This window comes from Mycena indigotica (assembly GCF_014461135.1).
Source record: "Mycena indigotica strain 171206Taipei chromosome Unknown Mind.scaff0008, whole genome shotgun sequence".
Classification (NCBI taxonomy): Eukaryota; Fungi; Basidiomycota; class Agaricomycetes; order Agaricales; family Mycenaceae; genus Mycena; species Mycena indigotica.
In genome coordinates this window covers 1,971,324-2,094,180 of record NW_023503007.1, presented here as the reverse complement: position 1 = coordinate 2,094,180, position 122,857 = coordinate 1,971,324, and the positions used below count along the sequence as shown (strand labels likewise).

Genomic DNA, 122,857 nt, shown 5'->3' with positions numbered 1-122,857 from the left:
GCTCGCTCTTCGCTGATAGGATCTGGCGGGAGCACGTCCAGACTTAAGTCGAGAAGGAATGTTAAGCCTAGCTAGGCTGACTCCGTCTCGGGGATTTCAGAGTATGGGTTGTTCTTGAGCATAGCTAGTGTTTCAGTGTCATCCAAGAATCCGTAGGGACCGGTCGTGCCGGATCTTGGCTGCTTCGTCTTCCGGAATCCGGTAGACTACAAAGCAAGGGATGCCGGCGCGGGATTAGGCGATCGAGAGGCTCTCTAGGGTATCCGTTTGCCCAGAAGCCCATGAATTCCTCCCGAGGGTCAGCGATCTCTCGGTCGGGACCGCGAGCTAAGTCTTCCATGAGAGTATCCATCATATCCGCCCATGCCAGCATTTCTCGGAGGGCGAAAGATAGCTCGGAATATTTGTCGAATATATCCTCCCATGACTGTGGCGTATTGAGAGCCCGTTTCAGAGACCAGAAAGGAGTAACGTCGGGAGGAGCAATTTGCAGGTCGGGCGGGCCAATTCTTCGCGAACGGAAGTCGAGCTGAGCAGGAGTTGATACGGCCCACCACGTAGTTATAACAATCGATCAACCCGTCTATACCCTTGTCGGTTAGAGTGCCGGTTCTTGGGGACATCGGTCTCCAAACTTCCGTTAAAGGGCGAAAGGCGGGGGACCACTTGTCTTCTCGCTTCACGGACGTGGGGTTTCGGAAGAAGGCGAAAACAGGTGAGGAGCGCGTGTAAAGGTATTGGGGTCCCGAACGAGGGTCGAATCTTCCCCAAGTGGAATCATACCGCCGCGCATTGGCATCCAATGGCGGGGTAAGGTCTCCCGGGGGAGGAATGCCAGGAAGAAAAACCGATCGCCTGGAGTTGGGAGACCATAGCTCGTATAGATCATCGATGACTCGGATAATTCGGGTGCTTGTGTTGCTGAAGACTCGAAGGTATCCCAGAGCCATAGACATTTGCACGTTTAAGGCGACGCCATCCCCAAAGCCGGCGAAAGGTCGGAGACGTGGTTGCTGGAAGCGGATGGACGGGTGGTATATTACTAGAGACATATCTGTAGGAAGAAGTCAGCTGAGATCGATTAGCTCGCAGCGTGGCGGAAAGCCAGCGACGCTGCGAGCTTACCGATTTTTTAACGAAGGATGGAGTCAAGAAGAAGAAGAGAAATGATGTGACCAGTCACGCTGACCCATTTTATGATCCTGCGTCACGTGCGTTCTTGATCCGTTCAAGCTAACCGATGGATCCGGGTACTCCCGCTTAAGGGCAGGAGCGTTGCGGAGGTCATTCTCGGATACCCAACTGTCGTCGCTCGGGTCGTACCCCACCCATCGAACCAAGAACATTCGATACTCCTGTCCCTTGCGACGCCGCAGCCGGTGGCCCAGTATAGCTTCTACTTCGAATTCTTCAGTAGGCTTGAGGTAGTCGCGAGTGTCGGGTAAGGCTATTCTTTCGCCGAACCGTTCCTCAGACGGGTGGTACAGCTTGAGATGCTCTAGGTTGAACACAGGGTGCATATTGTAGGAATCGGGTAGTCTGAGGCGATATACCACTGGGTTGATCTTTTCCATGACTTCGAAGGGACCAATAGTTCTCTGGATTAATTTGCGACCCGTCCCGGCCACGTCAACCAGCTCCAGGGAGTGAGGGTTAACCAAGACTTGGTCACCTTCCTTAATATCCTCCACGGGACGACGGTGTTTGTTGAATGCTCTGGCTTGCTTCTCTTGCGCGAGTATGATGGAATCTCTGGCGAATTGGCGGTGTTCATTAAGAGCGTCAGTGAAATCCTCCTCCTTCTGGCCTCGCACGAACGGCCTAACCACGGGATCCGTGGTTGGGAGTAAGGCGCCAGCTTCTGTTCTCGGGTGATATCCCATAAGTAAGAAGTTAGGCTTGTAGCCCGTGGAGGAGTGAACACTGCCGTTATATGCGAAGTTCATTTCGCCGAGCCATCGAGCCCAAGTAGTGCGGTCCTTGGCCACATATGCACGAAGCATCTGTTCAAGGAAAGCGTTAACGATCTCCGTTTGCCCGTCGGTCTGAGGGTGATGGGAAGTGGATAAAGCCATTCGACTCCCGTATTGCGCGGTAACTGCCCTCCAGAACGCTGTGGCCCACCTTCGGTCCCTGTCCGCGATGATCCTCTCCGGCATCCCAAATCGATTGACTACGTGGTCTATGAATAACTTCGCAAAAGCCTTCCTCGGACAGAGTCGTGTAAGTCGGTATGAATATGGCGTATTTGGTAAGCTTGTCCACAAAGACGAGAATGGCTGTGAATTGTTCTTCTCCCGATGGCGGCAACCCCGTAATCATGTCCATAGAGATTGTCGAGAACGGGGCCGCGGGGACGTGAGACGGGCGGAGTCCGCCCATCTGGCGTCGGTGGTCAGTCTTGATTTTCTGACAGACATCGCAGGTTTTTGCGAACGCTTCTACGTCCTTATTCAGAGAGCTCCAGAAGAATAGTTCCTTGACGCGATGTAGCAACTTCATTGGTCCTGCGTGAGCGGTTTCGGTAGCCGAGTCGTGAAGCCAGCTGAGTATGAAAGGAACTTTCGATCTGGGCACGCACAGTCTGGTATTCCAGTCTGCGTCCACGAAGTACAGTAGGCCTTCCTTGCCCTTTTGGAATCGAGATGGGGTAAGCACTGTGTCCGGATGTGCTATTTCCTCCGCGTAACGGGATCTGAAGAAAGGATCCTCCTTGTAGCCCTTCACGAATTCCGACGCAAGTTCTTGATCGAAAGAAACCAACAAGTGAGATCGCTTGTTCCAATCCTCATCTCTGTCGCTCACTGTTTCCTTCACTCCTATCGGATATGTCCAGGCGTCTCCTTCTTCAAACGGTAAGCTCGATTCCTCCGTTCTTGTCGTCCCGGGGTCCACTGCCGTAGTCTGCTCGGTCGCGGTGGGCTGGATTCCAGCCTCCTTCGCTTGCCTTCGGGTAACCACCATGGCTTCTTTGTCGATTATCTCATCCCACCAGCTTGCTGTGAATGATGCTTTAGCTGCCGGCCTAAACGAGCCTCGCTCTTCCAAGCTCTCAGCTCTGTCCCTCTTCTCCTCATCCTGGATTATGGCCAATTCCTCGTCTCTTACAGGCGACCGTGATCTGGCGTCCTCGGTAACCTTGACAGCGGGTCTACGTTCGAATGGACTCTGCCTGGTCTGTGCACGATCTGCAGACCCGGATAAGCAGCGAACACCGCCCCCCAGGCCGCCAGCCTCCGATTCATGTTCTCGTAGACTCTTGCCCACTGTAAGGCCGCATGGTCTGTCACCAGCACTACCTTTTCTCCCTCGATAAAAGGCTGAAACCGCACCAGAGCTTCCTTAGCGCCCAAGGCTTCACGTTCGGTGGCGCTGTAGTTCCTCTCAGCAGATTTCAAAGTGCGACTCCAGTAGCATATCACTCTCTCCACGTATACTTCTGATGCTTCGAAGTTCTCTGCCCACTGCGAGTCAGGGTATAATTCCTCTTCTAACTCCTTAATGAACGAGGGGTACAGACGAGGGACTGGTTCTCCAGCATCCCAAGCCTTCCGCAGCTTGTCGAAGGCAGCCGTGCCCTTCAGGTCTCCTACTCGAATCTTCTGAACTTGTTGCAGGCTTGCCCCAATAGCAATATCCGAGGCGTCCGTGTACAGCCTATACGGCCTTCCCCTAACGGGGTGCCCTAGCACTGGCGCGACTGTAAGAGCTTCCTTGGCATCCAGGAAGGCTCTCTCATGCTCTGCTCTCCACTCCCATTTGGCACCTTTTCCTAGTAATCCGAAAAGAGGCTTTACCACGAAAGCGTAGTGCGGAATATACATTGCGAAGTAATTCGCCATGCCCAAAAAACTTTTGCAGCTGGTTCACCGAAGTCGGTCGAGCCAGCTCTTGTATTGCCGCCACTTTCTCCTTGTGAGTGGAGAGCCCCAGTCGCGAGACTTTCTGTCCCAGTAACAGGATGGAGGTGTATCCGATGAAGCATTTCTTCGGTTCGAGTGTGATCCCCGCGCCACGGATTGCCGATAGTACACTATCCAGATGAACCAGATGGTCCTCCCAGTCCCGAGAGAACACCACTATATCGTCCACGTAGACTAATGCGAACAACCACAGAAACGGGGCCAAGACGCCTTGCATAATACGCTGGAAGATCGAAGGCCCATTGCGAAGTCCAAACGGCATCCGCCTGAACTGCCATAATCCTCGATGTGTACGGAAAGCGGTCTTCGGTTTCGCGTCCTCATCCATGGAGACTTGATTGAAACCCGCCAGCGCGTCGAAGCAAGACAGTACCTGCGAGCCGGATAAGGCTTGTACGATTTCTGACTGCCGAGGAATAGGGAACTCATCCGCTATTGTTGACGCGTTAAGCTTACGGTAGTCCACCGCCAGTCTAGGCTTCCCGTTCCTGAAAACTACCACGCAAGGAGCGCCCCAAGGGCTGATCGAGGGTTCAATGACCTCCCTCTCTATCCAGAGATCCATCTGTTTATCGATGACCAGTCTCTTCTCAGGGGACGCCGCGTACATAGGCAGGGAAACAGGCTGCGTCCCTTCCTTGGTGGGTACCGACGCTTGCTCGAGCACGTGGCCCAAGCGTCCGCCCGTTCCGAAGGCCGCGGCATTCCGAGACAGCACTTCCTGGAGGCGGGGGAGTACTGCAGCGGGTATGTCTGGTCCGAGGCAGACAGCTTCTGAGATATCTGCGGAGTAATCCTTGGGATCCGGGTCAGGTACAGCCGTAGTCTTAGGCCCCCATAATTCTTCGTCCACGTCTTCCTCGGCAGGTTCCTTCGTTCGCATGTTCCCCTCGTTCCTCGCCGCTCTTGGGTCGTCGACCGCGGCACTAGCGCGAAATAACCCGAGACAAAGCTTCAACGCTGGCCGCCATTCGTGCTAAGTGATCTTCATCCTCTGGCCAGTCTTCATACGTCTCCGTGTTCCTTAGAATACCCACTACATCGCCCGCTCTTACGAACCATGGTTTCGTGCTGGTATTCGCGATAGGCACGTAAGGAGTCTCCTTGGAAATCATCGTGCTGGGCGCCGCCATGATGCTACCGTCATCCATGGTGAGAAGAATCTTGTCCACTAGCCAGTTTGCCCTCCCTTCCATCGGAGCGGTTACTCTTACGTTGTGCACTGACCCAGCCGAGATCAACACATCCTTCTCCGCACGCACTAAGATTTCGTCATCCTTTATTGGCTGTTCCCGTTTCCTGGTCTTCTGGGATCCAGAAGACCCTGGAGCATGTTCCTTGATGGTTCTTGTAAAGTTGACGTTACGAAGCTGGAATCCTAAGTCGATTTCAGATGTAGACGAGGCGGGAACTCGGTGCCGAGTGGCTCCGATGAGCACTTCGCTTTCACCCGACGCTTGCCTGGTCACTCCTAATTCGTACGCGGACTGGAAGTCTTCCCCTAGAAGCAAAGGAACTTGCATGCCCCTCACTACGTAGGCCTCGACTTCCATCTTGATCAGTTCGTCCTCAGAAGTCGTGATGTACAAGGGCAGTCGCACGTAGCCCAAGACTTTAGCTTTCCCCGTTAAATGGTACAGCTGCATTCGCAGTCCTTCCTTGGGAGGAGGAAGATCGGGATGGTGGTGTTGGACCTCGGAAATCAGTGTCAAGTCCGCTCCGGAATCCAGACGAACTATGACATGTGGTTGAGTCGGAGAGCCCACTCGCGCAAGGATGTGCAAAGCTTTGGACCCGACGGAGGCCATGCCCGCAGGTAATTGACGTAGTCTTCGAATGACTTGGACGATTTCTCCACTTGGCGTAATTTCGGAATCGACCACCAATGGCGAAGTGATATGCTTCGCTAGGCGATCCAGAGCTTGAACCGGTACCGGATCCCTTCCTTCGCTAGTCGCAGCTCTCCACTTTTCCTTCCTAGAAGCCGGTATACGCTTTTGTCTGCCTTCGCGTCTGCGAACATTGCGGTTACCACCATACGATACAGTCAGGACCACCTTATGCAAATCGGAATCCGATTGCAGGGCGTCAGAGAAGTTGCTCAGCTCGACTGGTTCGGACGACGGATAAGCAGCAACAACATTGTCATTTTCTGAATCAGTGCCTAGAATTCTATCTCTTTCGTCTCTGTCCTGGTCTACTAGGGCCAACAGCGCTTCAGCTAAATGGGCGGATCGAGTGTTATTCCATAAGTCGTACTTGGGGCATTGCGCGGCGTGATGTAGCGGGCTGGAACAGATGAAGCAATCTCCCTTTGGCGGCGGGTTGGTCTTCACGGAATCGTCCCTAGTGAACTTGACGCCTTTCATTTCGCCCCCTTTTGGCCAGATACTCTTTGAACGGTTGGCTCGAGAACCCCAACGAGGGTTAGTGACCGCCATCGCTTCCTTTTCATCAGCTTCGTTCGTCACTTCCTCCGCGTCCTCCCAATCCTCGTCTATTGCAGCGAGATTAGCGGTTCTAGCGCGGGAAGAATCGACGTTTCGAGCCGTTCTCCTGTTGATCACGAAGAGCACGAATAATCTTAGCGGACTCCCAAGTATAGATTAGAGTTTCGCCGTAGTGTTCCGCCAGCATTATCAGATGCGATATGGTAGGGCAGCGAACTTCGTCAATAGATTCCTTCCAGGCATCCGGTTGGTTGCGAATGATGCGGTGCGCCGCTGAAGCTTCATCGTCCGTGGCGTACAAGAACTTGGCGAGAAGTATGCGTCGTTGGAAGAATTCAGTCGGAAGTTCCTCCTCGTGTCCCTTTTGCCTGAAGAACATCGATTCGAACCTGCTGATTTCTTCACGTTCCCAGCGCGAGGACATGAATTGAGATGTGAGGGCTCGAAGCATGTGGAACCATGAAGCTTGGTGTATATCCTTAACCGCGTCCGGAAGAACGTCCCACCACCCCCTTCGCAGCTCCCTCCCAACGTTGAGGAGCCACTTGAGCCATTTGATACTGAATTAGCGGGCCTTTCCTGGCTAGATCCTTCATGCTAACCAAGTACTTGATCAGTGAGTCTCCCTTCCCGTCCCAGTTAGGAATTTCGGACTGTTTCATTCGTGTATCGATTTGGAACGGTTGGTAGCCCCCCCCATCCGGCATCCGGTGGGTTGAAAGGTTGCGCAGGTCCAGGCGGAGGGGGAGGAGGACCACCAGGGGGCCCCCCTGGATTAGGAGCTCCTCCGAGCGGAAATCCGCCGAAGTAGCCCCCGGCGGGAGGTCCACCGGGTCCGCCCGGCCCACCGGGTCCGCCCGGTCCGCCCGGTCCACCTGGTCCGTACGGACCGCCCGGCCCTGACGGGCCATTTCCTCCGGGCGGCCCGCTATGGCCACGGTCACCGTTCGAATTCCTTTTTCTGGACTCGCTTGAAGAGGATTCCGAGGGCTGAGGAGCACCTCGTGAAGGGGTATAAGCCTGGAAGGTGTGACTGGACTGATTTGGATGAATGGTCGCGGCGTAAGGCGCCTGTTGCTGGCCTGAAGCGAAAGTAGGGAACGGGTTATACGCCCCTCTCTCCGTGTACGCCCGCGAGCTCTGCTCTTGCCCTGTCAGCGGCACATATGGCCCCCCCAGCTTCGTTAACGCCTATGGAGGCGATGTTGCCAAACACGTTCTGGATTCCAGCACGTGTCGACGCCGAGGGACCCGGGAAAGGGCGATGAGAGATCGGAGAGGGCGCACTACCAAGGTTGGCGAAGCGAACACCTGTTTGCGTGAACGTTGGTGTAGTCGAAGGAAATATCGGTTTCATGGGCAGAGGCGGGGCTTGCGGGTGTGTTGGCCAGGAATCCGAGCGGTAAGGTTGAGCGTATACGTCTTGGGCCGCTTGATAGTGAGCTCTAACTCGTTGCCACACGATAGGATTGGCTTGCTCCAGATATTCTTGGTAGTCGGGCCTGGATGCGTAGAGTCTTAGCGCGGGTTCCGGGTCTAGAGCTGCAGTACGCTTCCTCAACTCTGACCGAGTCGATGCCAGCGAAGAACTCGAAGTTTCGGACTCTTGTTTGGCAGCCTTACTCCAATGAACTAAAGCGCGCTGCACTCGGATTTTAGCACCAGCGAGACGTAACTGCGTCGTTCCGAAAGCCAGAAGGACTTTGTCTGATTCGCTCGCTCGGTTGAGAACGGACAGAAGATTGAAGCCGTAATCGACTTGAAAATTGGCCCTACTCGGTCGTCCCTCGAGCTGTTCCAATCCCTCTAAGATCTGGTGGAAAGCGAAGATCACATGAGCTACTCTCGCAAAAGTTTTGACTTCGAGACGGAAGTATCTTGGCTCAGTCTGAGGGAATACGGGAGCAACTAACGTGTCCGCGGCTGGCAATGAGGAGATGGCATCCACCTCCTCTTCCAACGAATCCCACGTCATGTCGCGGCGCGGGCAGTAGTATCGCTTGAGTATAAGTCGTAGTAGGTCCATTTTCTGAATATCCAAGACCTGCTCGATGCCTTCCATTCCGTATGTCACCAGCGGGTCGTAGCTATCCGATTCTGAGAGCTCTCGGTGATGTCGGAGGACGCTGTCTTCCAAGGACTCATAGTACAGTCCTAGCGATTTACCAAGATAGACGAATATCTCCGGGACGTCGAACCGCGGGGATCCAGCGGCCGTTCGAAGAGCGGTCGTGATGGACTCATCTCTGAAATGAGGAGGCGGAGGACGGAAGCTGACAGCCGCAGGGCTGGAAGGCGAACGTGGAGTAGGGGAAACTTCTTGCCAATTAGAGAACCGACCCGTTGAGCGGTCTGAGGCACGCGCGGACTCTTCCTCCGACGAGGATTGCCGTTCTGCTTCCTTCTCCTCGTCCGAAGCACGAACCGTCTTTATAGACGCTCCGCTCGCCGCTCTACCTCTTCCTTCTTCCGTTCTGGAGGGGATAGTAGTCGAGGGGCGAAAAACTGGTGCTTTCGCACTCAGCATGGGAGATGGTGACGGAGGAGGAGCCGGTTGCGCTGTAACCTTGGGACCTGGCCCAGCGGGTGTCTGCAGCGGCGTCCAAGGAGAAGCTGAGTCGAACGCACTAGCCGCTGAACCTATGGGTCCCACTTCTTCGTCAAGGTCCAGGATCGGCAGCTGGGATCCAGCCACCTCTGACGAACCCTGGGCAGTAGCGGGGCGAGCCGTTTTAGAAGGAGGCTTCGGGGCTGACGTAGAACTCGAGACCTTGCGGAGAGAGATCTTCTGGGGCCCAGACGACGACATGGAAGGAGTAGCGAGAATTCGAGTCGCAGGCTTCGTGGAGGTAAAAGGTGAAGTTTTTCTTTCGCGGTTGTCACAGAGTTACGACCCCGAATTTAAGCGATATCGGCAAGGGAGTTCAGGGGTATAATCAGTCGGGTAGTCAGTCCTGTCAAGTTGAAACGAGTGAAAGGGCCTACTTTTCACGGCAGGATTCCGGCCGTGAGAAGTGCCACGTAGCAGCGTCAAATCTTCCTCGTTTTTTCTAGTAGACGCTCTTCGCCCCCCCAGCCCAAGCGGTAAGCCCTCGCGGTGGGCTCCATTTGTGACGCTGTGGTTCGAGGGGCTTACGCTGGGCGGAAGGGAAGAGAAGAGATGATGATGATAGTCAGACAACCATTGGAATCCAATGTTTGTCCGCGAGCTGACCCGTAACCTACGGCGGGAGGGAGCAGTGGTGCGTACTCAGGCAGTCGGGACGGGGCTGCGAGAAGGGAAAGAGGCGAGACGAAGACGAGACACAAGAAGAATGAGGACTTTGGTTAAGATTGCTGCTGCGTGACTGTGGTCACGTTTACTGTTACAAACTGATGGCTGATGTAATTACTGAAGATCAGGTGATTCTCGATATCTGATAGAGCGATTCTGAGTCGTTAGCCGTAGGTACCGCAGGTATACCCGTCACACCGAGTGACCCCCTGTCGCTACCCTCCAGTGGTCATGGCTGGCCGCCATTCCCATTGGTCCTCTTCGACACTCCCCGGCCCTTGGGCTAGACCAGACTCCTTCCCTTTCCGCTCCACGCCTTCCCTCTCCGTTTCCAGCCATCACATCACGGTCACACACACCCGGAGTCGATTCCGATTCCGATTGTCACGTCACGGTCACAAGTGGAGACGCCCAGAGGCAGCCTGGACCTCCCAAAGCCCTTCTTGGGCCTTCTAGGGATGCCTGGGCCCCTCCCTTGGCATCACGGTCCCAAACCTGCCTCTCTGGAGCTTCGAGGGCTACTCAACACTCACCTAGGGTCCATTAGCGACACCTGACTTCTCCAACCCGTCATCTGTCGCTACGCAGTCACTCTATCATTACTCCGGTCACTAGTATATAGTAGTGCACCTGGGCAGAGGGCTCCTTGGCTTGTTCTCTAAGGATTCCCCCTCTGCTCAGGTGAGTCTGTAGCATCCCTTCCTGTTGTACTAGTTCACTAAGGATTCCCCCTCTGCTCAGGACTCTGATTTCGAGCCTCGCGAGGTTGCCCTTACAGTTGCATCCTAAAATCCTTGTTTTCAGCTGAAACTAAAATTTGTGTTGAAATCATTCATTTTGGCATGAAAATCAGTGTTCTCAATAGGACAAATTTCAGATAAGATATAAACTGAGCTGAAAGAAAGCCTTTAGAGTAGGTTTCTTGTAGAATACACAGGTTTATCAAGGTTTTGAAGTTTGAACAGGTAATGCCATTAATGATTATATAATGAATATGACCATGGCATAATATAATTATATTCATATTTATTCATATTCAAAATTTTTCTAGTGAATATGCAGGAGGCATATTATAATCATATTTCTTCAAATATATTCAAAATATATTCTGGCATAATATAATTGTGGACAGCACTAGCTGAAAGGAGTGCTTTTAGCATCACTTCAAGCATATACTGAAGACTGTTTTCAGCAGCTGCTAAAACTGTTGCTGAAACCATTATTTTTGGTACAGATGTCAGATAAACTAATAGTATTGTTTTCAGTGCCAATTTCAGTGCTGCCTGAAAGTACAACAAAAAGTATCATTTTCAGTTATACTGAAAGATACAGTTTTACAGTGTGTAAGTGAGAATGTTGGGAGGTACCTCAGCTGAGCGCCGCATGATCACCAGGATGGTACGCATGAGCAATAGGGTACGTCACGGTTGTTAGTACATTACTATGGTTTACATGAAGTTGCTAATGAACACGGAGTCCAAGCCGCAGTTCTCTTTAACGAAGGCAACAAACTCGTCGTCGGACACGCGTCCGACCTCGGCCTGTGTGCCCGCCCTGACCCAGCAGTCAACAACATCTCAGCCACAGCGTCAGCAATATCGTCCAGAAGCATGAACGTGCTCACCGGAAAGAGCTGCCAACGCGCGTAGCCCTTTAGACTCGCGAAAACAGGCCGCCACGCGCTGCGCGCGCGGGTCTTCCGTGTCGGTGTCGTCGTCCGAGTCGAAGGTGAACACGAGCGTTTGGAGCGCGGGGAGGTGTAGTCGGCCCAGAGCCTGTGAGGCGTCCTGTGCAGCGCTGAGTACAAGCAAACAGTGACTGAGCATCCTTACATCGATTATCGTTGCATTTCCGGCCGTGCAAAGCCCTAAAAACCGGGTCTGCGGAAGCGAGGACGCGACAGCGCTGAGTATACGGCCGGTCTCCGATGCCTCGCCCAAGCCAGGGCTTGTCCCGCTGTATTTATTGATTATCTTCAGATGCGTGGGCCCGCGTAGGCTGTCCGCGACTTTCCTCAGAACAGCTTGGTGCCAGTCTTCGTCCCCAAGAGTGCCATCTCCGGCTGGCTGTTGTGCGCGTGCTGTGGGCAGCCAGTCGATGTGCAGCTCGTCCAGCGCAGGCAGGGATAGTCGTCCCGCCAGATCGAAAAAGAAAGCCGGCGCCTCGAGCCTTCTGAGGACGGTGAACACGGGAATCGCAGTCGGGACATGAGCGTCAACGGCTTTCCAATCAGCCAGGCTATCTCGCGGAAGAGGGAGCGCTGAAAGGTCGACGTCGCGCAAACTCCCCGCGTGTCGGGCCAGAAATTGCATCAAGAGCTGCGAAGAAGTGGAGTCGTCGACCGGCGCCGGGGCCGTCGAATACAACTCTCTGTGGAAACAAAACCGCCGCAGATGAGGAAAGTGGGCATCCCAGAGAAACGCCATGCCGTCCGTGACATAGCTCGCGAAGAATAGGGTTCGGAGCTGCGGAAACGCTTCGCCCCAGTCAGCGAGAGTTTGAGCGCGGCTGGGGATAGTCCAGTCAGTAGGATATGCCTGCGCGAATATATCCACTCACAGCAATAACGCCACCCCTTTCCGGGGGGAGGTTGTAATAGCGCTGGCAAGACTGAGCCAGCGCACGAACCGACCCAACTCAGGCTTCGCCACAATCGTCGCCAGAAAGCAGCGCACCGCGTGTACGGAGCGGACGGCAGACGCCCGGCGGAGGTCGACCTCCCGGTAGAGCACGGGTGTTGCTATCGTGTGGAGGCGACGACACACGAGCGCAAGGCGGCGCAGCGTGAGGTTTGCAGGCCATGGGGCGGGCACGAAGAACGTTTCCTCCAGGATTTTGAGATGCAGCTCGGTTGGGAGGGCAAGGAGGCGGGAAACGGGGCCAGGACGGCGCGACATAGGCGGAGGGTGGTGGCTTCCGGCAAGAGGTGGTTGATCGGGAGAAGAGGCACACAGAGTGGATCACACGCCTTCATGCAATTGAATGAGAGGAGCTGGATAAGATATCGAGCATCCGTGGGGCAGGTGGATCTGCCAGAGTACGAGTAAGAGAAAGCCCAGCTGGAGGCGAAAAAAGCAGCTTCACGCACCGTCTACAAGTTCCTTCTCTCGGTCCTTCTGACCCCTTCAAGTTGTTCATTCCACCGTCCTGAAGCTGGTCCACCCGCGCCTATCGACCATCCGTCCGACAAGGACCACATTCGGTCGTTGAAAGGTAGACTGGTCCCGGGGCCAGACGGTGCGGCCCAAGTGAAAGGTTCTTGGAAAACACACCTGAGGACTAGCTTCACTTCTTCAGCGCCGCGCCGCCCGCCAGCGAGCACGGTCGCGCGATAGGGAAGAAGACGGTGGGCATCGTCGTGGTCGAAAAGAAAGAAGTAATTGGCCTCGGGCCGGTGACACGTGAGCCGGCACGGCCGCCGGGGTACTATCCCGGCGCAAGCATCGCTATCGTCTCTGCACTCTCAATCCATACACAGATACCGAGTACAAGTAAAGCAGTTCAAGTTGATTTTAAGGACATGAAATAGAAGGGGGGATAATTGGGTGCGGATGTCTGACTGGCAAAATGCCAGTGATGCACCCAGATGATTAAAACTTAAAAATAACTACGTACTACGGCGCCCACCCTGCGAACGGCCGTGCCCGAAGGTCAGCGCTGCCCCAGGCCGGTACGCTAGGGGCAGCGGCTCGCAAAGAACTACATGCAGAGCAGTCAAGGTGGGCATAGCAAGGCTGAGATGCCGATGGATAGGGTTATGTGAGTTATGCACTGTGCCGGAAAACCCGGCTTCCCGATCACTGTAGGAAGCAAACCCAGCGAGTGAGTCAGGGCAGGGCGGTGTGCACGGCAAGTACGGGAGGCTCTGCGCTGAGTCGCCCCGGCAGATGATTAAAACTTAAAAATAACTACGTACTACTACGCCCACCATGAGAACGGCCGTACCCGAAGGTCAGCGCTGCCCCAGGCTCGTAGGCTAGGGGCGAGCGGCTCGCAACGAACTACATGCCGAGCATTCAAGGTGGGCATAGCAGTCGGAGATGCCGATGGATAGGGTTATGTGCGTTATGCACTGTGCCGGAAAACCCTGCTTCCCGATCATTGTAGGACAGGAGGAAGCAAACTTGCGATTGAGTCGGTGTGCACGGCAAATACGGGAGGCTCTGCGCTGAATCGTGTTGTGTGCACCATGCCCCGGCCGAGTCCCCGACGTAGAATAAATATAAAATAAATTATCATTATAGTCAGCGCTAATGTCCCGTGCCCGAGGCCGCTGTTTTCTCCAGTGCGGCAACGCGCCGTTGCAGCTCCTCGAGCTCCGCACGGCGATGCGCCTCCGCGAGCAGCCGCTCGCTGCGCGCCGTCCGGCCCGTGCCAGCCGTGCGCCCGGTCGATGCGGTCCGCCCGCCGGAGCTGAGGCGCGTCGTTGTGCGGGACGGCGCGGTGCGCGTCGTCGGCACGGTCGTAATCGAGATGTCCGATAGCCGCACGCTGCGCGGGACACTCACGAGCGTCGGCGGCCTCGGCCCGGCCGCAAGGTCGAATGGGGAGACCTGCCGTGTGAGCGCGGCGGGGGACCGGGACGGGCTGCGGAACCAGTGGCGGAGGGACGGGAGGGAGAGTGTGAGGAGTGAGCGCCAGCGTGCCGGCCGGGCCGCGGTAGAGGAGGGTTGGGAGGAGGTGAAGGAGGAAGGGAGGGACAACGGGTTGACGGGGGCACTGACGAGGCTGTGTGCGAGGCTGGCGTGTGCACGCTCGAGCTTGCGCTTGCGGTAATACAGCACGCCAAGGGTGCCGAACACAGCGAGAGCGATGCCGATGCCAACGGAGAGTCCGATGGCGACGACAACGCGCTGCTGGTGCTCAGAGCTGAATGTGATCAGCTAGGGGCAGAGGCACAACGGAAGAAGACACACTTGGCGTCGCTCGCGAACCGCTGCTGCCCGGTGGGCTCGCCGAATGCGGAGTTCTGTGCGCCACGTGGGAGCACAAGCGCATGTGCGTAGGTGGCTATAGCTAAGACACTAGGGGAGGTCAGCTTCGTCGACTGCGTGGTTGCTGTCCACGCACCAGAGAATCACCCGAATGCCGCTCCAAGTCATATCTGGCCCATCCAACCGGAAAGAAACAACAACAAGAAAGCTTGGAACCGCGACGCAGCCCGAGAAGAAGAGGAGAAGAAAGGCGACGCAGAAAGAGCGACGGATGAGAAGAGGAAGACGCCAGCAAGCCGCTCACTGCCCGCTTATACATGGGAATGCGGTGCGGAACGCGCTGCCAGGGTCCGTGATCGTCTCGTCTCAGCTGTGAATGATCCAATAACAACGTCACAGATTCGCGGTTGCTATGTGATTGGTGGGATTCACCTTGGCCGTTACGTAGATCCACGCGCAGTGAGCCCGCAAGCGAGGTAAGACAACTTGAAGCGGCTACAGAATCGAGCAGAAGACTATCAAGATTCGACGTGGACCTCCGTGCCATCTTGATTCTTCAAGTTGCGCAGATCTATCCCTGGCTCTAGCCAACTTGAAAACATCCATGGACCATTCCGCGCCTTAAGCTTCTTCATCACCAGAGGCCGGGGAAGTGATGCATCACCACTGACAATCTCCCAAGATGTCATGAAGCTTCGCGGCTGGTGATCGCTGATGCCCAGGGCGAAGCTTCATTGATCAGAGAACTGTCAAGAACTGTCAGTCAACTTAAACTCAAAATATACTGTTTTTTTACTTGGTTAGGGTTTGCCAGTTAGGGTCAGGTTAGGTTGGTTAGTGTTTGGGTAGGGTTGGTTAGTGTTTGGTTAGGGTTTGGTTAGGGTTTGGGTAAGGGAAAAGGTACGTTTGATATGCTGTTGGGGGACCTCTGGTAAGCTGCCAATAACGAAGCTTCATGACAGCTCTGACAACTGTCAGAGATATGAAGCTTCATTTCCCCGGGTAGGCCTGTCTTCATATGCTACCTTTGTGCTACCTGCATGTTCTTGCTCGATGGAATCGATATCATACTAATCATCGCTTTTGCATCACCTAATCCCCGCATCGAGTCGCGAGTGCGCAATCTTCTCCCGCGGGGCTATGTCGCTAGACCGAAGCCTGAGCAGGACGACCACGATGATGTTAGCCTATCTGCGGCAGCCCGGTCTCGCTCTCGCGCTTAATATAATCAAGGTCCTTGTTGTCTACGGGCAGCCTGAGCCGTAACTCATGTGAAGGTGAAAGATCATTATAATAAATAGCTCTATAAGTATGTCCCAGTCAGCCGCGGCGAGCGCAAGTTTTGCACCCAGTGCACATGTTGTCAAAACAAGATAAACTTCCATTAGCTTCCAAGTTCTGAAGAGCCCTCAATATTCAAGTTTGCCAGTGGAGTATCCTGGCATTGGACTCCGACCCGGTGACTGGAGCGCCCGGGCCGGAGCTGCAGTACGGAGGAAAAAGATCTAGAGACCCACGGGGGACTGGCGTAGAGTCGCGCTAGTGAATATCGGCGCCGCTGCGTCCCCAGTAGGACGCAGCGGCGCCAATATAGTAACTACATACCCGAGCGCACATTCCCCCATGAGCAATCTTCTACTGACCAGGCCAGACGACAGGATGTAGCTGATGCACTGGGCTGGGGAAGCCGGATGCCAGTTCATGTTCTTGAATCTTGGTATATTTGGCGCTGATGGGTTCGGGCAACAGTTCCGAGGAATGTGGACACGCTTCCCGGGCCGATTCTGACGCTGACCTCCTGCCCATGTACATGCCCTGATCTCCGGCAGCACATCCGAATCGCCGATCAGCAGATCAAAGTCTCATACTTTGCTCTTAAAATCCCTCAGGACATGGCTGTCAAGTCAGTGGTCATTGTGACAGGTATTGGTGATAAGATATTCTCCGATGTTTCTACTGTCTATCAAACCTCTTCCTAGCTGTGATCTCAACACTGCTCAACCTCCTGCCCACTGTCCCAATCTGATGGCACATCCAAATATCAATGTTTTCATTTTATCTAGACAATCTCAAATGTATTATTGAAGATTGAATACATACAATATCAAGGAAGATATAATAATTTTGACCTTATGATCTGGGATCAAAAATAAAAAATTATGAAGAGAGGCATTCTCGGTGGTACTGTAAAGCAATGAAGTTAATATATGTAAGTATAGGCTAATGATGTGTCATATTCACATTGGGGGTTTCTACCAAAAATCAGGCCCTGAAGTAGGATTTATTTATAATAAATAGTGGATAAAAAGGATACATCACCAAAGTGTTAGCCTGAGGGATCACAACCGTACCATATACGGTCCGGCTGTACATTTACAGTGGTTTACAGCGGTCTTCCGGACCATAACCGTACCGTATATGGCATATACGTGTCACGGATAAGACCCGGCCCGTCCGCTCCGGCGCTGGTGTTGGGCTATCGCGGGCCTGCAACACACAGCACGTGACGACAGGGAACATGCGCCCCGGTAGGAGGAACGCACATGTGGGAAGCACGTGACTGAGAACGATGCGCAGAGCTGTTGCCGAGCCCAACTCGACACCAGGGGACTGGGGAGGAGTGCTAGGAGGTTAGAAGTAGCGCCTGGCCCACAAGGGATGTACGATCGTCCCCTCTGCAGCCAGGAACGGGGGTGAGGAGGAGCAGGAGAGGCCAGGGTGTCCGATCACCCCTTTACAGGCCCGTGTATATAATGTGCAATAGCATAGCATGTACTCTATCACTTAGATTGTCTGAAGAACTCCTTCGCTCCATGCAAGGAGGAATCACCAACTCATCAGGCCCGACACAACCCGATTTGAACCTTTGACGACCGATAGCAACAAGGACCAAGTTGACGGGCCCTTTCGGTTTTGACCCACCCTGCTTGCCGTACTTGCGGGCCCGACGATCTGTCTGTTCTGTTCCGGGTACACATTCTTAGGAGAAGACCTTGCACAGCCTGACCCGCAGTCTGACAATATGGCCGGATCTGGCCATACTCGGAGCTTTACGCTGATCACTGAGAGATGACCACTCCGCGGGACTTGTCGACACCTTTTACAGTGTCTGACAACACTTTTAACAACTGTAAGCTGCTTTCTCCTTCAAAAAGAACCATCCAACATACCTTGTAGCAGATTTGATGGTTTCTCAGATGCTTGGCATGCACCATAGCCGCCCTGATAGCCCGGAAACCGGGCCAACTGTAAGGGCAACCCCGGAGGCCTGAGATCAAGGTCCTAGCAGGGGAGGATCCAAAGGCGTGAACATTGGTAAGCGAATACAAATGAAGCTGACCTAGCAGGGGAGGATCCAAAGAGAAGAAACTCTAAGGGTCCGCCTGCTAGGTAGCTGACTATATACTGCTTGTCCGTAGCTGCCGCTGTCGGGCACAGAAGGCTTGGGCGGCGCGCGCAGGCGAGGTCCCAGGGCGACCGTCGGGAGGGCGTTGACGGATCGGTGATTGTGCGGGCGAGATGGAGGGCCGGACCGGAGACGGAACCGGAGTCGGACCGGAATCGGAGGCGTCTCCGAGGGGCCGAAAGGGAGGTTCCCCTGACATCACCCCCCCCTTTGAATGCGGCGTCCCCGACGCATAGACCGGAACGGAATCGAGTCGAAGGTCGCGGAGGCGATGTGTCGTGGCTTGCCAGGGTACTTACGATAGAACTCCGCAATTTTCTCCGGGCGAAGACGCGGTCGAAGCGGACCCATTGGTCGTGCGATGCATCGTAGCCTTTCCATCTGACGAAGTAGTTCAGCCGTTTATACCTCACCCTTGCATCCAGGATTTCCTCTACTTCCCACTCCGGGACTCCGTCCTCGAGGTCCGGAGGGGGCTGGTCGTAGCCGGGGCGTCCGTCGAAGGGGTCGTCCTGAGCGAGCTCGAGCTTGACGACGGGGAAGACCGGGTGGAGCTTCGAGTAGCGGGGAGGGAGGTCGAGCTTGTAGGCACCTTTGCTGATCTCCGCGACTATCTTGAACGGTCCGAGGCGGCGATGGGAGAACTTTTCCGAGGGGCGAGTCGTCCTGATGTCAGAGGCATCCAGCCAAACACGGTCGCCAACCTTAAACTCCGGAGACGGAGTGCGTCTCCGGTCGTAGTAGCGCTTGTACTCCTCTTTGGCCTTAGTGAGCGCGGCCTTGGCTTCAGCAACACCAGTGGCGATCCGGTCGCGGAACTCGTTCACTGACTCCATGGCGGAACGGACTCCGGGTTCGAAGCCCATGCGCGGGAGCCGTCCCGTGTCCGTCATGAAGGGGACCTGCTGCGTGGAGGAGTGAACGTGGTTGTTGTAGGCGAACTCCGCGGCCGGAATCAGCTCATCCCAGTCGTCCTGCTGGTAGTTGGTGAAGATCCGCAAGTACTGCTCCAGCTCCTGGTTGACGCGCTCTGTCTGACCGTCTGTCTGCGGGTGGTACGCGGTGGACGTGGCGGGCTTGATGCCGATTAGACGCCAAAGTTCTCGGGTGAAGTCCGCGATGAACTGTGAGCCGCGGTCGGAGACGTACTTCTCCGGAGTCCCGTGGTGCCGCCAGACATTCCGGTAGTAGAGGCGGGCTGCCCCTACTGCATCGACCGTCGTATGACACTCTGAGAAGTGGGCGCGCTTTCCGAGGGTGTCAACGACGACCATGATCGCGTCGTACCCATGGGCTTCGGGAAGCTCTACGATGAAGTTGCGCTGGACGTCATTTAAGCTTTTGGAATAGAATGCTACAGGGTGCCACTTCCCGTCCGGGGCGGATTGTGAAAGAACCGCCCCCGTCGCATAATCAGAGCTGTCCGCCTCGAGTCGGAAAGGCCGTGTGTCGTCCGGAATCGCCAGGACCGGTTCCGAGGTGACCGCGTCCTTGATCGCTTGGAACGCGGAGGCCTCTGTGTCGCCCCAAGTCCATTGCTGGTCCTTCTTGGTGAGCACGAAAAGAGGGCGCGCAAGGGTCGAGAAGTCCTGAATGAACCTGCGGTAGAAGTTAGCGAACCCAAGGAACTGCTGAATGTCCTTCTTGTTTTCCGGAGTCGGCCAAGCGGAGACGCCTGCGACCTTGACGGGGTCCATTTCGACGTGGTTGTGGGAGATGATGACTCCGAGGTACTCGATTGACGATTTTTCAAAGTCGCACTTCTCCGCTCGAAGGTACAACTTGTGCTCCCGGAGTCGCCGTAAGACCTCCTGGACAATCTGCCGGTGTTTCCGGAGGTCGGAATGGGCGATCAAGATGTCGTCAAGGTAGATCATGACGTCTCCTGAGAGGATGAGGTCCTGAAAAATGTCATTCATCATCGTTTGGAACGTCGCGGGAGAGTTTGTCAGGCCGAAATACATCACCAAGGGCTCGAACAGGCCTCGGTTAGTCCGGAAAGCAGCTTTCCACTCGTCACCTTCCTTGATCCGGACGTTGTTGAAGCCCCAACGGACGTCGAGTTTGGTAAAGTAACGAGCGCCTTTGAGCCGGTTGATGAGGTCGTTGATCAGCGGAAGGGGGTACCGGTTTTTGACAGTCATCGCGTTGAGAGCACGGTAGTCCTGGACGAAGCGGAGTCCGCCGTCCTTCTTCTTGACGAAGAAGACCGGAGACGCCATCGGAGACTTGGAGGGGCGAATCCGGCCCGTCGAAAGCCCTTCCTCGATGAACGCGCGTCGAGCTCGCGTTGCTCGAGGGGCGAGATGGGGTACACCTTGCAGTTGGTGGGCTTAGCGTCGGGGACGAGTTCAATGGCGTGGTCCCAGGCTCTCCGCTCCGGTAGCGTGTCGAAGGACTCCTTGTTGAAGACGTCCTGGAACTCCTTAGCCCAGTCCGGGATCTCGGAGGGCGGAGGGGCGGAGTTCCTGGCAAAGGCTTCGGCCAGGCGTTGCGAGACAGTACTGCCAGCGCGTATCTCCTCCGAGGGGCGGAACGCTGTGTAGAAGATGCGGTCACCATCTTCAAGCTGACCATCGTCATCGTCGTCGTCGGAGTCCGGCGTCAGATCAGGCAGGCCGGAGTCGTCACCGGAGACGGAATCGTCTCCGTCATCAGACCCAGAAAGGTCCATGGCGCAGACCGAGGGGAACGGGCCGGAGCGGAGACGCTTCTGAAGCGACCGGAGTCGCCGCAACTCGGTCCGTTCGACCCGCTCTTCCTCACGGCAGGTCGAGCAATTGCAGGGGCACCGTGTCATCTTGACCTCCTTGGTTTCCCAATTGATCTCTGGGTTGTGTTTCCGCAACCAGGAGTACCCCAGGATGAGGTCTTGCTTGCCAAGATGGGTGACGGCCAGTTGAACTCGTTCGGCATGGCCTCTGTAGCGCAGGACCAAGTCCGCGATCTGTTTGATGGAGCCAGCGTCATTGGGGGTGCCATCGACATTGAAAACCGGAATCGGCTGATCGAGGGTGCGGACCGGAATGCCATTCCGAGCAACATAGTTTGTGTCGATGAAGTCGGAGGTGGCACCACAGTCGACAAGCCCAGAGAGTGAGAGCTTCAGCGCGGCTGGTGGTGGACTCGAGCTCTAACGGGAGGTGGAGGGAGTTCGCCCCAGGGGCAGCGGCAACGGTGTACTGCTTGGGCAGTTTCTTTTCCCAGGCAGTGAGGCGGTGGAGGACAATGACCGGAGTCGCGGGCGGAGTCGGAGACGGAGTCGAGGCGGGGGCAGGAGAGGGTGTGTCTTTCGTTTCGGGCTCATTGTAGGGCAAGGAACTGCATTCATCATACAAAGAGGCAAAACGATTTATAGACGTGAACGAGGGCACACCAGTCACTCGTCGCGGGGGACAAAATCCTCTCCGGCCATCAACTCCGCTGCCGTCTCCGGCAGGGCAGCTGTGTCCGTGTAGCGGGCGATCAACTCCGCTAACATCTCGTCACCGAGTTGTTGGATCACCTCGTCGAGGATGTCCATCGAGCGGACATCGGCGGGGAGGGGGCAATCCCGGGCGAGATGGTTTGGGTCGCCGCACCTGAAGCAGGCGCGACGAGGGGCACCCCGAGCCCTGGTGCGATCCAACTCCATAGGGACGGGAGCTGGAGGCGCCGGAGCGGGGCGCGGGCCGCGGGTGGCACGACTGGAGCCACCGGGCAGAAAGGGGCCGGAGCCGGGATGCGGTTGACCGGAAACGGAGTCTGAATCAAACCGCCAGGCGTCTTGGGGGCGGCTGACTTGATCAGCTTGGCCCGGACCAGGGCCTCGTATTGACGGAAGGCCCGGGTGCGCTAGCTAAGGTAGTCCCGGAGGTCCGGGGGGTCGTTCGAGGACGTGATTCCGTTGTTGATCAGGGGGTCAAGTCCGTGGCGGAACTTGGTCACCTTGACCAACGCGTCTTCGAATCCGGCGAGGTCCATCAGGTCCTCGAAGTCGTCAGTGTACTGGTAGACATCCTTTGTGCCCATGTGATAGGCGGAAGTCTCCAGCTTGGAGAGAGCGTGATCTTGCTCGTTCTCCTCGACGAACCGGAGTCGAAACTCGGAAACGAACGAGCCCCAGGACGGAAACGGAAACGGGGCTTTGCTTCCGTGGCGCTCCGCCCATTGCTGAGCGGGTCCTTCTGCCATGAACGACATGGCATAGCGGACGGCCTTTTCCTCGCTCGCCTCTCCGTTGACCACGAAGGCCTCAGGATCGATTTTCGCCTCGAGTGAGTCCAGCCGGGCGTCTGCGGTAGGAGTGACTCTGGACGGCATGACGGGTGCGGGGACCACAGGAGTAGAGGAGGAGGGGACAAGTGGCAGGGGCGGTGACAAGGGCGGAACGGACTCGTACTCCGAGCCTGAGTCAGCGCCGAACCTGGCAATCTTGTCCGGTTGATCCCGTAGAGAGTTTCTTCTGCTGTAAGGGCAACCCCGGAGGCCTGAAATCAAGGTCCTAGCAGGGGAGGATCCAAAGGCGTGAACATTGGTAAGCGAATACAAATGAAGCTGACCTAGCAGGGGAGGATCCAAAGAGAAGAAACTCTAAGGGTCCGCCTGCTAGGTAGCTGACTATATACTGCTTGTCTGTAGCTGCCGCTGTCGGGCACAGAAGGCTTGGGCGGCGTCGCAGGCGAGGTCCCAGGGCGACCGTCGGGAGGGCGTTGACGGATCGGTGATTGTGCGGGCGAGATGGAGGGCCGGACCGGAGTCGGAACCGGAGTCGGACCGGAATCGGGCGCGTCTCCGGGCCGAAAGGGAGGTTCCCCTGACACCAACCAATGGGAGGCCCTACGTTGACCTCTGCGGTGCACCTTAAGCGATGCCGGTGCCGATCTGCCCCCCTATTTTGACAGCTTGGGCCGTCATAACCAAGCCATCACCATACCACCGGATACGGCCGGATATGACCGTAAAGTACGGCCAAGTACGGTGGAGTTACAGAGCTCTGGCCGTACCGCGCATTGTGGCTTGGAGCTTGGTACGGGTACAGTATGGCCATAGGACATTCCAGCTGGTTTCCACATAAGTCAACATCTGGGTCCAGGTAGTTTGAATTTCCAGCTGAATTCCAGCAGTTCTGCTCAGCTGTAAATTCCAGCTGGAATCCAGATCACATATTTGTCTGTATCCCAGCACTTTGATAATCTGTAAAACATTGACAAATTTCAATTCCAAGGACAAATATAGTGTAAACAAATACTCAGACCCACCAGAACTTCACAAGACTTTTGCATAGCAAATATTTTTTTTTCCACCATCTCCATAGACCCTACTAGACAGGCTGGGGCTGTGCCCCAGCTTTGAATGTTACTTGAATACAGTGAATTTCCAAAATATATATAAATAAAAAAATACAGAATAGCACACAGGTGCACAGTAACCTGCTTAAATATCTGGTCTATTATTATCTATATTGCTTGTAACCCAAGTCTGTAAACTCTATATACTTACATGTTGATTTGTGGGAAAAATTGAGAGTACTTAGTACACTTAGGTGTCACCATGGTAAATAGCGCTAAGTATAATGTTTTTATTGGTTGTACAGCTTTGTATCCCAATTAGGATTGATCCCACCACTTTTGTTATCAATTTGGGGCTTTAACAGCAGTGACCCCAAAAATGGAAATTTGGAGCAAATGAATTGCTGAGGCCAGTGCTAAACATGTGCATACATTCACATGACCTCTCCTTAATATAAGAGCAATAGCCATGATAAGCATCATGAATCATGATACCCCCCTTGGAGGTTTCTATCATTTTCTACATAGAGGAAAAAAAATTATAATGACCATTTTTTACACAGTATCATAACTACTTAACACATTTGTGAAACCCTTTCTATAAATTCTATTTAATTTTTCTCCAGTGATAAGAAAACTAAAAAGGGTACAGTTCACCCCCATTGGCCAGTTGAGCTGCCCGGCACTCAGTTTTAATGCCACATTATTACTATTATTATTGCTCCGGACACCAGCAAACTAAAAGCCTATGAGCGGATCATTTGAGAAACGTGTGTGACGTGGCTGTGCCCTTTAAAATCTTCAGACTTGCTCCGGACTTCCACCAGCAGTCGTCCAATGAGGTGGCCGCCACGTCTTATCTACTTGGAGTACTCTTCCGATGGACAGCGCTCATGAGGCTATATGCTGTTGGGCACATTCGGCTACCATCGGCTTTCTTCGTGGCACTTTTTAGCCCGTCACTCCCATCCATCCTTTGGCGTTTTGGCTCCATCTTGGGAAGTGTAACAGCTTCAAAGCTCGCCGCCGCGCATTGACACTTCGTTGCTCGGAGACGGGACTGGGGAAAAAGGATGCAATTTGTGGCGCCAAACTCGCCACTAACATTCCGTCAGCATTACCGGTGCCAACGTCGTGCATTAGCGCTGGTGCAATAGAGGCGCTATCGATATGCATATACTTATACCAACGGTGCCGCTCGATACCGCTCGACATCCACCACCCCTCCAGCGCCAGTCTCGCCATGAATGCCTCCAACCCCATCGAGTTCTTCGCTCGTGGCACCGGGTCCGACTCAGACGCTTGTAATAATCGGCGAAATCTCTTCAACATCGTGTGGGGCTGCTTTACGACACTGTTCGCATGTGTCTGGGTCGCTGCACACCCCAATGTACCGCCACCGACCCCTCCTGCGCCAACTGGCAAGGGTGTCAATTTCTGGCGACGGCTTAGATGGCGTGTGGTCGACCGCACAGAGGGATTGAGGCGGCGTGTAAAGCTGATGCTCGCAACGCTTATTGCGCCGGAGCTGATTGTGGGGTTTGCTGGGAGACAGCTGGAAATGGCATGGCATTGGTCTACAGGTGTGTTTTCAACAAGTCATCCTGATAGTAGAGGTCCTGATAATTGGTTCAAGTATATGACATCTCCCTCACTCACGGCTTCTTCATCTGCATGGGTGGCTTCGTCGATGACGCCGGTCACCCAATCGTCCGGACCCGCGATCTCGACCAGCACATGGACGCCATTCGCCAAGTGTCTGAAGTGGATATCCTCAACAGAAGTCAGGGCGACGCATTCTCCAAGACGGTCGCGCTGCTGCAGACGCTTTGGTTTGTGGTCCAGTGTCTTGCGCGGCTTAACCAGCGGCTGCCGCTGACCGAACTGGAGGTCGCAACACTGGCTTTCGCTGCTGTCAACGCGTTCACGTGGATCCTGTGGTGGAACAAGCCGCTCGATGTCCGCGCGCCGATAAAAGTCGGCCCAAGCACTGCGTCCGACCCTCTTTCAGGGCCGGCGCCCCGCCAAATACGCACCCTGGTCGATAAATTTCTGTACATGATCGGGTTCTCCAACTTCACGCAGGCGCTGCACCAATTCGATCCCTTCCGAGAACCGGCAGTGCCCACGTTCTACTTTGCCTCGCATCCTGACGACAAGGAGAAGTACACCCCGTTCATCTCGATCATTGTCACCAGCCTGTTCGGCGCGATTCACTGCGCCGCCTGGCGCGCCCACTTCCTGTCGGCCCCGGAGAAATGGCTCTGGCGGGCATCATCCGTCGTTGTGAGCGCCGTCCCGGTTACACTGCTTACGGTCTATGGGTACGATCTGGCAGCAGAGGTGCTGGCAGCAGAGGTCATTGTCCCTCTGTGGCTGCTGGGCAGTTTGTTCTATGTGCCTGCGCGGATTGTGCTGTTTGGCCTGCCGCTTGCGGCGTTGCGCGAAGTGTCCCTAGCGGCATATATGGAAGTCAATTGGAATAAGTACCTTCCACATGTGTAGTCAGTGGCCTGTATATATGTAGGATATTTCTGTAAAAGTAGTGTGTTCCTGTTAGTAGTTGGGTGTGATACTTATGCCAGTGGATTGGGACAGTAAATTTTCAATGTTATATAGCAGATCTGAGATCATGATGTATGGTAGGACATGTGCAATTCCTAGGTAAGCTCCCTTTTCCTCTCTTTTCCTCTGTCCTTTTTGGGAAATTTTTTTTTTCTTCTTCTTTTGGCTACTAACAGTCTAACACAGTATCTAGTTGAGCATGTTAGGGCTTGGTTTATATAGGGATGTTTGTAAACTGGTTTATAAACACCCCTGTTTTATTTGTTTATAAACAGACATTCTGGGAAGGGGGTGTTTGTAAACAATGTGACACTAGTGTGACAGTCAGCCCAAGTGTGACATCTCTGCTATCAAAAGTATCCTACACTATAAAATTTAGCTGAGATAGTAAATATTGAAAGGAAACTTCTGGGCCTCACCTGGGACCACTATTAGTAGTATTTCACCTTGACAAATATATGAAAGTTATATGGCGCAAGGTACAGTTGGGCTGCTTAGCCTGAAGTGTTTATAAAACCTAAAAACCAGTTTATAAACAGGGTTTTGAGAAGATTTTTTTTACAAACCGTTTGTTAAGGCCAAAATTTTTATAAAACCAAGCCCTAGAGCATGTGGCATACATCCACGGTCCTCGTCGCTATATAGGCCGGAAATGGAAAGCCCAGCCAGATATGCGGTGCTAGCCAGAGCGCTTGGGCACGGAGAGTGCGCCAAACTAGGGACGCGGACTTGTACCCTTTAGGTCCCTTTGCGCGTGACGGCGTGCGCGGACCGGGATTGGCGCTGATGCGTGATGGCCGATTACCCATAACGTTGCCATGCCGGCGGTTTGTCGCAGTCAGGTACATACGTCTTGGTGGGTGGCCGCGGCGTACTGCGCCTGCGCTTGAGACGCACGACACATGGACCACCAGCCCGAAAGGCGCGAGACAAAGTACGTTTGGGTCGGAGTACAGGTGGGACTTGCTTACGGTGGGTAGGGACGCGTGGAAGTCCCGCATATCGTCGAGGACTCGGACAGTGGCCCCACCCCGGGGCCGGGCCACCCGGCGCCACCACCCTTGAAGGTCGCTGGATTTGCATTCGTAGTATCGATTGCTCAGCGGTGGGGCCCGTGGTTAACAGTCAGCGCATGAGTGACTGGCGGATGCCGCCAAAATTGCCTTGCCTTGCATTATATTGCTGTGTGCCAACAACGGGTAAATTCCGTGCTGAGCTGAGCCTTGGCCGCGCGCATCAATGGGTATCACGACATCCGAATCGGGAGCTGAGCTGGCTCGGCGTGAGTCATCCGCTTCGGGACTGGCCTGCTGCCACGGCTTTTTTCCGCTCCCACCATGCAGGGGCTATATAAGGTGGCACGGTGCTGCGGGCTGGGCTCCCTTCGACTCGCCGCAAGCGCAGATGCACGCCTGGCCGATACACGCTGCGTCCCTCGTGGACCCCGCCACACACTCGTCTGCGCTGATGGAGCTCGTTGACCTCCGCTTGACAAAGCCTGTTGTTGGTGCGTCGCCTCTTGTCTTGCTTTTGTCTCTCTGACTCACTTTCTCTTTCAGAATACCTTATCGAGAGTGTCGTCGAGACCGTCGACTTCGCCATCGGCCGTCCCTCCACTCCGAGGGGCCGCACCCCGTCCCGCTACCTCTCCTCCTTCACCACCTTTGTGCACCATGTCCTCACCCGGGCCGAAGTCACGCCCGCCACCGTCCTCGCTGCCCTCGTCTACATCTCCCGCGCTCGTCCCCATCTATCCATTGGGATTGAGGAATGGGCGCTAGAGCGTGTCTTCCTCGGCGCGCTGATCGTCGCCTCCAAGTATACCAACGATTCTACTCTCAGGAATAGCCATTGGGCGTTATGCACGGGCGTTTTCGGGAAGGGCGATGTGGGCCGTATCGAGCGCGAATTCCTCGAGGTGCTTGACTGGGAGCTGGCCATCAAAGAGGCCGACCTGCTCGCACACCACTCGACCCTCATGACCATTGCCTTCCCCTTGCAGCATCACGTGCCCGTGGACGTCGTTTCGCAGCCCCCGCCGAAAGGGCGGTTCAACAGCATCATCCGCGCGTTCCCCATTCCGATACCCGTCCGGCATCATGCGCACCACCCGCGTGTCTGCGTGGCGTAACTGCCGTGGGCCATGTCGGGTTCCGTTTTGTCTGCGATCCGCGAGAATATAAGTAGCGCCTTTCGCCTGCCCTTGTTTGGCTTATTCGTAATAAGCTGCGCGCCGCCGCAGCACACCGCTTGACCGATTTGCTTGGTCAATGGTGCGGCAGTGGCCATTCCGCGCGTTCTTGGTTTATATATATATATTACAATACTCCACCCTCAAATGGCAATATGATACAACGACTAAATACTCGTAACTACGGTGAAACAGTAGCAGAAAAATCTAAGCCCTGTGAAAGATCGCCATCTGCTGCAACCGAGGCCCGTACCCTAACTTCAGTTTTCAGAGAACGATTGGATCGGCTCTTATGACCCCGTATGGGCGAAGAGGACCACTATATGTATTTATTATGTATGGGGGTATTTCTGAACACTACATAAGTTCCACAGAAGACAAGGGTATACGTTGAGATTCTGATCGATAAGCTGTCGAGTATTGATAAGGACTCGGCAGGACTCGGAGTCGCAATCAGCCCACGGGCTTGGCACTTCCAGTAGTATCTTCAATAAAAAGCCTAGGCGAAAAGACCAAAAGAGACTCAGCGCAGAGAAGAGCCGCGCCAGATTGCGCCGGCCCGTGTCGCAGAGCGGTGCGACACGAGCCGGCGCCCAGCTACATACTCTGCATCCACGGCATGAGCAATCCAACAGGTTGACAGATGGACGACGGGACAGCCGCGATGTACTGCGCTGGAAGTAGCGACTTTTGGTCGATCAAATAAATAGTCTGAGTAAATAACCACTGAACCCGCCGCCACCTACATACATAAGAGTACACGTAAACGACAAAGTCCCAGCCTGTCCCGGCCTCGGATGCCGGTGGGCGTTCGCCCATTCGGCGTTTCGTGCGTTGTTTCCTCACCAGGCGCTGGCCTTGGCCATCTCCACGTCGCGGTCAGGGTCTCCCATGTCGATGTGCGAGTGCATCTCGACCGAGATGCCAGTTATTGGCGGAGCGGCGGCGAATGGGCCCCTGCGGCGCTGCTGGGCGGTCTTCAGACTTAGTAAGAAGCATGCTTGGAGCGGCACGCACCATCTCATTTCCGCTGCTGGAGCGACCGCCTGAGTGCGACTCGAAGTTGTTGCGCATCTCTCGGAGAGCAGTGCGCGAGTTCAAGCTGTAAGCATTCTTCAAGTTGACGTCGGATCGTTTCAAGGGGAAGGGTTACCTAGCGAAGAGAGAATTGGCGAACACTGCGATGGGGCGATGTGAAGATTAGTCGGATAGTAACACCGTTGGGAAGTCCACATACATCGGGCCTCCATAACCCACAGACCGAGCCATATGACTGGGTTGCCGCATTATTTTGGTGAATTGTCTGAATAAACAGACTGTACGCACGATTATGGGGCATCTGGTGGAACTAGCAGAGGCCATGAGACAACACAACGGGAAGTGCCGCATCACGTACGCAGATAAGGATGACAGTCGTGAACAAGCTCGTCGTGACGCCGGTTTCTGAACTGGTGTTAGGCCGTCAAAAGTCTAGAAACTGACTTTAACATACCGACCGTCCACTTGATAATCTGGTCGACAAACGCAGACGATCTGCAGGCAAACGTAAGGACAACACAGCTATCCCTGAGCAAGAAATACGCACTGTTGCACCTTGCTGCGCTGGCGCCACAGGAGATAAACCAGCGAGAACGTGACCGAGAGGTCACCGGCAGCAGTCAAAGCCCACATCGTGAGGATGAGCCACTCAAACTCCACCTCAAACTGCTTTATCGTCACCGCGCGGCGGTCTAGCACGCCGATCGCGCAGCCAAAGCCGAAGCGCACGGCGGTGAGCGCGTAGATGAGGTAAGCAGCGAAGGGCTGGCGCGAGAGCACCTGGATGCGCCACGAGAAGAAGCCCTGGACTGTTACGGTGTAACATTAGTGGCCGTTGCGAAGGCGAGAAGATGGGCGGACACACCGAGGCAGGAGACTGTGGTCGTAATGATGATCGCGGCGCCGAGCGAAAACGGAGCCTTCGCGAGGAGAAGCTCGGGGTGGCCCCAGTCAGTTACGATCCATGTGTAGAGGGTGTGGCTGACGAAGGTCAGGTGTAGGACCTCGCAGAGCCTGTGGAAGTTTGAGCAGCCATCCCAAGAAGGCAAAAAGGTCTTACCAAACGATCGACACCAAAGCCTTTATGACACGATTGTCGTCCAGGAAACGAGAGTGGTAGATGTAGATTTGCACGGTGGACACGCCGAATCTATGCTTGAATGAGTATGCTTCGCTCGGAAAAGCGTGCCGCTACCCACAATATAGCGGAAAGAATGGCACCGACAAGCAGCGCGCCTATTAGAACTGAGCTCTGTGCCGTTTGGATATGTAGGTAGCCACGCACCATAAGTCGAGTCCGGATCGAACGCAAGGGCAGCCGCCGACATGGTCAAGTGGGGGGAAAGAGACGCAGCAATGCAAAGAATCCTTCGCCATATATCGCATTTCTGCTGATGGGGCAAGTAAGCGCCGAAGACGAGCTTCACACGATCGCATCCTCCTGATATGACTGCAGTGAGAACCCTAGTTGGATCTGCCAGTGCCCATGGTACAAATGGAAGTCACTCAATAGAATGGCAGTCGCTCCAATAGAAATCGTTCGGGCAAGTATTGAATCGTCGGAGTAGCGCGCGTTGATCCAGCATGGTTTTTCAGGATCGCTACAATGGCGGATCCTGGAGATTTTGACGCGTGGGAGTGCTTGCAATGGATTGTCAAGGTAGAGATATTAGTGTGTGTTTCCGACGAGTTTCCGGGCGTGAAGCTGCCCTGCCAGTAAGACAGTCTGACGCAGGAACAACTGGCCTTCAAGAGGTCGTCTGCCATTGGTCATGGGCTGACTCGTCCAGCCTGAGACAGGGACCAAAAACAACAAGGCCCGCGTTCTGCTGCCGAGGCCCGTTGCGCGCCGTTTGCGCCGCGTGCCCCAACGATGTTCCTGACACCGTGATCCGTCTACGAATCAGTGACTACAGAAGATGACGCACGAACAGAAACTCGCCTGTGCGAAACTCAGTTTTTCAGCCACGAATAGCCCGCCGCCCAAATGCATAGAACTGGTGTGTAGCCAAGCCAGGAACGAGCTGGCAGCGCAGCCTGGAAGATTGCCGGTGGGTCTGATAGCTAATAGTTCAGTCGCCCGTCATGGTCGTCAGCAAGAGGAAGGAGAAGGACGTGTCACAGCTCCGTGATGGTTGCCAATCGACTGATGCGGGGACGGATCCGGATACCATTCGCGGATATTCGGCTGATGGATTGATGCGGGTCGGCGGGCTGTGGGCACGTATGGTAGTACTGTATCTTATCGCGTATTCGACGGCGATCGACGGGACTTTGCGAAGCAGATGTGGTTCTTGAATGATATGAGTGCGAGGCGGGAAATATATATAATGGAAGTGGCTGTATTCGCTGCTGGCCATGTGGCTGGGATTCAACTGCAAGGGCCGGCGCCAGAAGAGAACCTGTTGACGATGTGATAGGGGTGCAGTCATCCTAAGGTATCCGTCATAATCAGTCAAACACGGACAACCCTTCCAAATTAGGAAGTAGGTATCTAAAAAATCATTTTAATATTCTGTACTGTATATTTGGTAAATCTGCTTTCTCGGAATCATAGAATGCATCTTGAGATGATCACTAGGGTAAAAATTTCAGGCCAGAACTCACCTGAGTGGTAGATATTCATGGTACCTGGGAGTCCCAGGTACCATGAATATCCCAGACTGGGACTAGTGTGTAAAAGTAGTATTATAGCAATTTAAAACCACATTGCAATTATTCTGAATCATAACCTAATCTGCTTACAATGGTAGCATGGCTGAGTGAATCTTCGTCTTCGTCTTTGCCACCCTCATCTTCTTCATGCTCGTTATCCGTATCAAAATCAGCACCCTCTGCAACCCAGTCATCTGGCTCTCCTTCTTCTTCTTCATCATCTTCTTCCGCTACAACAGCCGCCACATTGACCTCCTCTGCCATATCAGCCACCACATCATCAACAACTTCTTCAGTTATCTGCTCCTGTTCTGTTGTGGGATTCCTTGTTGGAGCTCGAGTTTTGCGGTGACCAATGACGCGGTCGTGATACCACATCATCATATCTCGATTGACGACCCTAGAATGAACTTGGTCAAACACAAGTGTACTACTTGACAAAACTTACTTACATATTGACGTAAAAATATTTCCAGTCTTTGTCTTGTTCAGATGCCTGTCGAGCCATAGATTTAGGAAGATATTGTGTAGTGTGGCCGTGAGCGAATGCTGGGATAAGATGGCAGCCGTGAATAATATCGCTGGGGTCCAAGAAGCCAAATGTATCCGGGACATCATGAGGCATATAGTGTACGCGAGGCAGGCGCTTAGCCTTCAGACCACATCGGTAGGTCACATCGCGCTGCAGCCACCGCATCCAAAGGAACTCCATACGCCGAGCTTTGTTCGGCTGGTCGGCCAGAAGCACACGGGTATGGAAAATCCCAAGGACTTCGCCGTACCAGAGTTCATGGCGGTCCTGTGGGTCTTGACCCGCAACGATACAGAATTTCCGGGACTGGGGGTTGATGACGTCTTGGTCTCTTCGGAGATCGTAAGTGGTGAAGTTTACTCGCAGAGTGGCGTGACTATAAAGGGCGTCCTTCTCGAGTACCACATTTATGAGCTCTTCATCAGTGAAACATGTGTCGTCACCATCGTACTCCGAACCTAGGAGCCTTTGTCGTAGGTGAGACTTTAACTTGCGTGTAAAATTCTAGCACAAATGAGTGAAGGAAGAAAACCGAGATAACTAAGACCTTACATGTAGTGCAGGGTCAGGGATTACAGGATCGGGTGGGTCAATAGCCTGTACACAGCATCAGTTAATGAACGGTAGGATCGAGAAATGGATCACCATTGGACCATCTCCACCATCCGTGTTAGTGTCTGAGTGCAAGTCCGTGTCGACAAGGTCTGAGAGACGAATCGATGTTCGGATGGAATCCGAGATGTAATGATGTTGTTCGGGAGGCACGTATGTATAATGACTATAGGTAGCTTTGGGACAGAGCACAGTGCACAAGCGTTCACGTCGGTTTTTGATTGGCTTGTGCGAAATCGTGGAGTTGGCGTAAGTGGAAATATTCGAGGCCGAGGATGGATTGACATGTCCTTTCTCTGCTTCCTTGTACCGCCTCCTTCGTTCCCACATGGCCCTCATTAATCGTTGACGTTGTTCATGCTTCGCAATCTGCCTTACATGTTCTCGTTTGTTGGTTCGTTGGTAGAGATACTTTATGAGACGGTGTGCAACTTCTCCCTAAAAATTTCAGATAAGCTCACGCCAAGTCCCAGTAAATGCTTCTTATATTTTGGGTGGAAGTAGAATCAGTCGTTCCAAACCGCACAATAGCATCGGGGTAATTGGGGATTGAGTGAAGCTTGTATGTGAAAGTTGAATGGCTTTTCCAGCTTCTGAGCGGGCGTCTTCTTCTTCTTTGAGGTCGGAGGTGTTGCCACAGCCTGGGTAGCAGACTGCGATGAGGCAGAAGGTATCGGTAGATTGTCCGACGCCGGGCGGGGCTGGAACGGATAAGTTTGGTGGAGGGGCCTTGGATGGTCGGTTCATTCGTCGCCTTGTTTCTCTGGGAAGCTCGTAGGTTTTGACATTCACAGTTTCTCGAGCAAAACGACGGATGGTAGTGCAAAGATCTTTGGTCGCCAGGTGAAAGAGTTGGATAGTAGACGTAGTATGCATCCGGAGCTTGGCATATCTGTGCCAGATTGCTAATTCGAAAGCAAGTTTGTCGATCAGTACTTGATGTTTAGGAAATAATCCTTCGAGAACCGGGAGAATACACTGTAGAATGCTCATGAGTCAGTACCAGTCAGTTGTCAAGCAGGAAGCATGGCCGACCTGTATGATGTCTTCGTAGTTTCTGGTGGCAGCGTACTTCAACTCGGACATGTTCTTGCAGAAAGAATGGATGGTACTACGCCCGAAGGTGGGAACCTCCCGGAATCTAGCATCTCCGTCAGCACCACTAGTTCTTCCACGCCCTGATTGGATTAAATTTTTTTACCGTTGGTCAAATTCATCGATGTTCTTGAAGGCGTGTAACATTCGAATAATATGGATGACAATGGCTTTGGCAACCCCCAATTCGACTTCATGCAAGAGGTCGGGTACGAACATTGTGAACAGATTGAACGGCGTCTTGATTGTATCCAGTTTTGAGAAAGCATTCTAGGCAAATGAGCAAAGCGAATGATATGCGTGTGGTAAATACTCGCTCGGGTAGGCGCCCAAGATTGTGCCTTGAGCATTTTGTCGATGGCGGAACCAGCAACTGCATTTCCGTTGCCAAAGATGGCCGCCTGGGCGAACTCGATGGTTGACCATCGTGGATGATCATCCACTCGAATGTTACTCCGACGCTCCATGTCATTGACAGTGCCCGTCTCCATGATCTGCCCCTTCTGTATAAAACACCGGGGACAAGGGCAACCGCCGAAGCTTCGAATCATTGCAAGGAGAACTCTGTGACAGATCAGTAAAAACTACTTAGAGTGCGTTCAGTAAAAACTCAAACACGGTGTTTTGGGTTTGATGCTGGGGTTTAATCCCAACTGTCAAAGACGTGTCGTGTTTTTTTTCTTCCATATATCACGCGTTTGGACGTGTTTACTATGCTCAAAAAGTTGGGAAGGCAATCCACCAGTTGTTATTGTCTGGTGGAGTCCTAACTACCAAGTTTTGAGCCGTACATTAGTGCAGAAATGAGGAAAGGAGTTTCATCTAACATTATCTACCCGAAGGCTCCGAGGTATTCCGCCATCAAACTCCTGGTTTCCAGCATCAAACACCGCGTTTGAGTTTTTACTGAACGCACTCTTAGATAGACCGAACCCACTTTTCTGGATAGTCTGCGCCATATATGAGGAAACGCGGGAATACCAAGCGAACAAGCCCATCCCAACACTTGATTTTAATGCCGTTATCGTAAGCGTCCATAAATTCGTTGGACAGTAATAACTCCCAAATCGCGTGGATAAGTTCACGCTTCAGGTGAGTATATACCTCGTCGGGCATATCACAACCATATTGCTGGGACCCAGCCCAACGGGCGATGGCCTGCCTGTGGTCACAGTTGACCGTTCGAAAGGAAGAAGGAGTGATTAGTCAGCAGACGGGATTTGGTGTAAGTAACGCAGATTCAAAATGCCAGGGAAGCACAGCAAAACAGAAGATGATAGGTGAGATAGGACATCGTTTAAGTTATGCCTGAAGCTCTTATAGAAGAGAAAAAAATGTCGAGGGGGCAGTGCAAAAATAAAAGTATCATGATGATAATTACGCTAGAGAGTATACAGTCCTTCAGTAAAACCCGGTCATTTGAAGCATTAGCCCATTCGTCTGGGAAGAGTAACAAGCCCACCAATTAGCCGCTTTGTGGTCATAATCCTCTTGCTCCTTCTGCACTTCCTTCTTCGACCGTTCACTTCTTTTTCAGGCCGCGTGAAGCATTGCAATGTCGACATTGGTTGCTCGGCAATCTTGGTCGATCCAAAGACCGCTGCTGTGGTCATTGCATTCTTGAAGAGTCTGCCGTTCTTGGACAGAGCGATAAACTGGTCCCATCGCGAGTCTTTCTGCTGAGAAAGTGAGAAAAGAGAAGAGGAATCAGGTACCCTTCGTACCTTGGATAGATACACGGCAAGTCGACGGGGCTCGAGCAGTGGCGCTTGGTCAAGGCAATCGTACTGAAGTTGTTGATAAACGTCAGACAAAAAGATTAACCCGTTTGAACAACAAACCATGTAAAACGGGTCTTCTCCGATGACCTCCCGGACATTGTCAATCAGTTGCTGACCGGATTTCTTGGCCAATGCGTACGTCTCAGTTGGGTCCATTTGGCCGATCTTGTACTGCATATAGGCCAAAACTTCAGCATCGGCACGGTTCATCAACGCGATGCAACGAGCAGTAATATCACAGTCGACAGTCGTCAAACGACCGAAGATAATGTCATAGAACATGAGAAGGGCATCTTGACGAGCCCAATTCAAGTCGAATCGGCGAGCCTTGATGGGGTCAAACATGAGTTGAATACCCTCGATATAGACGTCTCCGTGCTCCTTGGCGACATTGTCGAGCTTGGTCTGTAGCGCAAGACTGTTGGCCTTCTCGTTGACGAGAGCAGTTTCGCCGGCCCAGGAGTTCCGGTTGAGGTAGCGCATATACAGCTCGATGTGCTGAGCTGCGAACACAATTTGAGTGAATTGGGTGGCGAAAAGCAGACTTTGAACGTACCACTGTGGCCATAAGAAAGCGCGCTTGCCAAATCTTCAAGCAGAGGGTCCTCTCCCTTCTCGGGAGTGGAGGTAAACTTGAGTTGGAGATCACTGAAAATCTCATTCTGAAGAGTGGACTTGGAACCGATGAGGTCCTTGATGGACTTGGAGAGAGAGATCTCGTTGATTTTCTTCTTCAACTTTTGCGCGACGATTGCAGTAAAAACATGAATGACTTTGACAGGGATGCAAGTATGTCGTTGAGTTTTGAGTGAAATCAAAGTTGTACCTGAATTTTCAGTGTTTTTGAAAGAAGTTGTACCAAAACTTTTGATACAGTATATGGGCAATATACTGTAACATTATGGGGGACATACTATAACAAAAGTATTTCATACATGTTTTGAAATGAATATAACTTTTTGAAGATACAACTTGCCTTTTTTACAATTTCACATACAACTTTGAAAATTAGATACAACTTTTCACCCTGTGGACATGTACAAGTCAAACCCAAAGAGAACTTATCTGGCAACATGTTTTACTCTGGCTGGTAACATGTTTATACTTGATGACAACCCCCCTGAAGACATGTTCAACTTCACCAAGTCCAACTTTTCTGACTATTGACAACTTATAATGAGCAGACACTGGCAACTTTTTCAGCAGCATCTTCAACTTTCTTAGATACAACTTGGTTTTTCATTTTAGGTACAACTTTTTTCAAGTACAACTTTCTTTCTGAGGTACAACTTTCTTGAGAGCTACTTCAACTTAGAATGCAACAACTTTGTAAATCACAACTTTCCAAGATACATGTTGTCAAGGCCTCTGGTACAACTTTTGTGGGCCTAGACACAACTTTTTTCAGGCAAGGTACAACTTCCATTCTTCCATTACTTGCCATCAGCGGCCATCAACAGCAATCAATTTTAAAAAAAATACATGATCTATTCAAAAATCATTGGGCATGATTGTATACTACATCACAATGTAAAATTGCTAGCCAACATAGGTAGAGGGAGCATATTTAATCTGTTTCTCTGATCCACTGATGATATCTGATGATATCAGTGATGGCTGGCTAAAAAGGTCCAAGTTGCATCCAAATAAGCTGTATACAGAATTAAAGGTGTACTAAAAAAAGTTGTCCAATTGGCTAGTTGTACCCCAAAAAAGTTGTACTCAGAACAAGTTGTGCTTTGGAAAGTTGTATGCAATGACAGGTTGTCTTTGCCCAAGTTGTACTTGTCACAGCCAGACTCAAGTTGCCTCACCCAGGAAAAGGTTGTACCTGAATTAGGGCCAAAGATGTCTTATTAGAAGTTGTAGTTGTCTTTGGCTAAATGAAAAGTTGTTTCTGGAAAAGTTGTGATTCTGAAAGTTGTACATGCTTCTAAGAAAGTTGCATCCCCTAAAGTTGTACATGCTCTCAAAAGAGTCGTCTCATGATGGAAAGTTGTACTCAGACAAGTTATATGTTATTGCTAAAGTTATATTCGACAAACATGTAGTTGTAGTCAATATGAAGTTGTACCATATTTTTTGTTGTATTTTACCTAAGTTGTCTCTAATCTTTTTTTACAGTATGTCTCCTATATAACATTAATAAACAATATATGGGCGGTATACTGTATCATAAGTTTTTTGCAAGTTTCAACTTTTTTTTCCCCCTTTTTTTTTTTGTACAACTTTGAATTGTCTGTTTTAACATGCTAAAAGTGAGAACAACTTCCAAAAGAATGGATTCAACTTTCTATCTTCACTAACAACTCACAACTTATTTGCTGTAACTTTCTATCCTCCCATTACAACATTTGACTTTTTGGTTACAACTTTTCCCCCCAGCAACTCCAACTTTTTAGTTGTTGGTTGCAGCTTTTTCTGTACCCTCTAACACCTTGAAGTTGTTGGTTGCAACATCCAAGTTGTTGGCTGCAACTCTTTGGAACAACACGCGAAAGCCCATCAGAAAGACCCGTGACCGTGACGGAGTGGCTGTGCGATTCTCTTGACTCTTGACGGCGACAACGCGACAAGGATGATGACGGTGGCGTCAAACCGGCTGCGACGACGAAGAGGGCTAGACAGCAGCTCGGCTCTAGCCTCTAGGCAAGCAAGTGCTCTCCACTGCTCCCGGCCTCCCCGGGGTCGTCCTCACAGCTGAGTCCGTTCTCAGCGTTGTTTATGCCATCAACATGTGTCCGCCGGCGCACCCTCACCCAGGATGCGCTCCTTTGCGCATGCTGAGTTGAAAGTTACACATGCATGTTGTAAGTTGCCTGTCAAAAGTTGCAATAGGGGACTTCAAAGTTGCAACTTGTTCAAGTCAGGTTGCTGAAGAGACCAATAGTTGCCAGTCATCAAGTTGTGTACTGAAAGTTGCAAGTTGTGCCTGGAAAAACAAGTTGTATCAATAAAATCTGGGTAAAACAAAAGTTGTACCTAAAATTTGACCGATTTTGGCTGAAGTTGTACCAAAACTTATGATACAATATACTGCCCATAACATGTCACCAGCCAGAGTAAAACATATCAGCAGGAAAGTTGTTTTTGAGGTTAATGTAAGGGCAACCCTGGAGACTCGGACGAAAGCCTAGCAGGGGAGGATCCAAAGAGAAGAAACTCTAAGGGTCTGCCTGCTAGGGCGCCAACTATATACTGGTCATCTGTAACTGCCGACGTAGAGCGCAGAAGGCCTGAGCAGCGTCGCAGGCTCTGTCCCAAGGTGATCGTTGGGAGGGTCTTGACGAATTGGTGATTGTGCGGACGAAGGAGGCCGTGGACGATGGTCGGGGTGGGTCGGAGTGTCCGAGGGGGCGCCAGTCGGATGCACCTCGGATGTGTTCGGAGGGTCCGAAGGAGGCCGAAGCAGGGGTTCCCCTGACAGTTAATTTGTATACACAGTGAAAAGTAGTATCTAATTTGCGAAGTTGTATCTAAAAACTCTAAAAAAGGCAAGTTGTACCTTCAAAAAGTAGTATCCATTTCAAACCATGTATCAAATACTTTTTGACAGTATGTCCCCCATACTGTATCAGCACAGACTAAAGTCTGTTTGTAAATCACCCTTGCCATCAGCGGAATTGAAAAATTTATGGGCAATATACTGTAACATTAATAAACAACATCTTCTGAAAAATGACACGAGTAATTTTGAGACAACTTTAATCATTAACAACTTTTTTTGATACAAGTGACACTTATATCAAGCCAACTTTACACCAGATCAGGACAACTTTCATATATGACAACTTAGGTTGAGGACAACTTGGCAAAAGTATCAGACAACTTTAGAAAGTGACAACTTTAGTTTCAGGTAAAGCTCCTCACGAGTGGCTGGACCTGAGGATGGTTCAACAGGTACCTGAGACCTCCATCCGCAGGTGTAGCCATCCGCGGATGGAGGTACCCTTTTTCCCACGGATGGCAGGGAGTGGAGGTCTTGGATTTAGTTCTTGAAGGTACCTGTAAATTCACTAAAATATCCTCAGAACTGGCCTATAATAGATCATACAGCCTCAGATAGTGCAAGTTATACTTGTATTTTGCATATCAACTTTAAACATAATTTTACTGCTCTGTATCTCCTTTGTTTATACCTAATCCACCTTTATACCATCCGTAGGTACCCTTAAAGGTACCTGTATCTATGGATGGAGGTACCTGACAAGCATAAATACTCAAGGATGGAGGTATGGCTGAATTGCCTGAAAAAACCTGCAGGTGAGTGGAGGTACCTTACCTGTGCCAGTCGTGAGGTGCTTTAGTTTCAGGCATGTTGATTTAGATAAGGGCAACTTTTCTGGAAGGTGGGTACAGCTTTCCCTTGGCCCAAGAAAACTATTTCAAGTTTTAGGACAACAGCTCATTTCTCCCAGCCAAGTTGTACCCAAAGACAAATTAGTAATTGCTTACTGAATAATTGTAAGGCAAAACTGATTTTAGATAAATTAATATATACTGGGAGAGAGAGAGGGATTGCTCCAGGTTCTGGTAGAATGAAGTGGAACAGCCTATATCTTACCAAATGCATCAAATGAAGCACCTTGCAAGGCTCTGCAAGTGTTGTGTCCCCACTGTGCACCGGCAAGTGCCATGACCTTACTGTGCAAGTGCTGTGGTCCAGGTCCCTTACTGGCAAATTACTAGCACAGGTCTGGAAGTGATTATACTGTTGAAAAATGGAAGTTTGACTTTATGAGAAAACATGGCCAAATGACATATTTTTTTTCTGTTTTTCAGACTAAAATAAATTTAAAGTTGTGGTAGGATGGACACCATATGGTATCACAAGTGGCATCATTAGTCAGCATTTATTCTGCCTGTCAAATGGGCATAGTTCTACAAGGACTAAGTTATACCCTGTCCCAATAAAGTTGTATCTTCTATTTCCAAAGTTGTACTTTGATCATTGGAAGTTGTCTCATTCCAGAATCAGAGTTGTACCTTATCTCTGCCAAGTTGTCCTTAGCCTAAGTTGTTCCAGATGGAAGGTGCCTTGTCAGAATACTAAGCTGCCCACAAGTGCCAATTACTTGTTCAACAGAAGTTTGAAGTTGTCTTAAAATTATCCATGTTTTTATTTCAAACTTGTTGTTTATTAATGTTACAGTATATTGCCCATAAAAATTATACCTGTTTCAGCATCACTTGGACCTGTTTCGAAACCGTTTTGAAGCGGGATTTGAAACAACTTCAACGCACAGCACCAACACAGCACCCTAAACGTGGTACTTGAAATCATTCTTTCTTTTCAACAACAACAACAAGGACCTCGAAAACCCCCATCATTCTATGCTTGTATGACCGTGATGTATAAGAATCCGCATCATGATTGATCCCAGCGCGTCGCCGCGGCCGGCGGACCATAAATATCTCCGGGTACACGATATTCCGGCCGGCTCATTTTTTTCGCTTCCGCCCACCATGGCACTTCGCGTGTCGTCATGCGGCAACGCTTTATGCCGTCCCCCTCCACCTCCTCGTCCTCCCTGCCGCCTTCTCAGCCCCGCCCTGCGTCGGAATGCCCGAGCACCGTTCAAGTCGTTACGCAAGACTTGTACGTCCTCCCGATCCCGGAGCGCCTGCGCTACCGCGAGGGCCGGACGTTCGAGCTCGGCGTCGTGCTCTATCTTACGCTCGGCTTCTCGAGCACATTCAGTGCGTCTGTCCGAGTCTCGCATCGGTGACGCGCCTACTCGTCGTTGACTCATCGGATGCGGTAGCTGTGACGAATCTCTATTGGTGCCAGCCGCTGCTCAGTGCGCTTTTCATTCTCTTTGTAGTTTCCCGCTGACAGCATTCACAGTCGAGCTGGCGCAGGATTTCAGGGTGTCGTACTCGAAGATCTCAGAGTGCGCGTTTCTTTTCTGCCCGTTCTTCTCCTTTGTTGACGGCGGCAGGGTCCCGACGCTGCTGCAAGCAGGATATGCCTGCGGAGTAGTCTTCATTTCGCCGCTGGGGGATCTCGTCCGCCGACGCCAGCTCATCCTCTTGTGCCTGCTTGTTTCCACGCTGTTGACCGTGGTGCGTATCCAGCACGTCCCTCGTTCACTCCTCACTGCTCCAGGGCCTGAGCGTCACCACAAACTTCCTCCTCTTCGAGGCCCTGTCCTTCCTGACAGCCGCGGCCTCGATTATCACCACGCTGCTGCAGCCGCTCGTCGCGGACATCGCCCCGGCCCACCGGCGCGCAACGGCGCTCTCGGTCGTGATATCCGGGCTGCTCCTCGGCGTGCTCGTCGCGCGCGTTCTCGCCGGCGTTCTCGGGCAACTCTCGGCTGCCGGTTGGCGCGGCGCTTACTATGTCGGAATCGCCACCCAAGCCGCGGCCCTCCTCGCGAACTACCTCTTGCTCCCGGACTACCCCGCAAAGGCCGTGGATGGGCTGACGTATTGGCGCATTCTGCGGACGATGGCGCGATACGCGTTTACGGAGCCCGCACTGCTGCAGGCCTGCGCGGTTAATTTCTGCACAAGCGCGGCCTTTACGAGCTTCTGGGTCACGCTCACGTTCCTCCTCGGCGGGCCGATATACGGATACACCACGTTTGCCTCGTCGTTTTCTTTCGGATTTTCGCTGACCCGGAGACAGATTAGACATCGGGCTCTTCGGCCTCGTCGGCATGGCCGGCGTGCTGCTCGGGCCGGCGCTCGGACGTGGGATTGATGCGCTTGTGGCGTGGTACGCAGTGCTCATCGCGATTGTCGGGTTTGCGCTGTTCAACGTGATACAAATGGCCGCGGGCGGGCTCAGCATCGCCGCGGTCGTCGTCGTCGCGTTTGGCCTGAACCTTTTTCGGCAGATGGTGCAGGCGAGCCTCGCCACGACTGTGTTAAGGTCTGAATTTGGACTACGTTGAGACTTACCTGTTGACACGCGTTTTTAGTATCTCCGTGGATGCACGCGGGCGGCTGAACGCGATCAACGTGCTGTCTGTGAGTTTTCTGTTCGAAATTTTGGATTTAAGTATCCATGGATCGATTACTTCGCAGATATTCCTGGGCCAGGTTACCGGCACTGCTGCGGGCACAAATATCTACCTCGCGCACGGCTGGCGTCTCTGCGCGGCGTTCTCTGTCGGGCTGTGTGCTGCGCAGTTGCTCGTCCTAGGCGCCCGCGGGCCACATTGTTCGCGGCACACGTGGTTTGGGTGGGAGCGCGGGTGGGCACCGGTGCGGAGCCGGCACGCAGAGCTGGACGAGGCGGTCGATGAGGAGACCATTAACAGGGCCCCGGAGAAAACCACGGAGCCTGAGTCCGAACGGCAGGCCCCAGGGCCGGCCGGACGACGGCTCGGGGCTCGGAGCCGAACGCTTTGATAGCGGCGTGAACACTGGACCAGGCGCATGCCACCCGGCCGGCCGATAGCAACACGCGTACGGACGTCATTGTGGTCTATAAACGGTGACGCTGGCCATTGTTGTCACGAACCTTCTCTCTTCCGGCCTCCCATCACATCCCAGACCTCAGTTCTCCCAGCTTCCCCCAATCCCAACTTGCCCAAATCACCATGGCCCTCCGGCGCTGCGATGCTATTCCGCGCCATGAGCCCGTTGCAGCTGGCTTCCACTCCAGCGAATCCTTCTCTGGCAGCACATATCTCTACCCGCCCGCCGAGTTCGACCATTCCGGCGCCCACAGTCGTGCCACCCAGCCATTTGCCCCCAGTCCCAGTCCCGCCACCCATAGCTACGCCGGGGGCGACAGCGGACGCAGCTACACCACCGCTTCCAACGCTTCCTCAAGTTCAACATACTCCCTCCGTCCGATCTCCCCGTCTGCGTCGTTCGGCCTCGCCGGCGCCACCACCGACGGCGATCGCACCCACGCCAACGGCGCAGCTGCCGGGCCGATGCCCGGTGGGATAACCAGGATGCACGCCGACCCACTTCCGTGGGAAGTCGAGGACGCCGCCGGGTCCTCTATCGCGCGGACTGACAGTACCGGCTACGGCACCGACGCCGAGGTCGCGGTCAGCCACCGCCCGCGCTGGTTCTTCAAGCACCTGCGGCCCGCCGCAAGCTCCAAGGTCGAGTACAGCGTGACCCGCACACCCCACGCCCACCGCGACTATCGCGGACCCGGCGAGGACGAGGACATCGAAGAGCTTGAGGAAGATGTGGAAGAGTCAGCGTGTCGCTCTGCCTTGTAGAATTTGCGGGCCATATTGTGTTGGAAGTTACTTGACCGTTGTCTCATTTGCTGGAAATCCAGATGCTTTTGGTTCATTTTGGGCTTAGGACAGAATTCAAAAGCATATTGTTAGCAAGGGGGTGTCACGTGTCAAAAAGTGACAACCGGGATGGTCGGTCGGTCCCCCCTCCGGAGCCTTAAAAAAATTTTTTGGTAGAAACTTTTTGGCTGAAATGGTAAGTCAAAATTGTCTTAGGATGGGTTACAAGTACTGTTTGGTGCACTATACATCTATAATTAAGTATCAACAATCTCAGAAGTGGTTATTTTTCAGTATCTCATCATCAGATGGAACATTGTGACAAATCAGACCATATGGGGATGGATATCTGTACTCTGGAGTGAGATTTGTAAGACAATGACTATATCAGGACTTTGTCTACAAGATATATATATAGCTAGAAGTCTATGTTTCTATTAATGTTCTTGGAAATTGTAAGGGCAACCCTGGAGACTCCGACGAAAAGCCTAGCAGGGGAGGATCCAAAGAGTGAATAAGACTACAGGAAATACACGGAGGGACCGACCTAGCAGGGGAGGATCCAAAGAGAAGAAACTCTAAGGGTCCGCCTGCTAGGGCGCCAACTATATACTGGTCGTCCGTAACTGCCGACGTAGAGTGCAGAAGGCCTGAGCGGCGTCGCAGGCTCTGTCCCAAGGTGATCGTTGGGAGGGTCTTGACGGATTGGTGATTGTGCGGGCGAAGGAGGCCGTGGACGATGGTCGGGGTGGGTCGGAGCGTCCGAGGGGGCGCCGGTCGGATGCGCCTCGGATGCGTTCGGAGGGTCCGAAGGAGGCCGAAGCGGGGGTTCCCCTGACACCCTATATCTATTTTTCAAATCTTGACAGCCCCTTGGGGTGGGGAAGAGACAGCCAAATGCAAACTCTGATTCATATCAAGATGCGTGCAAGTATGGGGCTCCAGCCAAAGTATATGACTATTGAGGGACCTTCCATGCAGCAGCAAGAGTTGTGTGAACGTAGAGTGAAGATCCAATACAATGTCAGTCCAGCTCCAGTGTCAATCAATGTCTTGGTGCTTCCTTACACAACTCCGTTCTGTAGTGTACCATAGTAGTTGTAGTTGTAGTCATAGTCCCATAAATCCAAGTGCCCCCACCCTTTGGTAAGCAGGCCATGTCCGTTTCCTTCCGTTAAGCGCTTATCCTTTGATAATCAGGCTGTGACTGCATCCAAGTCCTTCTAGGTACATTCTAAGCTAAATATATAGGTTTTTCACACCCTTTACAACTGTCTCAGCCCAGGCCACCGTGGCGTGTCCATAGCCCCCCATCTCCCGCATTGCCTTGCTCATTGCCATCACAGCCTATCCGTTGCGACCACAGCTGCCACTGTCTCCACCACAGCTGCTCACTGCCTTGTTGTTGCCATGGCAGATGACCAAGTCCCTTGGTCAGTGTGCAATGCCCCTCGCGACCACGCTTGTGCGCGTTTCACTACATATTTCACCCACGTAGCATGTCGCCCGTCCTTCATCTCCCTGTTTAAAAAATCCTGAGGGTCCCCACTCAGCTTCTTTTCCAACACCTCTGATCAATCACATCTTCTAGAAAGAAAAACTGTAAATAGGAAGTAGTGGTTTCACATAAAAATTTAAAATCAGCACCTAAAGACTGTGGCCTGTGCTGCATAGAGTAGATGTAAGTATGCACAGCATATATACCCAACTGTACCATTGGTGCGGAGGCATGTACCAGTGCCGCGGACACCCGCTATTGAGCCAGCCACCCACAACACCTCCCATGCCAATCTTCTCTTCCCAACCACCACCACTGACAAAAACCAACTGGTAACAGGCTGGTAAACAGAGGCACAGGGGCAGGCTACTCCCCTTTGGTCTTTGCACGGCACTTAACACTATCTCTCTCTATTCTTTCAGCACCTCCTGGAGCCCCCTTCCCTTCCCACATCCCAAATATCAAAGCCAACAAGCACACCATGCCCACTTGTCAGGCAAAACATTGCCTCACACGGCAAATTCAAAAATTTCTTTTCCAACAGAAAAGTGAATTGAAATTACCTATTTAAATCCATATTTTCTCATAAAAGAAATAATATATTTCATTTGAATGGAAACAGAAACCAAAATAGTTACTTTTTGCATCCCTTCTTAAAAGCCCATCTCGGAGTACATCTCGAAAATTGGGCGGCTGGTGTCGGCTCTGCGTGCGATCGGTGTCAAGATTGATATGCGTGATGAGGTGGACGTGATAATTTACAATCTCTCCCCAGAGTGGGGGAGTATAGCCTCCATGCTGACAGCAACTTCTGTCGATCTAACCGTCGCAGATGTGACCGGCGCGCTGTTGGATGAAGAGCAGATGTGTGGTGGTGCGCCAGCGGGAGTGGCCATGGCTGCAACGTGGCAGATGACCTGCTTCAAGTGTCACAAGAAGGGACACATTGCCAAGAACTGTCCATCTGGACAGGGTGCATCAGCGCATGTGGCAACGGAGAGAAGCGGGTATGCATTTTAGATCACGCCGGGATGATGGAAAAGAACGGCTCCGGATAGAGCAGCCAACGAGGTGGCAACGCTATGTGCTCGTTCACAGCGGATCTGCCGAGAAGAAATTTTGGACATTTTTGATTTCTTTCCTTTACTTACAGTGTTTTATATGTTTATAAACAGCCTGGCTGGAAACCCCCTGTTGTATGGTTTTTATATTAGTAAGCACCCAAACAGGAAAGAAGCCAGCAAGCCAGACTTACTTTATACTAATATTGCTTCTATATACTGCTAGTAGGTTTGATCATATCTTATAGGTCTAGTATAATATATTGTTTCTTATCAAGTAGGATCTCAACCCACTTTTGGCTAATATTGCCATATTGATCATGATTAATCCTAGTAAGTATTGGGAGCTTGGGTGTGTGACTATACTATCATGATTTTTAAGTGTTCTAAAGGATTCATGACAGGGGTTCTAAAATCTGCTGATAAGTAAATTATACATGTTATGCAAACTCACAAGTGATAGTTGATATAACCTTGCTGTTTCAACCCCTAATGTCTATGAATCTCAAAGTTATGAAGTCAAAACACCAAAATTTGCTGCAAAAAATTCCCTAAAAAGGTAGTTTTGATCTCTCCGGTCATATCAGCTCACGTGGTTTATAAAACCTAAAAACCGGTTTATAAACAGGGTTTCAGAGGCTATTTTTATCAAACCGTTTGATAACCTCCAAAATCTTTACAAACCAAGCCCTAACTTACACTTGCAGGCTCATGGGGGTGTTGATTATATGAGCCCAAAGTGTAATTAGTCAGATATTACACATACATTGTAGATACTTGTAGAATATTCTAGTTACTTCTATTGTAGTATTTAAGGGGGTTCAAAGGACCAGAACCCCCAGTGTTTATCCAAACCAGCCTCACAGCTAGAGTACACAAGGAAAACAACTAGTCAATTCTCAACAGTCACTCAGACTGGGTGACTTCCTGTAACATAAAAGTAATCATTTTTGCATAAATAAACTACTTTGCTATTGAAGATGCTGGCGGTCCCATCAGGACCGGACTGAAATCCCTATTTGAGGCTGCAATACTGACCCATTTCGATCAATTCAGCGGGCCTGTGACCCGTGACCGTTTGGCCGAAATGTCCAATTGCCGAATTTCGCGTGACCTATTATCCGATTAGGAAGTTCAGCGCGCCGCAGGCGCCGAAAATTTGAAAATCTTCCCGATTGGGACAGTTTGGAACCAAAAGATTTGGCTGTGACCTGTGACCCGCCGAAATGTTTCGGCCAAAATATCCGATGTGACCGTGACCCGCCTAATTGAATGAAATAGGTCAGTAAACCTCAAAAGTGCTGAGATTTATTTGACAGAGGGTCAGGACCCCCCAAATAAACCATTTTCTTGCCTCCATCATGAAAACTTACTGTTTTGGGATAACTACGATCACTGTCACACACCGTCATGTCTCGCTCAACGATGGCTGCACCAGCAACATGGGTACTTAGAGCACCCAGGACTCTCCAGGACCTCCATTTCATCTTCATCTTCATCATCTGCCAGCTGTCGGAGCATCTGGAGCGCAACCGATAATGTCGACATGATGGTCAAGTATTCACTGTAATATTCACACCTTGTTTGGATTCTCGATCATTGCATCAAATGATTCAAATCCCATCCAAAAGTGTTTCTTCTTACGGGAAGCCATAGTGTTCAAACAGGAATTTCTAGCTAAAAAGTGACAGATTGGCACCGCTCAGAAATTTCTTCTAATTTCTTCTCCCTTACAGGAAGTCACCACTGCAAAGCAATATACTAACTAGAAGTATCTACAATCTTAAGGAATTACTTCAGCAAGTCATTATTTAATATTCTTCACAAATAAACAATTATAAAATCCCAAGTTTTTGTAGGCTATTGGTCACTCAATTTTTCTGCATTGAGAGAAATCTTCAGTTCCAAACCTTCCTTGTGCACTTGATTTAATGGCTCCAACAATGCCCTGAGGTCCGAGTCCGCATCCTCTTGCGGAATCCCCAATTGAAAGGATTGCAGCTGTGCAGCAGCAGCTGGCTGTGGTGTTTTCGAGCTCTCGTCGGAATCGCTCTCATTCACTCCGGAGTTTAGCGGGATTTTTACTCCCAAAAGTTGATTTAAAAAGTACTACTTTTTGTACAAAAATCTATATTACAGGAAACAAATAGTTTCTGCAAAGGGAACCAGTTTGTATAAAGTTTTCCCTTTGTGGAAACTATTTGTTTTCTGTAAAAATATTTTTTGTATGAAAACTAGTCCTTTTTGAATCAACTTTTGGGAGTCAAAAACACGGTAAACTCCGGAGTGATTGCCATCCGGAGGAGACTCAGGAGAGGACCATGACTCCGAGTCGGGAACCGCACTTCCCCACCGGGTTATCGCTGTCTCAACCAATAATCGGACGGTTTCCAGAGAGGGATTCTCTAAATACCATCTGTCGACAACTAAGGCTGCCAATCCCGGGAACCACGCCCCTCGGCGTACCTCGCGGCAGAATTCGCGGGTGTCCATGTAGTCCCAGGGAAGATCGGCAAGTGTTAGCTTCGCCACCGTAGGCGGCATAGACGCGACAATGGACCGGATGAACATGAATCGTATGTGGGAAAGTGTAAGGCAGCGGAGAGACATGATTTTCGAGCGTAGCATGCAGTCTTCGATTGCCCTTGAGCCGCGATCGACGATGTAACTAAATGTGGCATCCTGGAGTGCGGGCAATGTTAAGTACTTGAGGACATGGGTGCTGACATCACTGGTGCACCGCAACTCGCGCAGACAGGAAAGCGGACATGGAATGTCACTCGCCCGCGCAATATCGCTGAAGATCTTCAGGTGTAAGATTTCAAGTCGAGGGGTATGCCGTAGCAGGGCGACGACCTGCTGCACAGAGGGATCGGAGCTGGAGATGACTAGTTTTGCGAGGTTGTCGAGGGAGAGCCCAAGGGTGAACGGGGCCTTGGCAGATATTGTGTTCAGGGAGCGGAGTCTGGGCGTGGACCTGCTTTTGACTTGTCCCAGATGGGCTCGCGGAAGGAAAGTCCCGAGATCGAGTGTTTCGAGCATGGGCAACGATTGCGGGAGGCAATCTAGCGATGAAAACAACTGGTCATTGGATAGCCGAATCTTTCGCAAGCGGTCCGCGCCGGAGGACAATGTGGCAAACGCCTCAGCGAGGGACGAAGTGTCTTCTTCAATAAAGTGAAAGTGGACATCAAGAGGTTTGGTGCTACCACAGCGGCCGAGGAACGTCCAAAGAAGCGTATTGCATTGCGCGGAAGAAAGAGACGCCCATGACACAGTCATGTCCGTCCAGAGCATCGTCGTTGACAGTGCGAGCTGTCGCCAAGTACGAGCGGGGGTTCCCCTGACAGAAATTCCGAGGACTGACTGAGTTTGATGCTGTCAGATCACATGACTGTGTGAATTACCTTCCTAAGATGGTAATGTCACGTCACAGTCGCGGTCGGTGGGTCCCCTGGAAGGGCTTAAACAAAAAGTCCAACGTATGTTCCATTATTTTGCTCCTGATACCCCCTTGATTGTTAGATGAACTTTTTTGCTAAAATCCAAGTGCTTTAGACCTTTGGTTCATTTCAAGCTTAGGACTGAATTCAAACTTTTCCGAGATAATAGCCCGTTTTGACTCACCTGTGCAGCCCAGTACCCACCGTCAATTGTCGGGTCCACCCCGGCGGGTTGGAGCAGACAATTCACGGGCGTTTTTTTCTCCGCCATAGTAATGAATAATTATTGAAAAGCGAAATGAATAATTTCAACTTTCAAGGTTTTTTCACTCTAAGTCCATAGAGGTATGAAGAATTATGAATAATTTTGACATGGTAAGACTCGGATAATAAGCTGTGACACTGGTATGTGATGTCACGAAGAGGCTATCATCCAAGTATACAATGTTATGAATAATAATGAATAATTCAAGCCTCTAGAGACTTGGGTTGGACTCAGCGCCCGAGTCACGCTGTTACAGGTGTCACATAGGGTGACAGATGTCCCAAAAAGGAAATTTTCGCCGTTTGACTGTACAATCATCAGGGAATGTCACAGATCGTCACAAAACAAAGTTGTGTATTTTGACTATACAAACAACTTTCATTAAGTGACCTATAGTTGCAGCTGAATAATTGTGCTGGTATTAACCAATGATTGGCTGATCTACACTTATTACAGTGATATATCACTGAGTAAACAACCTATAAAGGTGATTGAAGCACTACCAAGGGTGCCTAAGTAATAAGATCAATATCCTGGACAATCAAATGCCATTAGTGTAGCTATATCATCTGATGATGTTTCATCACCTACATTGATGCTGCAGTATCTCTACCAATCCTGCATCAAGTCAGATGATTCTTGTACTGGTAGGTAGATCATAACCTAGTGTTCATATGATCTGATGTGATCATGGTCTTATATCTTGAGACTCTGATATTACACCGTTTTTCTCTAGTTTTCATGTGTCAAATTTGATCAAACTCAATGATCACTTGATATCTCACTGGGAAATCCATGGATAAGCATAATCTAAGTTGTGCTATGTTATAATGGATGTCCATCATAGATATAGCAGCTCTCCATAATTTTAGGTGTCGTATCTACCTCTATATATGACATATATCTTATCACACTAATATCCCAATAACTCACTTAGAAGTGAGGGATCCCCAATGGTATAAGGGTAGGAAACAAACCAATGGGTCCCCCTATGAGATTCAATTTCCCACACCATATTATATGAATGGAGAATCTTGTTATTCACCATTATAATAATGAATAGTACTGCACATCATATCGGTAATACAGATGTAATCTGCTAGTTGATTATAGATCAAATATGTAAAACTTGGCAAATGAAGTGTATACATCTACCCACATACTCTGATGGATCTCTATATACTCTTATAGGTTGAATTGGGGTGAATATTCCGAGATAAGTTGAGTGCAGAACTGGTTTACATGAATGGTGGGGTCTATAGACTGAGCACTGGACATTTGGATGCATGTATGGGGGTATTTGGATGTCTACTCAGACTCTGTACTGTAATTAGTTGTGGTTCTGGCAAGTGTCACAGAAGGTAGCTGAAGAGAGGGTAGGTACCCATAGAGCAAAAGAGAGTGTCTTCACTATTACAACTGGTCAGAAATTAATTTCAAGTATGATCTAAGATATGAATGTAGGATTGTATGGACCCCCAAATGAACCTGTCCAGCACTTGAATCAACCTTATAGCTAATGTGGATCTCTCACAGTCCCATTATCAGTGTTATCTAACCCAAAAATGATGAGTTCACCATAGTATGGCCTTTGCAAATCTCATTGATTTGAGTACATCTACAGGTAGGGGTCCCATGCACCTCCCAGAAAATGGTGTCCTCACCCTTGTAGCTGATCTCCATCATAGAATATATAGCACCCAAGGTCTCAGGGAATTGACTGATCCTCACAGTTGCTGTGTGGTTACAAATGGATAGAGATGTGGTAGACCATACTATGGTTCCATATCAACTTGGATCATGAGATTCCATGCATGTAGTCCCAAGATATCAGCAAAATACTGCTCCACTTAGTATTTAGGTATTCTTGGGAGTGAATAAACGAAGATAATGATAAAGAAAAACATAGCTGAGGAAGCTCAAAAGATAGTAGGATAGTATATCTTCCCAATGAACTCTCTCCCAGCTTTATCCACCAAGGCTAGCTGGTGATATATGCTTATCTTCCAGAGGTGATGGAGATCAAAGGCCACTGATAAATGAATGCATTACATTCTTGGTGCCATATTCACTAGGACTTGAGCATACATACCAGAGCTTTATGTTAGAGTAGCCAAACTTGCAAGTTGGTCACCTTACATTTTTAAAGTACTAAATATTCAATTTTTCATAACTGAATAGTCAATATTGCCATCATATCAAATGATAGTAATCCAAATACCTTATGAATCAATAGTGCTTTTGAGACCCTTTCTGCTAGTACTTGATTCATGCTTTTAGCTCAAGCAGGTATGGATATAGAGGCCTGTCAGTTATACATGAGCTAGTGATGGGTCAGTGCTAACATACTTATTGAGCTGCTCCCATAGGTTACTTAATGAAAGTTGTTTATATAGTCAAAACACACAACTTTGATTTTGTGACGATGTGTGACACTTTCTGATGATCATACAGTCAAACGGCGGAAATTTCCTTTTTGGGAGATGTGTCACGCCTGTGACCTCATATAACAGTGTGTAACAGCATGTCCGGAAGCTGAAACTAGTGTTTGATTATCAATATATATAGTATAATATAGATGAGTATAACAAGCCTGTAGATGTCACATACCAGTGTCACATCTTGTTGTCCGAGTCCTATAGTGCCAGAATTATTCATAATTATCTATACCCGATGGACTTAGAGAGAAAAAGCCTTGGAACTCATAATTATTCATTCTGCTTTTCATTAATTATTCATTACTATGGTGGAGAGAAAAACGGCCGTGAATTGTCTGCTCCAACCCGCCGGGGTGGACCCGACAATTCACGGTGGGTACTGGGCTGCACAGGTGTTTTGACTTGTCATATATATCAAACATATCCAAGATACACTGAGTCTTTTTCCCAAGGAAAACTTGACTTTATCATAATTTTAATTATAATGTAGGTTAGAAAGCTATTTGAGCATCAATTGCTGGAACAGACAGTACTTGACCATGGGGAACATGCATCCCAGTAGGTTTGAAACAATCATGTGAGAAGCATGTGCCTGGCATGACCCACTAAGCCTAAGCTTAACTTTGTAAGGGTAGTGCCAGTGATGAGCAGGTCCAGTCTGGGAAGTCAATCTGAACCCAAACCACACTGGACTGAGCCTAGGGTTGGACATCCAAGGATGTTTCCAGGTCTTAATGACCTTCGACTCCCTGACCAGTAGTAAGTACCCTACAACACTGACAGCACTGCCCCCTTCACCCTTCTCAATGACATCTGTATACTGTAGTAATTTATTCAATTCGGCGCCCCAAAATGGTGTGATATCGGCGCCGAAATTAAATTTTCGGCGCTGCCTGTCGATGTGTGTGACAGCCGAAATTTTTCGGCCTATTTAGCGGCCCGGAGAATTTTTTTTTTTGATGCTTTGATGGGCATTTGACATTCAGCATCTGGCTGTGGGCCCGTGACACGCCGAAATATTTCGGCGCTGAAGGGCCGGTGTGCCGCGTGACCGCCGAATTGAATAAAATACTACAGTATGTGGGTATGGACCATACCTATTACCGTATTCATACTAGCCCTGCAGACACAGCTCTATGGTATGGCTATGGTCTGGATAGGATTGTATACTAAGGTAGAGAGCGTGGGAACCCTGCACCTTCAGTCAGCTGATGGGATCAGCGCTGATGCGCCCCTTATAACACAGAGAGTTGACACCCAAAAATATTGAAAACATGTGGAAATGAGAGCTACAGATATGCTTGATTAAAGTTAGGTTCTAAACTTCCAAAATATATACATTTTGGATTTCTTGACCTCAGGGATTTTGTCGCTGTGACATGTGTGACCTCAGCCAAAGCATGACATCAATGTGACTTGATTGTGATGACATAGCCACATAAACAGGTAATTTATAGGAAATCAGATCATTTACAGCAAACAAGCCTATTTTGAGCATATATCTGACTACACTGGCATATATTAAAGGTAAAAGAAAGTGTAATTGGAGTTACTACCAGATTTAGAAGAATGTCACACTCTGTTACACGTGCCCAGAATGGTATCTACAGTCAACTGGTGGGGTTTGAAGCATGATTGTAATATGTAGCTAGTGTAAATACATTCAAAGTCATGGATATCATCCTCAGAAACCTTCAACTTCACTGAAAAAATATTTTTTTGGTTCATGAACCCCAAATTTTGTCGCTGATGCCATCAATTGATGGATTTGTAAAGGTGCGGGGTTTCCCACACTCTCTACCTTATAGTATTTTACTTGTTTCAAATGTCACATATCACACTTGGTATATGATATGAAATTTTTCGCATGTCACCGGGTTTACTATTTTTGCATCCCAAAAGGGTAATTTTGCACTTTTTCTGGCATCTTTGGTGCCAAGAATATCCTAATAAGGAAATTTTACAGATTGATATTTTCATATGCGATGTCAGGGTGTTTTTGCCTTTTGAATCAAGTAAAACAGTACAGTATTGGTAGTAAAAGTACAGCCATCCCCATATATGGTATGGTGCCAATCTGTTAAGTGCCGTGTCGACCAAAGGGACGGAGACGGAGACGGAGACGGAGTCGAAGTCGGAGACGGAATCGAAGTCGTAGAGCACTTGGGGCGGAACACCACAGAAGGATGTTTGGGTGACCGGGGCTTCCAGTTGACCAAGACAAGACAAGAAGAGAAGAGCGGAGTCGAGACGACGCTGGGAGATAGAGACCAGCAACATTAATTTACAAACTGAAGTACGTGATAATACATCAAAGTATTTATAGTACGAGAAGTAACGGAAACGGAATAAGGTATAACAAAGTAAGTAACAAGATTAGAACAAAGTCAAGTAAAGTAGAAGAGGAGTTGCATACGAGGAACAAGGCATAGATGATTGCATAGATCATAAGTCAGGGTAATTGGAAACGCTCAGTAAATCTTCATTGCGTAAAAACCAAATACCGGAGACGGATATCGGAGACGGATGCCGGAGTCGGCACGGATATAACACAATCCCTAAGATTTATCAGGGAAACCTTCCACATTAATTGCAGATAAACTGTTCAAATTTACCAGTAATTTATCAAGATATTATATTACCTTCACCTTCATTATCTCAGCCTACTACTGTCTTATGTTGATCAAGTGTCCAGCACTTTTTCCAAAATTTTGGACCAAAATTTTTTCTTTTTGATTTAAGGCGATTTTTTGATGAGCAGTTTTTTCATCAATGTAACATGTAACATTGTCAGTTGATTGAAATAGGACAGTATCCCCCTATGTGTAATTCTGGGTAAATTACTCTGGTTTACCGTAGATCATTTTACTTTATCTGTCATTAATGAATGGGCAGTATCTTTAGGCAATGGCACGGGTAGGCCATACCCGCGCGCGCGGGTACGCGGGTTTACCCGCGCGGGTACGGGTACGGGTCAGCGGCAGGCTTACCCGTGGCTTGATGACTCAGCTGGCTTTGCTCCCCTGTGGTGTCCAAGATGCCCTGCCTTCGACTCTGCTCTTGCGCAGGATTTTTATCCCACCCTTCCGGACAATAACCAAGCTGTCTTTTCCTCCCTGCCTGCCCAAACCATGGGTAAACCCATACCCGTACCCGCGGGTATGAGTACTGTGGCTGTGCGGGTACGGGTGCGGGTAGGCCCTCGGATACCCGTGGGTATACCCGTGCCATTCCCTAAGTATCTTCGGCCTACTCTGATACAATTAATCATTGAACTGTTGCAGAAAGGGATAAGTTTGTTGTAGCACAGCAGGTCAGTAAATCAGAGGTATTACGTTGCTTTACAAGGTCCTGTATGTGGAAAATTGGGGTGCCAAACACAGGTAAACATGAAAAGTAAACAGAGCCAAACAGATCATTAAGCAGGAGGTGGGCCAAATCTACTACAGCTGGCCTGACACAAAGATATATGGTCAAATTCTCTAACTAATAGTGGAACTCCTGTGTCGTTATCAACAATGGTTACGCGCAAGATTGTTCCTGTATCGGTTTTTTGCACCCATCCATGTTGTCCAATGAATTCATCGTCGCCGTGCTTGTCTAGTCCGATGATTAAGATGCGGCTCCAATCAGAGTCGTCTGAGAAGCAAGTAGTGCCGTGTGGGTTGTGGATTGGTTCTATCCACTCTGCCGTGACATGTATCCGGAAGCCTGTTTCGTCTAGAGCAATAGGTAATGCTTGGCCCAACTTATGAGGTGTGAGTGGTTCAGTCATTTTGATGAAGCCTTCCTTCCCCACCGTTGAAGCCAGCATTTCGTTTATGCGACCAGTTTCGATTGGTCCAATGTAGACGTCGAATGCTTTGCGTCATCTTCGGAGTCGTCATACACACTTTTGGCAACCGAAGCGATGTTGGTCGCGATCTTCGAAGCCATCACGTACTTCTCCGGCAACTGATATGGAGTCGTCAGCCATCAACGAACCTTCGCGCCCTACGTCCTCTGTTTCGACCGCTATCTTGCGGGCCTCTGTTTTTATGCTCTCCTGCGAGGGTGTCGACATAGTGGCGAAGAACAACTACGATTGTTACGCCGTCACACTTATGAGTTTAAATGTTCAACTTCATGCATCTGCAGTCTGACAGATCTGATCCCTGATCACCTGGATGACTCGACTCCTGCCATTTACGGCCTCAGCCTACTTCATTGATATTGACGATGATCTCTTACTGGGGACTGAAAAGACAGATATAGATTATAAAGCAAGGTCTCAGTCTGCGTCGCTAGCGCGCAGACCCCTAGTATTACAAACAATACCACTTTTGAGCACCCTCAAATCCACAATTGACTGTTACATTTTTGCCACTGAAATGTTTGGAAGGATATTAGTTTGATAGGAAAGTGCAGACTGGCCAACCACTTATAACTTCCTGCCATGTGAGTTGCATAATATGACATCCCTTGGAACCTCCTTCATTCCAACAGAGAAAGGTGACCTTTTTAGTAGACAGAAAGACATACAGAAAGGCCATATTTTAGATGACCTTTTATGAGCAGAGAAAGATGAGTTTTTTTTTGCAGCTGAAACAGATACAAAAAAGTAACAATTTTGGTTTCTGTCTCATTCAAATGGAATATATTATTTCTTTTACTGGGAAATATGCATTTGGATAGGTAATTTCAACTCACCTTCCTGTTGAGAAAGAATTTTTTAAATTTGCAGTGTGAGATACCCAATGGCTTGCACAAATATTAATAATTACAGGCTTAGCATACAGCTTACTTAATCTATGTTTATGTAGGTTCATGGAATCTTGACAATCTTCCTCTCAGACGAGTCCATATTGAGATCTGGAATAGCATTGTGTCTGTGTCTACAATAATATTTGAAATGTGATACGAAAGTTCATCATGAACCCTCAGCATTGTTGTGTTCACCACGCTGCAGGTTTGGCCATCTCCACATCATGGTCACTCATATCAATGTGTGAGTGCATCTCAACTGAAATCCCTGATATTGCAGGGGCAGCGGCAAATACCCTTTGGCGTTGCTACATAGTTTTCAGCTCACAGCAGGAATGATCTCCATGTCGTGTACCCACCGTGCTGTTGCCACTGCCGGAGCGTAGACCTGAGTTGGACTCGTAGTTGCCGCGCATTTCACGCAACGTTGTCCGGGAGTTCAAGCTGTCAGTGAGTTAATACAGGCTCAGGATGAATTTATGCAGGGTTCAGCTGGCCTCACCTTGCAAAGAGGGAATTGGCAAATACTGCCGGCATGCGAAACAAAATGTAAGTATTTGTCAGACTGGGAACAGAGCACTGGACGCACCCCGAGCCTCCATAACCCAAAGCCCCATCCAAACGACTGACAGATATGATTATATGATTCGATTATAGTATCGGATAGAGTTAAACGCACGATTATCGGGCATCTGGTGGAACTATAATAAGATATAAGCCACAAACAGCACCAAAAGCATAGTGTGTGTGACGCACACAAATGAGAATCACAGTGGTGAATAGACTTGTTGTGACTCCGGTTTCTGTATTGGCATCATAGCTGGACAGAGCATAATTAGGAACAACTTACCGACGGTCCATTTGATAATCTGATCCACAAATGCCGAGGATCTGTGGAGATAGGTCAGCTTACTACGATTATACAATGAAAATTTACACACTGCTGTACTTTGTTTCGCTGCCGCCACAACAGGTACACGAGCGAGAACGTGATCGTGATGTCGCCGGGCGGCGGTCAGGCCCCACATCGTGAGCAGCAGCCATTCAAAACGCGCGTTGAACTCGGCGATGGTGCGCGACATCAGGAAAAACCTCCCAAGGTAGCTTAGACCAAATTATGTATAATTATTTTGGGGGCTGTATAATGTGCTATTAGGCAATGGCACGGGTAGGCCATACCCGCGCGGGTACGCGGGTTTTACCCGCACGGGTACGGGTACGGGTCAGCGGCTGCCCTACCCGTGGCTTGATGACTCAGCTGGCCTTGCTCCCTTGTGGTGTCCAAGATGCTCTGCGTTCGACTCTGCTCTTGCGCAGCATTTTTATCCCACCTTCCGGACAATAACCAAGCTGTCTCTTCCTCCCTGCCTGCCCAAACCATGGGTAAACCCATACCCGTACCCGCGGGTATGAGTACTGTGGCTGTGTGGGTACGGGTGCGGGTAGGCCCTCGGATACCCGTGGGTATACCTGTGCCATTCCCTATGTGCTATAACATAATATAATTGGTAATAATTGAGGCCAATCTGGCATGGGAGTTATAAATCTACTGCTGACAAGCTACTAGAACCATGCTATATGCATAAGATGTTGCATTCATGCTCCAATGTTTCAAGATATAATGTTCCTCCGATGACTTTAGGGCCAGCTAGACAAAAACTTAGGGAGTTTGAGTGAGTCTCTCACGTCGGGGATCAGTGGTGACAGTCTGTCCCGGTGAAACTTGCAACGGACAGCGGGAGAAGCAGTATTGCAACAGAAGGTGGTCATGTCAGATTTTGACATGCGGCAACGGCTGCCGACTGCCAAGCAAGGACCCCAGCCTACCGTGGTACCCTCGGCTATCTTGCCGGCCCATCACGTGACCGTCCACGTCACTCCGCTTCTTCTCTTTCTCCACTGTGACTCTGCCTTGTCGACCTCACGCTGGGCCGACATTCGGCGGAAGCTCGCGATAAGCGCGATCAATGGGCTCACCTTCAACTTGAGATAGAACAAGGCTCTGAGCCCGAGGGCTGCGTCATCGTGACATGGCGGCCAGAGTTTTCGCGTTTTGGCTCCGGGCAATGTCTTCACTTACCGGCAAGCCACAATGACCACCCAACAAGCACTGCGCATCTCTGTATTCTGCGGCAGGAGTCTTCATAACCATAGAGCTCGCCTTCTGCGAGCGCCACGACCCGTCCTCTATCAGTCTTGGACTCCGTTTTTTACACCACGAGGAGTGGCGAACCGGCATACTCGTGTTCCGCCGACTGGCCATCGGCACAATTGTCCTCCCCAGGCTTTCGCTGACCATCATCATATCGGTTCTCGCTGGGTGGCGAAATTACTACTAGTATGCACGCGCAACACCTCAGACACCGCAGCGAGCCAGCGCCCGGCTACGGCGAACACGTTCTTCCTAAGCTTTGCGGCGCTGGTGCTGGTTGTGCTGCCCGCCTGCATCATCTTTGGGCCCCAGTTCGTGCGCTGGCTGGTGCGTGTCCTGATGTTTGGTAACTTGAAAATTCCACGCAGCAAGAGAAGTTCTCTCCATCTAATATGCTCCGCAGAAAACGCCGACCCAATGTCTACCCATGGTGACTACATTCTGCCCACCCTCCTCTTGCTTACGAAAGAAGGGCCCCCGCGACTATCCTGCGATACCTCCGAGTCCGCCGGCCGGGCAACTTCCACCAAGAGCACACGATATGGATACAGGGAGATGCCGCAACCCTGGACCAACGTGAGGACACACACAAAAGGCAGCGCTGACTTTACTCTCGCCGCCCCGGGCGCATCAACAACATCCCGTTGCTGGCATGGTGTTCATCCTGGCGGCTCCTCAGGTCTGGATGGCAAGTTTGTTCAGCAGACAGCCCGGGCCGTTTGGCGTTGAGCTGGCGAATCGCGATGTCCTGCTCGTCCGTTTGGAGCCACGGCTGAAGACCCCAAAGGCGCAGGCTGAAGCCACCACTGTCTAGCGGCGCTACCTGCCAGACGTCTACACCTCGGAGTTGCAAGTTATGATTATGTACCCAACCTGGGGTTTCGATGCATCAATGGCTGTCACCAGAGACATGGAATGATGAATGAAGGCCTCTAGCTCTGACCTGGCTTTTATGCATCAATGTGTCTCTGCCTCTGTCGGTGAGTCCAATCACATCAGCATGTCATGATAGCGTGACGTGCTGGTTGCCGCTTCACTGACGACGTCCATCACAGCAATCAATGCTTCTTGTCGTCATCCTCGACAGCGAGCAGAGGCATTCTCAAATAATTCCCAAAAAATCTGAAAATATTAGGGTACGTCGGGCCAATGGCGCTGATGAACTAATGCCACTTATTTTTTCAAAACATGCGCTCAAAACCGTGTCTTCTGGCATTTTTTTTGACTTGTAGCATAGCTAAAGCAACCCACAGGCAACCATCCAGCAGGCGAATTGATGCTGAATTGGACATACGAGACGTCCTCAATTATTCAGGCTGCTCGGAGAGAAGCTGCAGCTCCGTTTCCCTTCCTGGGGCCTTCCATAACCCGCCGTTATATATATCCAACCCCCCCGGCTCGGGCGCCCGCTGCTCAGCGTCCGTGGCCCAGCGGATCAACTGCCGGTCTATCCTCCTCACCCGCATACCCCACAGCCAATTGCGTGCCACCCCAGCGTTTCTGCGCACCTTCGGGGACCATCCGGCGTGCTCCGGCGGGCTGCCGGCGTGCTCCCGGGGCCCTCCGCCTTGCGTCTTGCCTCAATGTAGACCTGTACCGTCCTGTGGCTCGCCCCCCCGCTCGTCCCAGCCTCTCAATCTTGTCCACCACTCATATACCTGCTACACACTTGCCGCCGGGCCGGAACGCCGGTCGCCTGGCAAATCAGCGAGAGGGTCGCGCAGAGCCAGCCGCTGGCCCATTCCGCCTGGGAATTTCAAGGAGGGGAGCGGCACACGTCCCGTCGTATCCCTGGAAATCCCAGGCGAAACGGGCAAGGATTCAGCCTCGTGGCCCCGGGCCTCGCCGACACCTGCCCTGGCAGTTTACGTTGCGCGCAGGGGCAACCCCTGGCTCGTTTCCCTCGAGAGCTGCGGGAGCTCGAGCGCTATGTCAACACTACCTGCGCTCGAAGTTTCAGCCAGAAAGATCGAGAAATGGGCCCGGCGCTCACCGATTTCGTGGAGAACGCCGTCAACGGTGAGGACGGCCGTTGTGGCCCGCTGCAGAGCGCCGGGAGGCGCCGAGTAGGTTGGGTTACGTCCCCAGAGGTTGTGCAGACGTGGCCGGAGCACGATTAGTGGTAATTGGCAATAATACCATAAAGTTCTAGGATAGTAGTTGAAATTTGGTATAGGTACACACCTATACTTCCGCAATATACAAGTTTTAACAAAACTGTAAGATTTTTCTTCAGAAACTTGTACATAGGCGGGGGCTGACTACGAGACACTGATAGTATAAATATCCTCACACATTTGCGTCACTAGAAGTCATTATTGGCGGTTTGTCGTGCCCCGATATTCTGGTCCCACAATCGATCGACGTCATATACACGCCGATCAACCCCAAGCAGAATAGCCGATGGCACATTGACAAGCGGCTATGCCCCCGCATCCCGCCCCGCACGTCCGCCCGCATCCCACCCTGCGTCCCACCCCGACCCATGCAATATTGTGCCTAATCAGCTACTGATAAACTGTTAGCCACGAAGAATCATGGTTGGGAGCACACAGCCGAAACAGGCGGCATGAGCGACACGCGGGGCAAATCGTATGAGCGCCGAGCGGGAGGCGGGAAGCAAAGGGCAAGGCGGCGGCGGGCAAGGCGGCGGGCCGCGGGAAGCCTGAGTGCTGAGCCGGGCAAAGTGCCAAGCGATCGGGCTGGCGGTCCGATGTGTCACACATAGATGGTCACCAGGGCCACGAGCAATGACGTACGCCTAGCGTAGGGGCGGGAAGCGGGGGCGGGCAGGCGGTAAGGCGGCGGCGTGCGGCTGCAAGAAGACAGCGTGGGGGGCTGCCCCGCTTGCCTGAGAGACTTGTCATGATGCATCTCAGCCGGTCTCTGGTAGAGAGCTTGATTCATCATGGCATGTCTCTCTTGACAACCATTTGATGCATGGGATCCCCAGGTACGCCTGTGATTATAATTGTTGACGACGTCCCTCGCCTCCTGCAACATCTCGGAATCGCACCGGGGGACAGAAGACACCCGGCCTTGTCGGGGACGCGGACGTGGGTAGTCGCAGTCAAGTCGCGGCTTACGCGTGCAGGAAGGCGAGCATGGCGATGAGGCATGGCATACGGGGGAATCGTCCAAGTGTCGATGCTGATTTTGGAGGGCGAAAGAGGGCCAGACTTGGGGGGTAGTGTGGGAGCCTGAGGCTTGTGCCCCGGTGCCCGAGTGGACTACGGGGAGATGTTGCGCCTCTCCCCGGGCACATGGCCACGGCTGGCACAAACAATGGTCAGTGGCGATGGCAGCATTCGCAAGGTGGTACTGTGACCCACCTTGTAGCCCCATCGTTTTCCTTCCCAACGCGACTCCGTGCGGCCGCTTTCTACGAGTACTCCAATTCCCGCCAACTGTCTCCTTATTCGCAACTGCACGGTGCTCACCATCTCGGTCCAACTGCAGCGACGCCGGCGGCTCGGTCCCGGCCCAAACGGTCCCGATTCTGCTCAGCCGTACCCCGTCTTCCACCACAAGATGGTCTACCTGGACGGCCCGCGAGCGTGTTTGAAGAACTTCACGCTCACTGAGATGAAGGCGGGTGTTCACCCACACAAATGGGTTGCGGTGTTGCTAACGGACATCCGCTAAGGTCGTCTTCACTGTTGGCGCTCCTTGTGAGTTGTGGGCAAATTCATCTTAGCGCTGGGTGATGAATCATGGGAACAACATGGGAATCATGGGATGCAGACCTCCGACGTTCCTCGGGCCTCATCCGAAGGTTGTAGGTAAGTCAGGCCGCAGTTTGCCCTCGCGCGTGACTCGGACACGAGTAGAAAAGAGTAGATAATGCATGTGCTGCGAAGTAAGTAACCCCGGCTCTCCGCCGAGTCTGCCGCCGTCCGGTGAAGCCAAATTCCGCCTGCCACTGCAGCCACAGTTAACTTGGACCGCATTGATATAGTTGCGGCGGGACATATTACCCCGACTGCACCATGGCATCGGCATGTACTAGTATCTGAGGCTGAGGAGCTCGCTGGAGCCAATATCGCCGGCCGCGCCGACGCGGCGACACCTGATTCTTATCACTGGGGTCCTGATTGCTTGGCCTGTGGAGTCACCGCATCGCCTAACACCCGGCAACGCTGGCGGCATGTCAAAATCTGACATGACCACCTTCTGTTGCAATAAAGCAGATCAAATGATCTATCATCTCCCATGTCAGTCAACGAAAATTTTCTGGTCACACCACTTTCCTCTCTTTCCTCTCGCCCTCACTGGCTTGCGCCACCACCACGACTCCAACCCCGACGAACTCCACTCATGTATGTTCCCCCTGGCCCACTACCTTCACTTACTCAGATCCAGGCGGACCAGGCCTGCGCCTGGCAGGGTGCTCACTACTGCCAGGCGCGACTCTCACACCCCGGGGCCAATCCTGGCCGAGATTGGCCCCGGGGTGTGTCTTGCACGGACGGGAGACTCCAAAGGCGACACATAGCTGTTTTGGCGCATCTACAAGAGGTGCGGAGGGTGATAGAGGTCGTCGTTGCTGTTGACCGCGGTCTGTGCGAGACCGGTGAGCCCCGGGCTCCTTTCTTGTTCGTTCAGGCTGATATTCTGACTGTAGGTTGCGCCGGTCTAGCCCTCTTATTCTTGAAGTTTTCGAGGGAACGGGGGCAGCGGCTGGGTCTGCGCGCCGCCTACTCTGGTGCGCACAACTCCAGACTGGTGGGCCGAGTCCTCACGCGCTCGGCCTGGAACTTACTCGGCGCTTCGGTCGGCGTCGTTCGGCCGGCGTAAGCGGTGTTCCGGCCCGCGTGCTAGGGCAGCGAGGACATTCCCGCCTATCTGTCGTGTGAATCGCCAGATGAGCGACCCCATTGTCCCGCAGCGTCCAGGCTCGGTGAGTTCATTCAGCCTTCGTATTGAATTCAAGTGCTGATCTCATGTTTCTAAAGCAACGACGCAACTTCTGCGCCATTGCACCACGCTGCGACGCGTTCCTTGGCCCTCGATCACATACCCGCGTCTATATGGGGCTGCAAATCCCGCCGTTGTCCCGAGGCCAGCAGGCCACCCGCCGCCCGTTGTCTGAGAAGTGGTATGTACCCTTCTGATCATCTCGGAACTTACTTATCCTGTTGTGCAGCGGTACCCGACCATCCGTGTCCCGCTGTCCCTACTCCGGGGCCGAGGAGTTATTATCAGCGCGGCCCTCGTTTATCACGGTGGGGGAACTTGGAGCATTGCTGACCAGATATATATGATGTGTTGTAAATACTCTTTGAATACATATTTTTCTTGTGCCTTCCCCTGCATGAATGAAGAAGAAGAGTGAGCATATATTCACTGAATAGTAGCGCTAAATTATATCACATTTGCCCTAAATTATCGAGTAAGAACAAAAATTATCGTGCTTGTGGGATAATTATGTATAATGAGATAATGGTGGATAATTATCAATAATTATATCGAATTGTGTATAGGTTACCTGGGGGGGTATTTCCTGATGGAGCGCTCGCTGAATGCCGCGATGGCGCAGCCGAACCCGAAGCGCACGATGGTCAGGGCGTATGTCAGGTCGGCGACGAAAGGGGAGCGGGATAAAACTTGAATGCGCCAGGAGAAGAAGCCTTGGACTAGGGGGATATTAGTATCAATGGAGGATACGGCGGAAGTTCTCGGGGACACACCGAAGCAGCCTGAGGAGACTGAAGTGGTGATGACGATTGCGGCACCAAGGGAAAACGGGGCCTTTCGCAAGGAGACGCTCTGGGTGGTGGCCCCAGTCCGTGACAAGCCAAGTATATAGATTGTGGCTGACGAAGGCCAGGTGCAGGACCTCACAGAGCCTGATCATCATATTGAGTGGTCAGACTTTAAGCAGGAAAAAGCCTACCAGACCGTCAGAACTAGCGCCTTGATGCTGCGATGATCATCCGGGAAGCGGGTGTAGTAGAGGTATATTTGCACGGTGGACACTCCGAATCTGTTGCGCGATGAGGACGGACGAAATGCCAGTAAAGTGGTGTGATGAACAATACGGCGGAAAGAAGTGCACCGATGAGGAGAGCACCTAAATGATAACTAAGCATGCTAAACTTGCTCGGACTCTTGACTGACGCACCATATGTAGAGTCTGGGTCAAATTCCGGCATTGCTGAACTAGGGCCTCCAGACTTGGAAACGTGTGTATGGGTCAGATACTTATATCGTATGGGGACCGGCCAATGAACCCACGCAAGTCATTCATCTCTCGGGCAAAAGGCGGGCTAGCACACAAGAATAGCATATCGCATGAATAGATATTGGTATCGCATCCACGGAATTGCCATCCATCAAGGCAACACTGCACCAATAGCGGATCGGAGAGGGGTATTCGGCGACAATGTATTGCGCGCGGCGTTGTTGGATTTGCGCCTGGACTAGCAATTGAATGGTGAAGCAGCGAAACAAAGCTTAGACCAATCACCCACCGGCGACTTGAAGGGAGTTGAAACGGATACCAGTCACTAGAAGGAGACCGACTGGAAGACTCAGACCAGAAAAAGGTGCTGTTCCTCTCCTTGCTCGCGACGAACGCCAGTACCGGGCGGTCAAGTAACGGATCGTAGCACAAAGTCGCTATCATCGAAGGTCGCGATCCGAGCGAGAACTAACCACGGCACATCCATGGGTCCGACGCCTGACTATGCCGACTTTAGTGGGGTCGCTGAGAACCGAGCTGAGAACTTGCCGACAATTATATTTACTAGTATGATCCGAGTACTGGTCTTGTTGCGAGTCTCTTCTTCGCTCTAGTTGCATGTCGTCAAAATCATGATTATCGGGAGAAGAGGAAGGGTGTGTCACAGCGCTCAGCACTGATCGTAATACGCGTCCAGAGAGATAAGTAATGGATGCGGGAGTTGGAGCAATACCCAGAAAGCTTGCCCAAAGCCCGCCAGGAGAGAGTATGTGTTAGCGAAAGTTGATGCTTGGAGAACTTGAATGTCGTGGCGGGAAGATAGTGATGCTAGTAGTGCGGCCACAGCACACTTGCAGTCTCGAAGTCGCAACAGCTACGCGCCGCAGTCGAGTGACTCGAGTCGCAACGACGGCAGTCACCGTGTCAGTGCCGGTTCTTCAGGGACCTCATGCCCGCAGCCTGCTCCGAAGTCCCCCTAATACGGCCTGTCGTTGGACGGTGTAGTTCTCTCACTGAAGAGTGCACTTTGCCGGAAGATTATATGCAGAATCTTGGTATTTTAATGCTTGTTCACGATATAATTCCGTTGTGGGATAATTTTGTCGTATGATATATGAAGGAGCGCCGTGCTTCTTGTGCACCTCTCTAGTGTCTAGAATATAGGGAGAAAGAGGTGACGGTTTTCGTATGAGGTTGTGGTCTTCGCTGAGTGACCGTGATGCTGTGCCCAGCTTTCTTTCCTCGCGTCATCCACAAAAACCTTCTGCTCGCTGTCCGGCCGGTCAGCTCCACACCCCTGCCGAGCTCTTCACCATGAGCATCCGCCTCGCCAAGGTCTGCAGTCTTGCTCCCAAGCGCCTCGTTTGACGAGCGAAACCACGAGCGCTAACGATGGCCCGACAGTAGCCCGACGACCTGCTCGCCATCCAGGCAGCCAACTTGCAGAACCTCCCCGAGAACTACTCCATGAAGTTCTGTGCGTTGTTCTCTTTTTCCTGCCTTCTGCCCTCTCCGCTTGCGACGATGCTGACGGGTTTGCAGGGATATACCACGCAATGACGTGGCCGCAGATATCTTTCGTCGCGGAGGACCAGAAGGGGCGTATTGTGGGATATGTCCTGGCCAAGATGTGCGTGTGCGGTTCTTTTAACATCGCTCCTCTTTTCTGCCTCCCTGTGCTACGCTGCCTCTTTTGCCCTCCTCCCCTTCCCGGTCTCCCTGTAGCCCACGATGCTCACTCAAAGCAGAGAAGAGGCAGAGGAAGACGAGTCGGGCAACAAGCCCCAGAACGACAACGGGAAGCCCGCAGAGATCCACGGCCACGTCAACTCCATCTCCGTCTTGCGGGCGTATAGGCGTCTGGGCCTGGCTAAGAAGCTCATGCTGCTTTCTCGTGCGTTTTTCTGCTTCCGGGGGCACCAATACTGAAGCTGTGCGTAGAGGAAGCGATGGCGACGGTCTACAAAGCCAATTACGTCTCCCTGCATGTCCGGAGGTCAAACAAGGCGGCGATTGCGCTGTATCAAGGCGCGCTGGGGTTCAAGGTCGCCAAAGTCGAGGCAAAATATTGTGCGTGTCAAATCAAAGCCTACCGAGACTGGCTAATAACAAATGTAGACGGAGATGGGGAGGACGCTCTATCGATGCGTTTGGATCTTGATACGGGAAAGCCATGATATACCCCCCCCCAAAAAAAAAGGACAATGAAATCGATTTTAACGCCTTCACTTGAACTCGACCTTTTACTCATTTGCCAGCGCATCCCGTGCGATCTTGACCGCGTCGTGATTGAATATGAACTCCTGCATGTCCTTCGCTGTATTTCGCATTAGCATCAAGTACAAACTCCTGCAAATGCATCAGCACACTCACATCGATAGAACTCTCTAATCTTCTCCTTCACTTTCCCCTGCTGGACACTTTCTCTTCCGACCCACTCTCCCCTCTCTTTCCGGAGCTTCTCCCATATATTCAACCTCTCCCCGACTTGTGCACTCTTCGTGCCCGCCGGTAGAACCCCTCCTAAGGCACCTGCATCTTCAATTGCAATTGCGGCTCCTTGGCCCATGAGCGGCAGCGTTGCATGTGCCGCATCACCAAGGATCGCCGCCCGTCCTCGAATCCACGTTGGCAATGGCGGGAGGTAGCGCATCTGCCACTTTGGGATGGGCTTCTCGGACGGGAGGAGCGTGAGGAGTTCGCGGAACTGGGGCTGGAAGGAGCCGTATATCGGCGCGAGAGTCGTCAAGGCGGACGCAGGCTGCCATTCTATGCGAAGATGGGAATTCAAATGACAGAATTAGGAAGGTGGCGCACCTGGGTCCTCGTGTCCGTCGTCAGAGTACACCCCCGCCCAGTTGAGCAGTGTTCCATCGCGACACGGGTACAAGAACAGGACGTTGACATCACCGGGTTTGGGCCCACGTTTCATGACGATGCGGGCGCCGGGGATGCCCTCTGTTATCCAGCTCAGGGCAGGGTTGGCGTGGATGGCGGCCATGGGGATCAAGGCGCGGGAGCATGTCCAGTCGGACGAGAGCGAGTTAACGGGGGCTCCCAAGATTGCCGTCCGTATTGAGGACTACGGAGCACAGGCGCATTCAGAAACACTATATGATGGAGATTTACACACACCCCAATGCCATCTGCACCGATAACCACGTCGCTGACGATCTCTTCACCACCCTCGAGCGTGATGGATCCCGCATCGGGATCGCAGGCAATCATTTTACTCGAGAAGCGCAGCGTCGCTGGTGGCCCTTCGCCTGCAGCGCCCGTCGCAAGTCGGAGGAGCTCGTTGAGGAGGTCGCTCCGGTGACACATCAGGTTCTGCCTGCATTCAAGAGAAGGAAAGAGGGCAGCAAAAAAACGGCACAGGTTTTTCAAGGGGAATCATCCATTGCGACGAATTGCGATCGCCCGTCAAAGCATCGAATGCTTCCGTCTAGTATCTGTCTCGATTATCTCAAGACCGTACAACGTTAGTAACTCACACCGAGGTACTGCACTGGCTTGATGTTCTCCACGGCGTAGCCCAGTTTCTCGAGCACTCGCTGTGCGTTCAGTGGGACGATGATCGCGGCACCGATTTCGGTGAACTCTCGCTCGGCTTCAAATATCTGCGTGGCATTGAGTGACAAACATTCCACGAAACCTATGGCACCCACCTGGACAATATGTCCGCTCCTGCGTAGCGCCGTCGCAGCGGCAAGCCCGCCGACGCCGGCGCCGACGACGGAGATGCGCAGAGGTGTAGTGGTGGATGGGCTCACCATCGTCGTCAAAAGCACGTAGTCAGGCAACACTGATTCCGATAGGGTGATACGCATGTATAAAGCGATAAAGATGAAAAAAAAGTTTCGCCGTTTCTCCGCTTGTGACGCCAGTGGGATGACGCGAATCGAAGGCCCCTGTCAAGGCGGGGGAGACGCGTGGATTGAAGGGCAATCATGGGGGGGATCCGGATCTGCCAACACTGCTAGCGAGAACCAGCCTAGCAACTTCCGTAGGGCTCAATTTGCCCGAGCGAGCTACATAAATAATAAACCTAGGTAAGTAGTATGAATATGTGGCTGGATATGCTGTTGTTGTCCGAGAAGGCGCACGTGCCAGTGCGAATCACGTTCCCTTTTGTAGACGTGTCTTTACGTGTTTCCCGCAGATCAATGATGCATCGTCTCCTCATTCCCGACCACGACCATGTCGACAGCTGCGGCCCTGCTCAGGGCCCAAATCACAGATATTCACGCCCAAATCACCACTCTCCGACAACAGATCGTGTTTCTCGAGGGCCAGCAGGCCGGTTTGCATGCACGGCTCATGGAGACCAAGTACCCGATCCTGACGCTGCCTGAAGATGTGACGATCTATATCTGGGCATTTGTATTGGGTTCTCAAGAATCCAATCTCGATTCACGCACGCTGCCGTCCCTCACGCTTTCGAGCGTGTGTCGTACTTGGCGACAGCTCGCACTGTCAACGACGATGCTCTGGACGGACATGACTGTGTCATGGGCGTCTCTTTCTTCCGCGCAATGCAATACGCTTCTTTGGACGTTCCTCGGCCGCTGTGGTAGCGCCAAACCTCTCGATGTCCACTTTCACTTTATTGAAGAAGACACTTCGTCCCTCGCTGAGGCGTTTGCCACGTTGTCCTCCGGCGCGGACCGCTTGCGAAAGATTCGGCTATCCAATGACCAGTTGTTTTCATCGCTGGATTGCCTACCTGAATTGTTGCCCATGCTCGAAACACTCGATCTCGGGACTTTCCTTCCGCGAGCCCATCTGGGACAAGTCAAAAGCAGGTTCACGCCTAGGCTCCGCTCCCTGAACACAATATCTGCCAAGGCCCCGTTCACCCTTGGGCTCTCCCTCGACAACCTCGCAAAACTAGTCATCTCTAGCTCCGATCCCTCCGTGCAGCAGGTCGTCGCCCTCCTACGGCATACCCCTCGACTTGAAATTTTACACCTGAAGATCTTCAACGATATTGCGCGGGCGAGTGATATCCCATGTCCGCTATCATGTCTTCGCGAGCTGCGGTGTACCAGCGATGTCAGCACCCATGTCCTCAAGTACTTAACATTGCCCGCACTCCAGGATGTCACGTTCAGTTACATCGTCGATCGCGGCTCAAGGGCAATCGAAGACTGCATGCTACGCTCGAAAATCATGTCTCTCCGCTGCCTTACACTTTCCCACATACGATTCATGTTCATCCGGTCCATTGTCGCGTCTATGCCGCCGATGTTGGCGAAGCTAACACTCGCCGATCTTCCCTGGGACTACCTCGAAACCCGCGAATTCTGCCAGGAGGTACGCCGAGGGGCGTGGTTCCCGGGATTGGCGGCCTTGGTTGTCGACCGATGGTATTTAGAGAATCCCTCTCTGGAAACCGTCCGATTATGGGTTGAGACAGTGATAACCCGATGGGGAAGTGCGGTTCCCGACTCGGAGTCATGGTCCTCTCCTGAGTCTCCTCCGGATGGCAATGAGAGCGATTCCGACGAGAGCTCGAAAACACCACAGCCAGCTGCTGCTGCACAGCTGCAATCCTTCCAATTGGGGATTCTGCAAGAGGACGCGGACTCGGACCTCAGGGCATTGTTGAAGCCATTAAATCAAGTGCACAAGCAAGGCTTAGACCTGAAGATTTCTCTGAATGCAGAAAAATTGAGTGACCAATAAATAGACTACAAAAACTTGGGATTTTATAATTTTTTATTTGTGAAGAATATTAAATAAAAACTTGTTGAAGTAATTCCTCAAGATAGTACTTCTAGTTAGTATACTTATTGCTTTGCAGTATGAGTGTTATGGTCCAAGCTATTTCTGTGCTTGCCAGTGGTGTACAAGACTGTCAAGTCAAGGGTTTCAATCCACTGTGGCTTGCTTTATATATAATAGAATAGTGCTTCTATATACTGTTAGTACTAGTATGCTTGACCATATCTTATAGGTCTACTATAATCTATGGTCTCTTGTCAAATAGAATCTAGACCTGACATTGATTATGAGTGGTACTATTATCAGGGGCTTGGTTGTCAGTTTTGATGTGATTCACTTTATTATTATTATTATGGGATACTAATTATGTTGATTAATTACAAGGGCCTCTGGCACCTGCGCTGCCAGGGGAACCTCCCTTTCGGCCCGGAGACGCGCCCGATTCCGGTCCGATTCCGGTTCCGACTCCGGTCCGGCCCTCCATCTCGCCCGCACAATCACCGATCCGTCAACGCCCTCCCGACGGTCGCCCTGGGACCTCGCCTGCGATGCCACCCAAGCCTTCTGTGCCCGACAGCGGCAGCTACGGACAAGCAGTATATAGTCAGCTACCTAGCAGGCGGACCCTCAGAGTTTCTTCTCTTTGGATCCTCCCCTGCTAGGTCAGCTTCATCTGTATTCGCTTACCAATGTTCACACTTTGGATCCTCCCCTGCTAGGACCTTGATCTCAGGCCTCCGGGGTTGCCCTTACAGCAGAAGAAACTCTCTACGGGATCAACCGGACAAGATTGCCAGGTTCGGCGCTGACTCAGGCTCGGAGTACGAGTCCGTTCCGCCCTCGTCACCGCCCCTGCCACTTGTCCCCTCCTCCTCTACTCCTGTGGTCCCCGCACCCGTCATGCCGTCCGGAGTCACTCCTACCGCAGATGCCCGGCTGGACTCACTCGAGGCGAAAATCGATAGCCTAACCGAGGCCCTTGCTTTACTCACCAACCAGGCTTCCGCTGCCGCCTGCCGCCGCTAATAATGCTGGCGGACCCCAAACACCTTCGCCGGAGACGTCGATTCCGACTCTGACTCCGGTCCAGGGCGACTCCGAAGCCCTTTTTGGCGACATCAACCTCGCCTCAAAATTGGTCTTGCGACCAAACCCCCCTTCACCTTCAACGGCGACCGGGAACGCAGCCGCCGCGTTCTCTCTCGCGGTCCGCACCTACGCCCGCCTTGCCCCTGAGGCCTTCGTGGTCAACGGAGAGGCGAGCGAGGAAAAAGGCCGTCCCGCTATGCCATGTCGTTCATGGCAGAAGGACCCGCTCAGCAATGGGCGGAGCGCCACGGAAGCAAAGCCCCGTTTCCGTTTCCGTCCTGGGGCTCGTTCGTTTCCGAGTTTCGACTCCGGTTCGTCGAGGAGAACGAGCAAGATCACGCTCTCTCCAAGCTGGAGACTTCCGCCTATCACATGGGCACAAAGGATGTCTACCAGTACACTGACGACTTCGAGGACCTGATGGACCTCGCCGGATTCGAAGACGCGTTGGTCAAGGTGACCAAGTTCCGCCACGGACTTGACCCCCTGATCAACAACGGAATCACGTCCTCGAACGACCCCCGGACCTCCGGGACTACCTTAGCTAGCGCACCCGGGCCTTCCGTCAATACGAGGCCCTGGTCCGGGCCAAGCTGATCAAGTCAGCCGCCCCCCCAAGACGCCTGGCGGTTTGATTCAGACTCCGTTTCCGGTCAACCGCATCCCGGCTCCGGCCCCTTTCTGCCCGGTGGCTCCAGTCGTGCCACCCGCGGCCCGCGCCCCGCTCCGGCGCCTCCAGCTCCCGTCCCCTATGGAGTTGGATCGCACCAGGGCTCGGGGTGCCCCTCGTCGCGCCTGCATCAGGTGCGGCGACCCAAACCATCTCGCCCGGGATTGCCCCCCTCCCGCCGATGTCCGCTCGATGGACATCCTCGACGAGGTGATCCAACAACTCGGTGACGAGATGTTAGCGGAGTTGATCGCCCGCTACACGGACACAGCTGCCCTGCCGGAGACGGCAGCGGAGTTGATGGCCGGAGAGGATTTTGTCCCCCGCGACGAGTGACTGGTGTGCCCTCGTTCGCGTCTATAAATCGTTTTGCCTCTTTGTATGATGAATGCAGTTCCTTGCCCTACAATGAGCCCGAAACGAAAGGACACACCCTCTCCTGCCCCCGCCTCGACTCTGTCTCCGACTCCGCCCGACTCCGGTCATCGTCCTTCGCCTCACTGCCTGGGAAAAGAAACTACCCAAGCAGTACACTGTTGCTGCTGCCCCTGGGGCGAACTCCCTCCACCTCCCATTGGAGCTAGAGTCCACCACCAGCGCGCTGAAGCTCTCACTATCTGGGCTTGTCGACTGTGGTGCCACCTCTGACTTCATTGACACGAACTATGTTGCTCGGAATGGCATTCCGGTCCGCACCCTCGATCAGCCGATTCCGGTCTTCAATGTCGATGGCACCCCCAATGACGCTGGCTCCATCAAACAGATCGCGGACTTGGTCCTGCGCTACAGAGGCCATGCCGAACGAGTTCAACTGGCCGTCACCCATCTTGGCAAGCAAGACCTCATCCTGGGGTATTCCTGGTTGCGGAAACATAACCCAGAGATCAATTGGGAAACCAAGGAGGTCAAGATGACACGGTGCCCCCGCAATTGCTCAACCTGCCGCGAGGAGGAACACGTCGAACAGACCGAGTTGCGGCGACTCCGGTCGCTCCAGAAACGTCTCCGCTCCGGCCCGTTCCCCTCGGTTTGCACTATGGACCTCTCTGGCCCTGAGGACGGAGACGATTCCGATTCCGGTCTCGATTCCAACCTGCCCGATCTGACAACGGACTCGGACTCGGATGACGAAGATGACTAGCTCGAAGATGGTGACCGCATCTTCTACACCTCGTTTCGTCCCTTGGAGGAGATACGCGCAGGTAGCACCGTCTCGCATCGCCTGGCCGAAGCCTTCGCCAGGAACTCCGCCCCTGCGCCCTCCGAGATCCCGGACTGGGCTAAGGAGTTCCAGGACGTCTTCAACAAGGAGTCCTTCGATACGCTACCGGAACGGAGAGCCTGGGACCACGCCATTGAACTCGTCCCCGACGCTAAGCCAACCAACTGCAAGGTGTACCCCATCTCGCCCCTCGAGCAACGCGAGCTCGACGCGTTCATCGAGGAAGGGCTTTCGACGGGCCGGATTCGCCCCTCTAAGTCTCCGATGGCGTCTCCGGTCTTCTTCGTCAAGAAGAAGGATGGCGGACTCCGCTGCGTCCAGGACTACCGTGCTCTCAACGCGATGACTGTCAAAAACCGGTACCCCCTTCCGCTGATCAACGACCTCATCAACCGGCTCAAAGGCGCTCGTTACTTCACCAAGCTCGACGTCCGTTGGGGCTTCAACAACGTCCGGATCAAGGAAGGTGACGAGTGGAAAGCGGCTTTCCGGACTAACCGAGGCCTGTTCGAGCCCTTGGTGATGTATTTTGGCCTGACAAACTCTCCCGCGACGTTCCAAACGATGATGAATGACATTTTCCAGGACCTCATCCTCTCCGGAGACGTCATGATCTACCTTGACGACATCCTGATCGCCCATTCCGACCTCCGGAAACACCGGCAGATCGTTCAGGAGGTCTTGCGGCGACTCTGAGAGCACAAGTTGTACCTCCGAGCGGAGAAGTGCGACTGTGAAAAATCGTCAATCGAGTACCTCGGAGTCATCATCTCCCATAACCACGTCGAAATGGACCCCGTCAAGGTCGCAGGCGTCTCCGCTTGGCCGACTCCGGAAAACAAGAAGGACATTCAGCAGTTCCTTGGGTTCGCTAATTTCTACCGCAGGTTCATTCGGGACTTCTCGACCCTTGCAAGGAGATGCTCGCGATCATCCGCGCACTCGAGGAGTATAGACACTTCCTCGAGGGCGCCGCGCACCCTGTCGAGATTTGGACTGACCATAAGAATTTGGAGTACTTCAGGAAGACGCAGCACCTCAACTGGAGACAGGCCCGGTGGTCCCTGTACCTCTCCCGGTTCGATTTCACGCTGCACCACAAGCCTGGCCGCGACATGGGTCAACCTGACGCCCTCTCCCGGAGACCCGACCACGGAGTCGATTCCGACAACTCCGATGTCGTCCTTTTGCGGCCTGAACTCTTCCACGTCCGCGCACTCGAGGGTGTTTCCGTTTCCAGTCCTGGCTCTGAACTCCTCCGCGACATCTGTGATGCCCTCTCCGGTGAGCCTGACCTGGAGGAGCCCGTCGCACTAGCGGCCCGGCAACTTCTTAAGGTTCAAGGTCAAGCTCGAGGCCCCCGCTCCTCACGGTCTGACGAGTGGGCCGTCTCTGGCAGTCTTCTCCATTTCCGAGGGAAGATTGTTGTACCAAAGGATAAGGACCTCCGGAGACGCATCATCGAGCTCCGCCATGACACCCGAGTCGCCGGACACGCAGGTCGTTTCAAGACCCTGGAGTTGGTCTCCCGGAACTACTGGTGGCCTCAGATGTCTCGCCATATCGGCCGGTATGTTGCGACCTGTGACTTGTGCTGTCACACCAAGGCACTCCGGAGACTGCCCCACGGAGAGCTGCACCCCACGGAAACGCCCCCGGAACGCTGGCATACCGTCTCCGTCGACTTCATCGTAGAGCTTCCCGAAGCCCATGGGTACGACGTGATCATGGTCGTCGTTGACACCCTCGGAAAGCGCGCCCACTTCTCAGAGTGTCATACGACGGTCGATGCAGTAGGGGCAGCCCGCCTCTACTACCGGAACGTCTGGCGGCACCATGGGACTCGGGAGAAGTACATCTCCAACCGCGGCTCGCAGTTCATCGGATCCGTCAACGCCCTCCCGACGGTCGCCCTGGGACCTCGCCTGCGATGCCACCCAAGCCTTCTGTGCCCAACAGCGGCAGCTACGGACAAGCAGTATATAGTCAGCTACCTAGCAGGCGGACCCTCAGAGTTTCTTCTCTTTGGATCCTCCCCTGCTGATCATGTGGGCGAGATGGAGGGCCGGACCGGAGTCGGAACCGGAATCGGACCGGAGTCGGACGCGTCTCTGACACCTGTACACGGGGTTTTTTTTTAAAAAAAGCCTTCTCATTACCAGTGTGAATGTTTTTAAAAAATGCCTCTAATTTATGCCCCTGCCAAAAGGCGGGTTTTATATAGGGAAATGAGAGATCAAAAAAAGGTTTAAAAAGTTGAAAGGCCATGTCAGGGTGGGCAGTGTGGTAGCTATAAGGCCCCAGACCTGATGTGTGGAAAATTCCTTAAGTATAGGGAAAATACTGAGTAGGAGAAAGGCCAAAAAAGATGAAAAAAAATGTTGATGGCAAGGTGCCAAGAAAGATATGGAGTTTGACAGCGTGGATTTTATTAAAATGAGGGGACAACTTGTAAATCACTGATGTTTTTTAAAAATGTTAATATTCTAATTACAAGGGATCTTTTTTTAAAAAAACTCGTATACGCCCGTCTCCGAGGGGCCGTAAGGGGGGGGTTCCCTGACAGTGATCTGCCTTGTCAGTGTGTCAGGGGAACCCCCGCTTTGGCCTCCTTCGGACCCTCCGAACGCATCCGAAGCGCATCCGACCGGCGCCCCCTTGGACGCTCCGACCCACCCCGACCATCGTCCACGGCCTCCTTCGCCCGCACAATCACCGATCCGTCAAGACCCTCCCAACGATCACCTTGAGACAGAGCCTGCGACGCCGCTCAGGCCTTCTGCACTCTACGTCGGCAGTTACGGACGACCAGTATATAGTTGGCGCCCTAGCAGGCGGACCCTTAGAGTTTCTTCTCTTTGGATCCTCCCCTGCTAGGTCGGTCCCTCTGTGTATTTCCTGTAGTCTTATTCACTCTTTGGATCCTCCCCTGCTAGACTTTCGTCGGAGTCTCCAGGGTTGCCCTTACAGCAGAAGAAACTCTCTACGGGATTAACTGGTCAAGATTGCCAGGTCTGGCGCTGATTCAGGCTCGGAGTACGAGTCCGTACCCCCCCTCGTCACCGCCCCTGCCACTTGACCCCTCCTCCTCTGCTCTTGTCGTCTTTACGCCTGCTATGTCCACCGGAGCTGCTCCGGACGCTGACGCGCGCATGGACGCACTTGAGGCGAAACTAGACAACCTCACCAATATCCTCACCCACCTTGCTTCCCAGGCTTCCGCTGCCGCACCACCTTCGGCAGCTCCCGAACCGCCTTCGGCATCTCCGAATGCCCCCGACGCGGATGCGTTATTTGGTGATATTACTGTCGCCTCAAAACTGGTCTTACGGCCAAACCCCCCGTTTGCGTTTAACGGAGATCGCAAACGCGGCCGCGCCTTCCTATACGCGGTCAAGACTTACGCTCGGCTTGCCCCGGAGGCCTTCGTGGTCAACGGAGAGCCGAGCGAAGAAAAGGCCGTCCACTACGCCATGTTCTATATGGCGGAGGGGCCTGCTCAGCAGTGGGCAGAGCGTCATGGGAGCAAAACCCCCTTCCCCTTCCCTCGGTGGAACCTATTCCTCTCCGAGTTTCGCCTTCGGTTCGTTGAGGAGAACGAGCAGGACCTTGCGCTTGCCAAGTTGGAGAGCGCGGGTTATCACATGAGAACGCGGGATGTCTACGGATACACCGACGACTTCGAGGACCTAATGGACCTCGCCGGATTTGAAGACGCGTTGGTTAAGGTGACCAAGTACCGCCACGGACTTGACCCCCTGATCAACAACGGCATCACGTCTTCGAACGACCCCCCAGACCTTTGTGACTATCTGGGCTGGCGCACTCGGGCTTTCCGCCAATACGAAGCCTTGGTGCGGGCAAAGCTCATCAAAGGGACCACCCCGCGGACGCCTTCGGGGGCTCCGCGTGGCGCATTCCCTATCGCCCGTTCGGCAACGCCGTTCCCCATCCGCCCGGTGGCCGCACCTGTGCCACCCGTGGCCCGCGCCCCCGTCTCGGTACCTCCGGCTCCCGTCCCCATGGAGTTGGATCGTACTAGGGCTCGGGGCGCCCCTCGTCGAGCCTGCTTCAGATGCGGCGACCCCAATCACTTGGCTCGGGATTGTCCACTCCCCGCCGATGTTCGCCATGCGGACATCCTTGACGAGGTAATCCAGCAACTTGGCGACGAGATGCTGGGAGAGCTGCTTGCGCGGTTATCCGATACCGCGGCCTTAGCGGAGGCGCATTCGGAGGCTCCGGCAGAGGATTTTGCCCCCCGCGACGAGTGACTGGTGTGCCCGCGTTCGCGTCCATAAATCGTTTCACTTGTTTGTATGATGAATCAACTCCCTTGCCCTACAACGAGCCTGAAACGAAAGACGCACCCCCTGCCCCCTCCGAAGCCCCCGTTCGGATTCGCCGACTTGCCTGGGAGAAAAAGCTACCTGGCAGCTATACCATCTCTGCCGCTCCTGGGGTTAACTCGCTCCACCTTCCTCTTGAGCTTGAGTCCACTGCGAACGCGCTCAAGCTCTCCCTCTCAGGTCTGGTCGACCACCTGTTAATCCCATATATACCTTGTAGTTAGAATGAGCGCTACAGTGTGGTGTGCATTCTAACTAGAAGAAATGCCCTGAGCTCTCCTATGCTGCAATAAATAGGATTTAAAGTTGCTATAAAGTCAATAATTCTGGCACATAAAATGTGAATTCCAAGACAGACACCTACGCTGTAATAACTGCTATAAATATTATAGTTAGAGAGGCCATTATTGGCACCTTCCATAAAAGGAAGTCTATAGGATGACAAATTTGAGGTCCAAGGCAAATACATCTATCTGCCCTGTAATATTTGCTATAAATATTCAAGGTCACTCATTATTTCCAAAAAAGGAAATTTATTTAAATACTAAACACTGTAGCGCTCATTCTAACTACAAGGTATATATGGGATTAACAGGCAGCTTCAACAGGTAGCATGTCTTGATGCCATCAATCAATCAATCAAAATCATCAAAATCATCAAAATTATCAAAATGAAACGAAAAAAAAAAACTAGCGAAGACATAACTCTCTACGTGAGTCCAGATAATTAAAAGATGAGTGTACTGTAAGGTAAGGAACAATGCTGAGAGAGGCCAAGGACAGTAAGAAGTCGAGGTAAATATTGACTGATCTATTCACGTATTCCTGGTGGACCCTGGCCCTTCTTCCCCTTGACAAAAGCATGAGAGTGCTTAGCTGTATCGGCCTTCTTAGTCTTAAACGTCGGTCGGGGTCGGGGTCGGGGTCTTGGCTCGGTTGATGAGCTTGTCTGCTTGTCTCCCTCGGCCATGCGACGCTGCAGACGGCGTAATGCTTGCCCACCGTCATCAGTCTGATTCTCCTTGTCCCCTTGCGTCCGTTTCTTCTTCTTTTTTGGCAACCTCTCATCAGCATCCTCGTCACCTCGCTTCCGCTTTTTGCCTACTCTCTCGGTCTCTACCTTGTCCTGCCCAGGGGTTTGACGTTGCTTCTTGCGCGCTGATCCACCAGCACCCTTAGAAGAAGCGCCACCAGAAGAACCAACGCGTTTCTGCTTGGCCAAACGACGCGCAGCTGTCGCAGTCGCAAGCGCAGTCAGCATCTTGCGTTTCCTTTCAATAGCAGAGACTGCCGCGTCGTCCTCCTCCTCGCTTCCATCGGTTTGGTCATCTTGAGTGTCCTCGTCCGACACCATATCGTCCGCCGAGCTCTTGCGCTTCTTTGATGTATGAGTCCCTCCCTTGTCTGAACGTATCTTGCGACTCTTTGGAGCAGCGACTTCTCCACGTTGTTGCATCTCCTTCCATCGTTGCAGTTCGGCTTCCACCCTTTCATCGGCAAGTTTCTCCCATTTACACGTCTTGTCTTTCAATGCGCGATAGATAGTACGCGTGTCGGTGTTGGTTTGCAAAGACAGGCGCTTGAAAGGAACCGAAGCCGGCCAGAGAAGGGTGATATTGTGAGGAACGATGATCTTCTCGGGGAAGTTGTCGAAATTCATGCGGATGTGTTTGCCGACAATGGTGTCTATAAAATGTTTTAGTTCAGGTGGAGACAATGCTAATGGGGGTACATACCAAGACCAGTCTGAATGAGAGCTGCCGCCTCAGTGCACATTTGAGGGACACTCGGAACCTTGATCGATCCTGTTTGCCAGTGTCAAAAACGGACAGGACGTGAAACAAGCTCTACCTTTTGCCCTCGCAACGGCCCAGAGCTCAAGCAGTGCGATTAGCTGCGGGCCATCCTTCTGGAATGTGTCGAGAAAGAATTGCATCCCACCACCGGCATCAATCGTCATTGGGACCATCGTGTCGTTCAGGTGTCCACGCGTAAAGAACGCCGCGCCAATAGTCCCCGTGCGCTGGTTTAACGAGAGCATCTGTGTCTTGTTAATTAAGTCTTCAAAAAGGGTAAGCCGTTCCTGACCTCGTCCGAAATCCACTTCAAACTCTGCACCCCATCCATTTGCGCAGACTTGTTATCCCCTCGGACGCCATTCGCCTTTTCGTCGCGCTTGGCTTCGATGGCCTCAATGCCTTCTGCAATCTGCTCCTCTGTAATGTCGTCGAGAAGAGCCGGGTCGGTAGCAACCATTCCGTAGACTTGTTTCAAGGTGTATTTATCACCCACAGATCGATCTGCAGTCAATGAGCTTGCGCGTTCTCTACAAGTAATCGAGAAATATCGCACCAGCGTTCAGTTCCGCCATGAGCCATTTAATTTTCGCGTTATGCCGGTTTACAGAGCGCCTCTTTTTGAAGACTCTTTGCGACGCATTGGTGATTCGGCGATATATCTCCACTTCCGGAATACCATAGTCTTCAGCCAGTTGAGGGACAGCTGCACGTATGGGCTTGAGAAGATTTTGGATGGCAGCATTAAGGGTTTGAAGCTTCTTCGCCTTTGTCTCCCGGCGTGCGCGTTGGGAAGCGCGGTAGTTCGCGCCTTTCTTGACACGGGAGCGAGGGCGGGCTGTGATCACTGGGCGGCTAGGGTTGCGACTAGCGTGTGTACTTGTAGCAACAGCGACAGCCGATTCGTCGAGCCAGTTAACATCGCCATCGTCCTCGACAACTGGCTCCAGCTCGGGCAATGAAGACATCTGGAGGGAATGAGTCGATGGCGAAAGCAAGGAAGGCGGGACACCCACAAGAGGGATATCGTCAACGGAATGCGTGTGTGTTCTTTTAGTACTAGATTTCGCGGTTACTGTGGATGGCTGCTGAGGAGAACTAGTTGTAGACAGGCACAATGCGCCAGATGGGATTGCTGGAATGGGCTGGTGGAAGCCAGTTACAGTGTCGTCATGGTCGAGCGCGCAATGGAGATTCCATTGCGCGATGGCACCGGCCCACGTTAGATGTCCTGTTATTTTCTCCTTCCTTGCACCTGGAGAAGCAATAGCGGCGCTGCTAAGAGAAAGTAATCAGTCCATATTTTGGGGTGGCTTGAAAATCGCGCACAGGATAGAAAAGACCCCAACGTGGGGTACCAGCCAGTAGAAGAGCTTTTCAGATGCTTCATGGGATGTGTAAGAGAGGTAGTTGGAACTCGGAAAGAAGGGTGGGCTGCAAAAGCCCCCATCCGACGGCATTGAATGAATCGTCACCGGAGTGGCCAAGTCGTGGGCGCTTATATAATCTTGGTGATGGTGCAAATGTCGTCGTCGATTAAGGCTTAAAAGCGTAGATAGTAGATACGGTAGATTCTACGAGCAACTGCTATCAAGTGTCGCTCGTAAATGTAATGCTCCCGTGAGCCGATTTCATACTGTGTGTAGTACTGCATGATCTTTCCCCAGTCCTCGACCAGCAGCTGTTTGATCATCCCTCGCAGCTTATCCATCGTCTTTGGGCGCCGTGAGCTCCCTACCTCCTCCCGCAACTTGGTTTCAAACTCGTGCTCACGTCGCTGGAGCAGGCCATCAACCGCACAACACAGATAGTGGATGTCGCAGTGTGCTTGAGGGCCGTCAAGTTGGTCGATCAGCGAGAGGTTGAAAGGAGGTGGTTGGAGCCAATGAGCGAATGGTGCAGCGTCGAAACAAGCTTCTTTGCGCATGTCGAAATACAGAGCGCTCCATATGAAGGTTGGCGCAAGCCCAGTCTTCGACGAGATCTGGTAGAGTGAGACGAGACACGCGTCTTTTGGCGGTTTTACGGGTGCGACGGAGACGTCTCGCTTCAGCGCGAACGACACGCCCACTAGAAATTTTAAACAGTGAGAGAAGGATAACATTAGGGACGCGTGTTCTTACGCTTCACTGTGTTCATACTTTTCGTTAGCGAGACGGCGGGCAGTGGCTTTCTGCTCTAGTGTGTGGTGTTTAGGGACACGACCCATTGAGGAGAGTGCGGCTGAAAGGAAAATGTGTTGTGATGTGACTGCTTAGTGTACTAAGACTACTATCGAAGTCAGTCTGACTTGCTATTGCGAGGGTATCTAGAAACTTGATATTTTTCCCTCAGTAGTGGCTCCCGAGGGCCGGGCAGTACCCTAAGTACTATTTACAAGATTTCGACGTACTACGATATTTGTAGCCTCCAATCGAAGCCATTCAAGAGGGTCCGATCTTTATTGATGCTCTTATTTTGGCGAAGTCAGCGATATAGGGTTAGGGTTAGCCATGGAGACAAGCAAAAGTTTCACCTGTGGCCAGGCCACAGGTGGGTACAGGGGAAGAGAATGTGTAAGGTAGGTAGGTAAGTGACCGTTCGATAATTAAGATAAGTAAGCGACCATTCTGTAAGCAAAGCGAGTATGGTATGGAAATAAAGGCGATCGACAGTAGTGCGGTAGATAATGGGCTCTGGGATTTTGGAATAAGCAGAAGTAGAGGGGTGGTGTGGGGATGTCGTGGCGAGCAAGCTGAGGGAAGAAGGGTAGGTAGGCGGTAATATTGGGTATGAGATCTGAGCCGCGCAATGTGAAGTACTTCCAGAGCTGTGAAATTGAAACCATTAGCTGGTGGAGGGAGGAGTGGGAAACGCAACGTACTATTAAGTCGTCCTTGGTTATTGGTCACTGGCCAGGGAGGCGTGCGAGACGACCAAGGGAGCAAGTACAAGGAAGAGAAGGCTGTAGAGGTGACACGTCACGGTGACACAGCCTCATCACCTTTTCTCGGCGGTCAACGCTGGCCAGACACCATGCAGAGGTCTAGCGCTCGGTCAAAGCGCCTGACCGTGGTCGGCAGCACAAGTAACTTGGGCTTGTTCTCTGCGGCGTCTTCTCAAAGAGTGACCATGAAGACGAGGGCCATCCAGAAGTACTGTAGTATTTTACTCAATTCGAATGCCAAAAATGGCGTGACATTTGATACGAAAATTTGAATTCGAATTATTGCCTAATTGGGAAGTTCTTGGCGCCGGAGGCGCCCGGAAACGTCATAAATTGCCTTTTTGGGACACAAATTTGAGCAAAACGGTGTGACATGCGAAAAAAATTCGAATTTTATAGCAAGTGTGACGCGTGACATGCGAACTGAGTAAAATACTACAGTACCGCGTCCAGCTGGCGGAAAGTGTAGATGCGGACAGAGAAGGTTCTCTCTTCAGCTATTCGTGTCCCAGTGCCATAGTAACTCACTCACTATGCAGTTATGAGCCAAGACTCTTTGGACACATTGAATGCCCTCCAAACACTCGCCAACAACCCTGACTTCGACACTTCCGACTTTGTTGGTATCGACAACATGGAAACAATCAGCCGTGTCCTCGATGGCACATATCGAGCAAACATCAGCCATGCCGGTGGAGAATTCGAAGGTGTGGAGACTTTCTTGAATGGTGAACCATCCTCATGGTCTGTTTTCTTTCTTTCTGTCCCCTCTCATTCACCTTTTCTAGGTTTGTGCGTCGCGACTGGCGGACTCGCCGTGAACGTACTCAAACACGGGTTGACGCCTTTGCTGCTCAATTACCCCAAATGCTCCAAGCCTACTATCGACACTGCGCAGGCGACAGTTCGACCTGCCCTCCCCCTGACCAAGAAGACTCTGACCTCTATCCGGTCACAATCATTGGGATGTTTTTTATTAACTGAAAGTAGAAACCAAGAATGATCACGACGTTTGGCTGGACCCGACTGCGGGAGGGATTGCTCCGGCATTGATTGCGCAGGGTCTAATTCCGTGTGCTCCCTGGAACCCATCTGTTGTCATAACACTTCAAGCCCTCAATTTCTACCGCGTTGCTCATTCACGCTGCCCACAATTCACCATACACGCGTTCGTGCGAACTTTGAGTGATATCCACGGGGTGAGTTTGGTTATGATCTTTTGCATCGATTTTCATCGACAATACCAGCATCCTCATCGGCCATACCTCCTTCAACAGTTTTCAATTGCATACGACCTTCTCCTTGATTTGCGGCGCCATGCTGAGTCACAAGTCCTCTCCCTCCTCGGCCGCAACAACGGAGCCTGGCGCGTCAAAAACGTTTGCCCGCCCTGCACTTATAGGCTCAGCGACGAGCCCAAGCTCAAATTCGGGGTACTTTTCGCGATGGATGGCAACGATTCTTTGAAGAGAGTTCAGCGAAAAGAGCTTGGCGATGATGGGGACTCGTTTCAGAGTAAGGAACGGAAGGATAGTCGAAACGCGAGCAACGGATATTACATTCCCCGAGAACGTGTCAACGAGTTTGCGAAGAACAATGGCGGTACTGCATTGGTAACGGAGAGCGAGGTACGATTCTTTTCGGTATTGTTCATCCACCTTGACTTATCGCGAAGCAGGCAAGCGAAAATCCTTGCGCTAGTCGATGGAAGAACATCAAGAACGATGTCACTGCTAAAATGTGGGGCATGTTCAATGAAACGGGGCTTTTCCTGTCCCTCTGTCGACATGGACACGTTATGGTAGCGGCAGATATGGTCCAGAGTGGCGAGCTGTTAGTCTTCATTTGATCCTTGTCCATGTACTGATGAGTCTTCAAGGTCGAAATATGCCCTTGCTGTCGTTGACACTATCCTTCGTCTTCTTGACGACGACGATGCTGGTGGCGGGTACGACGTTGGATGTAACTTGGAGATCACAATTGGAAACACCCCTCTCGGCGCGCGCTTGCTTCCGAGAAGGGGTTCCGATGTCTCGTTGGTTCTTTCCATGGACATGCACACAATCGCATCTGTCAGCTCCGATTTCTTACGACCTACATTGAGGGACTGGGTCTTGAAGACCTCGAAACACTCGAACGTTTCTTCTCGCGTTCAAATGCTCTCGCTCGCTCGTGTCGCAACGCGAGTGCTTTCCATCGACAACAGGAAATCACGACCTACTTCAAGCATGTCGATACATTTGAAACATCTCCGAATTTAAGTAGGCCTCTGTTTCTCTTCTGCTTGGTGCTGCGTTGCTGATTATTTCATTTAGGCAAGTTCATTTGCGATAACTATCGACAAGCGCTCAAGATTCTCGAGGACGAGCCGATCTTACGGGAGTTGATGGTAGATGAGGGTATTGACGATGTCGAGGACTTTCATCGAGCGCTGGAAGAAGAGAAGGAGTTTCTTCTGGGTTTGAAGGCGGCAGCAGCACCCACGGAGACTACCTCCATAAGTTATGTCCGTGCCCTCAAGAAACTCGCTACATCTCAGTCAGTTGTGGTTCCTGCTGTTGCTCCTGTACTGACCTGTCCTAGTCAGCTTCACCTTGAAGCTCGAAGTGCTGCACGCCGAGCCCGCTCCGATGACGCTGCATATGTACCAGGTCGGACAACAGCGGAGATCAAATCACGTCATGCACTGGCGCAATTCGACCGAGATTCAAAGGTGGTGGAGGCTCTTGAGGTTGAGTTGGGTATCACGGAACGATGGAAGGCGGGCGACGCGCAGTATCGTGAAGCAGAACGTGAGGCATTGACATTGCAATACACTCAATTGCTCGACCGACTTGAGCTTCTCCTCGTTCAACGACTCCTTGAACTGTCAAAAATGAACCAATCTGGCCTTGGTTTGTCGTTTCAGTCTATCCATCACTTTCTCGATAACAGTATTGACAGGCTACAAAATGCGCGTTCATCTGGCTCGATCCATACAAGTGCGGTCGAAAACTATTCGGAAGGCGCTCGAGCAATACAACGAGGTGGCCCTCTTGCAAGACCCACCCAAAACTCAAGTGACCTGGGATGATGTAGTAACACGGGTATTCCTGGCGGACTTCGATCTCCTTCGTGACAGCACGAGCAATGTCCAAAACCAGAGATGGGCTCGACCTGTTTATCGAGAGCTCATGCACCGGTACTTCAAAACAGTTCGGGCCCGCGAGGAGATTCTACGCTTGAATGTCGAAATTCGCCGCCTCATCACCTGGATCAACGACGACTTCGCATTCTTGACCAAAATGGAAAAGCGGTTGCGCGATCCAGCCGGAAAGACATCGCTCCAGGCCAGCAATGATCTCCTGCTAGCAGTCCAGCTTGCTGAGTATATATCTCAAAAGCATCGATTTGACGATACCCATCTTCGTCGTTTCCGACTACTGGCTGGTCGGGATGGTTTCACAGGCTCGTTGGAACCGGGTACTGCTCTCCGGCCTTCACGGGTACCAGGTGCGGAAGATATGGAGGTTGATGTGGGTGAGCTTTTGCCGAATGGGTTCACTAGCGTAAGTGAGGGTGTTGCTTTGCTGGAGCATGATGAGGAGGGGGAGGAGGATTCAGAGGATGAAGGGGCGGATGCAGAAGATGCCTACATATCAGAGATTCTCTACAACTTGGCTGGGTTGGGGATTGATGACGAGGAAAGAGGGGAATGGGATCCTTAACTCATCTGAGTGTGTCGGACTTTTTTTTTCATTTGATGATTTTGATGATTTTGATGATTGTGATCAATTGATGACATCAGATAAGCTGGCTGTCTAGACCTGTCTTGCGCACTACTGATATGTAAGTATATGTATAGTAGTCAATGTAAATTTCCTTTTTTGGAAATAATGAGTGACCTTGAATATTTATAGCAAATATTACAGGGCAGATAGATGTATTTGCCTTGGACCTCAAATTTGTCATCCTATAGACTTCCTTTTATGGAAGGTGCCAATAATGGCCTCTCTAACTATAATATTTATAGCAGTTATTACAGCGTAGGTGTCTGTCTTGGAATTCACATTTTATGTGCCAGAATTATTGACTTTATAGCAACTTTAAATCCTATTTATTGCAGCATAGGAGAGCTCAGGGCATTTCTTCTAGTTAGAATGCACACCACACTGTAGCGCTCATTCTAACTACAAGATATATATGGGATTAACAGGTGTGGTCGACTGCGGAGCCACTTCGGACTTTATCAACACAGAATACGTCAACCGAAACAACGTGCCAGTCCGAAATCTCTCAGTACCCATACCGGTCTACAATGTCGACGGCACCCCCAATGATGCTGGGTCTATTCGCCAAATCGCGGACCTGGTCCTACGGTACAACGGACACTCCGAACGCGTTCAGCTGGCTGTAACCCACCTTGGGAAACAGGACTTGATACTCGGGTACTCCTGGCTCAAAAAGCATAACCCCGAGATCAACTGGGAAACAAAGGAGGTGAAAATGAGCCGCTGCCCCCGAAGCTGCTCCACCTGCCGCGACAAGGAACGGACCGAGCGCGCTGAGGTTCGGCGCCTCCGACTCCTTAAATCGCGCTTGCTTGCGGGCGCCTTCCCCACCATTTGCACTATCAATATCGCTGGCCCAGACGATGCTGACGACGAACTCGGAGCTCCTTCGGACCCTCCGGAGCGCTCACCAGATCTCGACGACGACGAGCATCTTGAAGACGGCGACCGCATCTTCTACACCTCCTTTCGCCCAATCGAGGAGATTCGCGCTGGGAGCACCGTGTCCCAACGCCTTTCAGAGGCCTTCGCCCGTAACTCGGCCCCCCCGCCTTTGGAGATTCCGGACTGGGCCAAGGAGTTCCAAGACGTCTTTGACAAGGAGTCCTTCGACACGTTACCAGAGCGGAGGGCTTGGGACCACGCTATCGAACTCGTTCCCGACGCGAAGCCCGCTAATTGCAAGGTGTATCCGATCTCCCCCCTTGAACAGCGCGAACTTGACGAGTTCATCGAGGAGGGACTTGCCACAGGCCGTATCCGCCCTTCGAAATCTCCGATGGCTTCCCCCGTCTTCTTCGTTAAGAAAAAGGACGGAGGACTTCGGTTTGTCCAGGACTACCGCGCCCTCAACGCAATGACGATTAAGAACCGGTACCCCCTCCCGTTGATTAATGACCTTATCAACAGGCTCAAGGGTGCCCGTTATTTCACTAAACTCGATGTTCGTTGGGGCTTCAATAACGTCCGGATTAAAGAAGGAGACGAGTGGAAGGCAGCCTTTCGGACTAACCGAGGGTTGTTTGAACCTTTGGTGATGTATTTTGGCCTGACGAACTCCCCCGCGACTTTCCAGACGATGATGAATGACATTTTCCAGGATCTCATTCTTTCAGGAGACGTGATGATCTACCTCGACGATATCCTTATCGCACATTCGGACCTCCGTAAGCACCGCGAGATCGTCCGCGAAGTCCTTCAGCGACTCCGAATGCACAAGCTGTACCTCCGCAGGGAGAAGTGCGACTTCGAGAAATCGTCGATCGAGTACCTGGGGGTTATCATCTCTCACAACCACATCGAAATGGATCCCGTTAAGGTTGCCGGAGTCTCCGCATGGCCTCCGCCCGAAAACAAGAAGGACGTCCAGCAGTTTCTGGGGTTTGCTAATTTCTACCGCAGGTTCATTCGGGATTTCTCGGCCCTCGCGCAACCTCTCTTCGCGCTCACCAAGAAAGACCAGAAATGGACCTGGGGAGACGCCGAAGCCGCCGCCTTTCAAGCTATCAAAGACGCGGTTGTCTCAGAGCCCGTCTTAGCGATCCCGGACGACTCCCGGCCTTTCCGACTTGAAGCAGACAGCTCAGATTATGCGACGGGGGCGGTTCTTTCACAACAATCCGCCCCAGACGGGAAGTGGCACCCTGTAGCGTTCTATTCCAAAAGCTTAAATGATGTCCAGCGCAACTACGAGATTCACGACAAGGAGATGCTCGCGATCATCCGCGCACTCGAGGAGTATCGGCATTTCCTCGAGGGCGCCGCGCATCCGGTCGAGATCTGGACTGACCATAAGAATTTGGAGTATTTCCGAAAGGCACAGCACCTTAATCGTCGGCAAGCCCGATGGTGGTTGTACCTTTCTAGGTTTGACTTCACGCTGCACCACGTCCCAGGTCGCCAGATGGGCCGCCCCGACGCTCTCTCTCGTCGGCCTGACAACGGCATCTCCGAGGACAACTCGGATGTTACCCTCTTACGCCCCGAACTGTTCCATGTTCGCGCGCTTGGGGCCGTCACCGTCTCTGGGCCTGGCTCCGAACTTGTCCGCGACATCAAGGAAGCACTATCCGGCGAGCCTGACCTAGAGGAGCCCGTCGCGCTTGCGGCCCGGCAACTCTTGAAGGTCCGAGGTCAAGTTCGGGGCCCCCCGCTCATCACGTTCGGACGAGTGGGCCGTCTCCGGTGACCTCCTGTACTTCCGCGGCAAGGTTGTAGTCCCCAAAGACAAGGACCTAAGGAGGCGCATCATCGAGCTCTGCCACGATACGCGAGTCGCCGGACACGCCGGGCGGTTCAAGACCTTAGAGTTGGTTTCGCGCAACTACTGGTGGCCGCAGATGTCTCGCCATATCGGACGCTACGTCGCGACCTGCGACTTATGCTGCCGCACGAAGGCCCTCCGAAGGCTTCCGCATGGAGAGCTGCATCCGACCGAAGTCCCGCCCGAACGTTGGCACACTGTCACTGTAGACTTCATTGTCGAGCTGCCCGAGGCCCATGGGTATGACGCGGTTATGGTAGTGGTTGACGCCCTCGGCAAGCGTGCCCACTTCACTGAGTGCCATACGACAATAGACGCGGTCGGAGCTGCCCGCTTGTACTATCGGAACGTCTGGAGGCACCATGGAACCCCCGAGAAGTACATTTCGGACCGTGGCTCGCAGTTCATCGCTGACTTCACGTGCAAACTCTGGCGCTTAATTGGCATCAAACCGGCTACCTCCACGGCTTACCACCCCCAAACCGACGGACAAACCGAGCGTGTTAACCAAGAGCTCGAGTAGTACATCTGGATCTTCACCAACTACCAACAAGACGACTGGGACAAGCTTATCCCTGCCGCTGAGTTCGCCTATAACAACCACGTTCACTCCTCCACTCAACAGGTACCCTTTATGACTGACACTGGTCGGCTCCCCCGAATGGGTTTCGAGCCAGGCGACCGCTCAGAGTTGGAGTCGGTGAACGAGTTTCGCGATCGGATAGCAAACGGCGTCTCCGAGGCAAAGGCCGCACTCGTTAAAGCCAAAGACGAGTATAAACGGTACTACGATCGGAAACGTTTGGACGCTCCGAATATTCAAGTTGGTGATAAGGTTTGGTTGGACGCCTCTGACATTAGAACGACTCGGCCCTCCGAGAAGTTCTCCCACAAGCGCCTTGGACCGTTCAAGGTGCTCGCAGAGGTTAGCAAGGGTGCCTACAAGCTCGACCTCCCCCCGCGTTACTCCAAGCTCCACCCCGTCTTCCCCGTTGTTAAGCTCGAGCCCGCTCAGGACGACCCCTTCGATGGACGACCCGGCTACGACGAACCGCCCCCCGAACTAGAGGACGGAGTTCCCGGATGGGAAGTCGAGGAAATCTTGGATGCCAGGATAAGGTATAAGCGTCTTAACTATTTCGTCAGGTGGAAAGGCTACGATGCTTCACACGACTCGTGGGTCCGGTTCGACCGTGTCTTTGCGCCAGACAAGATTGCGGACTTCTATCGGAGATACCCGGGTAAACCACGGCACATCGCCTCAGCGATCTTCGACTCCTTGCCCTTTCGAACTAGGCGTCGGGACGCCGCATTCAAAGGGGGGGGTGATGTCAGGGGAACCCCCGCTTCGGCCTCCTTCGGACCGTCCGAACGCATCCGAGGCGCATCCGACCGGCGCCCCCTCGGACGCTCCGACCCACCCCGACCATCGTCCACGGCCTCCTTCACCCGCACAATCACCAATCCGTCAAGACCCTCCCAACGATCACCTTGGGACAGAGCCTGCGACGCCGCTCAGGCCTTCTGCGCTCTACGTCGGCAGTTACGAACGACCAGTATATAGTTGGCGCCCTAGCAGGCGGACCCTTAGAGTTTCTTCTCTTTGGATCCTCCCCTGCTAGGTCGGTCCCTCCGTGTATTTCCTGTAGTCTTATTCACTCTTTGGATCCTCCCCTGCTAGACTTTCGTCGGAGTCTCCAGGGTTGCCCTTACACAGTGTTCCAACCAGGCAATGATGGGTAATATTGTAAAATTGTAACAAATATATTCTGAAAATAAATTCCCTTTTTGGAAAATATTTGGGTGAGGCTCAAAACCTGGAAGGCAGTTCCAGGATATCAGCAAAACACTACTTAAACCTGATATTCAAGTATGCTTGGTTATAAATACATATAGGAAAGATGAATCATGAGAGAGAATATAATTTATTCAATATTGTGGCCCACTTTTCCTCACCACTCTGGCTTATATCCGCTCTGTTGGTCGGCTGCTTGCTTCACTTGCCACCGACCTCCTGCACTCACCTAAAAAGTCAAAGGAGATTTATGCCTACCTAATATGAGTATTGATGCAACTTTCATTTTGTGACAATGTGTGACATGATCTAATGATTGAACATGTAGCTTAGCTACATACTTAAAAGCACCAGTGGGCATTGGAACTTGCCCTCACACTCATGTAATCTCAACAATAAATATGATCTATAAATGCAGCTTGACAGCCACATATAGGAGGAGAAGGAATCTTGTGCGACCATTCCGCAGTTGTTGACAAATTACTTTGTCAGCAAGAGTCCACCCCTTCAATGCCCCATCACAAATTGAGGGCAGGGTGACTGACATGGGAATAGGAAGCTTGTGGGGAAGATTTGGGGAAGATTATTCAGCAATTTTGTTTATATACGTTTGTTTTTGTCGTTTACACTTGTTTGTTCTGAATTTATGATATACGGGACCTAGCTGAAGCAAGGTAATTATTGTTGTTATACCATTGCTGTCACTATGATTTCAAAGTTATGTAACAGATTCCTGGCAGTGGTTCATTTTAAAACTTGAAGGAAATTATATGTAGTATATATAACTTAAGTATAAGTTGAGATTCCTTGTCTGTTTTGGCCTCTACCATGAATCTGTCAGGATGTTTTTATTAGTATTCCTGAGTGAATGAGCTGGCTGGCACGCTGGACTACCCCTTGCACGACTGTTGGTGGGCCAACTGTGGCCTCGGCGCCATCTGTTCTGACCAATGACGCCATCGCTGACGCACCTCTCAGTACTCAGCCGCTGGCGACGGCAGGATTGTGACGTGTCAGGTTTATGGGCTGGGAGGACGGTGGCCAGGACTTGATTTGCTATGCGCGCCAGCCCCGCTGAAGGCGGTGCCGGTGTTCAGGGTGCCGTCAGTTGCTGGTCATGTAGCCACCAGTGTTGAGGCCGCCAAGGCCAGAAACGGAGGTTCATCATATTCCCCCTTGCCCTTGGTCTCTCTTGCTGATGACGAACTCAAGGTGGCCAGAAGGGCAGGGGAAAAGGAGGTACAGCCAAGAGCAACGGTGGCCTGACCGTTTTCGGACAGCAAGCTCGAACGGTTTTATGAGCAGAGAGAGAAAAAGAATTATAAGTATTTTGGTTTCTGTTTCCATTTATTTGAAATATATTATTTCTTTTGCAAGAAGATATGAATTTTGGATAGATAATTTCAATTCACCTTTCTGTTAGGAAAGAAAGTTTTAAATCTGCAGTGTGAGGGTTCCAGAGGCTGTTCTTATCAAACTATTTAATAACTGCTGAAATCTTTAAAAATGAAGCTCCACAATCAGCTATGCTTTAGGCTCCAGCATCATAGTTTATGTAAGGGCAACCTCGGAGGCCTGAGGTTCCCCTGACACTCACAGTATAATTTTCTGCAATCCCACAGCAAGAACATCTCCACTCAAACGGGTGTAAAAACACTGAAAATATAGTGTATATACTTTAATTTCTCTGGTTCACAACCCTCATACTTATTTCAATATACTTTGAGGCCCACACACTGTAAATATAGAAATTTAGGGTCTGCTTAAAATGTTACCTAATTGACTCGTTGAAGTGCTTCTTACAATGTTAGCTTACACGACTGTTTTAAGTTTTTCCTAAAGTTATTCCTTAAACCACTAGTTTAAACATCTGTTTAAGCATGGACTTTATTGAGTTTTTTAAGCAACATCCTAAATAAATGCTGAAGGGACTCAATTAAGCATCTTGTTGAGGATTCACCAAAAATTGAATGTTAAGTCACTCCATTGAAGTTTAAGTCACATCTTTAATTTTTGGTAGATCTTCAACAGGATGCTTAAATGAGTTCTTTTAGTATTTGTGGAGGATGTTGCTTAAAAAAAGTCAATAAATTCCATGCTTAAACAGATGTTTAAACCAGTGCTTTAGGGAATGACTTTAGGAAAAACTTACAACACTCTTGTAAGCTAACATTGTAAGAAGCACTTCAACGAGTCAATTAGGTAACATTTTAAGCAAACGCTAAATTTCCATATTTACAGTGTGCCATAAGCTTGGATAGCATACCCTGTCAGTAAAGCTGCACACGAGTGCCGCGGGTGGATACCTGTATTCAACCCGCAGGTATTTTTGTTTCCAAAATCAGCACCTGTATTCAGACAATCCGCCATCCGCAAGGATATCATCCATGGATGCCTACCTGCGGGTTGCTCACAGGTTCCAGATGGCATGGGTATGGCAGTCAATTTCACAGAGTTCATAATAGTACATGCCACACTAATCCTCACCCGAGCTGTCAGATTCATCGTCGGAGGTCACTCTCACGTAAAATGCGGACAACAGCGACGATGTCCTTCATAAACAGGGGAGACGCGCCAATACAGTTGTATTCGGTCTCTGGAGTTTCCCAGGACCTGTCCCGAGGCGACTCTTGCGCGAAGCAGCCAGGATTAGGCCACAGTCGCGCCTTACGCTGGCCCAATACAGCTGACAGGTCGCCGTCAAAGTCCACCGCAATGAAGGCAAGAGTGACGCGCCAGTAGACCGACCGCCCTGATGGCGCGCTTTCGTGCAATTTGGCCCCCGAACTCCCGAGTTGTAGGTGGAACTTCTTTGAGCACGCCGCGGTCGTCCGGGGCCGCGATGAGGGGAGGAGAGACGGAAGGGAAGGGGAGTGGCCCCAGTTTGCGCCAAGGATGGCCTTCGAGCAAAGGTCACTGATAGTTGTTTGAATTCAGCCTTTGAATTCAGCAGAAGACTGAGTTTACTCACCGGGACAGGACAGCGCGATGCAGAACGACGACTTGGTCGGGATTCACTGGAGATTGGCGCATGTAACGTTGCTGCCCACAGCCTCCTTCGCAGGCCAAACGCGCCCGAGGCGAGCCGGGACGCGGCTGCCTTCGGAGAACGCCGGCCGGCCCGCGCAGAGCCAGGCGCTGGTCCGTTCCGCCTGGAACTTGGAGAAGATAGAGGGAGATGTCGGCGCTCCCCGCCCGCGGGCTATCAGGCTGAACGACCAGGAACTGGGCCCACCATCCCCGGCTTTCGCACAGACCCAGCCAGCCACTGCCCTGTTCACCTTGAAAATTTCAGGGGCGAGAGGGCAGGGTGTCGCTATCTGTGTTGAAAATTTCAGCGAGAACGAGCGACCAATGGTCTCCCCTGACGTGTAGAACGCGGCCCAGAGCGAGTTCTGGGCGAAGCGGTCAAGCTGAGGCCAAAGTAGTGCCTTCGCTGGCCCGATACAGCTGGCAGATCGCCGCCGAAGTCCACCACAATGAAGAGGGAGTGGCGCGGCTGGCGCCCAGCGAGTTTCGCGCCAGTCATTCGTCGCGATGGCGCGTTTTCATTAGATTTGACCCCAGAACTCCCGAGTTGTAAGTGCAGCTTCGTCACCCACAGTCTTCTTTGCTGTGCATTGAGGAGTTTTGAGCCGCGGTCGTCCGGGGCCGCGAAGAGGGCAGGAGTGACCAAATGGAGGCGCCATGAGGGCCCCAGTTGTCGCCAAGGATGGCTTCAAGTTTGAAGCCGTCTTGCCGTTGAGTGAGAGTGGCGACAGCAGCAGTGCATCGTCTTGAGGATTTTGACGGCGGGTTGGGCAGGAAATGGCTAGCGCAGCTGCGCTATGCTTCCAGTCCAAGACCACAAAAGCAGTTGACGACGCTCCCGAGCAGCAAGGCAACGCAGAAACGGGGTTCCGGCGGTGCGCATGTGGTGGTTGACAAAAAAGGAAGCACACTGACAAGAATCCGGCATGCGGCGCCGAGGGCCGAGGCGGGTTCCCACACAGCCTCAGGAAGTTTTCAATTTTGCACTTCTCCACAACGCGCGCATGTACCGACGAGGGGAGGGGAGACGAGGCTGGGGTCAAGCGCGTTGATGCTGGCCGAGTGGAGGCCCCTTCGGTATGGCGCTATCTTCTTCTTGATTGTCGACTGATTCGTGGTGACGAGTACTTGAAGCTTGACGCGGACAACGGGCCGGCGGAGTTGTCGAAAGGGGTGCGCGCACCGTGAGCGGCATTGCTCGCGAGCCGCAGCTTGTTTGCAGCCGGTTGTGCCCGCGATGAGCGCCAAAGTCCTTTCGGGGGGCACAGCAAAGCTTTGTAGCTGGATTTCGCCGGCTTGCCGTCGAGTGCGCGGCCGCGGGTGCTGGGCGGTGCGTCAGCGGCATCGTCCGTGTCACCTCCCCACGCGGGACGGGGGACGGGGCCGTGTCGTGAGGGAATGTGCGCGGGCGGGACGTGGTTGATCAGCGGCACGTGCTTCGGGCTGTGCTCTCCCACGATGTCTCCTCGACTTTTACCGCCGTCGCCCGTCGCCTGCCCTGAGCCTCCCTCGACAGCGCGCTGCCCTGCCCGCCGGCATGGCGGTGGCCTATGCGTAGGGCCGCGGATGGGGCGGTTACGGAGTGCGTGACATCCCAAGCTTATTGCCAAATTCACGGGCAAAAAGATTTCGCCGCTTTTGGGGTGGGCGGCTCGGAAGCGGCTGGTGGGCGGCTCTGTGAAAATTGAGTAGACGATATCTATATCAATACTTCACTTAATCACGACATTCTTGAGGCGTTCGATAGCCCCCGACGAGACCTTTCGAACGTGCTGCTGAGCGGCTCGAACGGTGGCCTCGTTGTTGAGCAACGGCCTTGGACTTTTTGGGGTGGGCGGCTCGACGCGGCGGTGGGCGGCTTTTTGCCTTAATTTCGCCGCCCTCTTTTTGTGGTGGGCGGCTCGTGGCAGTGCTGCCGCGGCTGTGGGCGGCTCTCGCACAACTGAGCGCGGCTCTCGTGTGACAGAGGGCGGCTCTCAGCCAAGGGAGGAGGGCGGCGATTAACATGGCCGCCCAACCCAGTAAGCGGCAGCTCTCTTCCATCGACCTCACTCCTCGTCACCACAAGTCCGTCGCCTTCGGCGCTGGCCACTTCTCCGGGTCTTGAACGCATGTTGCGTTGCCCGCGCCGTCGTCGTCGTCTCCATCAACGTTCGCCGGCGGCGTCGACACTGACAGATGATCAGTGATTGAGATCTCTGCATCTTGCCTTCGCTCCACCACCATCCCCAGTCATCGCCCGCCGTAACTTCAAGAATGTCGGTTATGCTGACAACGCTGCCATGGCCGCCCGTCGCCGCACATTGGTACGCGGGCTGGATGGGCGGCCCCAAATCTTGTCTTCGCCCGCGGCCGTTCCCCAAGGTAACGTCCCTACATCCCTCGTCACCCTGTCACCGGTGTACAGCACGCACATAAGCCACTAGCCATGGATATACCACCGTCTTCTGATAGTGAGCGGCGTCAGCTTGTACTGTTCCGACACAACTCTGGCAACTTGAGCTGTTTGCCTTGGACTTCAAGCTGTGTTTTAACTCGACCCCGCCACCGCGCACCCACCGCCGCGGCAGCTTGGTTGTCACCGGCTCGATTTCGCGACTCTCGCGCGACATCCTGGGCCGCGAGCATTATGATCCGCCGCGCCGCTCGCGCACGTCCCACCGTCTTTCCTTCTCTTATCGAAGACAGACTATGGCGGCACCTTGCCAGCAGCACTATACCACCGCACCACGCCTTTTTCACCACAACACCGCGCTCATCTAGCAACCTGATAGAACACTAAAACACTATGCTCAGCGTGCTGACCATGTGGCTCTCGCCAGGATCGGCTGCGGCGGATGGTGCGCGGCCCAGTGAGCGGCTCGGCGAGCATGCTTTTCAGGTGAGCGGCGGTGCGGCGGGCAAACGAGTGCCCCACTACTTTAATGACAGCGACATCGCCCTCCCGCTCGTCCCGCTTCGCTGCTTGTTGGTGTGCTGACGGCCTGCCAGTAGGGATCGACGTCTTCATCCCGCCACGAACTCGGCCGCGCTCATGGAGCTCATGCCTGACAAGTTCTAGTGCTGGCTAAATACAATGCCGGTCGTCGGTGCGTCGCGTCGCATCTTGCCTTTTGTCCTTTCGACTCACTTTGTCTTGAGTACCTTATTGACTCGGTTGTCGAGACGATTGACTTCGCCATGGGCCGTACTGCAACACCGAGGGGCCGCAGACTGCGGTCCGTCGTGCTACATCGCCTTGTTTGCCAACAACGTGCTCACCCGGGCGGTCCTCGTCGCTTCGTCTACATCGCCCGCGCCGGGCCCATCTGTCCATTGCCCTAGAAGAGTGGGCGCTAAAGGGCGTCTTCCTCGGGGCGCTCATCGTCGCATCGAAGTACAGCAATGACTCGACACTCAAGGACGTCCACTGGGCGCTGTGCACCAGCGTCTTCGGCAAGCGGGACGTGGGGCGCATCGAGCGCGAGTTCCTCGCCATCCTCGATTAATATTGGGAGCTGTATCTAACTGTGATCGTTGGGCATCCCATGCCCTCGAAAGGTCGATATAGTTGCTGAACAGCTTAATCCTATAATATATGTGGTTATACACACCATGTAACATGTCAATTCAACAATCCCTAAAAATTTATCATTACTTAGAATTGAAACAGCAGCACAATGACTACAAATTGTGCATTGGGGTCTTCACTATGGGCGGCTGGTGGGCGGCGGTGGGCGGCGAAATATATCTGCCCCAAATTCACGGCTCTTCAGCCAGGCTCTGGAAGCAGCGCGGGTTTTTTCTGGCAAGTGGCCGGGAGGTCGTATGGCTGCGCATGCGCGATGTTATGAACGGAAGCTGCGAGCGCCGAACGCCGAACATTACGGACACGGTTCTCGCAACGCAAAGATGTGAGAAGGAAAAAGAAATATTAATTCGTATGTCTTCATTTGTACATGTTCCCATCCACACTTATCCTCCCATAGCCCTCCGCCCCTCGGCCGCCTCTCTCACACCTTCAAGTTTCGCGGCTTCGAGTTCTTCTCCAGCACCGTGGCCTCGGAGTCGATCCTGCTGTCAAGGGCCACGCCACCCCGGTCGCCGTCGAAGTACGCGCCGAACACGCGGCTCTCCGAGTCGAGGTCTTGCCCCCTGCCCCCACCGGCCCGGGCGGCGGCGCGGCGGAAGTAGACGCGCTTCGCCCACTTCCACGCCTCGCACCCCGCGAAGAAGAGGCCCGCGCCGACGAAGACGACGCCCCACTCCCACGTGATGCCCGTGTGCCGGAAGACGCGGGTGGAGAGCCCCGGGACGTACAGCAGCGGGAAGATCGTCGCGAAGCCGAGCAGGACGGCCCAGAGGAGGAGTTTGTTGCGGCGGACATCCGCGAGCCACTGCGTCAGGGCCGAGCCCGGGCCGGCGCGGGGCTGCATGCGGAAGAAGGAGCGGCGCATGTGGAGCATCTCCCACGCGAGGAAGAGCGTGAACCACGTGAGGGACGCGAAGCACGTCGCGCGCGCGCGGAAGACGGTGTCGCACGCGGGCGAGTACGCGCCGTTGCAGTTCTGCCCGAGGTCGCCGTCGCCCCAGCGGAACAGCACGAGCAGGAACGCCGCGAGGCAGAGCGCCGCGGTCCAGAGGCCGTACACGAGCATGTCGAGCAGCAGCTCCCACGTGAAGATGCCCGCTTTCATCTGGGAAGCGTTAGGGAAAGAAAATTAAAAAGGGAAACAGCTCACATCCTGAGGCGGGCGGTCCATGATATCCGCCGCGGCGGCCTCGAAGCCGAGGGCCATGTCGGGGAGGCCGGAGGTGACCATGACGATCCACATGACCTCGACGGGCGCGAGCGGGAACACGCTCCGGCCGCTGCCGTCCTTGAACACGAGGCCCACCAGCAGCGTGCACGCCTGCGCGACGTTGCACGCGAGCACGTGCAACACGAACTTCTGGATGTTGTCGAACATGCGGCGGCCCTCCTCGACGGCGTTCAGGATCGACGCAAAGTTGTCGTCCGTGAGCACGAGGTCCGCCGCCTCCTTCGCGACGTCCGCGCCCGCCTGGCCCATCGCGATGCCCACGTCCGCCTGCTTTAGGGCCGGCGAGTCGTTCACGCCGTCGCCCGTCATCGCGACGAACCGCCCCCGCCGGTGCAGCGCGGCGATCATGCGGACTTTGGTGTGCGGGGCACAGCGCGCCACGACGAGCGGGAGGTCTTGTAGCGTGTCGAGCTCGCCGTCGGACAGCCGGTCAAACTCCGCCGCGGTCATCACCATCGTCCGCGCCACGTCCGCCGCGATCTCGCCCATCCGGCTGGGGAGGATGCCGACCTGTTTTGCGCGTCAGAAGAGGAAAAAGGAGGGACTGATACTCACCTCGATGGCGATCGCCCGGGCGGTCTCGGGGTGGTCCCCCGTGAGCATGTGCACGCTGACGCCCGCGCGGTGGAACTTGCGCACGCTCGGCGCCGACTCGGGCCGCGGCGGGTCGTACAGCCCGACGAGCCCGTGGAAGACGAGGCCGCGCTCCAGGTCCGTCCGGTCGGGCGCGGCGTGGCCGTCGACGGGCCCGATGTCGGCCCGGCCGGCGAGCGCGAGCACGCGCAGGCCCAGGCGGGCGAGCGCCTCGACGTTCGCGAGGATGTCGGCGCGTTGCGCGTCCGTGAGGGGCACGTGCCCAGCCTCGTCGCGGATGGCGGTGCAGCTGGGCAGGACGCGCTCCGTCGCGCCCTTGGTGAAGAGATGCGTCTTTCCGTGCTGCGTGTCCTCGAAGACGACGGACATCTTCTTGACGTCCGAGTCGAACGGGAACTCGGCGAGCTGCCGCCAGCGGTCCTGCAGCGCGAGGCGGTTCCGGCCGAAGCGGGTCGCGAAGACCTGGAGCGCGACCTCCGTCGGGTCGCCGCGCGCGTGCCACTCGAGCGGGGAGCCCGTCTGGTGCACGGTGGCCAGGTTCGCGAGGGCGGCGATGTTCAGAAAGTCGCCGAGGAGCGGGCTGTCCCGGGCGTGGTTTTCGAGGGCGGACAGGACCTCCCCCTCGGAGTCCTCCGCGCGGAAGTCGATCTCGCGCGGCTGCTCGGGCCGCCTCCCGACGTCGCCGACGGTCGGATCAAAGGGCGCGGCCGTGCCCGCGACGCTGAGGGTGCCGAACCCGGGCAGCCACGCCTTGCGCACGACCATGTTGCCCTGCGTGAGCGTGCCGGTCTTGTCGGAGCAGATGTTGGTCACGCCGCCGAGCGCCTCGAGCGACTTGAGCTGGCGCACGATGACGTGGCGCTGCACCATGCGCTTCGCGCCCGCGGCCATCGTGATGGTCAGCACGACGACGAGCGACGCGGGGAGCATCGCGAGCCCCGTCGCCACGGCGTAGATCACGACCTCCTGCGACGCGTCAAAGTCGTTCGCGCCGAGCACGATCAGCGCGCACACGACCGCCGCGGCGAACAGCACGAGCGCGAGTTGGGCCAGCTTGCGCTGCAGCGGGGTGCCGCCGCTGACGCCCAGGAACCGGAGCACCGCGTCGTGGGCCGTGAGCAGCCACGCCTGCACGTGCCGGCCCGGGTGCGCCGTGCCGTCAAAGTCGTTCGCGCCGAGCACGATCAGCGCGCTGCAGCGGGCATTTGTGTGACTTCATATTAGTTAATAAAATGTGCTGAGTTAATAAAATGTGACATCAGACAACGTGACTGCGGAGTTTCCGCGCAGTCCGAGCGCGCGAAATTGTGGACAGGGTGTTTCACGCCTGTGCGGGATTTGGACTTGGGGTGGGCTGAGGGGTGGTCCTGCCTTATATATGGAAGAGTAGCTTGGCTTCAATGACCCTGCTCTTCCTGTTGTGGGTTCTGGGGGGAGACAGTGAAAGTGGATCAGTCTGGTCTGTGCTTCATTAAATTGGCGGAGATAGGATGTGCCATGGCAAGCCAAGGGGTAGCGAGGTTGGTTCAACACCTTCCGAGCTGAGCTCAATCTCTTGGTCATGGTGTGTTCGTCAGTGGTTTGCTAGTAGCTGTCTTTTTGGGTTGTGGCATTTTCTCTGTGGTCTGGCAGTCTTCCTTAAGACTGCCACTAAGCTGATGGGAGAGTAGTGACCTCCCATTCAGCCACTACACCTGATTGGCAACTCAGTAAAACTGCTAAAAAAGTCAGAATAATAAAAGTCTTCTTACAAAGTGGATCATCTGGTTGATGTGTACTCTTCCTGCATTCACAACTCATGTTGGCTTCTCTTTCTGTACTATGGGTATTTTTTTCTTTTTTTCCCGCGCTTTAGGGCCGGCCCCATAAATGACTTATATATATAAAAAATAAAGACTGGCCCTAAAGTAACAGTCCATTAGGGCTGACCTGATAAATGACTTAGTATAGAAAATATATAAGACTGGCCCTAAAGACTAAGTAAGACTTGGAAGTAATTAACTGCCAGGACTTTAGGGCCAACAGAATCACTGCCCACTTTGTGAGGTGATAGATATTACTATTTGAACATCAGGTTCAGTTTTGACCTAAGCCTAATTGTTAGTAGTTGGCTCACAAATTGCAAAAGAGTGAAAAATCACGAGTGTCTTTTGGGGTGGAAGTCCGCGGACTCCACTTTAGGGCCGGCTTAAATAATGAAAGTTGTAGATGTTCAAAATTCATGACTAGGTTCAGTTTTAAGCTAAGCCTCATTGTTAACGGTTAGACCACAAAACGCAGAAAAGTGAAAAATCACGAGTGTCTTTTAAGGTGGAAGTCCGCGGACTCCACTTGAAGGCCGGTTCAAGTCAAGCTTGGGCCATTACTTAACTGCCAGGTGGAAATCCACGGAAATCCACTTTAGGGCCCGCCTCAATTAATGAAAGTTGTAGATATCACAAATTGAACACTAGGTTCAGTTTTGAGCTAAGCCGCATTGTTAACGGTCAGACCATAAAACACAGAAAAGTGAAAAATCACAAGTGTCTTTTAAGGTGGAAGTCCGCGGATTCCACTCTAGGGCCGGTTCAACCCCCAAGTTGAACAATAACTTAACTGCCAGGTGGAAGTCCGCGACTTTAGGGCCCAGGTCAATTAATGAAAGTTGTAGATGTTACAAATTCATGCCTTGGTTCAGTTTTGACTTAAGCATAATTGTTGATGGTTAAGCCAGAAAACACAGAAAAGTGAAAAATCACGAGTGTCTTTTGAGTGGAACTCCGCGGAAATCCGACTTTAGGGCCAGTTCAACCCCAAAGTTGAACTTCACTTAACTTATTTAGGTGGAAACCCCAAGGCCTTCTTAGTGTTAGGGTTATAACTTGGCCAATTCTTATCCGTTTGAAATGATTTGCATACCATTAGAAAGCTATTTAAATTCTCCATCACTGAGAACTGAAGTATGAGGACCAATCAGGAAACTGCCAGTCCAAACTTGAACTTTTTTCCTGCTACTAACATAACTCAGTCAATTCTTATCCATTTAGGATGATTTATATATCATTAAAAAGCTACTAAAAATCTCTTCAGGGAAAAAAACAAACAATGCCCATTTGAAATCTATCAGTACCTGACAATTCATGAAACTAAGATGCCCTTCAAAACAGTGCAACTTGGCTATCTCAGTTAACTTGACTTAAGTATCAGGTCTGTTAGATGGAAGTCCATAGAATTGTATGATGGAAGTTGTAGATTTATGACTTGGTTTAGTTGGAACTTAATTGTTGACTGTTAACTTACAAAATGTAGAAGATCAAAAGACCAAGTGTCTCTTGGGACTAGGTTTAAAATAGTAAGAGGCTTAACTCAGAGAGGTATGAGGAAGCTCTACAAACCTGACCTCACATTGAAACAAGTTGACTATAAATCTATCAACTTTTACTACAGAATACTATGGCAGTTAAGTTTATTTCTAGTCTGTTTGTACCAAGTCATATACGGCCAGAAAGATCTTTACAAGACCTTAAAACTTCACTCTGACATGGGTGACTACCAATCTATACTGTTTTACTACAAGTCAATCAAATGACTTCAAAACAATAATTAACTTAAAGAGTTTTGATTTATTGAGAATGATTTTCATATGGTTAGAAAGGTATTGAAAGGCTTCACCAGAGGCAAACGCCCAGGCAGTAGGGCGCCTAGTACCTGTTAGCACTAGGCATACTGTAGGCATGGTTTTGGGGTCCCTGTCTGTTGCCGCTGTTTTCTTTGGGCTGAAACCCCTGGGAAAAACAAGGGCAACATGAGGAAGACCTCTAATGCCTTGGGTCTTGCCTCCAGTGCTTCTTCACCTTATGATTTTATAACAGTCGATAACTGGGTTCGAAACAGTATTAGGCTTGTACCTTAATGAGTTCTTGACCATTTGGAATCTGTCATATATATGCACAAATGGATCTAATAGGCCTACAAACTGTCACGGATAAGACCCGGCCCGTCCGCTCCGGCGCTGGTGTCGGGCCATCGCGGGCCCGTAGCACGCAGCACGTGACGACGGGGAACATGCGCCCTAGTAGGAGGAACGCACACGTGGGAAGCACGTGACCGAGAACGACGCGTCGAGCCGTCGCCGAGCCCAACTCGACACAAGGGGATTGGGGAGGAGTGCTAGGAGATTAGGAGTAGCGCCTGGCCCGCAAGGGATGTACGATCGTCCCCTCTGCGGCCAGGAACGGGAGCGAGGAGGAGGAGTAGAGGTCAGGGTGTCCGATCACCCCCTTTGCGGGCTCGCGTATATAAGGCGCGATAGTGTACCCTGTACTCTATCGCTTAGATCGTCTAAAGAACTACCTTACTCCGTGCAAGGAGGCGTTGTCGACTCATCGGGCCCGACATGACCCGATTCGAACCTTCGACCACCGACCACGGCAAGGGACCGAGTTCACGGGCCCTTTCGGTTTCGATCTACCCCGCCCGCCCCACTTGCGGGCCCGACTATCTATCTGTTCTGTTCCGGGCGCGCGTTCTTAGGAGAGGTTCTTGCACGGCCCGACCCGCAGTCTGACACAAACTGGTCTTCAATTGTATAACAAACTTTGACTACAAAATACTCCTTCACTACTGAGTGAGTATTCAATTCCTAATGATAATCAACTCTGTCAAGGTTTCAACTTTGCATTGAATTCACGTTTACTGACTACAAATCTATTGACTTTTGTTAGTGCAACTTATAGACTACTCTATAACTTCAAAACAGTATTAGGGCTGTATCTTAGTTATTTATAGAGCTTACAGAGTAGTTCTGGTATAATTCTAATGGCCTCTGAATCTATTACAATCTAGCATTCAGCTCACTTTTACCTGGCCAAAAATTTATATACTCACTTGGGCTTATCAGAAGAGTTTATTTTTTGAGCTTCCAGAATGGTTCTGGTATGGCTAGAAGGCTCTCTGAATGTACTATAATCTAGTATTCAACTCACTTTTACTCAACTCAAAATTTAGTCCAGTTGTATATATTGACTGAAATGAACTTGGGTTGAATTTCCAGTTGAGACACTTTTAAGACTGTACTGCCTAGCTTCCACTCATGCTTGAAACCATGATTCTTATAGATGGCTGCAACAAGAATTGAAGGACATACAGCAGAGATATATTGGATACAAATTTGACCACTTTTTTTTTATAATACAAGAGCTAATTGCTGGCGCACTTGGATATCATTGTCACACATGTTGGTGAATGTTAATCAATCCATTCCCTCTACTATTAGAGTATTTTGCTCACTTCAGCAGGATCACCACTTGAAAGTCACCCAATAGCAATGGTTCAGTTCAAGTTCAAGCCCTTTGTCCACAAACACCAAACCTGAACTTTGGTTCAGGTTCAGCCCCAGCTTGAGCTTTGAACCAAACTTAGTGTTCAGGTTCAATGTGATTTGGTTTGCATTCAGAACAGTGTTTAAATACAGAACACAAAAGCAGTGCCATAATTGGGAAACAGTATTCAAAGGAGTGCCACAGTGTAGTGCTACCAGGCCAGCCCTGCAAGCTTGAACTCAGCCCACCACAGGGCTGTGTAATGGGTGTGTGTTGGAGATTATGCCTGGAACAAGTCCGAAGCCTTCCAAATCAGAACAATCACTGTGTCTAATCTAATTGCTTATGACAGCCTGGCCATCTGGCATTCAGCGTTTAAACATGTTCGGACCCAGTTCAGCAAAAGCTGCTGAAATTCCAATAGAGAACTGAACTTCTGGTCCAAGTTCAGCTCCAGAGTGAACTTGGTCCGGTTCAGTTTGAACTGGAAAGCCAAACTGGACGCCACCATCACTATCACCTGAAAATCTGAAAAATTAACTGTTTTCAAAAGTTTGGTATAACTGTAGGGATGCCACCTGTGACCGTAGCCACAGGTCAACGGTAATGGCTTGAGGATTTTCCATGTTCCATCCACGGAATGGTTATGGTTTGGCTTATAGCCATAGTAACCGTTGATTTACGGCTGTGGCAGCCGTCGCTACGGGTCTGTGGTTTGATGCAATCAAACTGTGAGATTTGGACTTGACAACAGCAGAACAATGGCTGTACAGATGTCTTTGTGGTTGTGCTGTTGAGACAGTACGCTGGGTGCGCCATATCCTGTCATAAACTGGAACCTCTTGGCAAAATTATCAATGGCCTGAGGCCGATAAGGTCTGATTGACTCTCAAGCTGCTGCCAAGGGCCAGAAATTGGCTTGGAACCAGGTCGGTAACGATAACAATGACTGCCGAGTATTGATTTGATGACTTCTCTGTGTTTGGGTAGGCTCTGAAGGGAACCTGCTGTCGACCCGTCCTGGAAGCATGAACGGCCGGCCCATTACCGTTGCCGTGCCCTTGGCCTCGCAATGGCAGTGTCTGACGGCCGTGGCTATAGGAACCCGCCGAAATTGACGGCTGTTGCCGTTACAGTAATGGGTGGCATCCCTATAAATTGATCAAAATTAACATCCACTAATTGCTTTTCATGTGATATAATACATCAACCACATATCCAAGCTAGGTTCTGTAAACAAAGAAATTCCTCAGTTACATTGCTTATGTAATCATATATCAGATCATTTCATAGTCACTTAAACTTATTTTTCTCTACAGCATTTCCACATAGCTTGAACAATATTAGGAGTGGTCAATCATGGTGATTCTAAAATAATTCAAAGGCCAATTCTAGGATGGTTTTTGGACCTGAATTGACAGTGAATCCAGCCTAAATCATAGCCAACTTTGACTAATTGTGCCAAGCCCAATTTTGAAGTGATGATTCACTTGCAGGATGTCAGAATCAGAATCACGATTCAGACAAAATCGCCTGTCGAAGCAGTTCCGGAGCTGCTATAATGATTCACGATGATTCAATGATTTAAGGGTGAATGATCCAACAACATATCTAAGCTAAATTCAACGAACAGAAAGATTTCTTAATCATGATTGCTTATGTAATCACAAATATGCTTATTTTTCAATAACTTGAGCTTATGTGTTTCCTACAGTATTCAAACATGAGTATGAAAACTTCAATACAGCTAATAACCGACCAACAGAGCTGCACTGTAGGCTGATGATTTTGGAATGACGGTGCATCAGCCTCAGCCGAAACATCAAAGATGCCCCTTGGGACAACCTAACCGCCCTTATTAAACTACATAACCCTTGACTCAAAAGTGTTGTCTGAATTGCAACTGTTAGATACTTTAGTAAGAGCCTCCGAAATTGTACGTGTAAAAACCAAACTATTCCAAATCAGACTCTGATGTGATCCGATTAATCTGAAGCGCAGCATAGGGAGTCTTAAGTCCAGATTAGGTGTTGTGTTGTCTTGTGTTTATTTGTTTGTTTGTTTATTGTGTTTGTGTTTTGTGGTTTTGTCTTTTTCTCTTAGTGTCTCTTTGCTCACAATACCACTAATTCTGCATATAAATCAAGATTTAAGTCTATTTCAATCTGGTTTCAAAGGGCTATGAATGGGTGTTCAACCCAAAATAGGTTTGATGTGTGTTTACCAATACAACATAACAGCTGAACTTTACTGTTACAATTGATGTTGTATTAACTCAGGCAATGCATTGCACTGACATTTAAACTTACCACATGAGTTATTTATCTGATTTCAATTATCTTAATTGCCTATATCTTTAGTCAATATGTGCTTTTAAGTCAGTGTATCTTTATTTATTGCACCTAAACCCATCCTTGGCTGTAGCTATCAAGGCAAATTTTCAGTCCAGCTCAAGATTGAATATGAAGACAAAATGATGTCCTGCGCGCCAACCGCTACGCCTAGCTACACAAAATTCTGAGATTATATACCTCGACACCTTCAAGTTGGGTATTGCTTCAGTAGCGCATCGAGGGATACCGGCGGTGGATCAGCGCGAGATGCTTGCTGGGAGAAGCAGTATGTCTCCCCCAGCCCCTCGTGCCGTTTGGGCCGACGAGGTGCAGCGGAAGGCCGGCTGCGGGACGCGGGGCACCGCATGCACATAACGCAGCCGCGCGCCAGCGTGATCGAGCGCCCAGGATGAACAAGATCGAGATTCGAGAGAAGGTGCCTCATACTTGTCTGAAATTCAGCCCTTGAATTCAACAGAAGACTGAGTTTACTCAGCGACAGAGGAATTCGCGATGCAGGACATGAACTGGGTCGACGCAAACGAGGCAGGCCGGGACGCGGCTTCCTTCGGAAAACGCCGTCCGGGCCACGCAGCAGCCAGTCGCTGGCCTGTTCCGCTTGGTATTCTGAGAAAGCGGAGGGAGATATTCGTGCTCTCTTTCCTGAGAATCCCAGGCGGAATGAACAAGGACTCGGCCCGCCGTCCTCGGGTTTCGCGCAACAGCGTCCGGTGTGCGCAGACCCACCCGCTTCCCTGTTCGCCTTGAAGGTCTCAGGAGCAAAGGGGCCAGACTGTCGCTACCTGCGTTGGAAATTTCAACCAGAACAAGGAACAAATGCGGTTGCTAATCACCGATCTCGCGCACCACAGCGAGGATGTCATCCATAGACTGTTGCAGACCGCGGAGACGTGTTAAGACAGCTGCGTTGAGTCTCTGGAGACACCCCGGACTTGAAGAACGTGGCCCGAGGCGACTTCTGGGCGAAGCGACCAAGCTTGGGCCAAAGTCGTGCCTTGCGCTGGACTGGATACAGCAAGCAGATCGCCGCAAAGTCCATCGGGATGTAGAGACAGTGGCGCGCGTTACGCCCAGCGAGTTGAGCGCCAGTCGACCGCCCCGATGGTGACCTTTCGCGAGATTTGACCCCAGAACTCCCAAGAAGTTGTTTCGCCCAGAGTGTTGTGGAGTTTTGAGCAGGCCGCGGTCGTCCGGGGCCGCGATGAGGGCAGGAGAGACGAAAGGGAAGGGGAGTGGGCAGGATGGGCCCCAGTTCGCGCCAAGGATGCCAAAGGCACTTATAGTTGTTTGAATTCAGCCTTTGAATACAGCAGAAGACTGTTCACTCACCGACACGGGACGGCGTGATGCAGCACGACGACTGGATCGTGTCGCTTAGGACTCGCTGGAGATGGACGCATATAGCGTCGCTGGCCGCGGCCTCCTTTCCAGACCAAACGCGCGTGAGGCGGGCCGAGACGCCGCTGCTTTCGGGAAACGCCGGCCGGACCGCGCAGAGCCAGGCGCTGGCCCGTTCCGCCTGGAATTTCGAGAGGACGGAGGGATATATTGGTGCTCCGCGCCCTGTGGGTATCAGGCGGAACGAACAACAACTGGGCCCGCCGTCCTCAGCTTTTACGCAATAGAGTTCGCGCCGCGCAGACCGAGCCGCTACCCCGTTCCACTTCAAAACGTCAGAAACGAGAGCGCCGCACTGGCGCTACCTGCGCTGAAGATTTCAGCCAGAAAGGACAACAAATGCGGTCGGCGCTCACCGACCTTGCGCACAACGCGGACAACAGCGACGACGGCCTCCATGGACCGTGGCAGATTGCGGAGACGCGCCGAGACAGATATATCCAGCCTCTAGAGTCTCCCCGGACGTGTAGAACGCGGCCCAGAGCGAGTTCTGGGCGAAGCGGTCAAGCTGAGGCCAAAGTAGTGCCTTCGCTGGCCCGATACAGCTGGCAGATCGCCGCCGAAGTCCACCACAATGAAGAGGGAGTGGCGCGGCTGGCGCCCAGCGAGTTTCGCGCCAGTCATTCGTCGCGATGGCGCGTTTTCGTTAGATTTGACCCCAGAACTCCCGAGTTGTAAGTGCAGCTTCGTCATTGAGAAGTTTTGAGCCGCGGTCGTCCTGGGCCGCGAAGAGGGCAGGCGTGACCAAATGGAGGCGCCATGAGGGCCCCAGTTGTCGCCAAGGATGGCTTCAAGCTTGAAGCCGTCTTGCCGTTTAGGGAGAGTGCAGTGCATCGCAGTGTTGAGGATTTTGACGGCGGGTTGGGCAGGAAATGGCCAGCGCAGCTGCGCTATGCTTCCAGTCCAAGACCACAAAAGCAGTTGACGACGCTCCCGAGCAGCAAGGCAACGCAGAGACGGGGTTCCAGCGGTGCGCATGTGGTGGTTGACAAAAAAGAAGCACACTGACAAGAATCCGGCATGCGGCGCCGAGGGCCGAGGCGGGTTCCCACACAGCCTCAGGAAGTTTTCAATTTTGCACTTCTCCACAACGCGCGCATGTACCGACGAGGGGAGGGGAGACGAGGTTGGGGCCAAGCGCGTTGATGCTGGCCGAGTGGAGGCCCCTTCGGTTGGGCGCTATCTTCTTCTTGATTGTCGACTGATTCGTGGTGACGAGTACTTGAAGCTTGACGCGGACATCGAGTAACGACGGGCCGGCGGAGTTGTCGAAAGGGGTGCGCGCACCGTGAGCGGCATTGCTGGCGAGCCGCAGCTTGTTTGCAGCCGGTTGTGCCCGCGATGAGCGCCAAAGTCCTTTCGGGGGGGCACAGCAAAGCTTTGTAGCTGGATTTCGCCGGCTTGCCGTCGAGTGCGCGGCCGCAGGTGCTGGGCGGTGCGTCAGCGGCATCGTCCGTGTCACCTCCCCACGCGGGACGGGGGACGGGGCCGTGTCGTGAGGGAATGTGCGCGGGCGGGACGTGGTTGATCAGCGGCACGTGCTTCGGGCTGTGCTCTCCCACGATGTCTCCTCGACTTTTACCGCCGTCGCCCGTCGCCTGCCCTGAGCCTCCCTCGACAGCGCGCTGCCCTGCCCGCCGGCATGGCGGTGGCCTATGCGTAGGGCCGCGGATGGGGCGGTTACGGAGTGCGTGACATCCCTAGCTTATTGCATCGGCGCCCAAATTCACGGCTCTTCAGCCTGGAAGCAGCGCGGGTTTTTTCTGGCAAGTGGCCGGGAGGTCGTATGGCTGCGCATGCGCGATGTTAGCTGCGAGCGCTGAGCGCCGAACGCCGAACATTACGGACGCGGCCGCGGCCAGATTCTCACAACGCAAAGATGTGAGAATGAAAAAGAAATATTAATTCTACTACATTCGTAGGTCTTCATTTGTACATGTTGCCATCCACACTTATCCTCCCATAGCCCTCCGCCCCGCGGCCGCCTCTCTCACACCTTCAAGTTTCGCGGCTTCGAGTTCTTCTCCAGCACCGTGGCCTCGGAGTCGATCCTGCTGTCAAGGGCCACGCCACCCCGGTCGCCGTCGAAGTACGCGCCGAACACGCGGCTCTCGAGGTCTTGCCCCCTGCCCCCACCGGCCCGGGCGGCGGCGCGGCGGAAGTAGACGCGCTTCGCCCACTTCCACGCCTCGCACCCCGCGAAGAAGAGGCCCGCGCCGACGAACACGACGCCCCACTCCCACGTGATGCCCGTGTGCCGGAAGACGCGGGTGGAGAGCCCCGGGACGTACAGCAGCGGGAAGATCGTCGCGAAGCCGAGCAGGACGGCCCAGAGGAGGAGTTTGTTGCGGCGGACATCCGCGAGCCACTGCGTCAGGGCCGAGCCCGGGCCGGCGCGGGGCTGCATGCGGAAGAAGGAGCGGCGCATGTGGAGCATCTCCCACGCGAGGAAGAGCGTGAACCACGTGAGGGACGCGAAGCACGTCGCGCGCGCGCGGAAGACGGTGTCGCACGCGGGCGAGTACGCGCCGTTGCAGTTGTGCCCGAGGTCGCCGTCGCCCCAGCGGAACAGCACGAGCAGGAACGCCGCGAGGCAGAGCGCGGCGGTCCAGAGGCCGTACACGAGCATGTCGAGCAGCAGCTCCCACGTGAAGATGCCCGCTTTCATCTGGGAAGCGTTAGGGAAAGAAAATTAAAAAGAGAAACAGCTCACATCTTGTGGCGGGCGGTCCATGATATCTGCTGCGGCGGCCTCGAAGCCGAGGGCCATGTCGGGGAGGCCGGACGTGACCATGACGATCCACATGACCTCGACGGGCGCGAGCGGGAACACGCTCCGGCCGCTGCCGTCCTTGAACACGAGGCCGACGAGCAGCGTGCACGCCTGCGCGACGTTGCACGCGAGCACGTGCAACACGAACTTCTGGATGTTGTCGAGCATGCGGCGGCCCTCCTCGACGGCGTTCAGGATCGACGCAAAGTTGTCGTCCGTGAGCACGAGGTCCGCGGCCTCCTTCGCGACGTCCGCGCCCGCCTGGCCCATCGCGATCCCCACGTCGGCCTGCTTTAGGGCCGGCGAGTCGTTCACGCCGTCGCCCGTCATCGCCACGAACCGCCCCCGCCGGTGCAGCGCGGCGATCATGCGGACTTTGGTGTGCGGGGCGCACCGCGCGACGACGAGCGGGAGGTCTTGTAGCGTGTCGAGCTCGCCGTCGGACAGCCGGTCAAACTCCGCCGCGGTCATCACCATCGTCCGCGCCACGTCCGCCGCGATCTCGCCCATCCGGCTGGGGAGGATGCCGACCTGGGAGCCTGTCAGGGAAGGATGCAAAAAGGGACTGATAATACTCACCTCGATGGCGATCGCCCGGGCGGTCTCGGGGTGGTCCCCCGTGAGCATGTGCACGCTGACGCCCGCGCGGTGGAACTTGCGCACGCTCGGCGCCGACTCGGGCCGCGGCGGGTCGTACAGCCCGACGAGCCCGTGGAAGACGAGGCCGCGCTCCAGGTCCGTCCGGTCGGGCGCGGCGTGGCCGTCGACGGGCCCGATGTCGGCCCGGCCGGCGAGCGCGAGCACGCGCAGGCCCAGGCGGGCGAGCGCCTCGACGTTCGCGAGGATGTCGGCGCGGTGCGCGTCCGTGAGGGGCACGTGCCCGGCCTCGTCGCGGATGGCGGTGCAGCTGGGCAGGACGCGCTCCGTGGCGCCCTTGGTGAAGAGATGCGTCGTGTGGCTGTGCGTGTCCTCGAAGACGACGGACATCTTCTTGACGTCCGAGTCGAACGGGAACTCGGCGACCTGCCGCCAGCGGTCCTGCAGCGCGAGGCGGTTCCGGCCGAAGCGGGTCGCGAAGACCTGGAGCGCGACCTCCGTCGGGTCGCCGCGCGCGTGCCACTCGAGCGGGGAGCCCGTCTGGTGCACGGTGGCCAGGTTCGCGAGGGCGGCGATGTTCAGAAAGTCGCCGAGGAGCGGGCTGTCCCGGGCGTGGTTTTCGAGGGCGGACAGGACCTCCCCCTCCGCGTCCCCCGCGCGGAAGTCGATCTCGCGCGGCTGCTCGGGCCGCCTGCCGACGTCGCCGACGGTCGGATCAAAGGGCGCGGCCGTGCCCGCGACACTCAGGGTGCCGAACCCGGGCAGCCACGCCTTGCGCACGACCATGTTGCCCTGCGTGAGCGTGCCGGTCTTGTCGGAGCAGATATTCGTCACGCCGCCGAGGGCCTCGAGCGACTTGAGCTGGCGCACGATGACGTGGCGCTGCACCATGCGCTTCGCGCCCGCGGCCATCGTGATCGTGAGCACGACGACGAGCGACGCGGGGAGCATCGCGAGCCCCGTCGCCACGGCGTAGATCACGACCTCCTGCGACGTGTCGAAGTCGTTCGCGCCGAGCACGATCAGCGCGCACACGACCGCCGCGGCGAACAGCACGAGCGCGAGTTGGGCCAGCTTGCGCTGCAGCGGGGTGCCGCCGCTGACGCCCAGGAAGCGCAGCACCGCGTCGTGCGCGGTGAGCACCCACGCCTGCACGTGCCGGCCCGGGTGCGCCGTGCCGTCCTCGCGCCGCTTCACGGGCCGCCGCGTCGGGTTATTATTGCCCCGCAGCGCCGCGGCGATCTGCCCGACCTCGGTATACAACCCAGTGGCAAACACAATGCCCCGGGCGCGCCCCTTCGTGACCGTCGACGAGCTGTAGGCGACGTTCAGCCGGTCGCCCGGGCCGGTGTCGTCGGGGAAGGTGCGTGTTGCTTCTTTTCGGATGGGGAGGGACTCGCCCGTGAGGAGCGCCTCGTTGGTCTCGAAGTTGACCGCCTCGACGATGCGCACGTCCGCGGGGACGGTGTCGCCCGTCCGGAGCTCGACCATGTCCCCGGGGACGATCTCGGCGGTGGGCACGGTCACGTTGCGGCCCGCGCGGACCGCCTGCGCCGTCGGCGCGCTGAGCCCCCTTAGCGCACTCATCGTCCGCGCGGCCTTGAGCTCCTGCTGGAACCCGACGCCGACGTTCAGCGCGATGACGGCCGCGACGACGCCGCCCTCCGTCCACGACTTGATCCCCAGCGACGCGCCCAGCGCGAGCAGCAGCACGAGCGTCATCGCGTTGGCTACTTGCGCGAGCAGCAGCTTGCCCGGCGCCACCCCGCCCGCGTCGTCGCCCAGGTCGTTCCGCCCGTACTCATCTAGGCGCCGGGCCGCCTCCGCGCCGGAGAGCCCGTCGTCCGCGTCCGCCCCCAGCTCCCGGATCGCCTCCTCCATCTCGAGTGCGTGCGCGGGGCGCGACAGCGGCTTGTTGCACTGCCCCGACACGTGCGCGGCGGCGTCGGCGTGGTGTTTCATTTGGTGGTGGTGAATGTTGGTGTTGTTGTCGAGGGGTGGTAACAGACGTTGTATGCGTGTGTGAAAAGAACAGAAAACCCCGGGGGCGGAAGGAAGGGGTGCGTTCTTGGCGGCCTAGGAGAAGTGGCGCTGTTAAATACTATTCGTCGGAAAAAACCTGATTTGCTTGTCGCGGATCGGGGGCTTGGGACAGGGGCCAAGCCGCGCGGCCAGAGGCTTAGCCAGCCAGAGACAGAGGCTGCTCCAAGCCATCCGATACCCGCGAGTGGCTTATCGGGCCTTGGCGCGGGACCGCCGTCATGACTCACGCCTTGGCGTGCACACTAAGATGATGTCACCGATTTCCGACTCCCATGTGCCAGCCGCCACGCAATGGCACCCCGCCCCGCCCCTTCGTCGGCCGTCGCAGCGTTGTGGGCGAGAGAGCAGTCCCTGCGCGGACGTCGACACGAATCGGCGGTGGCGGCGGGCCCAACTTGAAGTTCTTGCGGTGGAGTGGAGTGGTGGGTGGCATAAGTATATCAAGGTACCGGTCACGCCTCGTGCCGAGTAAATGCAGACCCGTTGAAGTTCTGGCCGCCCAGTCCAGCGTCCCCCCAGTCCAGCGTCCCCTTCTGCGGCCGGAATCTTGGTGCGTGATCACTCACTCTCTCACGAACATTCGTTCTCAACGTGCTCGACACCAGGTCTTCGGGCGCTCCATGGCCGGCCACGTCGCCCACCCTGCCCCCGAGCCCTCCTACCCGCACCGTACGTGCAGCCAGGTGCGTCTCCGGCCTCACTGAGACGATGTTCTGCTGATTTTGCTTCGATCCAGCAGAGCTGGACTGCCGCCGCGCCCTCGCATTCCCAGCCCAAGGACCCGTGGCGCAAACGCACGACCATGTCGTCCCCGCTTTTGTCGGCCTTTTCTCTCCGCAGGCCCGGGCGCTCGCTGAATCCGCATGGCCATGTCATCACGACAACGGGCCCGGGAGCAGCCTGAGGGCAGCTCGCAGGCCCCACGACCCCCAACTTCCAAGCGCGAGGCCTAGGAGAGGCAGGCATGGCAGATGGAGCTCTGTGATTTGTGCGTCTTTGCCAGTGGGCCCTCATTGCGACCAGTCGTAGACTTACTTTGGCTCCAGGCCGGCTGGAAAGCGCCAGCGCCATCGGCTATTCTCGCGCATCTTCACAAAATGACCATGCACGACCCCGCCAAATGCCATATCCCCCCCCCCCAAACATCCTCTCATCTCTCCAAGTGCAAGCACCCGCTCCCGCTGCTCCGGCTTGTTTGCGGACTCAGACCCAGGTGCTCCGACGCTGTTGCGTCGTCGCCTCCTTCAAGTTCGGGTCACAATCGTCACCGGCGGCCAGCGGCCGCCCACATCCGCCTTGCAGCGCGGTACCGTACCGAATCGTACGCTTTTACCGACCGTGTCTCATGGACCTGGCGTACCACATGCCAGTAGAGACTTCCAATCCTTTTCGGGCGCTGCGAGGGAGTTGAAACGGCCCTCATTGACGCCGTTTTCGACGACAACGACAGGTAAGTACACCGCAATCTGCATTGCATCCATCCTGCGAGTCCTCCGCATTCCTGCCAGTGTGGATGTGCCCTTGTGCCTTTGGGCGTTGGCGCACACGCGTAGGGCCCCGCGGAGGACGGACGCGGTTGCTTTAAGCATACTTCCGCTACAAGTACGGGAGGCCATCTCGAAGGCGGGGAAATTCAGGGCTCGTGCATCTGGGGCGGACGCCGGACAATTTCCGACGGCGGACTCGGAGAAGCATATGCACCACTGTCTGCGGACATTTTTCGTGTCCTCGATTCCGAGTCTTCCATACCTGCGCTCACACTTCATACTTATTTATATTTTGTACCTTCGCCTCTCCACCTATATCTACCCTTGCTATCTCTGATTCTCCATGAGGCCCTTTCCCTTGATCTAAATGGTATCATTGCAATAATACACGCATTTTGGCATATCTTATCTTATCTGTATCATATCCACAGGCATCTTGGCATATCATGTCTGTATTTTGGGGCATAAAACAAATGATAAAGGGTTCCAATCACTATGGGAGGAAGTAACATCACTTAAAACTCACTCAGGATCATGTTTGGGATCCAGAAAGCTTGAGAAAAGGCCCCAAACCCTCACTTTTCACCCATCAAAACAATATGATATGATACGGCTCTCGGATTTAAGTATCATATCTGTATTTTTGACCATATATTCAAAATATATTGGGTCGTATCATATCATTGGACAGCACTACGCGGATGGGTATGTATGCATCAGGAAAATGACAGGGTTAGCTTTTCTAGCTTTTCCAGCTTTTTAAAGCAGTTAAAGTAATAAAAGCAATAAAAGCTCTGAAGCTCTTTTGCAGCTTTTTAAGGTTATGTCCCTTCCTTTTTAAAGCTGAAAAAAGCTGAAAAGCAGTCTCAAGTGCTCTCTCAAGCTTCACTCAAAAGAAGCTAAATCCATCTTGGGTTATGGCTATAAATCATAATTGGCATATCTAAACTTAATGGTACTTGTAATGTAAGCTACTAACAGCAATCAGAAATTACATCATTGTCTACCAGCTTGAAGTCGCTCTCCTCATCAGATGACAACTGGATGGGGCGGTACTAATGGCCAGGTTGGAGCTTCTTGATCAGCTGCTCAACCTTGGCATAGGGATGAACTGGGTTGTTGACACCATTGACAAGCTGAGGGCTATACCTGTAGTTTGTCTTCGAAAAGTTCCCACCAGTGCCAGCGACAGGGACATAAGCCCCTGAGCTGTAGAGGTTGAAGGCTCATTTGAGCTACAAAAGATAAGTACAGGATCATGAGTGTAAAATAATGTACCGCCTGGATGCACATTGTCAATGCACCAATAGTATATATGTTGATCAATCAGCCACATTGAAGCCGACAGGGCCCGATGTATTGTTGATGGTTGTCGCAGAGATGTGTGCCGCAAATGTGTAGGCGATGACAAAGCTCTGGAAAATGCCCGATAGATCATAGGGAGACCCAATAACGGAAAGGTTCTACTTGCGGAACACCATCGGGCGCTGGACCAAAGTCGCGGTAGTAGAATACGCGCTCCTTGTCGGAGCCACCATTGTTGCATTTGATCGACTCGAGCTTCTCCTCCAGGGTCCTGTAGTTGTCGAGCATCAGTCCCAACTGCCTTGATAGCAGTCGTACCGATGCGATGGCGCCAGGCTTCGACCTTGTCCTCAGTCTTCATGGTCAGCCAAGATAGCGACCAAGGTTTGACACTCACCAGCTTGACAATCACAACGGCGAGGTCAGTGTCCAATCCGACTTGCAGGTCCTGGAACATGCTGTTCCAGGATGCAATGACCTCCCCATCCTCAGGATGGGGAGGTCATTGCTGGCTTCGAGGCTCGAAGCCAGCCCAAGCTTCACCTTCTCCAAGCCGAGTTAGCATGTGCGGCGTAAATGTCTTGGTGAAGAGCTGTCGAAACTCCGGAGGGAGGTGGTTATGCGTGATGAAGCCCTTCTTGAGCTTCGTCATGCTCATCGAGTCATCCTTCGGGGCAATATACGTAGGCTCCAGTGTCGGAACGATGCCGCAAGCGCAGCAATCTAAACAGTATTCAGCGCATAAGCTAATAGACAACAAACTCTATACTAGTGCTGGCCAAATATGATTATATTATTTTATGGGCATAATATATTTATAATCATATCATATTCAGAGCTCCAATGCAATAATATATTTGTAGTATAATATAATCATATTCAGCTGGAAAATATGAATATGTTATGAATATATTCAACTATAATCTAGTATACATATCTCTTGATATGTTTGATATATTTGCTGCTAGAAAAAGGAATCAAAAACATAAAATACATGTCAGGGCAACTTCCTTTTGGGCCTCCCTGGGTTACATAGGACTCTCAAAATACAATCAGGGGCATTGTCACTAGTCTTAGGTTAGCCAGTAGACACTTGATCAGAGGTCCTACACTATGTTTAATAGGTCAACCCAAAGTGATCACTCCTGACATTTGTTCCTACTAGGAGTAATGTATGAATCACCATATATAATAGATAATATGTGACATTTATCAGAAGTAGGGCTAACTTAGACTAAGATTAGTACTATGACTGACTACATGCACTGAGAAAATAGCTGTGATCATCTATCTTACTATAGTTGAATATTCTGTGACTATAATATAGTATAGTCATAATATAATATAATATATTCAAACATAATCATATTCAAGTGATCCACCAAGGGCATAATATATTCATAATATTCTGAATATATTCAATATTTAATCAAGCATAATATAATTCTGGCCAGCACTACTCTATACCTTGGCAATAGCAGCTTTCGCTTCGCCTGGACAGCGAACCGCGGCAGCCCATTCTTCACCATCGTCTTCATCATCAGAGACAAACCCACCGCCCATGTCATCTGTCTCGTTGCCCTCAACTGAGACCACCTTGACGTTTGGATTGTCGGTATGGTGGGGCCGGTAGTCTTTTCGAAGACCATGGGGTTGCGTGGTGTGGGCTTTTTTGGTAGTGTGAGCGAGCCTGTAATTGAAGATCGTTAGAATTTTGACAGAGAATGCTGAGAAAGAACATACTCAGCTTGGGAGGAATTACGCTTCAAGACTGGCTGGGCAGCAAGCAGTTCATCGCGGGCCTTGTCAACTGCCTCACGAACATGTGTCTTGGTCTTCTTTACTAGCGGCGCTCTCGGGACTTCTTCCTTGTCGGACTGGTCGTCCATGGCCTTGTCTGATTCTTCGTTGTTGCTCTACTTGTATTCATCGCTGCTGCCAGGCCCATCGGAGAAGTCAACGAAATCTGTGACAAATAGTATCAGTTAGCGTTAGAGCAAAGACTATCAAAGCACCTTGTTTCGTTGGGACCACAGAGACTGCGGGCTCTGGGCGTGGTCGAAGCATCTTCTGAGTTTGCACAACAAGTGGGTGAGCTGCCGTCGCAATCGCCTTCTGCTGTTCATGTATCGTCTTGGCCTTGATTTCGGCAATGGCCTTGATGCCTGAGATGTATTTGGCGGTAGCAGCAAGCTTGAGGTTATTCGCCGCTTGTTCACCTGTGGATTCCGCATATCCTCTCTAATTAGAATGGCCATTACCCCCCACTGGTCATTCTAATTAGAGAGGATGGCTCTGAAACCCTACGCTGTGATAAATACTCCAATAAAGCTGCTATAAAGTGCATAAATCCCAAGCTCTAAGGTAACTTAGGCTTATTAGTTAGCATAAGACTCGGACTTGAACTGGTATGAACTGGTATGTGACGTCACAAAGTGGTTTGTTAGTCATTATACTACAAGTATATCATGCTATGAATGATGTTGAATAATTGAACCTCTGGTGACTTGTGTTCATTTCAGCACATGAGTCACGCTGTTATATAGTGTCACATAGCGTGACGCATTGCCAAAAAAGGAAATTTTCGCCATTTAACAGGAGAATCATCAGAGAATGTCACAGATCGTCACAAAACCAAAGTTGTATGTTTTGTTTATACGAACAACTTTCATTAAGTAACCTATAGTCACAGCTGAATGGTTATACCAGCATAAGCCAATCACTAGCTGATATATATAATTGAAGGACTACTAAGGATACCTGAATGGTAAGGTCTATATTCTTATCAATTCAATCTTATTTGTGTATTAACACTACCTAACAGTGAATCCATCACACATTTTGATCTAGCTATATCTCCATCAGTTCTTTAGAGATTCAGATGATTGTTTTACCAGTAGGCAGTTAGTCATATTGTCTTGATATGATCTGATGTGAATATGGTCTCATACCTTTAGAATATACTGTTATACCACTTTTCTATAGCTTTTCTGCTTCAAATTTAATCAAGCACACTGATGACTTGATATCTGGGTGAGGAATGCATGGATAATCATGATGTATATAAAACTTGGCAAATGAGGTGTATACACCGACCAGCATACTTAGATTGATCTCTGCATATTCTTGGAGGATAAATTGGGGTGAACATTCCAAGACATGCGCATGCAGTACTGGTTTACATGAATAGTGAGGTCTATAGACTGAGTGTTGGACCTTGAGGTGGGTGTATGAGGATATTTGGATGTCTACTAGGACCCTGAATCATAATCAGTTGTGGTTCTGCCATGTGTCACTAAAGGTAGCTGAATAGAGGGTAGGTACACATAAAGCAAAAGAGAGTGTCTTCGCTATTACAACTGGTCAGAAAATAATTTCAAGTATGATCCAAGACTTGAATGTAGAATGGTATAGACCTTCAAATGAGCCTGTCTAGCATTTAAATTGACCCCATAGCTAATCTGGATCTCTCACAGTACCATTATCAGTGTTATCTATCCCAAAAATGATGAGCTCACCATGGCATGACCCTTGTGAGTCTGAGAAATCTGAGTATATCTACTAGTAGGGGTATGCATATGGTCTACCTCCCAGAAAGTGGTGCCCCTACCCCTCTAGTATATCTCCATCCTGGGTTATATAGTACCTGATGTCTCCATGAATTAACTAACCCTAGCATTGGCTTTCTAGTCACAAAGAAGTGAGACTATAGTAGACTGTTGTACGTCACTATATTAACTTGAATCATGAGATTTTATGTATGTAATCCTAAGATATCAGCAAGATGCTCCTCAACTCAGTATTCAGTCATACTTGGCAGTTAATAGATTGATGTGGTGGGACCAGATGAGGGGGTAGATGGGAGAAGATAATGGCAGAAAGGTATACCTTTCAAATGAGCTCCCTCCCAGCTTTATCCACCCAGGCTAGCTAGAGATCCATGGTTATCTTTCAGGGTTGATGGAGATTAAATACCGCTGATAAGTGGATACATTGCATTCTTAGTATCTCATTCACTTAGGATTTGAAACTGAAATGCTAGAGGTCTGGTTTGAAGTATCTGAACATATACATTACCTACTGCATTGGTTGGAGTGTCAGATATTCCCTTTGTTATGAGTGAAGAGTGAATCTAGTGATGATATAGTATGATAGTGATCAAATATTCTGGTCAATGTATGGTACTGCTGAAATCCTTCCTAGTGGTATTTGAATCATGCATTTACCCCAAGTAGTTATAGAGATAGAGGCTCATCAGTTGTAGATTAGTAAGTGATTGGCTTATGCTGGTATAACCATTCAGCTGTGACTATAGGTTACTTAATGAAAGTTGTTCGTATAAACAAAACATACAACTTTGGTTTTGTGACGATCTGTGACATTCTCTGATGATTCTCCTGTTAAATGGCGAAAATTTCCTTTTTGGCAATGCGTCACGCTATGTGACACTATATAACAGCGTGACTCATGTGCTGAAATGAACACAAGTCACCAGAGGTTCAATTATTCAACATCATTCATAGCATGATATACTTGTAGTATAATGTCTAACAAACCACTTTGTGATGTCACATACCAGTTCAAGTCCGAGTCTTATGCTAACTAATAAGCCTAAGTTACCTTAGAGCTTGGGATTTATGCACTTTATAGCAGCTTTATTGAAGTATTTATCACAGCGTAGGGTTTCAGAGCCATCCTCTCTAATTAGAATGACCAGTGGGGGGTAATGGTCATTCTAATTAGAGAGGATATGCGGAATCCACAGGTGCGCTTGTTTGGCGGTGGCAACTTCGGTGGTTGTGCGCTTCTTGCGCGGCATGTCGGGTAGCCCTGGCTGTGTTGCACGACCAGGTCGCATTGTCATTTGAAAGCAAGAGTTAGCGAAATTGCATAGCAAATGTAAGCCAAACCGTAAGGCGCTCCGGAGTGAGCAGGTGCGGGATAGAGTAATGGGAGAGAGATGCCCCTCAACGGCCGTCTGCAAGACAGCGCCAGATTTACAAGAACGGCCTGCCATTTTTAGTGGGGGAACCTTTTGCGGGCACCTGTGTAGCCCAATACCCACTGTATACTATCTAGTCCACCCCAGCGGGGTGTCGCAGATAAGCCATGCTGCTCTCAGCATTGCCATAGAACTGAATAAACCCTGGAAAGGGAACTGAATAATTCTGAGCAGTTCTTATATTTTCAACAGTTTTCGCACCAAGTCCACACAACTGGCTGTTATCACCTCACTCATAGTATGAATAATGTTCAATAGACCTGGTAATCCAGGCTACTAAGAGTAGTAGTATTATATATATAGTTTATGTAGCTTATTAGTATATCTACAGCTATTGT

The 122,857-nt window shown here is 52.3% G+C and overlaps 13 protein-coding genes across 13 annotated transcripts; 5 read left to right on the top strand and 8 right to left on the bottom strand.

The window, feature by feature from the left end:
• Positions 1-11,095: 11,095 nt before the first annotated feature.
• MIND_00931000 (uncharacterized protein) lies at positions 11,096-12,544 on the bottom strand (the record flags this gene model as incomplete). Its single annotated transcript, XM_037365934.1, has 4 exons — positions 11,096-11,223; positions 11,272-11,434; positions 11,480-12,155; positions 12,207-12,544. 4 exons carry the CDS (start codon positions 12,542-12,544, stop codon positions 11,096-11,098), a joined length of 1,305 nt encoding a protein of 434 aa, XP_037217346.1.
• Positions 12,545-13,897: 1,353 nt separating this feature from the next.
• Positions 13,898-14,749, bottom strand: MIND_00930900 (uncharacterized protein; the record flags this gene model as incomplete). Its single annotated transcript, XM_037365933.1, has 3 exons — positions 13,898-14,516; positions 14,564-14,671; positions 14,718-14,749. The coding sequence occupies 3 exons, from the start codon at positions 14,747-14,749 to the stop codon at positions 13,898-13,900; spliced, it is 759 nt and encodes a 252-aa protein (XP_037217345.1).
• A 12,408-nt stretch (positions 14,750-27,157) lies between these two features.
• Positions 27,158-27,953, top strand: MIND_00930700 (Cyclin N-terminal domain-containing protein; the record flags this gene model as incomplete). The annotated part of the gene is made up of 2 exons (XM_037365932.1): positions 27,158-27,329; positions 27,382-27,953. Exons 1-2 carry the CDS (start codon positions 27,227-27,229, stop codon positions 27,951-27,953), a joined length of 675 nt encoding a protein of 224 aa, XP_037217344.1. The 5' UTR covers positions 27,158-27,226.
• Positions 27,954-28,855: 902 nt separating this feature from the next.
• On the bottom strand, positions 28,856-30,379 carry MIND_00930600 (uncharacterized protein; the record flags this gene model as incomplete). The annotated part of the gene is made up of 13 exons (XM_037365931.1): positions 28,856-28,981; positions 29,031-29,115; positions 29,167-29,191; positions 29,251-29,286; positions 29,340-29,361; positions 29,410-29,456; positions 29,506-29,546; positions 29,599-29,615; positions 29,832-29,860; positions 29,917-30,065; positions 30,112-30,201; positions 30,251-30,287; positions 30,337-30,379. 13 exons carry the CDS (start codon positions 30,377-30,379, stop codon positions 28,856-28,858), a joined length of 747 nt encoding a protein of 248 aa, XP_037217343.1.
• A 1,387-nt stretch (positions 30,380-31,766) lies between these two features.
• On the bottom strand, positions 31,767-34,164 carry MIND_00930500 (uncharacterized protein; the record flags this gene model as incomplete). Its single annotated transcript, XM_037365930.1, has 7 exons — positions 31,767-32,106; positions 32,159-32,742; positions 32,791-32,835; positions 32,884-33,223; positions 33,377-33,828; positions 33,886-33,991; positions 34,052-34,164. The coding sequence occupies 7 exons, from the start codon at positions 34,162-34,164 to the stop codon at positions 31,767-31,769; spliced, it is 1,980 nt and encodes a 659-aa protein (XP_037217342.1).
• A 7,027-nt stretch (positions 34,165-41,191) lies between these two features.
• Positions 41,192-43,088, top strand: MIND_00930400 (MFS superfamily; the record flags this gene model as incomplete). Its single annotated transcript, XM_037365929.1, has 8 exons — positions 41,192-41,426; positions 41,492-41,527; positions 41,575-41,620; positions 41,669-41,792; positions 41,836-42,314; positions 42,361-42,606; positions 42,656-42,704; positions 42,762-43,088. The coding sequence occupies exons 1-8, from the start codon at positions 41,213-41,215 to the stop codon at positions 43,086-43,088; spliced, it is 1,521 nt and encodes a 506-aa protein (XP_037217341.1). The 5' UTR covers positions 41,192-41,212.
• Positions 43,089-66,914: 23,826 nt separating this feature from the next.
• MIND_00930300 (N-acetyltransferase domain-containing protein) lies at positions 66,915-67,903 on the top strand (the record flags this gene model as incomplete). The annotated part of the gene is made up of 6 exons (XM_037365928.1): positions 66,915-67,061; positions 67,134-67,203; positions 67,269-67,356; positions 67,475-67,620; positions 67,668-67,796; positions 67,845-67,903. The coding sequence occupies 6 exons, from the start codon at positions 66,915-66,917 to the stop codon at positions 67,901-67,903; spliced, it is 639 nt and encodes a 212-aa protein (XP_037217340.1).
• A 66-nt stretch (positions 67,904-67,969) lies between these two features.
• Positions 67,970-69,502, bottom strand: MIND_00930200 (FAD/NAD(P)-binding domain-containing protein; the record flags this gene model as incomplete). The annotated part of the gene is made up of 6 exons (XM_037365927.1): positions 67,970-68,043; positions 68,100-68,495; positions 68,544-68,808; positions 68,862-69,056; positions 69,221-69,346; positions 69,395-69,502. The coding sequence occupies 6 exons, from the start codon at positions 69,500-69,502 to the stop codon at positions 67,970-67,972; spliced, it is 1,164 nt and encodes a 387-aa protein (XP_037217339.1).
• Positions 69,503-69,917: 415 nt separating this feature from the next.
• MIND_00930100 (MYND-type domain-containing protein) lies at positions 69,918-71,414 on the top strand (the record flags this gene model as incomplete). Its single annotated transcript, XM_037365926.1, has 1 exon — positions 69,918-71,414. The coding sequence occupies exon 1, from the start codon at positions 69,927-69,929 to the stop codon at positions 71,412-71,414; it is 1,488 nt and encodes a 495-aa protein (XP_037217338.1). The 5' UTR covers positions 69,918-69,926.
• A 27,442-nt stretch (positions 71,415-98,856) lies between these two features.
• Positions 98,857-101,190, bottom strand: MIND_00929900 (Calcium-transporting ATPase 3; the record flags this gene model as incomplete). Its single annotated transcript, XM_037365925.1, has 3 exons — positions 98,857-99,540; positions 99,586-100,176; positions 100,222-101,190. The coding sequence occupies 3 exons, from the start codon at positions 101,188-101,190 to the stop codon at positions 98,857-98,859; spliced, it is 2,244 nt and encodes a 747-aa protein (XP_037217337.1).
• A 7,195-nt stretch (positions 101,191-108,385) lies between these two features.
• Positions 108,386-109,711, bottom strand: MIND_00929800 (uncharacterized protein; the record flags this gene model as incomplete). Its single annotated transcript, XM_037365924.1, has 5 exons — positions 108,386-108,696; positions 108,748-109,190; positions 109,244-109,506; positions 109,558-109,577; positions 109,618-109,711. 5 exons carry the CDS (start codon positions 109,709-109,711, stop codon positions 108,386-108,388), a joined length of 1,131 nt encoding a protein of 376 aa, XP_037217336.1.
• A 1,591-nt stretch (positions 109,712-111,302) lies between these two features.
• Positions 111,303-114,644, bottom strand: MIND_00929700 (Calcium-transporting ATPase 3; the record flags this gene model as incomplete). Its single annotated transcript, XM_037365923.1, has 3 exons — positions 111,303-111,980; positions 112,026-112,616; positions 112,665-114,644. 3 exons carry the CDS (start codon positions 114,642-114,644, stop codon positions 111,303-111,305), a joined length of 3,249 nt encoding a protein of 1,082 aa, XP_037217335.1.
• A 353-nt stretch (positions 114,645-114,997) lies between these two features.
• MIND_00929600 (uncharacterized protein) lies at positions 114,998-116,136 on the top strand (the record flags this gene model as incomplete). The annotated part of the gene is made up of 4 exons (XM_037365922.1): positions 114,998-115,170; positions 115,215-115,275; positions 115,331-115,408; positions 115,465-116,136. 4 exons carry the CDS (start codon positions 114,998-115,000, stop codon positions 115,627-115,629), a joined length of 477 nt encoding a protein of 158 aa, XP_037217334.1. The 3' UTR covers positions 115,630-116,136.
• Between the last annotated feature and the right edge of the window lie 6,721 nt (positions 116,137-122,857).